Source organism: Mustela nivalis (genome assembly GCF_964662115.1).
Source record: "Mustela nivalis genome assembly, chromosome: 6".
Taxonomy (NCBI): domain Eukaryota; kingdom Metazoa; phylum Chordata; class Mammalia; order Carnivora; family Mustelidae; genus Mustela; species Mustela nivalis.
Window position 1 is genome coordinate 6,788,787 of NC_139025.1, and position 144,179 is coordinate 6,932,965.

Sequence of the window (144,179 nt, forward strand, 5' to 3'; positions counted from 1 at the left end):
GAAATATTTCCATCTGGAATATTTTTCCTTCTGTCTAATAAAGATAATTCTTCTGGCTTGCATGTTTTCCCAAGTCTTGGTTTCCCCTTTGTCTTGGGAGAAATTTTTGATGGTTATAGAACTTGAGGTTGGCGGTTTGTTTTTCTGTCCAGTCATTTAAGGAAGCTGCCCCATCATTTTCCAGCCCATCATTCTGAAAAGAAATGTGTTGTAATTCTTACATTTATTCCTTTGTGTGTTGTGACTCTTCTTCCTCTTACCTTTTTTAAGATTTTCTCTTTACTACTGGTTTTCAACAATTTAAAGACCTGTTTTGGTATAGTTTTACTCATGTTTCTTGTTCCTGGGGTTCATCGAGCCCCTTGGATCTGTAAAATAAAGTGTTCATTCAATCTGGAAAAACATTTTAGCCATTATTTTTAAAAAGTTTTTGGTCTTAACCTCTCCTCATCTTCTGAGACATAATTTCATGTATTTTAGGTCACTTGAAGTTGTCACACAGTTCATTGGTGCATTTAATGTTCTGTTCATTAAATGGCTTTTTTTTTTCTGTTTCTGTTTCATTTTGGATAGTTTCTATTTTATGTCTTCAAACTGTTAATATTTTTCTTCTTCAAGGTCTAATCTGCTATTAGTCCCATATAGTGAGTTTCCTATCTCTGGCATTATAGTTTTCATCTCTAGAAGTTTTATTTTGGTCTTTTTATTGGTCATACTTTTTTCTGCTTTTCTGAATGCCTATTAATTTTTAGTTGAATGCCACACATTGTGAGTTTTACCTTGTTAGATATTGGATATTTTTGTGTTTTTATATTTTTGAGATTTTTTTTATGTGGGGTAATTAATATACTTGAAAATAAGTGCCTCTTTTCAGATTTGCTTTTAAATTTTATTAGGCAGAATAAAAGAAGTATTCAGTCTAAGCCTTATTATTTTCCTTTATTAAACTCAAACTATTCTGACTGCTCTACCCAATACTCCATGAATCATGAGGGTCTCCAGTTTGGTGGGTAGCAACAGGGACTCCTCCTGGTTCTATGTGAGCCCCAGCACTGTTTTTTTGGGTGGGACCATTGGACGGTTCCTTCACTAGCCTTGCATAGCTTCTTCACACATATGCTATGGTCTGAACTCAGCTGGATGCTCTGGGAACACTCCACAGATCTCTGGAGTTCTCTCTCTCTCTCTCCCTCTCTGCAGCTGTCTTCTTTTTAGTGATTTATTCTACAAACTCTGTCCACTTTATTCTCTCTTGTTCTCAGCTCCACATCTTCAGCTTTTCCTGAAAACTCTCAAGGCAGTATACTGGGACCATTGTGACACCTCACTCAATTTGTTCCTTTTCTCATGGGATCATTGCCGTGCATTGTCTCCATGGTCCTGTAAACTCTTGATGTATATGTATATGTATATGAATATATCTATCTATCAAGACATGTCTTATTTTAATATGTACATAGGGGCACTTGGGTGGATCAGTCAGTTCAGTGTCTAACTCTTGATTTTGACTCAGGTCATGATCTCACAGTTGGGAGACTGAGACCTGTGTTGGGCTTCATGCTGGGCATGGAGCCTGCTTAGAATTCTGTCTCCCTCTCCCTCTGCACCTCTCACCCCTTTCTCCCTCTCTAAAATATATAAAATATATCCAACCCACACCCCTCCCCCCAAGTTATTTTTGTTGTTTCACTCAGCATAGTAAATCCAGTTCCTGCTTTCTCATCTTTGTTGGAGTGGAAAGTCTCAGAATTTCTTAAGTCTCTAATGAAACTGATCAGAGCTCACTTGTGTATGTCTTTTTCTCCACCATTATTCCTTCCACCACCATAGTTTACTTGGACTCTGCAATCATTTCTACAGGGTCTTTCGATCTCTACCTCAGCTGCTCTCCAATCCATTCCTATGTAGTAGAGCATTTGGCCTTGCTCAAAAAGAGGGCTGGCCTTTGTCCTTAGTTCTTTGGAGGAAATGTTTTAGCTCTTGGAATGTTACTCCTTCTTTGTTTCCCTGGGGGCCTTGGGTTGCACCAACAATGTGATTTGAGGTGGGAAACTTGGGTCACAAGGCATCAGCCTGACCTCTAGAGGGAACAGGGACAGGTCAATCATGTTGGCAGTCAACCAGTTTTTTGAGAATGAGCTTGAGTAAAGACTGACTATCAAGGCTTGGGTGGGCTGACACTGGGAAAGCTTTGCTGTTCATGACTCAGGAAGAAGACAACTAGAATCTCTGCATTTGGAACATTTCGGGCTTCTAGCCTCCACACTTCTTTTGGCTGACTTTAATCTTCATCCTTTAGCTGTAATAAACCATAACCATGAGTTTCATAGCTTCCATCAGGTCCTGTGAATCTTTTTAGTGTGTTATTGATGGATGGGCTTGGTGGTCATAAACTTAACTGGAAGTGAGAGCAGTCCTGTGGACTCTTCTCTCTAGCTCTGCTTTTCAGTGCAACCTGCTTGACCTTGAAGAAAGGAAAAAAAAAAAAAGAAACTCGATATGCTCTTTCCCCGTTGACTCTTTGGTGACCTAGTGATGGAGTTAAGAGCAAACTCTGTAAGACTGCGACCCAGAGCCTGCCTCCCTCATCTTGCTATCTGCCATTCCTACCCCTTGCTTTCTTTTTCCACTTCCTTCATAATCTTCCCTTCCTTACTTATTTTTAATGAACTCAACTGACTTTAAATTCAACCCTCTTGGCCTAATTGGTACCTCCCTTCTACAGGTAACCCTTCAACGACTCTTGAATTCTCCTAGGCCTTTATGCAGGTGCAGCCTACCAAACAGCCAGTATGTAGTGAAAGCTTTTATGTCCATGGAGGTATAGGCAACTCAGTTCTCAGCAGAAGCTGGCCCAGGTACTTCTGAGAAAGTTCTTTTACTTAAAAACTGGTGGAAAATTTAAATATGGGATTGAAGCCAGCATGAAGTTTGGTCCCAGGACCCCCAGCAGATTAAAGAACATATGTTCCCAGAAGGAGTCATCTGCCCTTTCTGTATCTACCTTCCCTCTTCTCCCTACTCTCCCTACTCTCCCTACTCTCAAGCAAGGAAGTGGAGTGGGGACTATGAATCATATTTCTGGATCACATTTCTCATAATGTCACCACCTTCTTTTATGAACTTGGGCAAGATACTTCCCATCAGGGCCTCTGGTTTCTTCTATGGAAAATGAAGGGTTTCAAGTAATTCAGTGGTTCCCACCAATTTGACCACAAATGTCCCCTTTTATTTTTCCTTCTCCTATGAACAACTATCATGTTGCAAATGACAAAGAAACTTAGGTCTTGCGTTTGTTGTTGTGGCGTTAGGGTATAACAAGGTCCTACTAGGTGTCATGCCTGAGTTAGATGACAGAGATGCAGGGGTGGATCACTCATGGGTCCACACCCACAAAAAGCCCACAGTGTTCTGAGCAGAGCAAACATACAAGCAGCTACACTCAACTTGAAGAATAAGGCCTAGTGGGGCAAGTAGGCTGGATGGTGTGGGAACCCATAGGAAGGCCAATGGAGGGGAACTCTGCATTGATCCTTAAGGATAAATATGAGTGTCAGGTGAGAAAGGGCATTCTAAAGATCTGCCAGACCTAGGTGGATGGAATGTTGTGGACAGATAGGCTTTTTGTATCACTGTCAAGGTCTAAGGTGTGTTGGGAAACACTGGAAGAGATATTCTCTAAAGTCATGGCTTCAAATCCCACTGTAATACTGGGAAACTCACCTTACCTCAGTTTCCCTCCAGGCATGTAGGTTTCCAACATGTGAATGAGTTCATATATTGGTGTAATCTTTGTTCTCATACTAGTTAGTGGTGGTCAACAGAGTCTTTGGAAGATGAATATTGCAGCTGCTTATGAAATCCCAGTCCTCATAGATCTTGGCTGGCTGTGTGACCCTCTCAGAGAATCCCCAGGCCAGTCTGATCTCCTGAGTATTTACAAAAGTAAGGGGCATGAGGGGTGTCCTCTGTTTGTTAAGAACCAACCAGGTTACATTTACTGGACTGTATAATTCCCCTAAATTGAGGAGGTAGAGTTTGCTCATTTGAGAGGTGAAGATAGGGGTGTGTGGAGAGGTCAGGTGGCCGCTGTGTCCTGCAGCTGGCCAGTGGCAGAGCCAAGATTCAAAGTGAGTTTGAGTGGACACAGAACCCATGCTTTTCCCACTAACAACCCCCCTCCTACATGGGAGGGTGGGTGGTGAGGAGCCCTGTGGAGTTTCCCAACTGGGAAAGGGGAGAAGATGAATTAAGATCATTGTAGCAAGTCAAGCGGCCAACACTGTTCAAAAGATATGCCTGCTTGGAAACTTAGAATGTGAGCATATTTGCAATATTGGCCCAGACAGATGTAATTAAGATAAGGATTTCAAGATGGGATCCTCCTGGATTAAGGTACGTCCTAAATTCAATGCTGGGCTTTCTTAAAGGAGACAGAAAACAGAAGACAGACAGACATAGAAAAGGTGGCAATGTGGACCCAGAGGCAGAGATTGGAGCAAAGCATCCAGAGGCCAGTCAGTGCCAGGGGCCGCCAGAAGCTGGAAGAGGCCAGGAAAGATTCCGCCCTGGATCCCTTGGCTGGAGCACAGCCCAGCTGACACCTTGATGTTTCACTTCTTGACTCCAGGATAATACATTTCTATTGTTTGAAGCCATCAAGCTCATCACGGCATTTGTCATTTGCCACACAGCGACAGGAAACTCATACAGTCGTCATGATGGTTGTGAGGTTTGTGTCTCGCCTCCATGTGGTCATGGGGAATGCAAGAGTGCCGTGAATGGTGTTCACAAGCAGTCCAGGCTCGAAGGAACCTGAAGCTCAAAGCGAGGACCGGAGGGAGGCTCTGCCCGAGAAAGGCAGTGGGGCAGTGAACGGTGGTCTGAGCCTGGGATAAAGACACCCACTCCTTCCATCCGCCTCCCTTCCCTCGCTATCCACAAGCAGGTGTCCCATGTGAGCACCAGTGGTGAGGGCTTTCTGGAGAGTTCAGCAGACCTGGGTTTGAGTTTCAAGGCTGTCCCTTTATGGCTGTGTGAGACAGGATGATCCCTTCCTCATCTGTGGGGTGGTTAACATCCTTCCCTGGCAGAACCAGCGTGGGGATTAGAGAAGGCATTGCAGGTCGGGTGTGTGTCACTTCTGTGCTGGGCAGGAAGCACTAAGACATGGTGGCTGAAAACCCACCAGATTCCCTTTTGTCATCCGGGTTTCCTTCTCTGAGACATGGGGGTAACGAGGATCCCCGTGGTCAGGTACTAGGATGAGAGCTCCTGCTGTGATCACAAGGAGTTGTGATCACTGATACTACTCCTGAGAACAGAGACGCTTGGGTTCAGGTGTTGCAGTGCTGTCGTGTGCAGGTCCAGCCTTGCAGGACTCCTCGACCCACACCCTGAGACCCAGAACATCAGGGAGCCCAACCTCTCTGCCTGGGAAGTGTTGGCCAGGGAGCCTGAGGTCCCCCCATGGCTGGACCTTACCACATGTCTGGCCTTGGCATCCCTTCCGGGGCTGATGCTGCCTACTGACCTTTACTTGAGTTCTAGAAGGGAGTACAAAAACCACCTAAGTGATCCTGGATGGGCTCCTCCAGGCTGATGCGAATCCCCGAGTGTTCTGGGGTGGCAGGTTACATCAAGAGGGAGGAGAGAACCTGTCATGTGTCCAGAGGGCATCAGCAAGTGCGACGGATAGCTGGGAAGGGCTCCGTTCACGAAGTAGTTTGACATTTTGGGAGCATGAGGTGCCTGGTTCAAAGGCTGATGGGCTCCTTCCTCCCTCCCCTCTTTCTTTAGCAGATGTGTGTCGAGGGTCTGTTTGCCCAAGTACTGGACCAGGTGTGGAGGAGACAGGGAGAGAGAGAGGAGACCATTTCCGCTCTTAAGTAATCCAAGTCTGGTTTAGAAGACAGCCAGCCAGGAGCCCATCACAGTGCCAGGCTGACGTAAGCTCAGACGCCACAGTCTCAGCCACGTGGCATCCTGGGAAGGCTTCTTGGAGGAGGGGACCCCAAGAAGAGACTGCATAGGTGTTGTGAGGGAAAGAAAGAGGAAAGATATTTTAAGCAGATAGAGAACTTGTCTGACAATTGAGAGGCCTTTTCTGAATGGGCCCATTTGGTGCTCAGCAAACTCCAAGTGTCAGAAGGATGAGAAAGAGCTAGGAACATTTAAGCGGCTCACATCGTAACTGTGCACCATATACCAGGCCTCATATCATGGGTTGTATGTCTGTTACTGGTGTTGATCCTCAGCATATCTCGGTGAACCGGAAATCCTGTGTTTGCATGCAGAGACTGAGGCAGAGAGGTCAGTGTGAATAAGGTTTGCCCTGGGTCACAGGGTGAATGTATCAGCCAGGCTTCCCCAGAGAAGCAGAACCAATAGCATATATTTTTTATTTAAATACAGATATATAGATGAGAGGAAATTTATTGTAGGAATTGGTCCATCGGTTATGGAGGCCGAGAGGTCCGGCGATGTGCTGTCTGCAAGCTGTAGGACCAGGAAAGTCAGTGCTGCGTGTCCGTTTGAGTCTGATGGCCCGAGAACCAGGAGTGTAGGGGTCCAATGGCAGGAGACGATGATGTCCCAGCTCAAGCAGAGAGAACAAATTTGTCCTTCCTCCACCTTTTTGTTCTATGCAGGCCTCAGCAGATTAGATGATGCACCCCTGCATTGAGGAGGTCCATCTTCCTTACTCTCTAGGGATTCCAGTGCTGATCTCCTCCAGAAACAACCTCACAGACACACCCAGAAACAATGTTTTACCAGCTCTCTGGGCATCCTGTGGCCCAACCAAGTCAACCCCGAAAATTAACCATCAAGTCCATAGCGGGTAAGGGCAGGACTCACAGCCCCCTCTGCCAGATGTGTCCCTCCCTACAGAGGGTCTCACCATCTGGGAGGCAAGGCTGTGTGGGGAAGGCAGGGTTGGGTGTGCAGAGAGATGGGGCTCCATTGGCAGACTTATGCTGGGTGTACAAGTGCGAATGAGCGAGCGAGCATGTGTGTGTGTGTTGTGCGGGCAAGGAGTGGGGAAAAACCTGGTGATGATTTTCTTAATCTCTCTGATGGCACAGAGAGTAGGATTGCGGGCCGACAGAGGTCAGTCCTAGTACCCAGCAGGGACTCTTGCCCATGGGAGGATGGCTGGGAAGGTGGGTAGCCGAATCCTGTGGCAGGAAGCAAGTGGTTCATTGGAGCTGGTGGCCACAGAGTTTGACAAAGGGCTCCTGAGCTGTTTGCAAGGATGCGCCAGTGTCCCGGAGCTAGCATCATTAGGAAGCCATTAGCCCCAGGGTCTGAAGGTCACAGGGGGCCACCCCTCAGCCTGGCAGAGGAGCGGTGGGAGGAGAATCCGTGGCCATTCCTGGAGAGGGTGCAGCGAACTAGTGGCGACCCTGCAGGGCAGTTGTGGGAGGAAGAGGTACCCGCCTTGCGGCCCTCTTGCCTCTGTTCTTCTACAAGTGCCTCCAGGGTTAAGATCAGCAGGACAATGAAATCCTGCTGATGGCTCTAAAGGGGAAGCAGGGGTAGGGAGGAGATGTGAGGGTAAAGGGGACCCTCCAGCTAATGTCTCCCAATGCCAGTCCTGCACTGAAGCCTTCACTGGGAGTCATTCCAGGGGTCCCTTTGGAAGTAAAGCCCACACTGTTGGTGGACATTTCGGAAATCGGCAAGACACACACACAGGATACAGGGGAGTGTGGACATGTCCTTTGCAGACTCCCACGATCCAGATGGCTGGCGTGTGGAGAAGGTAGAGCTCTCATCAAAGTCACTGCCAGCGTGTGTTTGGCTTTCAGGTTTTCATGCGGAGGGAAGACTTTGCCTGTGGACGATGTGGTTTGTACATTTGGCCTACATGCTCCTCTGCTGTGTTGTGAGCCTGGTGACTGGGTGTTCACTGTGTGCAGGTGCTCTGGGTCCAGAGAGAATGCGGGCCTGCCCAGGCTTCCTATTCAGGAGACAGACTGCCAACAACCAGCCCGAAAACGTATGCGCTCCTTGTGGTCTCCTGGCCCCTTCGCGTGGGCTCTGGCACAGCTGGTGCTTAATCAATGTGTGTTGGAATGGAGTTAAGGAGAAACTGTGGATCAGAAGGGATGGCCTACAGCCCAGGAGTTGCATTGTGCTTTCTAGAGAAAAACTTCAGGGCCAAAGGACAAGGAAGCTTATCAATCATTTGGACATTCATAACAACAAAGTGGCCGATGTCTCTTGTGGGTTGCTGCCCCCCTGCAACCCGCTGGCGGCCTGAGCCTCTGTAAGGTGACCTCAAGAAGAAAGAAGGAGCAGGGCCTGTGAGAGCAAGGCTGGGATCACAGAGACATTATCATCTATAAAGCTGCAAGCTGCCCAGCTTTGTGCCTGCATGTCACATAGATCCTGCTGCAGAGTCTTGTGCCCGTCCTCTGGGGCTAGGGACCTACTACTATTCCCACTTTACAGGTGAGGCACAGGCCCAGAGAAGTTGAATGAGTCAGTCAAGTTCATCCCGCTGGGATGCGGCAGGGCTGGGTGAAACCCTTGGGTCTTGGCTCTTTCAACCTCATCTTGCACTTTCCTGTCAATTTACAAGATCTTCCCCGTTCTCGGGGCTGGCTGGCTGCTCCTAGCCCTCCGACTGTTGTTCATCCTGTCCCCTCCTCCTGTCCAGCAGACTGGCTAGAGTTGCCAGGAGAGGTCGGAAGTCTGGTCTCCCTGACCTGGCGTCTTTGATAGGAGCTGTCCTCGGTGGCCCATCATTGTTGGAAAATGGAAGTCATGGTTCTTACTCCCGGGTGCACATAGCGTCATCTGGGGACCCAGAGCCCCGAGAGCCTGATTCAGTTGGGCTTGGGTGGGACTGAGGCATTTGTATTTTGAAAAATTTCCTGGGTGACTCTAGAGGGTTGAGAAGCACTACCTTAAGATGAGGAGGTTGGGGAGGCGGGAGTTCTCGGGCAGCGGGCAGCGCAGAGCCTGGCTGGGCTGCAGGCGGAGGGGGTGGGGCTGGTGGAGGTGGGGCTGGATAGTCACGGCTGGATCAAGAAGGCTTGGGACACTGGCTCTGGGGCCTCTACCTCTACCCAAAGGTGTGGGGGGAAGAAGGACACCAAAGCTCTTGGTGGGGGAAGGGCCAGCTGAGCTCTTCCGTGGGGCCTCTGGTGCACGGTGGGTGCTGGATGTTAGGAGGGGTGAGGGTGGTGGGCGGCTGGGGAGGGGACAGTGTCAGGGACAGAGTGCAGCAGGAGTGGGGAGGGGACAGTGTCAGGGACAGAGTGCAGCGGGAGTGGGGAGAGGACAGTGTCAGGGACAGAGTGCAGCGGGAGAGGGGAGGACCCCTGATCTTTCACCAGAGTGGTGCTGGACACCGGGCGCTGTGGTGCGGGGAGTCAGGTGCAAAGGGAGGTGTCCTAGGCTCAGGCCACAGTGCCCAGGAGAGAAGGACAGAGCCACAGGGATGCTTTGGGGGCAACTCTCAAGCTCCTGGCTATTGTGTGCGTTTCTGAGAGCGTGTTGAAGCCAGTGTTGCCCATACAACTTGTGGCTATTATGAAAATCAGCATAACAGAATTGTAGAAGACCAGCTGCATCCTGGTTCCGCCACCCCTCCCCCCTTGCTGCACTGTCTCTGCCCTCCCCCACCCCGCCCCCTTGCTGTACCGTCTCTAAATACAGAGGCACCTGAAGCTGCGGCCATTTGATGTATCATTAAATATACCTTCTCACACTTGGCACATAAACCCTGATAAAGTTTCACCTTTTAACGAAATAAATGACTCAATTAACAAGATGAAAAACAGCCGTGCGGTGGCAGGCCCACTTGGTGGCCAGGGAAAAAAAAGGCTGGAGAAGAATTATCCCAGCAGGGAGTTAATGCGGGCAGAGGCCCCACGCTCGGTGGGCGCCTGCTGACTGCCAGCCTGCCAGTCTGGGGTGGAGGGGGCCTGCTGGCCGCTGCTGCAGTGGGGGTCGCCCGTGTTCTGGGCCAGGGCCTGGCAGGGACTGTGGTCCGGGGGAGCTCCCTGGACTGAGCCCTGCACTGCTGAATCCGGCAGGGCCAGAAAGCAGTGAGGGAGAGCAAGTGTCTGTGTGTTTGCGTGCGTGTGAGTGTTTGTACGCCTCTGCCCCTGCCGGCCCGGCATCAACCAATCATACCATCCTTGTCTTTAATGCGGAGACATTGTGACTTCTGGGGTGTATCTTTACACAGTTTATGTCTGTAGGACGAAGGGCTGTCCTGGAAATCAGGAAGCAGGACTCGCGATTCTGAGAGCAGACCTTGTGTCGTGTGGGGACAATGGCGCCCCGTATGGCCCTCATCCCCTGGGCACAGAACGTGGGACTAGGGCAGGGTCTCACCTGGGAGGCAAGGGTGTGTGGCCAGGTCTCTGAACCCAGCTGAGAAAATAGCATTGCGCCTCTGTTTTCACTGCCCTCTAACTGAAATGGAGTCCCTTTCTCAGTAGCAGAGGCCCAGGAGTCACAGTGCCTGTGACTTTGTTACTGAAAGGAATCCCAGATACTTTCATTTTCCATTGCAGTCGGAGGAAATTTCAAAGTGCCGTTTTACACTCCTCGCTACTTTGAAATTATGGTAGTTATTAGACCCTCTGGTAGGTCTTGTTATTTAATGCGTTAATAAAAGAGGCACAGGCACTTCTAGATCACAAATCCGTTTTTAATATTTGATAACTTTCAAAATAATTGGTTTCCTTTGTCGTTATATGTATTTTTATTTCATGCAGGCAAAACTCTATGCTGAGAAAGGGCTCTTGGCATCACACACCTGTCCGAAGGCCCATGGCATGACACCTGGCTAGGGATTTCCTAGGGTCCTGCAAATGCTGATGTCCTGTGAATTGGTGGAGTTAGAGCAGTCGTCGTTAATGACAATAATGTAGTTATGGACTCCTTGCTGTGTACCAGGGCCGCTGTTATTTTTTTATTGAGGTATAATTGGGCATTTAAGATCCTTAAGATCTTAAGAGCACAGGTGGTGAGTTTTGACAAATGTGTATGTTCCTGAAACAATCCCATAAAGATAGAGAGCGTTGCCACGCCCCACAAAGTGTCTGCTGGTCTCTTATTGATCTCTCCCCGCCCTCCTGCCTAGAGCCACAGGCAACCCCTATTCTGTTTTCTTTCATCATAGATTAGTTTTTCTTCTAGAACTTCCAATAGACAGACTCATACGGTCTGCCTTCTTGTGCATTTAATTTCTTTCACTTAGTACGTGCCTGGGAGTTTCACCACATTGTTATATGCATCTACGATCGATTCCTTTGTATGGTTGGACAGTGTTTCATCGTGTGAATTAATCCATCCTGTGAGTGACTGAATCCCCCTCTTCTTTATTTATTCTCACATTGATGAATATTTGAATTGTTTATATATATACAAATAATATGTATTTACTAAATAATAGTAAACAATAAAATAAAATAAAACAAAAATAAAAATATATAACTATAAAATAGATATAACTATAAAATAGATAACTATGTATAAACTATATACATAAATTGCTATTATAAACATGTATTTATATATAAATTACTCTTATAAACATGTGTACAAATCTTTTGGGTAAATACCAAGGAGCGGAATTGTTGGGTCCTATGATAGTGTATATTTATCTTAATAAGAAAATGCTAAACTATTTTCCCAAGTAGTTGTACCATTTTGCATCCCCACCAGCCATACCTGAAAGATGTCTTCCTTCTGCAGCCATGCCAACCTTTGACATTATTAGTCTTAACCAATTTTAAGGCTGTGTGGTGGTATCTTGGGGTGACTTTAAATCCTTACTGATATAGTTCAGTTGGGTCCTCAAGGCCACAGTCCTGTGTGTGCTCTTTCCATCCCTGCTTTGTGGACCAGGACAACATCACAGAGCAGGTAAGTCACTTGCATGGGGGTGAGGCCATTGTTGGATGTTAGGCCATCAGGTGTGGGGGAGGTGGACCGTGTCATTCTGAGTCCCCCCGCCCCCCACAACCCGGTCTGAGACCATCTAGGAATGTGACTGACCTGGAGCTCCAGCTGTGATGCGTAACCTCCTCTGGGTCCTCAAAGCATCTAATTCAGAGGATACTCCATCCATTGTTTATGCTTTCTGAGTGGTTTAGTTTGAGTCTTCATTCTCAAGGTGTGGACACTGACCAAGAGGGGACCAGAGGGAGGGAACTAATACACATCGGTGATGACCATGATCCAGGTGCTGTCACAGGTCTCAGAAAGTCTCCCATGGGGCAGATTGTGTTGTTCTCGTTTTGCAGATGAGCTAGCTGGTGAATAGAAAGTGAAACTAAGTATTGCATGTCAGATTTAGTGGTGAAGGTCATCCTCGGATCTTGGAGGGAGACCCCTGAACTGGTGCCTTTGTGGAGGCCTCAGGGAGGAGGGAGGTCTGAGCGGGAGACCTGTACCCTTGGTAAGGATGGTGTGGCATGCTGGGAACACTTCATGCAGGGCTGGGCTTGGAGCAGATGAGAGAGGAGGGGGGATGGGTCCAGATGGCATGACAGAGAGCCTTTTGGTAGGGTCCCAGGGGTTATAGATGGGGAGAATAGAGGCAGACATCAGATTCTAACTTGTGTTGTGAACTTGAATCCTCTTCAATACTGGAGGGAGATGGGATGGGAGCAATAACAGAAAATCCCACACTGGGTCCCTCTTGGTGGGACACAGCTCGCAGACTGCAGCACAGGTTTTCAGTGAAGCGATGCGGTATTTGCTTTTTTTTTTTAAAGTGGGTCCTTCTGTAACAACTGTTCATTTGCCCACCCTCTAATGAACAAAGTGCAAACATGCTTCAGATCATGAGTCTTTCACACCTTTTCCAGAATGTCCTTTTTATGAATATAGTACATACTACTTACATCTAATTTCCAGTTATTTGATCTTTTGATGATTTTAGTGTGTTGCTATAATTAATAATATTGCAATGAACATTCTTACAGATGGATCTTTTCCCATTTTGTCAGTTCCCTAGGATACATTTCTTGAGAGGGGCATGTACCTGTGTGGCCTGCTGATCGTGTTGTTAAATAGGCTTCCAGAAGGCACAGGTCAAATTGGGCTTTCAGGAACAGTTTTTGAGAACCTTGTTTTGCTGCTCCATGACCAAAGCAGTCATCTTAAAACAAAACAAAAACAAAAAGCTTCACTAAGTTGATAAGAAAAACAAACCAACCAACATTGATCTACTTTGTATTTATTTGGCTGATGAAGAAGCTAGACAGTTTTGTATAATCTTAGAATTTGCTTATTTTTTCCTCTTAGGTAGTTGCTCATTCATATCCTGCAACTGTTTTTCTTCCCCAAATGTTGTCCGAGTGTGTGTGGGTCAGCGCATGCTCCATCTGCATGACGGCTGCAGGGGTGTGAGGGTCTGAGGCTGCAGAGTGTGTGCCTGCATCAGACCGTGGGGCCTTTGGGCCATGCTTTCTCCCAACACCCACCAAGGACAAGATGTCTTAGCCACACCTGAGCAGGAGCTGTCTTGGAAGTAGAAGTCCCTGGGTGCCCTGCTGAGGCCGCCATGCCATCCATCTTGTGGGAGCTCAGGCCTCTACACCCTTCACTCATGGTCTTTCTCAAAGGAGAACAGGAGAGAAGAATAAATCTGGGACTCCCTGTATTTTGTGTCTTTCCTTGGAAAGTCACAATGGAAATTCACAATGGAGAGTCACAATAGAAATTCCCTGAGAAGTCCTGCAGCAGAGAAACATGTCTTACTTTGTGCAACCCGCTGCTTACCTCTCTCGATATGAGGATCACACCGGGTGACACCTTGGTCTGTGATGTGGACCCTGGAGCAGACCATGTATTGTTTTAGGTAATTGTAGTCCCGAATTCCACTTGGCAGTGCAGATTTGTTTGTGCTGCTCCTCACCCTCCAAACAAAATGCTTGTGCCACCTTGGTGCTTGCAGATGCCCTGCAGCCTGCCTGGGGTAAATGGCCCTCCCTGAGAGCTGGGGACTCTCCTTCCAGAAGAATCACACTTTCCCTGCCCCCTTCTTTCAAGCCAGAACCATGCCACGCGTCTTGATTTTATTTCTGACTTGCTGGAACTCCAGGGGTGGGGGGACCTGGGCTTCAGGCCCCGAGCTTCATGCCCAGAACCCCTCTCCCCGTCCTGAGCCCTTCCCTGCTGGGCCCTGACTGTATAGACCCGCTTGCCCTCTGCTTTCCCCTGTCTTGCCAGTGCGTGCTGAAATGTTCTAAGGATCCAATAACATTGCATTTGTAAGGATGGAGCCAAATGCCACCAAACTGGCAACATCCGAAAGCTGAACTCTGCCGTTAGTCCCATAGTGGGCACAGGGCTGGGAAGAGGAGCGGGGGTGGAGAAGGGTGATGACAACGTGGTGGCCTGTCCCTCTAGTGTACTGGTGTTGGAGCTGAGCCGCCAGCCGCATGGCTCTCTCTCCTTTCAGCTTATGTTTTCCCTGAAGCTTCAGCTACTTGAGCCTGCGGTGCAGTCAGGATCCCAGTTGGGGGCCACCTTCCCTGCTTTATCTTACTCCCCAGCCCTTATGCTATCGTCTCCAGATCTGGAGTAAATAAAGGGCAAAACCTCCACCCCAGGGGCAAACGCAGCCTTTTCAATGTGGTAGTGTATGATTTTTTTGGGGGGTGTTGGGGACCTTTTCGTCCTGGCTCCCAGGGACATTTTCAGCTTGACAGTTTCCCCCTTAGCTGCCAAAAAAGGGGAGGCAGGTGAACACACGTTGACCCATGTCAGCAGACAGTAACTGAGAAGTTTCCAGGCGCTCTGAGCATCCCCCCCCCCGCAGCCTTTTGCATCAGTGGCCTCTCCTGGGGGCCCTGAGCCCCGTCCTGATCCTCAGTGCTTCAACCCTGCAATGAAGCTAAGGGCACAGACCTCAGGGGTTTGGGGAGGATGAGCTGCGGCTCTACAGGAACAGTGCCTGGCGCAGGGCTGGGGAGGGAATCCCCGCAGTCTTCTAACAACCATGAGAGCGCCTCCCCCCACGAATGGGGGCACTTGCATATCAAGTCGCTGGAACGAGTGGGTGTGGTCTGACAGACCCGCACTCTACAACCTGCAAAGCACCATGCACATGAGCAATTAATCTTACCCCAAATACCGCTAGGGTCTTCAGGTATGTGGTGTTAAATGGATCCTTGGAAGGTCGGTCATTCATTTCCCAGCCCACGGAAAGACTCCGCAGCTTCGTGGTTCTACGGTGTCTCGGTGGAGGTGGTGTGGTGTCGACGGAAAACAGGACCTTTGGAGCCGGACAGTCATGGTCTGAAGCCTGGTGCTACCTCTTCCTCGCCGTGTGAGCTTGGGCAAGCCAATGTGCCTCACCGGGGCACGGTCTGCTCATCTGTGAGCTGGCGCTGCTGCATGCTGACTCACAAGGTCATGGGCCTCCAGCGACGTAGTGGATATGAAAGGTGCTCTGTCTGCTAATAAGAAAGGGCTATAAAATGTGTCATGTCATAGCTCAGAGGAGATGGTGATGTGCTGGGAAATGTTCTAAGCTCGGGGACCTCGGGCGGGTCAGCTGGCTGCTCTGGCCTCAGTTTCCCCAGCTGTGAAGGGGGGGAGGAGGGAGCTCAAGGGCCAGGCGGTGGGGGGGGGCGGCCTCCGCAGTGTGAGGTCCTGTTGCTCTCCTTATTCTTGCCCTCGGCTCACGTCTGTATGCAGGACCGCTGCCCATGTAGAGGGCAAAACAAGAATTGGAGCCCGGAGCCACGAGTGGAGGAGTCAGCCATCCCATGAGAGAGCCAGAACCCAAGCCAGGAAACCAGAGAGCAGCGCCAGGCAAGTGGTGGCAGATTTTGAGGCGAAAGCCTGCATACAAGCAGGTCCAGAATGAGGAGGAGAGAACTGATGTCCGCAGGAGCCAGCTCAGAAGGGTTCCCAATAACAGATCTCCGTTGCCATGGGAATTGTGGTAATGGTGGATGAAGGACCTGGTGTGCACCAAACTTGTGTCCCTGTCAACTTGCTTGTAGAGCCAAAGGAGCGGCCTCTGGGCACGTGGCCGTTCTCCTCTGGCCACAGCTGCCAGGCCTGGGTGGACACCTCATCTGACTGCAGGATTTGTTTTGGTTTTCTTCTTAGAAATTACTTTTGAATTCAAAACACAAAGCGGCTGAATTTGGTATTTCCATGAATTTGGCCTGTGAGGCTTGAAAGCCTTTGAGAGGTGCCTTGGTGGCTCATGGACCAGCAGATAAAGCCAATCTCTAGAGAGAAGGGGGTGGGAAGAAGAGAGATGGGACACCAAAAGGCCCCAGGGAAGGAGGGGAAGGAGCCTGTGGGTGTGTGTTGGGAAGGGGGAGCCAAAGCTAGGGAGACAGAGAACAGACCCTGAGATTTTCAACTACAATTTGTTTTCTTTCTGTCCTAAAATCTCCTTTTGTAGCTTCATGGTGACCCCTTTCTCCAATCATGCCTTCACCCCTTTGCCCCTGTTGGTTGGAGTTAGTCCAGTAGGGATCTGTTCCTTGTAGCCATCATACCCCGGAATAGCCAAGTTGGCATTCCCAATTTATGGCTTTAAGAACTGAGGCTCAGAGGGAGCCGCACATATGGCCCAGTGAGTCTTAGGTCCGACACGTGCACTTTCTGTGGGCAGCTTCTGATACAAAGATGTTGCTCACTCCAGAAGCATGACAGCCAGAGTTCCACAGAGAGGGACAAATGGACAACAGCTTCTCCTATCCCCACTAGGAGAGGACAAGCTGATGAGCTAAGACCATTTTCTCCACAGGTTTCAGCTGGCCGCACGCTAGACTCAGGAGGGGTGTTTGGGTATCACAAATTGAATGTTGGATGTAAGGGTTCCATGCTGATCTCAGGTTTGAGCAAGGAGCCCAAGGACTTCATGATTCATCAGAAGGAGACCTTGGGATTTGCCCCCAGCCCTTTGAGGTTGTTCTAAGCTCCTCTCAAGTGCCCTGCACACTCTTTACAAGACCCAGGCCTCCCTGAGAGACAGGAGTGCGGGACACGGTGTGCGCAGGGCTGATGAAGGTAGGGCAGAGACCCACAGTCCTTCAGGAATGCACTGAGCCCTGAGATCTGAAGCATCTGCTAACCCTCTGTCTACATACATGCTTGCCCCATGTGATCTTCTTCTCCTGATTGAACCCATGGGGCCTTGAGCTCCTGGAGACAGTTTTGTGCCCCAGAACTTGGCCAAATACTTTGTATGTTATTAATTAATGGATGTTTGTGGAAAGAAGGAAGAGCTGGAGGAGAAAAGAAAGCAGATACCAGGTTTCCCAGGATGGTGGTTGGGAGGAGAACCTTGGGCTCTCTGGCTTGACCCCATTCTTGCCTTTGAGCATGTGTCACTCCCATGAGAGTCCCATTGGGACACGTGGTAAGACCTCCATAGACAAGGACACCAAGGGCTCACCTGTCATGACCGGTGACTATCAGTGGAAGGTAAGGAGATATTCTATGGGTGCAACCCGGCTCCAAAAATTTAACTTGGGGCCTCTCCGGTGGGAAGAAGCCACTGGCCTCCTTCTGAAGTCTGAGTCTCTGTGACCTGCAGGGAAGGGTCTAGGAGAGCCCAGCCATGACTCTCCTTGTCTGAACTGCCCAGGCTTTTGTCATTCAACACACATGACCCCGGATGACAAAGGCCACCAGCTCCAATGGCATCTCCAGGCCTTGGTGGATGCCAATTCCAGCAAAGCAACCCAGGTCAGATTTCCCCTCTATCTTTGTTGCCTGGCATTGAGAAAGCAGGAAGCTTGTGTTTTTTAAATGGTTTGTCTGGAAGCCTGGTTTATTGCAAATATGTTTTCATTTCTGCATGTGGCAAGTGTACCTCACTGTAATTAAAATATGGGTCCACTTTATGGGGCAGCACTGTTGTCCTGATTCAGGATCTGGGTGGGGCTGCCTGACAGTACTGTTCCCTGCTGGCCCGTCAGACCCTCCAGTTCTTCATGGAGCTCTGGCCAGAAGGACTCACTGATTTATACTCTGAGGAATCACAGATAGTTTTCTTCCTTTTTAAAAATTCCGCTGGCCTGAAGTTATTGATTACTTCATAACCTCAAGGGCTGATGTCATGGAAAATCCTGGAGCTAAAGAGAACTGGGTTTGAAACCTGTTGTGTCTCTTACACAGTATGATGGGCAAGTCGTTCCCCTTTCCAGGCTTGCCTAGGCTAAGGGGGCTCAAATAACTTACACTGAAAACTTACTTTGAGCCTCACATGAGATAAGCACATGAAAAAGCCTTGTAGCTTGAAAGAAACATAAATTTTCTCAAGAACCCGTCATTTATCCAAAACGAGTTGTCCATTGAAAGATGCGTTCTTTAGTCAAATGCACAGTTCATTTAGTCATTCTACAATTATTAGGCACCAGCTGTTTTCAATGCAGTGCTATCTGTTCTGTTGAAAATAAAATTGCTTCAGACAACATCTTATCTGGTAGCAGATAAAGGCCATGGTATTGATAATGGTCAAGTCCTTTCATGTCTCCTCAGTTAATTTTTTAATCTATTTTTATCTTCCTAAACATATTTTGGTGAGTCAGTTTAGAACATGTTTGGAATAAGGTTGGGTGCAAAATAGTTTAGCCCTAGTGTTTGAAATGATCAAACATCTGGAAGAAATATGGATCTTTAAAATAAAGTTGTTTGGCATTGACTAGAGAACAGCTTGAGCCATGGGGCTTTGCTGGCATTGGAGAGATGGACCTGTTTGGGGTGTCTGGAGTTCCAGGCTTTAGGTTGGATGGCTTGGAGGAGAGAAGCGGCTGAGACAGGAGCACCAAGTCCAGGGCCAGCTTCACGGGCATGTGACACAGGCAGGTAGGCAGGGCTCATGCTTAAGGGAGCCCAACACTTGGTTTAATGCTCTGCTCTGGCTGTTCTGAAACTGACAATAACTTTATCTTTGAACTTGTAAGGGGCATCCAGTGAGACAATGGAGCAGGTCTGTGAGCAGAGATCTACACACCTGTCCATCCCCTGCTGTATTCACAGCTATCCTTCATGGTGCCCCACAGTGCCCCATGAGCACAGAATGTCAGATCCACGCTTGGAAGTTCAGGGAGTTGTCGAAGCGAGTCTAAGGTAAGTGTGCTGTGCAAGCTGCCGGCTGCTTCGGTAGAGTGTGCAGGCTTTGAGAAGTGAAACCGAGACACGCTGAGCTGGTCTTCTGCAGTGGTTCCACTGTCTGGGAACAATGAAATGTCTATACTCGGCTCACCAGTAGGGTGGCCAGGCGGTCCCTGAACAAGCTCAGGTCTCGGGGGAAGGGCGCCAAGAAATGGCCTCACCTTCTCTCTCTGTCTCATGCTTCCTGCCCCCTTCTGGATGCCTGAAGTTGGTCAAGGGCAGGCTCTTGCTTATCTTTGAGCTTTCCTCTTTGCCTCACTCATCAGCTGCCATTCTGGGAGTGTGAGCTGTTTAGATTTTCCTTTCTTTTTAGGGAGTTAAAACAAAACCCCAAATGCTACAAGCATATCATGAATATGTAGACACTGCCATCCACAGTTGTGTTTTTTCCATTCCTTGGTGGTACTTTTTTTTTTTTTTTTTTTAACATTAGCACTGACAGCATGCTCGCAAACCTGCTGTATCCACAGTGAGCAAACAATTTGCAACAGTAACAGGCAATTCCTGATGCATGTTCTGCTAAGGGCTTCTTTTCAGAAGGTAGTCCTCTCCCCTCTGCTGGTAAAACTGGTCTTGCCTCTATATCTCCTGGAGTTTATATTCTGGGATTTTATATATTTTTTTGCTCATGAGCCCAAATCAGGACAACTTCCCTCTTTTTAATACACAAAGGCACCAACAAACAGTTAATACTAAGAGAAAATCTGCACACAGATCGTTTTTAAAATCTGTGGTGTCGGGCCTTCAAACTTCCAAAATTTGTTTCCTACCCATCTTTGAAATCCAGAGGAACTTTCTCTGGGTTGTTGAAGATGGGATGCCAGTGGAAAGCAGGCCTGACCCCCAGCATAGGAAATGGATGTGGTACCAAAGGCAGGAAAAAGAGAGAGAATCAAAGAAAGCCTGCCCCTCCCTTCAAAAAGTCACACTTTACTATTCTTCTCTCATTTCCATCAATCACCAGGGCAATACCCCCTAGATCAATGCATTAACTTGTTTGTTTTTTACAATGAAGGGAAACTTCATAGCCTCATCATTCATTCCAGAGTGTGGGGGAAAAACACAAAAGCCAGCCACCGAAATTTGCATGGTGCTCAATTATACATTAGTGAACATCACTTGGCAATCTGTTCATATCAATTTAATTGGATTTTAATACTGCCTCTGATCTTGTTTTCTAATTAACAGCAGTGCTTGGAAATAAAGCAGAACCATGCACTAAGCAACACCTTTGATCTCGACCATATGGAGCTCCACCAAGCTCTGGAAAAAAAATCCCCCTTGCCTCCACAGCCGGCCGAGTGAAGCGGGGGCCCCCAGATGGCCAGATACTATGGATGCCCGCACCCCATGGACCAGCGCGTCCTCTGATTGGTCCCTGTGGCAAAGGCAGAGGACTCCCTTCTCCAGCTGGAGGCAAGTCCGTGTCCCTAGCCTTGGGTGAGGTTGACGGTTTTCACAGCTCGGTTTTGGGGGACAAATATTTGAGTAAACAGACCTGACCTTGTAAGCCTTGTTTCAGAAGAGGGTCTCCCCAGCAGGACAGAGTGAGGGTAGCATGGGCTGGTGCCGGGGCCATCGCATCGCTCCCTGTCCGAGAGCAGCGTCAGACCTGTGTGGAAAGCTCCCAAAGCGCGTTTCCAGCTGGGCTCTGGCTACAAGACGTCTCCCTCTTTGCCTTTTTTGCTCGCCCTCCCCCCCATTTCCTCAATCTTTGGTTCTGTAATCTTACATCTTGTGGAAAGCTTGATCGAAGGCCGAGGCCACCTGAACTAGAATAAGACCATGGCCAGTGAAATCAAGGCAGGGTCCTCAAGAATGTTGGATGTGAAGGGAGCAGGTGGGACATGACCAAGGGCCGAGGACCTGCTTGCACCAGTGTGGAGCCTGTGTGCTTACCGGCAGAGCCGCGGTGGCGGTGGGGCGAACCCCGGTCAGGAGAAAATCGCTGTCCATGGTAACAGTCATGGGACCCCCGCCGCTCACTTGACCCCTGAGTGGCCGCTGCTCCTGGACTGTACTCCAGTTCTGAAATCCAAACAGCTCCGATATTCAGTTCTTTCACAGGTTTATAGCAAACTCGTTTTGGCGGCAAAACCTGACCCGAATGGATGTGAGACTTTGTAATCTTCATTTATCCTATTTAATGTGGATATTCATTCATTTTGCTGTAGAAATAGTAACGTCTGGGATGTTGGGAGGCTGCCCCAGTATCCACTGGGATAGTATGTCTTTATCTTTCTAAAATCCAGACTCTTCTGGATTTTAAACTGTGTCAGGCCCCAGGGGTTTGAGATGGACTGTGGCCGAGCACCTTCCTCAAGGATGTGAGTTAATACACCTCCATCAGAGGTTTTGTACCCCACCCCTCCCTTCAGGACATATCTGCCAATCTAAGGAGACATTCTGGATAATCACAACTTGTAGAGGGTCATCATGGCATCTATGAGGGGGAGGCCAGAGATCCTGCTAAACATCCTATAACACGGGGGCCATCCTCCGTGGCGGGGAATTACCTGGTCCCAGATGTCAGCAGTGAGGAGCGGAGAAACCCTGCCCCAAGATGCTCGCTTTCTGCTCAGCCCAGCACGCTGAGCCTCCCTCTCTGCGTCAGCCACCCAGACAGAGGGGGCCTCTTCTAAGGGCTTTGGGAGGACCCTATGAGGCAGTAGTCATGAATGCACCTTAGAAAATTTACCTTTAGTAGGGACATGAAGAGTTATTCAATCACTCAAAGAATAAAATGTGTTCTCTGTAACTTCTGTTTCCACAGTAAACACTTGCCTGTGCATGCACCCCAGGAGCTAAGCAGGGAGCAAGACGGATGGACAGAAAGACTCGTGGCCTCATTTTCACGGCACTCATCATCTAGTTCCGATCCTGTCATAGGTAACTATTTACAGCTCAGTCTAGACGGTAGGCTCTTCTTGAAAGCAGTATTTCCCTTGACCTGTTTTCATTTTTAGATTTCCTGCTCACCAAAGAGCTCCCACCAAGGCACTCACACCCCTTGCTACGAATTAGGGAGCTTTACTTTGCAGGGTAGAGCTTTGACAAAAAAACTTTAAATAGCAGGTCCTGCTGGACTTCTGTGTCTCCTGAGCTCCTCTCCTTCCAGCTGAGATCACTTCACCCCTATTCTCCTGCTTGATCCCAATGCTGGCCTCTAGAATCAGTGTCACCTGGCTGGTGGGGGCAGGGAGCAAGACGCATTCCACCTTTTCGCTCAGCATTGCCTCTCTGTGGGGTCAATCCACTCCTGGCCTTGTGAGTCATTTGGACTCTGGGTTTTGGCCTTGTCCTAGGTTCTGGTTTCCTCAGTGACTCCAAGGTTGGTGAATCAGGTTTCTCTAGCACAAGTGCTTCCTGGAGACTCAGGTCATTCCAGTCCCTTTAGGCTGTGCCCTGCCTTGTACTGGTAGCAACTTCCCCCAGAAATTGGATCTTGGCTCTGATCAATCAATAAATAACAAGCCAGCCAGAAGTTGCCCACCTGTTCCTGGACTCTGGTCCCTGGGCTCCCACATGCCTGCTCTTCTGCAGTGGGACCAGTATTTTATGGAATGGGTTGTTCTGGGATCCACCTATCTGTTCAGACTGTCGCTGCTGGAGCAAGGTGACCTCTGCACACAGGAGTTCTGATTGACCACACTCATGTTGAGCTCTGGCCATTTCCACACCACCTGTGCTCCTGCAGAAGTTCCACAAGCTCCTTGGATGTCATCCAGCCTTCTGATTTGGCTCAGATGTTGGATGCACTCACCCCAGCTCACCACATACTTCCTTAAATACGACCATGTGTATCAGTCAGTAGAAATAGCAGCACTGGTTGCTGGGACAACCCCTACAGCAGCCCCCAGGAGTTTAAGAAAATGAAAATTGATCTCTTGCTCATGTCATCGTCTGATGAGAGTGGGAAGCTTCTCCTGGACAGGTCCTCTCCAGGTGTGAGCTATGAACCAAAAAGACAGGCTACGTCTCCTCCTTGTGTCCAACATACAGGGCTGGGACAGGGATTGCATGTTTGCAAACATTTCTGTAGGAAAATGGGTGATGGAGAGATAGTAGCATTCCTGACTTGGAGCAAGTCTGAAATCTTCATGTCTTGTGGACAGTGTGAATGTTCCTTATACTGGAGACTGCAGACTGTCCTTGGTGAGGGCTCGATGCTGGTCTTCAGGGTTGACTTCCCAGACTGGGGATCTCTGTGGCTCGGGGCTCCCTGTTCTAGGGGCCCTCCCTTGTCCATCCCTCTCCTTGGCCACATCTGAAGTGGCTGTTGGGTGATAATGCCCTCGTTTGGGACTGTGCAGCCTTAAAACCCACCTTCTGCTCAAGGAAATGTTGGGGGCTTAAATGTGTGTGTGTGTGCGTGCGTATGGGTGTGTTTAATGCTAAACAATTTATCCATTACCCATCATGAGCTTTTTAAAAAGTATTTTTAAAATTAAAGTAAAATTTAAGTATGGTACAATTCACCTCTTAGCGGACAGCTATTCTATTAGTTTTGGTAAACATATATTCATGTAACAACTCTCACCATTGAGATTTAGAATAGCCTCATCACCCCCAAACTCCCCTCATTCTCTGTAGTCAGCCTCTCTGGCTAACCCCCAGGAAACCTGTGATCTGCTTTGGAGTCACACAGTATGTAGCTTTTGAGTCAAGCATCATGTGCCCAGCACAATGCCCTGAGATGCTTCCACGTTGTTGTGTGATCAAGAGTTCTTTCTTTTTTATTGCCAAGTAGTATTCCATTGTATGGATGTCACACTGAAGGATTTCACATTGATTCTGGCTTTGGGCTGGAAACAGGAATAAAGCTACTATAATCATTTGCATGTAGGTTTTTATGTGAACCTAAGAATTTATCCATTTGGGTAAATACATAGGAGTGGAATTACTGTGTCAGATGCTAAGGGCTGACAAACTGTTTTGCAAAGCAGCCATGCTATTTTGTACCCCACCAGCAATGTGCAGGGGTATCAGGGGTCTTCTTCTTCTTCTTCTTCTTTTTGGGGGGGGGTCAGCACTTAAGTGTTTACTCTTTTTGATTTTAGCCATTCTAATCAGGAGTATAGTTCACATCTCCCTAACAATGGATGATGTTGAACATCTTTCCATGTGTCTCTTGGCCATCCACATCTCTTCTCCCTTGATGCGTCTCTTGAGATCTTTGGTCCATTGGGTTGTTGAGTTGTTTCCTTATTTCAAGTTGTAGGCATTCTTTATCAGATGGTATAATTTGCAGATATGTTTTTCCTGGTCCTTAGCTTGTGGGTTAAGTTTCTTACCAGTGTCTTGAAAAGCAGAGTTTATGGTTTTGAGGAAGTCTGTGAAGTTTTTCTTTTAGGATTGCACTTTTGGTACTGCTTCTAAGACATCATTACCTAGCCCAAGGTCACGAAGACTTTCCCCTATGTTTGTTTTCTTTCTTTCTTTTTTTTTTTTTCTAAGACAAAATGTTTTGTAAGTCTTGAGGAGTGAAAGGCTTTTAACATTCACTTTTGGTTTCTTTGGCAATGCCTAGCCCTCAAGAAGCTAGAAGCTTCCGCACAACTTGCTTTGCTCAAGTTCTGTGTACCTGTAACCACACCCAAGGTCCCTCCCGAGCTCGAGCAGAGCACCACACCCTCAATCCGATCTTTGCTTTAAGTCACTTTATCTAGTGCAGAGGATTTGCTGGGCCATTGTCCCTCCAATTTTAAAATTCCATTGGCTCTTTTTTCTTTCTTTTTTTTTTCTTTTTTCAACTTGGTAGAGCCCCACATTTCTGGACTTTCCATTCCTCTTCTAGTCAGCTTGTCAATGGACCATTCTTTTCTGACTTTACCCCTTTATAATATTTTTCCAGTTGTACCCAACTGTAATCTGATACACGCAGATTATTAGCGTTCTGTTTTCAGACTTCTTCCCTAGAGCTATAAGTTCAGGCTCTGCCCTCCAAATCATCACAGACAACAGTCTTAGAAAATACTTGCCCTGAATAACATAAATGTCCATCTAACCATTCTGATATATTTGTTTCTTCATTTGTGACCGATGAGCGGATGCCATCTTTTTTAGAATTTTTAAAGACCTTCAACCCCATTTGTCCTCTATGTCTCTAACAGTCAGGATAGGTAACGCTGGTTGCTATAACAAACAACTGGGCATTTCAATGGCTGACATCATAAAAGTTTATGTTTTGCTTGTAGCATCCACTGAGGGTTGCTGGCTCCATCTAGCATTGGCTCATGAAACTGGGCTCCTTCCTTTTTGTAGCTCCACTATTTCAGAATCCTTTACCTCCAGCCATAAGCATAGAGGTGAAAGGGATGGAGGGCCACCATGGAGGACCACGTGGAGTGATTTAGAGCATAGAAAGGTGCCCATTGAGCTGTCCCACATCCATTGCCCAGAACCTAGTCACATGGCCCTACCCTATCATAATTGCAAGGGATGCTGGGACATGTAGTCTTTCTGTGAGTCCAAGAAGAGGAAACAGGAGTGGTAGGAGACACATTTCTTTGGCAGGGCACTGGAGGCTCTTCCTTTGAGTTGGACTTCTTGTTCTTATAAGGATTGTGTATTATGTATAACCTCAGCATTTCATTTAATTCTATCCTTGTAGAGATTTATTTTAACAGACCTGAGTGAGAATCTTAATGTGCTAGGTATTGTGCTGGCATGGGAAATTGGGAAGGGGCAGGGCAGTGCTAATGTTTGTTAATTGGCTGCTGTATATCTAGCCCTTGAAATTATTAATTCCCACAGTGACAGAGAAACCTACTTTATCGCCATTGTACAGATGAACTAACTGGCTCAGAAAGGCAACCTTGACCAAGGTCACAGAGCTAGTAACTTGATCAACTGTGATTAAATCTTACATTCATTCTGAGTGGTTAACCTATATTTGCATCAGGAGGAAGCTTATACCCTCCAGGTTGTAGTCTGGTGGGCAAGACAGATGCAAAACAAATAATTACAATCCAGGGAGACAAGTGGGCATGGTACTGTCTGAGCACTGACTCCTATAGCTGGGGGCTGGGAGGTATTTGTAAATCTTCCAGGGGGAAGGCTATTTGAGCCGGGGTTCTGTAGGGTGGTCAAGAGCCCACCAGATGGGGGAGAAAGAAAAGTTCCACTACAGATATTTCTCTGTGGTCTCTGCTCCAGGCCAGGCCCTAGATGGGAAAGCTCCCTCAAGTTTCCGTTTGGGCTTTCTGTTTTTGATTTGTGATGCCTGTGATGGGGGCTTCTGGGGGAAGGGCTAAAGGAAATTGCTATTCTGAACTGGCTGGGCTGTGTCCCCAGGAGGTGAAGATGCTATGATAAAGCGCTCCCATCATGACCTTGCAGAGCAGCCCTGCCAGAAGATAAGGGCAGAGAAGTAGCAGAAGGAGCTTCCTGCTGCAGGCGGATTGGCTGGTTGGGGGGGGTATCTGCAGCTGTGGCTACACCAGGTCCGTGGAACCCGCTGACTTGGGTAGTGAAGTGCTGAGTCTGCAAGAATGCACCGTCCTCGGTGGCTGTGTCCCTGATCACCTGGCCTGCACAGGACCCATTCAAGACAGCCGGGGACAGGGGAGTGAACTGGGTTTCAGCCCTGGCTCTGTTATTAGTTTTCTGTAAGACCATGGGAAAGTCACTCCACCACTCTGGGCTTCCTCTTCCTCCTATAGAGTGGGGCAATCAATCCTTACTTTGAAACACAGCAGCTGAAGTATCTGCAAGAGTATTTGATGTAGAGTAGATGCAATAAAATACCTTCATTGTCATCATCGTCATCCTCCTCCACCTCCTCCTCATCCATTATCCTGGATGACTGCAGCCTCTGCTTAGAGAGTCATCTGGTCCAGATCTTTCTTGAGCCCTGTAACCATGTGCCAGGCTCTGGGGATATAGCTGTAACCAGCCCTGCCCCTCCTTTAGCTTCTGGACTAGGAAAGGAGATTGAATTTAACGAATAATCAAACCCATAAGCCACCAATGGTGGTGAACTCTGTTGGGGGGGGGGGGATAGCAGGTGGTGCCAAGGGGCAGCCTGAGTGGACCAACCCAGAGCTGGAACCCAGAGGTTCTGCCCTAATCCCTCAGCCCAGTGAGCCTCAGAGCCAGGTTGTCACTCAATCTGGATCTGCCTGACTCTGAAGACATTGTGCTGTTTTGCACCCACACAGTGAAGCCACCATGTTCTCAGAATCCATATTTATCTTATTTGGCATCACCATAGTCCTTTCCATTTGGTCTTCAAGGTGGACAAGGGTAAAAAGTCACACCTCTCCTGTTAATTTGTCAAAATGCTGATGGCTTTTTGCAGTATCTGTTTCCCTCTTTCCTTCCTTCCTTCCTTCCTTCCTTCCTTCCTTCCTTCCTTCCTTCCTTCCTTCCTTCCTTCCGTCCTTCCTTCCTGTTGATGCCGATTCACAAATACAACTTCATGTCCCTGCTAGCAGGCAGTTTGTCAGCATTGCTGAGCACTATACTCAACTCAAACTTTGATATCACACCTCCTCTGTGTGTGCTATGAAAACCGACTTGTTATCTTGAAGATTCTGAATACCTCAAAAAACAACAGAAACTTCTTCATCTCTCTCCGTCTGGCTGGCTTTGCCGTGGTTTTGAAATGGACTGCGGATCTTTGTTGACAACTAAATGGCCCCAGATTTCTGTTCTTTAACGTGTTTTCTCTTTGCTTTTTTGCAGTTATTCTATTTCTCAAACTGTAGCATACCTGTATGAGCCTCATGGGAGACTTGCAAGATTTGGAATTCAAGTCCCATCTTGGCCACTAATTTACTGTGTGACCCGGGGAGATGGTGCACCTGGTTCTGGGCGCCTCACCTAGAAAATGTGTGGACTGGCCCCAATCATAATTTCTAGATCCCCTGTAGCTCAGTGATGCTACAACCCTCCTAGCTGACCGGTATTTCTCTCAGGAACTCTCCCCCACCACAGAATCTACTGTGGGTTGGAAAAAAGCCCCAAACATATATAAGACATTGCCTTAGGTCTAATGCATGAACCACAAGTTAAGTCAGCAAGATTATTTAGACAGAGCCTGAACCAAGACTTGAAGAAAGAAATGGAGGGCTCTTATGGGGACAAATGCATGAGTGTTCATGCCTGCATTTTGGCACCAGCTTTGCACAGATCCTGTCCATTGACAGGGCTGGAAATCTGACCTTGGGTCGAGGGAGGGGCACTGTTCTTTGTGAGCTTACCAAACCTCAGCGCACATGCTGCGTGCAAGCCTGGGGCTGCAATTGTGTCTGAGTCCCAGGTTCTGAGGGAGATTCTAGAGCTGTTTGGGCAGACAGTCCAGATATAAACCCAGGACCGTAGGGGAAATGTCAGAGACAGCTACAAGGATCCCTGACTGTTAGGAGGGTCTCTTTTCAACTACTGCTGCAGAGTGACTGGCAGAAACACGGAGAGGTTCATTCATTAGAAACTTCCCACTGGTGCAAGACCCAGGTTAGTAATTCAGGTGAAAGGGCAGGGGCTGTGGGTCCAGAAAGCTCATGTGCATCATAATCCTTGGCAGCTTTATTGAGGTTTAATTGACAAGCAATAAACCACATAGGTTTAGAGTGCACATTTGGCTGTCTTGACATACGAGTGAAAACCATCACCACAAACCAGGCAGCTAACATATCCATCACCCCCAAACATTTCTTCACGCCCCTCTGCAATCTCTTCCTTCTTGCTCACTGCACCCCTGCCCCTCCATCCTCAGGCAACCACTGGTCTGCTGCAGAGATTGGGTCGCATTTTCCAGACTTTTATTTAAATGCATTGGTACCATCTGTAGTCTTCTACGTCTGGCTTCTTTCACTCAGCATAATTACTTTGAGATTCACTGATGCAGTTTCTAGCAGGAACAGCTCCTATCGCCCATCGGATGACTTTGTTACAATTTGTTAATCAGGTCACCTGGTATGGACATTAGGATTGTTTCCAGTTATGGCTTCTAACAAATCCAGTTGTTGTGACGGTTTATGTGCGAGTCTTTGTGTGGACAGATATTTTCTTCTCTCTTGGGTAAATACTTGGGAGTGGAATGGCTGGATCACATGGGAGGGTATGTTTAACATTTTGGAAACTGCCAGACCATTTTCCAAACTGCCAGACCATTTTACATTCCTACCAGCGATGTGTGAGAGTTCTAAGGCTCCATATCCTCACCAACATTTAGTATGATACGTCTTTTTACTTTTCAACATTGTATCCAATAGCTCCATAGCTCTTTGCAGTTTTCAGCTTACACTGTCCTAATATCAAATGATATTGAGTATCTTTTTATATATCTATTTGCCATCCTTTTATTTGCTTTAGTAAAGAGTCTATTAAATCTTTTGCCCATTTTTAAAAATTTGTTCAGTTAGCCACTGTATGGAACAGAATTAGTCCTTGATGCAGTCTTCATGATTCATTAGTTAAGTATAACACCGAGTGCTCAATCACAGCACATGCCCTCCTCAATACCCATCATCCTGTCACCCCTCCCCCCACTCTCCTCCTCTCTGAAGCCCCCAGATTGTTTCTCCGGGTTCATAGTCTCTTATGGTTCATCTCCCTCTCTGATTTCTCCCCCTTTGGATTTCCCTCCCCTCCTCTATGGTCCTCCGTGCTATTGCTTATGTTCCACATATGAGTGAGATCCATATGATAATTATCTTTATCTGTTTGACTTTCTTCACTTAACATAATCCCCTCTGGTCCCATCCATGTTAATGCAAAATAGTTGGTATCCTTTCTGATGGCTGAGTAATATTCCATTTTGTATATATACCACATCTTTATCCATTCATCTGTTGAAGAGCATCTCATCTCCTTGAGGAACCTCCATACTGTTCCAGAGTGGCTGCACCAGCTTGCATTCCCACCAACAGTGCAAGAGGGTTCCCCTTTCTCCACATCCTCGCCAACATTTGTATTTCCTGTTTTGTTAATTTTTGCCAGTTAACTGGTGTAAAATGGTATCTCACTGTGGTTTTGATTTGTGTTTCCTTGATGACTTTTGCCCATTTTTAAATTAGGGTCTTTATTACTACTACTTAGTTTCAACAGTTCTTTATATATTTGGGTGATGGTTCTTTATCAGATATATGGTGTGCAAATATTTTCTCCCATTTGGTTGGCTTGTCTTTTCAATTTCTTAACTGTATTTTGAAGAGCAGAAGTTCCTAATTTTGCTGAGGTTAATTATCTTTTTGTTTTTAACCTTTAGAGAATTGTGCTTTTGCTGTTGTATCTAAGATCACTGTTTGATCAAAGGTTGCAAAGATTTTCTTATATGTTGTCTTCCAGAAGTTTCTCAGTTTGAGCCTTTATTTTTAGGTTTAACATTTATTTTGAATCAATTTTTCTATGTGAGGTGAGGAATGGATTAAGGTGGGTTTTAAAAATTAACTAATTAATTAATTAAATTTTTTTTGCACATGACTAATAGCACTTGTTGAAAAGACTGTCTTTTTTCCCACTGAATTACTTTTACATCTTCATTGAAAACCAACTGACCATATTTATGAGGATTTATTTTTGGAGTCTAATCTGCTTGTCTGTCTTGAGACCAGTGCCACACTCTATCAGTTACAGTAGCTTCGTAAGTCTTGAAGTCAGCTAGTGTTGATATTTCAGTTATGTCCTTGTTTTTTTGGGGGGGCACCTGGGTGGCTCAGTGGGTTGAGCATCTGACTCTTGATTTCAGCTCAGGTCCTGATCTCAGGGTTCTGAGACTGACCCCCGTGTCGGGCTCTGCACTCAGCAGGGAGTCTGCTTGACATTCTCTCTCTCCCTCTGCTCCTGCTCCCACCCCTCCTCTCTCTTTCTCTCTCTCTCTAAAAAAAACAAACAAAAAACAACAACAACAACAACAAAAAACCAAACCAAAATAAACAACAAAAAAATTTTTTCCCCATTCTGGGCCCTTTGCATTTCCGTAAGTCTTAGAGTCAGTATGCCAATTTCTGTAAGAAAGCTTTGCTGGATTTTGGTTGGGATTCTATTGAATCTATGGATCAATTAAGGGGGAATTGATATCTTAGCTGGAGTGAATTTTTTGGTTCAAGAATATAATAAATTACTTCGTTTATTTAGAATTTTTTATCAGCAGTGTTTAGTAGTTTCCTGTGCTTGGGCCTTATACATCTTTTGCTGTACTTTTCCTTCAGTGGTTCTTATTTCTTAATGCTATTAAAAATGATTTTTTTAAATCTCCATTTCTGATTGTTGACAGCATATAGAAATATATTTGATTTTTAATGTTAATCTTTTATCTAGAAACCTTACTACACTCGCTTAATAGTTATAGTCACCTTTTATGGTATATTGCATAGGATTTTCTTTATAGACTAGCATGTCTGTGAATAAAAACAGTCTTACATCTTCTTTTTCATCTGGATTCCTTGTTTTTCTTTTTCTTGCCTTATTACACACCTCAGAACTTCTCGTGAATTCACTATTCACTAATAGTGAATAGAAGTGAGAACAAACATGTTCCTGATCTTGGGCTGAAAGAATTCAGTCTTTCACCATTCAATATTATGCTAGCGTATGTTTTTGAAATGTGCCCTTTATTAGACTGAGGAACTTACCTTCTATTTCTAGTTTGTGGAGAATTTGAAAAAAAAAATAGAAATAAATGCTTGCTTTGGTCAAATGCTTTTTAAATGTATCTATGATGATGATCATATTATTTTTCCATTTTTTGGTCTGTTACTCTGATGATGATATTGATTGATTTTCAGAAATTAAACCAGTCCTTTATTTCCCAGGAGAAAACCCACTTGGCCATGATGTTATTGGATTCAGTTTGCTACATTTTTAAAAAGACGTTTTGCATTTGTTTTCATATGGGATATTGTACTATATAGTTTTCTTCTCTTGTAATTTCTTAATCTTGTTTTGGTATCAGGGATTCATAGAATGAACTGAGCAATGTTCCTTCCTCTTATATTTTTTAATTGTTCTATTTTCCAAAAGAGTTTGGTATCGCCACTTTCTATAATGTTCAAGTAGGATTCACCAGTCAAGACATCTGGGCCTGGCAATTTCTATTGATAAAGGTTTTGAGTAGAATTTCAATATCCTTAAAAGTTAAAGTGTTTTTGGGTAACTTATTTCTTCTTGAGTAAGTTGGCAGTTTGTCCATTTCATCTAGGTTGTTGATTCTATTAGCATAACATTTTTCTCATTTCTTTCATTCATTTAGAGGTATAATTTGCATAATGAAAATTCAGCTTTATTAAGTGTCCAGTTAATGTGTCTTAAAAAGTGTGTAAAATCATGTAACCTCTACCAAAATACAGAACCAAAATATACAAACAAAATAAAGGTAAATTCATAACCACAAAAGTTCTTTCAAGGTTCTTTGCAGCTAATCTTCTTACACCAGACTTCTGACAACCACTGATCTATCTGCACCTGTGGTTTGACTTTTCTAGAATATCACATAATGGAATCATATAATATTCAGTCTTTTGTATCTAGCCTTTTTACTCAGTACAATGCTTTTTATTTTTTTTTTAAGTCATGAGGCACATGCACTAAATTTTACCTTTCATAGGTGTATAGTTCTATACAAATTTTGAAAAACAAAATAGTTATGTGCACACCAGAATATCTTTATCACATCAATAACATTTTTAATAATGTTTCCTAATTATCCTTTTAATATATGTAGAATTTGTAGTGATGTTACCACTCTTATTTCTGGTATTGGTGATTTGCTTCTTTTATGTTTCCTAGTCGGTCTGGCTAGAGTTTCATCAATTTTGTTGATGTTTCCAAAGAACCAGTTTTTGGTTTTATCAATTTTTTCTTGTTGTTTTGCTATTCCTTTAATTTCTCCTCTGATTGTTTTTATTTCATTTTTGTCTGCTTAATTTAGGTTTATATGTTCTTCTTCAGGTATTTCTTTTTTTTTTTTTAAAGGCAGAAGCTGAGATTATTGAGTTGAGAAGTTTCTTTCTTCTTTTCAAATGTAGGCACTTAAAGCTGTGCATTTCACACTGACTGCCTTGTAGCAGTGTCCTACAAATTTTGATTGCTTTCATTTTCATTCAGTTTGTACTATTTTTTTTTAGGAAAAATATATTTCTTTTTTTAAAAAATATATTTTTTAATTTATTTGACAGAGAGAGATCACAAGTAGGCAGAGAGGCAGGCAGAGAGAGAGGGAGAGGCAGGCACCCTGCTGAGCAGAGAGCCTGATGCGGGGCTTGATCCCAGGACCCTGAGAGTATGACCTGAGCCAAAGGCAGAGGCTTAACCCACTGAGCCACACAGGTGCCCCTATATTTCTTTCTTTCTTTCTTTCTTTCTTTGTTTCTATTTTTTTATTATGTTATATTAGTCACCACACTCTACTTTGTTAGTTTTTGATGCAGTATACTACTTTCTAATTTTCCTTCTGGTTTCTCCTTTGAGCCAGGAGTTACTAGACGAGTGTTATTTAGTTTCTAAATTCTTGTAGATTCTCTGCCTATCTTTGTGTTATTGATTTTTAGTTTGATTCTGTTGTGGTCAGTGTTCATACTTTGTCAGACCCGAGTTATTGAGACTTGTTCAATAGCTCAGAATATGTTCTATCTGGGGGTCTGTTTGATTTGCCCTAGAATGTGCATCCTGCTGGGTACTGAAGGGTTAAGTGCTCTGCAAGCATCAATTTGGTCAAGTTGGTTGGTAGTGTTCAAGTATGATTAATGATTTTCTGTCTAGTTGGTCTGTCAATTATTGAAAAGGGGATATTGAGATCTTCAAATAAAATTGTGGATTTGTCCATTTCTCCAAGCAGTTTTAACAGTGTGCTCCCCATACTTTGAAATTTTGTTGCTAAATGCATAATCATTTAGGATTACAATGTACTTTTGATGAATTAACCCCTTTCATTATAAGATTATCGTTGTTTTCCCTTCATTATTCTTGTTCTGAAATCTGCTTTGCCTGCTGTTAATATAGCCACACCCACTTTCTTGTGTTTAGTGTTAGTATGGTATATTTTTCCCCATGGTTTTACTTTTAGCTTTTGCCTTCATATTTAAAGTTTTGTTTTGTTTTTTTGTAGGCAGCAAGAGATTTCAGAGTTGTTCTGTTTTGTCTTGCTTTTAATTCAATCTGACAAATTCTGACTTTTAATTGTTGTGTTAGATCATTAATTTTAATGCCACTCTTGATATGGTGAGGTTTAAATCTACCATCTTGCTACTGGTTTTCTGTTGTTCTCATCCGTTCTTTGTCACACCCCCCCCCCCCAACCCCTTCTTTTCTGGCCTCCTTTGGACAGAATATTTTGATTATGATTCTGTTTTGTCTCCTCTATTGGTGTATTAGCCTTAACTTTTTGTTGAATTGTTTTAGTAGTTGCTTTAAGGTTTTTAATATGCATTTTTAATTTATCATGCCCTTGAAGTGACATTACTCCCCTTCATGTAATGGTGTATGGAACTCACAACCGTGTACTTCTATTTCCTCTCTCCTCCCCTTGTGCTATTATTGTCACACAGGGAACCTCTACTTATGCTATAAATCCCACAATACGTTTTTATTTTTCCTTTAAGCAGTCGATTATCTTTGAAAGAGTTTTGAATAAGAAAGGCATCTTTATATTTATCCATGGAGTTACCATTTCTGGCCCTCTTCATTCCTTTGTGTGGATTTCAATATTCATTTAGTATCATTTTCCTTGTGCACGAACAACTTCTTTGAACAGTTCTTAGAGTGCAGGTCTGCTGGTACTGAATTCTTTGAGCTTTTGTGTGTCTGAAAGGCATTATTTCGCCTTCACTCCTTGAAGGACAGTCTCACAGTCTCCACAAATCTGCAAACAATTCCCTTTCCACTGCTCCCCAAGGCTCTAAGGGAATGGGTGTGTATGTAGGGGGCGGGATTTAAAATTATTTCTTTTATGTGGAATATTTACAAGAGCATAGAGGAATCTGTCCAGTACTCAGCAGTCCACTGAGACAGGAGCCAATGTGCTGATGTCCCGTCCTAGAAGCCGGAGTGAGGAGTAAACCGAAAGACAGTGTGTGAGGAATGGTGTTTTATTGCTAGCAAGATTCACTTGATCAAGGAGGAGAGAAGATTTTTCTTTTACCTTGAGAACACAGCCCCTCATTGACCCAGCGGTGATGAATAAATACTTCTGCGACCAGAAAATTAATATCTTTTATGCCTCAGTGGAAACTTTGGGGTTTCTATGTAGCATCAAAGCCAAGTCCATTTTCATATTCTATAGAGAGAAGGAGATTTGCAGACAATGGGATAGAACTTTCTGTCCTCTTAGCACCCGGTGCCGGGGTTGGTTTCCTCACAGGTGACCTTTCTCTTGTCCTCCAGCGGGGGACGGCAGCATCCCCTCAGCTCAGCTGAAGTCCCAAGGCCTTACATATGTCATCTGGTCAGCAGAATGAAGTGAGGCAAATGGGCCTTATTCTTTCTGGTCATTCCCCCTCTGATGGTGATTTTACTTATTTGAGCAGTCCTGGCATTCACATTTCAGCCCACCTGATTTCTCAAAGGTAGAACTTCACAGGCAGAACCCACAAAGAACACACACAGTCAAAGCCTGGGCCATGGGAAGAGTCTTTGAAGTCAGGTTGGCTCACGGTTCAGTCCCAGGCACCTCCTCTGAGCCACGTTGCTCCTCCTTTCTCCCCCTAGAGATGGTATTGGATTTTGAAGTGTTGCTCTAGACGTGTGTGTGTGTGTGTGTGTGTGTGTGTGTGTGTGTGTTGTAGGGGGGTGGTTTGAGTGTCTCAGTCCATTCAGGCTTCTGTAACAAATACCACAGACTGGCTGATGTATAAGCGATAAACCTTTGTTTTTCCCAGCAGCTGGGGACAGAAGTCTGAGGTCAGGGTCCCTGCATGGTTAGATGAGGTTCTGGGATGCAGACTTCTCATGATACCCTCACAGGGTAAAAGGGCCTTGTAGCTTTGTGGGTACAAACTTAACACACTGTAGCAAGAGGGTTGCTGATGTGTCCCACATGTAACAAAGTTCCTTTCTAGGATCTGAACATTTCTAAATTTGGAAACATATCTTCTCAGAGGTGTCTGATCAGTAACTTTGAATCCATAGTAAGCTGTTTACAGCAACTTGCTAGGCAAACATGATGTCCATTTATTTTAATTTGCACTTCACTGTTTATCAGTGAGATTAAATATATATGTCTTTAACATCACTGGTATTCATGACTTTTGTTCATTCTGATAGAGTTTTTAGCTATCTACAGAATTTCTCTCAGGGTCATTTTTTCCTTCTCCAAAGGCACGTGAAGGATAAACCCTCAACTTCCTTGCTTTTTTGGAAACCCCTTTTCCTCACTTCATCAATGAGCAGTTTCTTGGCAGGACTAGATTCTTGGGTCACTGACTGTTTTTCTCAGTTTATGGAGAATGCTCTCACATGTTCTGTTATTTGGGAATGCGGAGGAAAGTTCTGGTGCCAAATCATTGTTTCCTTAGTGAGGATGCTACTAAATTTTTTGGTTTGTTTTCATCTTTTAGATTAGAGAAGAAATCACAAAGGCATTGGGCTCTTTAACTTTGTCTAGTACTTACAATACAAAAACTCAACACAAAGAGAGATATTCATCTTAGGAAAAATGTTTTTCTCTTAGTCCTCAAGTCAGTGCTGGCCTTCTGTCTGACCTGGGCTGTCTGGGATTCCTGTCGCGCAGATACTGGTTCACCACGACAGTTTTCTTGGCTTCTATCATCTGGCTCATCATATTTGTCTATGGATCCTTTTTCTGGGCGATGGGGGGATGTCCCCCAGCTAAGACTCTATTTCACTGATGTGGTTTTCTGTTCTATCAGTTCTGTTCTTCCCTTTCTCTATCACTTCTCTTGTGTTTACCTACGTGAATATTTCCTTTTGGGGGCACCTGGCATTTGAGCATGACCATATATTTGCTCAAAAAACTTGACCACTCTTTTTTTTTTTTTTAATTATTTATTTTTGAGAGAGAGAAAGTGAGAGAAGGTAGGGGCAGAGGCAGAGGGAGAGGGAGAGAGAAAATCTCAAGTAGACTCCCTGCTGAGCACAGAGCCTGACGTGGGGCTCGATCCCAGGGCCCTGAGATCATGATGTGAGTTGAAATCATGGTTTGGGTGCTTAACACACTGAGCCACTTAGGCACCCCCAAACGTTATTTCTTGATCCGCCCTCTTCCCAGCTGCAAGGTGTGCAGAGTTGGATGGGAATTGGAGTGGATACCCTTTGAGGCCATTTTAGTACCATTAGTCTGGAAAGTATCCTTGAATTAGCTGCGAAAATGGAATACTTGTCCATACTTGTCTCCACTTCCTTCACTCTCCTCAGGTGGAGGCACTACCGGTCATGATATTATTTAGTGCTTTGGCCTAGAAAAAATTCCTGTAGGAGAATGTTAGGCTGCACCTTGTATCAGAGTAGCCTTGCTCCAGAATGTCCTTGGAATCGGGAGTCTGCTGTGGCCCACTGAGCCCCTGGAGCCAATCCTTTCTCTCTGTGCCTCAGTCTTCTCACCAACAATACTCTAAAGCTCCACCCCTTCCATGGGACCCAACGGTGTGTTGGAGGACAACTCCTTCAGTCAGTGAAATGATAATCAGTTCTTAATGAGTATGTTTACTTTCTTTCCTTGGGCTCTTCAGAACTGTAAAGAATATAAGAAAAACATATGCCCCGAGACCTGTATTGGACTGGCCCTTGAAAGTAAACAGTATGGAATCTTCTCGTGCCTCGTAGCCATATCCACCTGCTGGAATCCACAAGGATCGCCCAGTTCCTGAGAGCCTCGTAGGAGCTGGACTTCTCATCTGTGTTCCGTGTGAATTTCTCAACGAGGACAGTTGGCTGAATGTACAGGATTTGTCCTCTCTGAGGGGGTCACAACTAGGGGAAGCCAGGTTCCATTGCAAATGGGTTCAGCAGGGCAAATCTCAAGAAAATGCTCAACCCACAGTGGCCTGAGGTTTGTGTTTATGGTGAAACCTGAAGTCATCCAAGAAATTGCCTGGATTTGCTTGGCTTGAAGTACACTCTGGGTTAGAGATTCTAGCTCTGAGGGACAACCCTGGAATTCCTGACGCTTTCTGCATCCGGGCCCGGGAGGGCATTGTGTCTTCTGAACGTCTCAGGAGGCAGCCAGAGCAGGGTCTAGCTCTGCCTCTATCTGTGCAACTGCCCACAAATAATTAACTGTCGGGGCCTCAGCCTTGTCAACTATAAGGATACTAATGGGATAAAATCAAATTAGACCACAGACAAACAATGTCTGCCATCCCTGTTCTATTCACTAATGAAATGGGGGCCAGGTATGGGTCCAGACCAGGGCTTCTTTATCTCAACACCCCTGATGTTTTAGTGGGCCAAGTATTTGTTGGAGACGAGAAGCTGTTCTGTGCAGCATTTAGCAGTGTTTCTGCCTTTGCCAGTAGATGCCAGGGGCACCCCTGAGGGGTTCCGCAAAATGTCCCGACACGAGCCAAATGTGTCTTGGGGATCAAAATCATCCCCAGGTTGAGACCCACTGCTCAGAAACAAGTAAGGCGCCCCTCTCGACCTTGGCCCCAAGTGGTCAGTGTGGGGATACTTTTTGTATAAGTGAAAAAGATATAGTGGAGAGATCTATACCTTATTTAAAATATTCATGTTCTGGGGTGCCTGGGTGGCTCAGCCGGTTAAGCGGCCGACTCTTGATCTCAGCTCAGGTCATGATCTCGTGGTCCTGGGATCAAGCTCTGCACTGGGTTCCATACTCACTGGGGAATCTACTTGGGAGTCTCCCTTTCTTTCTCCTTCTGCCCTCCACCCTGTCCTCTCAAATAAAAAAGTAAATCTTAAAAAAATAAAATATTTGTCTTCCCTGGAGATGGAGGTCGCATATTTAAAGTGAGGCTATTCGCTGACTACCGGAGGTGTACTTGACCTGAGTGTCTGCTCTCTGTCCCGAGGTCTCCTGCAGTGGCCATCCCCTGTCCAGCTCTCCTTTGCACACATGCTCACGTTTCTAAGGGCTTCCTGGGAAGTGGACTTTCTCCTTTAGCTCTGGTGTGACTTCACCTTGAAAAGGCCAGAGACTCAGCGTCTGTTCCTTCTGCACCCGGAGCCACCACATTTCCTGACACGGGGCTGTGGTTGGGAGGCGCGCTGTACAGAGCCAGCGGGAGGTGGTCGGCAGGGGTGGAGGAAGCCCAGGGACCCTGGAGACAGTCTGGCCCATGGCCTGACCTCCAAAGGTGCCCCAGTCCTTGGAGTGTCTGCCTCTTTCCATGGATCTCGTGCCCCGGGGGGGATCCTCTACCATTGTCCTTGGGAATTGTGGCACTAGGATGTTTCCAAGGTGAATTTTCAACACCTCAGGTGTCTGAAGAGACCTGTGACTGTGGAGACATGGTTCCAGCCAGCTGCTCACTGGGACTGTGGCAACAAGCAAGCAGGCTGACCAGACTCTCTTCCTCCCATCCGGCAGGTGGGAGGTTTGGAGAGGAGAAGGGATTTTCCAAGGTCATACAGGATACCTTCCTTTCTATGGCAATGAGCTCTCCATCACTGAAAGTGTTCAACACTAGGGACCCCTGGGCCTGGTGCAGGGGAGCGAGCTGGGCCACGCTGCCGAGATCCGATGTGCTGGTTGAAAGCTGGGCGCTGTTCTCACTCCCGAGACCACACTCGTCTTCTGAGGCCACCCAACGGGTTCCCGGCTCTTTCCAATTTTTCCTTCCTCCTTGGAACCTCGTCTTCATTCTCTCTCTGAAGTGAACTTGCTCTATAAGTTCTAACAAGAAATGTTATGATCTAACTTCTTGTGGCTTCAGGAGATACAAATCTGTGGTAACACTTCAAATTAAGTGTTGTGAATGAGTAATTACTTTCTGAATGTAAGGAGTCCAATTGAATGGGAATCATTATTGTGCGTTAATTAAAATCACACTGATTATTAAAACTGTATCTTGGTGTTTTAATAACTCTGTAAGGGACATGTAGATAATACTCAGAGATATACACCAGTGTAGATTCTTGCTAAACCCCAATAAATATTGGTATAAATTCAAACATGTATTTATTGCTTCGTGGAACTTAGATAGAATTTATGCCCCAGATGGGTCGGGTGTTGCAATGAGGTCTGTGCCTCTTTGGAACCTGAACGCAGGGATCTTTTGATCTTTATGAAGTCTGAGTTTGGGGCAAACATCTTCTGAGCGCAGAGTGGCTGGGAAACCCAAGGAGAAGGTTTTAGGTGGTTATGACATGCTCCTGTCGAATTCCTCTGGGCTGTTCCAAGGACCAGCGTGGAATCCGAACTTGGAGTCCTCTTTGAACCTGATTATTGTTAGATCAGAGGCCTGCGTGCTCTGAGTTGATAGGAATCTCAAGTCACTTGCTCACTCAGCCTGGATGCTTATCGGAACCGCTTGGGGAGTTTGGAAACATTCACATTTCCCGCGGCTCCCCGAGGTGCTGGGTGAGGAGGCGGCTGGGGGCCCGGTCGAGGCCCTCCGCTGTCTGTCTGCCCACAGGGGCCTGCGGACGTGTCAGGGACATTCTTACCTCTGCCCTTTTACTCGTCTACCTCCCCTATGGTCTCCCTCTTCACCATTCGAGGGGTCTGCAGAAGTGTCTCTCAGGGGTTAGCATTGCATTAGGGACCCTCACACGTCCCTGTCCTTCCTCGGGTACCAGCTCATGTCCCCGGGAGTATGGGGTCGACCTTGCTTTCCTGCTTCCAGACAAGGGGAGGCTTCTGGCTTCCCCAGAAGCTGAGGTCACACCTGGATTTCTCGGGGGGGCTAGGAACTTATTTCTCTAGGGAGGTGGTGCCCCAGGAGGTGGATGGAGAAATGGCACCAGCCACCCGAGAGAGGCAGGACATTTTAGATGGCCTATTTGACAAGGCCTTTTTAACACGGTTGTTTTGCTACAGGATGTGTATTGGTTAGGCCCTGGAAGGAAAGAGGACACCCTCAAACTGGGTCATTGGAGGGGATTTAACCGATGTAGCATCTTGCAAAGGGGTGAACAGGGCAGAGGGAAAGTCAAAGGCAAAGCACAGCACCCAGCTGTGTGCCGAGGCAGGAGGGGAGGAGGAGATCTGAGCGTGGGGGAGGGGAGGGGTGCAGTGAATCCCAGGGAGGGATCTGGGGGGCCAGGGGCCTGTCCTTCACCGCAGATCAGCCTCCCTCACTCACGGGAGCAGCCTGAGGTGGATTGGGAGGGGCAGGTGGAAGGCGAGCCACAGCGACACAGTGTGACTCTCTGAGACTGACGACGGGACCGGCTCTTACTTGTACCAAGTGCTCCTAAGTGGGCGCCTGGGTGGCTCAGCCAGTTAAGGGGCTGCCTTCAGCTCAGGTCATGATCTCAGGGTCTTGGGTTCAAATCCCGCATCAGGCTCCCTCTCCCTCTGTCTGCCACTCCCCCTGCCTGTGGTCTCTCTCTCTCTCCCTATGTGTCAAATAAATAAATATAAGCCTTAAAAAAATAAAAAGTGCTCATAAGTGACCAAGGGGCAGTTCCTAGAGGGCATAACCTTTGAGATGGCCCTCTTCAGCTGGAAACACTGCCAAGTAAATCCGGTCTTCATGCCTTGGGGATTTTTCTGAATTAATTGCTCTCTACTGGGGGTGGCACGTGACCTCAGCTTGCCCAAACCGTGATATGGGAACCGATGTAGAAAGGTAATGTCACATGTCCGAGAGACATGCAAGTTGTCCTGACCCCTGGGTTCTTCATCTGCAAAATAGAGATGGCAATGCCCAGGTCACCTGTGGTTACATCAGATGGTGTCAGGCGAGGAGCATCTGGAGTGTGCTCGGCATGTTGCTAGGTTACTAAACTCCAGGCAGGTGAAAGCTGCCCATTACCACTGTTATCACAAGTTCATTGCCAAACCCAGTGTCATGCAATTCTTGGTTAAGGCATATATTGAGCGAGCGTCTATTAAGTGTCAAACATGCTGTAAATTGCTGTAGGGACATGTAAAAATATACACACATATATGGACCTGGGGAAGCAGAAGCTTATGCTCTAGTAGGGGACAGGGACAGTAGGGAGAAGAGCCAACTGAGATGGATAGCACATGTCTACTTTCTCAACACACTCTGTGTCTTGGGTATTGGCCCGGATCTACTTTGGAGTCTTGGGAATGTAAATAAGAAAAAAACCAATTTTCTAACATGCTTTATGGGGCTCCTCATGTGGTGGGACTGCCCCAGGCTGCTTAGAGTCAGCTAGACTGAACTCTTCGGCAACTTTTCCTAACCTTGGTTGCACTTTCCCTTTTTAATGGCTCCACAGACTCCTACACATCCTTCAAAACCCCACTCAGGTGTTACTTCCTCTAAATATTGTTTCCCAACCTGTGTGTCCCTCCTGGGCTGGCTCAGTAGCTTCTCTAGTTTCATGCTGTGTGGAAAAGGGGGGTTGCTTCACTTCTCATTCATCATCAGCTACTGGAGGACACCAGTCTTATTCACCTCTGTGTCTGCAGCAGTTCCAGCCCAGGACATGGCACAGAATAGAGGCTGGCTTTGTTAAATGAACAGATGGACATAAAGAGAAAGAGACCACACTCCTTGCCCGAAGGAGCAAGTGTGGGTGCAGGGCCATTGGCCTATGACAGAGCACAGTGTCCAACACAATGGGGCAGGAGTAGGTGGTGATACACGGAGGGGGAGGGGGGCCCAGAGAAATCTGCTCTTTCCTCCGGGGATCCCAAAGCCTTTCTGTGAGCAAGCGGCCTTTGACATGGGGTTTGATGTTTCATTCTTAAAACCACGTTCTCCATCTTGCAGGGGTCAGTGGGGGGCGGGGTGAAGGGAGGTGACTAATCTGAGGAGGGTTGCATCTCTGCTAAGAGACAAACACACATTTTCCAAGGAGAAGAGAGGGTCTCCATCCCTCCGGGGCCTGACTTACTGCAATTCACTGCCGACTCAGCTGAGATTTTGCACTTTCAGAAAAGCTGGGGCAGGAAAGGCTGGGATGGGGGAGCATGGGTAGGGCCAAAGGTAAATGAAAGGAGGCAACAGGGCCAGGTCTGCTGGGGACAGGGGGGAGTGGGGACTCCGGGTAACACACAAGGATGGAGCGTCAGGACCGTGAGGACTCCGTTGGCACAGAAGCCGCTGCTTTTCCAGTAGTTCAAGAGCAACCTCAAGGAGCATCTCCAGTGGGTGAAGCTTTGTGCTCTAGGCTGCGGGGAAGCAGGTGGACAAGTCACGCTCCCGACCCCTGGGAGATCATCCCTGGGAGATCACAAGTGAAAGAGACGGACAAGATGGGGATGGTCAATGCATTAAAGCCATCTAGAATCTCTGAGTGTTGACTCTGCAGAGAGGGTCTGCCAGGCGGGTAGCAATTCATGCACGTGGAAACATGAAGCAGCTCTGTGTGCCTAACACCAGAGTTCAAGTGCTGTCCCCATGGAGTCTCCATTCCAGTGACAGAGCCAGCCATTTATCGGAGCACGTGAGAGCTGGGGATGCCGGTGATTGTGAGGTCTTTTCTGTTAGTGAAAGCCACAGGCAAAGCTTTGAAGGTAAGAAGACAAAATTGAGTGGGAATAGCCGTAGAGGAGAGCACAGCACGTGCCAAGGGCCTGTGGCTGGAGAGACTGAAGGAGGGCTTCGTGGCTGGTGCAGAGTTTGTGGGGGCCAGACTGGTGTGAGACGGGCTGAGGAAATTATCCAGCCACCAGTCCTCCCAGGCCAAATGTGCTCTCACCACCTGTCCACTCTCTCTCCCCACCTGACACTTATGAAAGGCTGAGACCAGGCTTGTTGTGACTGCCAGAGGCTGGGCGATATCATGGGAAGGCATCGGTGACTCAGGAGAGAAAGTGAGAAAGAAGCTAGAACAGCAGGAAAAGCCCTATGCTTCGATGCCAAAAAGATGGGGATCAGGCTTGCTGGATTTCAGGTTTTGGGGCCAACGTAGAGATTCTGTGTTCCTCAAAAGCTGTGGGGAAGGGATTCTGGCATGTCTTCCCTGGGGGAGGGTGACGTGACCAGATAGGCGTTCTGCCAAATGACGTGTCTTCTGCGTGGACTGGAGGGGCACCAGCTGTCAGCCTGGTGGGCTGTAGTCCTCGCCTGGAAGGCTGTGGCTGGACTGAGCGGGAGCAAGTCTGGGTCAAGGTGGAAGTTCCAGTTTAAACGTTGCACCTAAATTAAAAAAAAAAAAAAAATCATTTGAGAGAGAGAAAGAGAGAGAGAGGCTGAGACCTCCAGGAGCTGGGGCGGGTGGGGGAGGAGAGGGGAGGGGGACAGGCAGGCTCCCTTCTGAGTGCAGGGCCTCACCTGGGGCTCGATGGATCCTGTGACCCCAAGATCATGACCCCAGACGAAATCAGGAGTCAGCTGCTCGATGACCGAGCCACCCAGGTGGCCCACGGTCCCAAATTTGTTTCCAGATGTAGCTGGAGGAGTAAAGATGTAGCTACTCTCTGTCTCCTGCTGTCAACCGCATGGTGGCCTACCCAGGGCTTGGGAGCTACGCACAGGCCGGGGGGTTGCCCTCCGGGACTGCCTCGGCCAGTGAGGCCGGGGGCACAGGGCAGTGGAGGTGGAAGGTGCCTTGCACTCCCAGAGCCCTGAGCCACCCTGAAGAACTGGGGTGGAATCCTGCCCGAGACGCCGCCTGGGCCTTACGTGGGCACAGAAGGCAAGGAAGGGCTCGCCGCACAGCAACAGCAGACGGGGAAGCGTGGCGACCTGTGAGAACACGGCGTCTGCGGAAGGCGGGCAGGCGTTGTTAGGAAGGGAAATGTGAGCAGGAGGTGGGGGCGTGGGGAGGCCCGGGCCCAGCGGGAAAGCCTGCGGTCTGGCAGCCAGGAAGGCAGGTACTGGGGCAGGACGAGGCCTAGGCCTGCTCCAGGCAGAGGGGCGCTTCCCACAGGGGGCCCTTTGACCTCACAACAAGTGGCCTGTAGCAAGATACAGGGGACTCTCTGCCCGGCTCCGGGGCCAGAACTCGCGCAGTGACTCCAAGTGCACTGGAGGGAGTAGCCAGGTCCCAGCAGTCGCTGGGACGGCGGCTTGCTGAGGACTCCCCTGACACGCCACAGGGCTGGTCTCCGGGGCCGGCGTCCGGGCTCCGAAGCCTGCCTTTGCGGGTCCTGGTGCAGGAATGCAGGCGGCACAGGGTCGGGGTCGCCTGGATTGGGTTCACGGGAGCAGTTGTGCTTGGGTGTTTGGAGCCAAGACGGACAAACAGACAGACCCTCCTGCAAGAGCCGAGTGTTGGGGGCTCCCTTCCTCCACTGGAAACTTCTCTGTGGGGGGAAGACCCCTTCTTTGGGAGGGGCAAGGCTGGCTCTAGCGGCCCTAAATACCACAGAGCTTTAGATGTGCGCTCCGCGCTCTCCGCCTGTGTTCAGTAGTCAATACTAAAACCACAACAGACTGTTTTTTCCCTTTCTCTCTTCCTCTCTCCTTCCTTCCTTCCTTTTTTATAACACTAAACGTTCCTGAAGGCTGAAAACTAAATAGCTTCTTTCTAGACTTTTGGGTTCTTCCTATTTATTCCAGGCGTCCTTGCTTCTCTGGTGTCCTGAGCACACATGCAGAAGGCCCACTGGCTGGGGGGCGGTGCTGGAAACCTGCTGTTTACAAACGGCCAAGTTAGGAGACAAAGCTCCGTGGGAATGACAGGGTACTCGTGGGCAGGGTTGAGGGTCAGGTGTGGACTCACACACAGTCTTGGCCTTTGACCTTCCTGGCTTCACCTTGCTGTGTACCCTCAGTTTTGAGTCACGTAACCACTCTGACCCTCAGTCTCCTCCTCTGGAAACTGCTAAGTGCCCATTTGCCGGGGTAGCGGTGAAGATCCAGTGTGCTGGTGTACAGAGTGTCGTGTGTCCCCATAGTAGATGCTCAGTGAACACGACTTCCCAGCTCTCAGAAAAGTTGGCTTAGGAATCCACTTTAATTAAAATGTTTTTGTTGTGTTAAGAATGGGCCAAAAGTCACAAAATTATTTCGAGATTGTTTTCATGGAGTTCAGAAATCCAGGAGACTATTTCATCAACAGTCTGTTTGCTTCCGCACAGCCCCACCAATGCAAATAAAGCAATTTAAGTTTTCAAATTTATTTGATGCATTTACTCACTCCTTTACCTCTTGCAACCAAGGAGTGAACGGCGACTCTGTGTGAGGGCCGGTGTAGGGCGGGGGCTTGGAGCTGCCAGAGGGGCAAACTCAGGTGCCCGGGTCCCTGCGGTTGACTAACAGTCATCTGGGGCAAGTCACCACCACCCTGCAGCCCCCAGGCAGGCCATTTGCATAATCAGGATCATATTTCCCTTGCGGGAATGTGGGTGGGCATTAAAGATCCCGCATGTAAGATGCTAAGGTGCCTGACGCACGGAAAGAACAGGAGCAGCCACTGCTACTGAGATGTGGTTCTCGTCCTTGAGTGACTGACGGTGTGTTTTGGTGACAAGACAAGAGCTGACACAGACCAGAAGAACAGTGCATCTCCCCTCCTGCACCCAGGCACGAGAGATGGGAAGTGGGCCCCGGGGGCTCCTCCCAGGAAGCTGACCCAAGGACGCTTCTTTGGGTGGCCCTATGGGTGGTCCATTTGAAAAACACAACGAAGAACCAAACAGATCTCTAATGTGCTTTTGAAGCTGTTGCCGGGAGAGGCGGCAGCGCGGAGCCGGAGCCCAGGGGCAGGTTCCCGGGAGCCTGGCTGTCTGGGTGCCGGGCTTGGACGAGTGGGAGCAGCTGCAGGGAAGAGCAGAACTTGTTCCTCCAGAGTGTGTTTATCCTGCTTTTCTGACCTCAGAGCTCAACCATCCTAATGATTTTTAATGACTCTAATGTGCCTTGCGTCTCGACGGGACCCACTGGCCACGCTACCCAGTGCCTCTTTCCCTTGCGCATTGCCCAGTAGAAGGGGGTCAGATACCAGCTGGGATTACACGATTGGGCTTTGAGTCAAAAAAGCTTTGACCCGGGACTCTGAGAGCTCAGGGGATGTCTCCAGCCAAATCCCTCCCTAAAGCCGGGTGGAAAGAGATGCCAGGCAGTTGGTACCAGCTCGGAAGTCAGGAAGACACGGCGCACGTTCCAAGTGCATCCCTGCCAGCTGCGGTCTCAGGAGAGTGACTCTGCCTCTCTGGTCTCTGCTTCCTCCTAGGAGAAGTGAGAATGCCAGGAGCTCTCTGGGTGCTACCAGGATTCCGCACGGTCTCCGGGCCCGGATTTGGCCACTAGCAAATTGGATGATTGCTCAGGCGTCTCCTCATTTTGCAACGCTGTGATTCTCTTGCCGGCCAGCAACTTCCTGCCAACCTGCACTCCCATCCGCCTGAAAATACCTGTCTTGGACAATGTGCACTTGGCCAAGCAATTTCCTAAGAAGGGCTGTGACGGCCCGGGATTGCCGCCCGCCCGAGGCCTCGCAGGGCCTGGCCGAGTTCCACGGAGTAGCCCGGAAGGTCACTGGCCCCCTGCCCCTCCATGACGGCTGCCTCCAGACACGCGAAACCCAGGCATACGGAAGCCCCTGAGCCCCCTTACCGCACGAGGAACAGCTGTGTGGGGAAGGCAGATTTCTGGAAAGTGAGGCTCCTCCGTCAGTCAAAGGTGCAGACCACCTGCGTTTCCTTTGGGTCTCAGCTTTGCTTCACCCAGACCCACCCGCTTTTGTGTGCAGTGGCCTCCCTGCCAGCTCGTCGCCTGGCGCCCCAGCCAGAATACGGTAGCAGCTCCGTGACCCAGACCCTCCCTGGGGAAGGCCTTGTATCTTTCTGACTGGCTGTGTGGGTGGGAGTCCCTCCCCTGGGACATTCTGTTCTCCTCCTTCCCATTCTGCAGATGAACACCCTGAGGCAGGGGAAAGTTGCCGCCACCTGCCAGAGGCCTCCCAGCTGGGGAGCACAGAGCAGCTCTGTCCTGGGGATCAAGGCAAAGCCCTCACTGTGGTCGCGGTCTTCCGCTCTCCCACCCTCCTTCCTTCCTTCCTTCCTTCCTTCCTTCCTTCCTTCCTTCCTTCCTTCCTTCCTCTCTTTTCTCTCTTTTCTCTATTTCTCTCTTTCTTTCAATTTATTTATTTTGAGAGAAAGAGTGAATGCCCACCAGGGATGGGGGGAGGAGGGGCAGAGAGACTCTTAAACAGACTCCGCACTGAATGCAGACCTGGATGTGGGGCTCAATCTCATGACCTTGAGATCACGACCCGAGACGAAGCCAAGCGTCCAAGCTGAACCCGTGGCACCACCCAGGTGCCCCTGTTATTCTTAATTCTTAAAAATCTTATTGTCTGCTAGATGCGATGCTTGAGGGTCTGAATTTGAAAGTGTCTCTTACTCGAGGACAGTGGTTTTCAACTGGAGGTGATTTTGTCCCGCTTAGGAACCTTTGGCAATGTCCAGAGACTTTCTTAGTTGTCACACTTGGGGAAGGGGTGGGCTCTGGCATCCAGTAGAGAGGTAGGGGGCAGTTGAATTCCCTGCAGCGCAGAGGATGTCCCCCCACCCCGGCCCAAGAATGATCTGGTTCAAACTGGCAGCATTGCCGAGGCCAAGAAACCCCGATATGAAGGATGCATTGATGTCCTTTTTTTTTTGCAACCAGACCACAAGGTATCCAGAGGGTCTCAAAAGTAGTACATAACACACACACACACACACACACACACACACACGTGCGCGCACACACCACATTTTTATTGTAAAATAAAATATTGTTATTTTGGAGGTTGAAGGAAAGGCTGATGGGTGTACGAGTCAAGGCTGGTGTCACCGACCATGGCCTGGTTGCTTGCCTGAGGCCCATCTCCTCCCAGGCCTGGGCCGCCTTGACTCCTGCCCCAGGGATGCTCATGGCGCCAGCTCCCAGCTCTGGGCAGGCACAGGGAAGCATCCCACATCTCTAGCCTTGACCTCCATCTGAGGCCATTGCCCCACATTTCCACTCTTGGTGAGAATGTGGCACCTGCGGTTCCCCCCTGCAGCGCACAGCAGGTGCCCCCACCCCAAGCTCGGCGTCTGCCTTCCCACCCAGCTGCTCCTTTTCAGGCCTGAGACCTGGCCTCGGCCAGTGCCTGGTGGTCTGCCCGCCGCCCCACAGCGGGCCTGTTGGGTTCCCACCCACAATCTCTTTTTCATCCCTGTGTTCCTTCTACAACCAATGATGTCTGGGCCCTTTTCTTCTCTTACCAGGGTAATCCTAAACCCTCCTGCTCTCCAGGTCCCTCCTGGATCAAATCTTTGGCTCACACCACCACGAAATGTTTCTTTGTAAAGCCTGTTTTCACTAGTACACTTCTCTGGCCAAAATCCTTCATGGCTGCCCTGGCTGACAAGGTAATGCCAGCTTCTTACCTTGGGATTCACATCTCTGCATGATTGGGGTGTCTACTTTCTACCAAGGGGTAAAAGCCTCCTACTTCAGCTGCTCCCCTCAGCCATGCAGGCAAACACGCGGCTGCCTGTGCTGCCCATGTTCCCAATCTCCCTCCTCCATTCGTCCTTTCTGCTGCCCCCCCATCCTGAAAGACCCCTACTCCTGCATCTATACCTACGAGTCCCCTCTGAAACAGACTGTGCTCAAATGCTACCCACTTCCCAAAAAAGAAGGGGTGGACATCATTTCCTTTGGGCACTGCCATGCTTTGTCTAGCCTTTGACACGTGCTCACTCTCTGCTGTGAATTAAGGCTATTTATGATAAAATCAGCAATAACGGTGGTAGTTCCTGTGTTTTTAAACGCATGCCTTTTGGATCTGCACAACCAGCTGGGTTGGGTGGTTAGGCAGCGGTGGCTCCATTGTATAAAGAAGGGAATGAAGGTTCAGAGACCTTCATGGACTTGCTCAATGGTGAGAGCCCGAGGTGGTGTCTTGTGGTCGTGAAAGTGCCACCTGGGGATGCGAGTGCCTAATGCCGGGGGCACATCCATCAGAACACCATGCTATGGATATAGGACATGCAGCTGTCCATCCATCCGTTTGTCCATCCATCTGTTCATCCGTCGTCCATCCATCTGTCCATCCATCCATCCATTGTCTGTCCATCCATCCATCCGTCCATCTGTCCACCCATCCATCTATCTGTCCATCCATCCGTCCGTCCATCCATCCATCCATCCATCCATCCATTTGTCTGTCCATCCATCCATCCATCCATCCATCCGTCCATCCATCCATCCATCTGTCCATCCATCTGTCCATTCGTCCATCCATTTGTCTGTCCATCCATCCATCCATTTGTCCATCTGTCCATCCATCCATCCATCCATGTATCCATCCACTTGTCCTCCATCTACCAATCCATCCATCCCTTCATCTGTCCTTCCTTCCTTCCTTCCTTCCTTCTATCTGTCCATCCATCCATCCATCCATCCATCTGTCCATCCATCCGTCCATCCATTTGTCTGCCCATCCATCTGTCCATCCATCTGTCCATTTGTCCATCCATCCATCCATCTGTCCATCTGTCCATCCATCCATCCATGTATCCATCCACTTGTCCTCCATCTACCAATCCATCCATCCCTTCATCTGTCCTTCCTTCCTTCCTTCTGTCTGTCCATCCATCCATCCATCCATCCATCCATCCATCCATCTCTCCATCCACCCACCCATAGATTCACTTATTTGTGAGGGAATGTACAAATCAGAGAAGTGAATGAATGGATTTATCTAAGATGTACTGAGTATTTTTTTAGGCATACATAGGTGCTCAGTAAAAGATTTCTTGTTGTCTTTTTTTGAGAGCGGGAAATGAATACATTTTTACCTCTGGCCTATTAAATCAGGAAATAAGTAACTTAAAAAAAAAAAAAACTTTTGAATTTTAGAACCATAACGTGGTTATAGTTCTAAAGTGAAAGGGATGTGAGTGATCGCTCTTACCCAGGGTCCTTGATCACAGGAGAGAGCCAAGGGCCCAGCACAGTGAAGGGGCTCATCGGCTCACCCACCTGCCTTCAGGCTCACAGAATGGTGATTGCCTTTACAGAGGAGCTGTTTTTCATTGTGTCTGTGGGACTGATGTACAAATCCAGGCTCTGGGAACGTGTGTGACTAGCAAGCCATGGCTTTGGAGGTAGAGATGGAAAGAGAAGCATCAGAATGCTGACAGGGAGCTTTCAGTTCCCGTAGCCTGAGGGAGCTATCCTGGCTCCATTTCGCAGGTGGAAATGTGAAGTTCCCAGAGGAGAAGTGACCCACCCAGCATGCAACCCTGCACGCGGGCTTGGGACTGGACACAGTGGTACCTCCCAGCAGTGAGGCATCCTAGTACGTCAGAGCCCGGGTTTGAGCACCACTCCCCTCTCTGTGTGGTCTGGGAGGATCTAGTGAGTTTTTCCCATTGGGGCCGAGCACGGCGTCAGCACACATACATGCCCATTGTTAGTCAGTGGTAGTATTACTGTTATTACTGGGGCGTCCTTTGGGCCCAGACCCAGGGGTGCCCTCACTCCTCAGGTGAACTTGGGAAATCCCTTAAGGTCTCCAATCCCTCATTCCCCAGATGCTGCTGCTCAGCCAGCACAGATGTTATGTTTATTTGTGTTTCTCTGTAGAGGTCAATAAATTAAAAAAACAGGAAGGGGGGGTTGATATTGGAGAAAGGGGTAGGGACCTGGGGGACCTTGGAGTCAGCTGTTAGGAATTCTGGCTGTTGGCACTTTTCCCCGGGCTCTCAGGAAATGTTGAGCAGACACTAAAGGTCCCTCTTGCCTCATCTGGCTGGGCATTGCAACATCAGCAGAGTGTGAAGAACGGAGCTGTCCTGGGAGAGCCACCTGAGTCATGGGAACCAGGGGAACCTCTCTTGGGAGTGTCCTGCAGTTGGGCAGGGCCTGGCAGGGAAGACCGTGTTCTGCAAGTAGCCACCTGGTCTACCTTGAGAAACACCTGGAGATCTCTGTGTGCCTGGGGAAGCTGGAGGAGCTGCCTTTGCCTCCCATAAGAGGGGAAGGCATGGGAAGGACTTCTGTGACCTCCTGAGCTCACTGGGAGGCATGGACCTGGCTTTTCTTCCGCTGTGCCATCAACTTCCTGGTGAACTTGGGCACATCTAGGACTCAGGGCTCCTACCTGTAAAAGGAACTGATTGCTCTTGATCTCTGCCACCAACTCCAGTTGCAATTTCTTAAGCTGTCTTCCCAGTCTCTCATTCAGCCCAGAGCCCAGAGCGTAGTGGGTTCGCTCTAACAGTGTGGTGAACATATATGAATGAATGAACGAATGAATGATGGATCAAACACAACGTCTCTGCCATTTTCCAGCCCACAGGATGTGTTGCTCCAGGGCCAGATCAGAGCAGAATTATCAGCAAATGCAAGGTGACTTCATACCCTGTGTGCGGAGGTTCTTTTAGAGAGAGGCTCCCGTAGGTGGGTTGGAAAAAACCAGTTAAAAGTTTGTGTATTTAGTATTTTGCACTCAACACACTTGAGGGCGAAGGATAATCTTTTGAAATCAGACACATCTTGTCAGTTAATGTTGGTGTAAGTTTTCTTTGAAGGTAGTGCCTGGACATGGCGGCCAGAGCTCATGTGAAAAGCAAATTATGAATACATGAGGTGATGCCTAATTACCTGAAATACCCTCCTCTGTTGAGTGAAAAACACAGTTTTCATCAGCGCTGGATTAATTATGGCTGCCGAGAGCTGTAATTGGCAAAAGCTTGTTTTTAGCTCATGACTCAAGGCTGACTCAACATTGGGGACCGTGCTTTCCATGGCCTCAAGCTGGGCTCCCTTTTTTCCTGGAAACGCCTAAGTGGTTTGCCAAGACCTTTGATGGGGCCCATCGAGCTTCCCCAGGAGGCTCAGCCCTGGGATTTGAGCCCTTGGCTTCCAAGCTGGGGGAGGCGACCATGCTGGGTACTCTTGTTCTTATCGCCTGTCAAGCTGACAACACCTTCTTGATGGTGACCAAAGTGAGGCTTTAGCTTCTAAGTTGTGGAGCTTGGATTTGAACTTATTGTTGTAATTCTTTTCCCATTGCCCTTGGGGGCCTCCTTGGATCACCTGCGGGGCTCAGAATGGCTCTCCCAGCAGAAGGTGTGTCCTGCTGTGTGTAAGCTGTGGGGCTGTGCGGCTCAGAACCAAATCTGTTTCTGGTTCCATCTGGAGGGATCTGAGGACATGCTGGATTATAAAACATGGAAGATTTTCTGGGAGGGGGGAAAGGATTTTGCCATAAATCCTGGCCTCATTTCTGGGTTGGTTGATTAGTCACCTGTTTGTGTTTGTAAGACCACCCTCCCCTCTCATTTGTCTCCTCATGTGTGATGGTCTTTGTCCTTGAATTGTCCCCTCTGCCTGGCCTCAGGATGACCACACTGATGGTCCATGGGTACCCTGAACAAAGGTCCTGCAAGTTTCCCAGAACCGCCCCTCAGAAAATGCCCATTTCCTTCCTGGCCACTGTGACGATCTGTGGCTGACATACTGCGTTCTCACTTCCTGTCCTCTTCATGTCCACGGCCTTGGGGGGAGGACTCTGTAGACCCATTTGACAGATGGAGAAAGCTAGGTTCCAGCAGACATGAGAGACCAGTTTTGATTTCCCGGGTCCAGATGTGCCTTGGTCTTTCTAGAAAGCAGGAGGTAAAGTCCTGATGAAGTCCTCCTTATCACGGGCTGGCACCCTTCCACAGACCACTGATATAGGTAGGGAGGCTCTAAGAGGCAATGATTGTGTGTAAGGGGGCAAGATCCTCACTTATATTCATGTCCGCTAGCTCAGTTCTTCCCCTCCTAGGCCTCATGTGGGGCAGGATTTTATTACTCCATCTTTTCTGATGAGTAACCTGGGCCCCAGAGAGAAGCTAGGCGTCTTGTCCACAGTGACCCAGCCCAGATGTTCAAGGTGACCTGGCTCAAAGTGGCCTAGCCAGGATGGCATGTCAGGTCTGCCAGGCCATAGGAAGAGGATTTCTCCTGTCCCTCTGCCGCTGAGGTTTACCCAGTCGGTGGGCAGGGGTCCACTGGGGCACGTGGGGCCGTGACAGTGCCTTTTAGTGTGTGCCTGGAAGGACGCGTGTGGAGGAGTACTCTGCTGAGCGTTGCAGATGCTGTCTACTTTTGGAGATTTATGAGGACAGCCAGCATCTCAGGGCACAGAGAAGGTCTGCAGCGTAACAGTACAGGGAGTTTTGTCTGACCCTCCAGCTTCCCGACTTGTCTGACCACACAGAGCCGACCTTCCTTCGATTTTCCCTTCCCCTCCTGTTCCCTCTGCCAGCCCTCTGATGCCCTCCTTTCACCCTTCCCTGCCCACTTCTCCCCTTTCCTCCTCTTCCTCTTCCTCTTCCTCCCCGTTCCTCTTCCGTCCCTTGTTGTGCCGTCCCCAGCTTTCCCGTCCCCTCTCTTTCTTTCCTTCCCCACCTCCCCATCTCTCTGTCTCTGCTGGTCTCTCTCCCCTTCCCTCTTGCTCTTCCAAGGCACCAGAGAGCACAGACTCGGGCAACAGGGCTCAAGACGCGGAGGAGGGGACGGCTCAGACTCCGCTGGACACGGGCTTGTTTCGGTTCCTGCCTTGGGTCTGGGCCTGGGGTTGGGGTAGACTCTGTCCCATGTGACACTGCCTCATTCCCCCACGGGACACCCAGAGCACCCAGTGGTGCCCACACGTCTCTGACTGCTGCTGGTCTTAGTGTGTGCCGGTGCCCCATGTCGTCCTGGTTCCTCCAGGGGACCAGGAACACTGCGCGGGTGTGAGCTTGGACATCGGGGTTGCTTGGGTGGTTCCTTCTATTTCTGGCTGATCACCTGGGCAGCCCGGTTAGCCCTGGCCTGCCCGGCTCACCCTGATGTTGAGACCTGCCCTGTTGCACGAGGACAAGGCAATAGGAGGAGGCGATTGTTCATCTCTATACAAATTAGCCGGCCCGTCGGCACTTGCGCTCACCTCCACCACCGCAGCAAGAAAGACGAGATCCATGCTAATTGCCCTCACTTCTCTTTCTCTGGTCAGAGCTGTTCCCGACTGACTGTCAGGGTGACATACGGCTCCCAACACAGCGCACATTGCAACACTTTCCAAAAATTTTTAAAAGATTTTAAATGCAGGCTCCTGTGAGAGCCCTTTGGCTAACTCTGATGTGAGGGGACAAGATATGGGGTTGCTCATCCTTTCTTCTGGCTGTAAGACCTGTTTTTTTTTTTTTTTTTTTTTTTAATTTTTTAAAATTTCTTCTAGGATCTCAAAACGTTTTTTAACCAGATAGTGATGATTCATTTCTGGACAGGACAGCAGAACTAAAACATGAAGACTTGCAGTGCCTCCTGGCCCGACGCCCCTTTTATCTCCCCATCTCCTTCCCTTTCTCGCGTACCTACCCCGCCCACCTTCCTCTGGCCTCCTCTCCAAGCCCCAATTAGCAGATGGGAGGGGCCGCTTGGTCAAGGACGCTGCTGTGGGTGGTCCAGGTTGTTGAGAACATGTTCTTTCTGCATCTCCAGCTCGGGGGAGATGGGCCGCTGACATACGTGGGAAAATCTTCTTAGGAGATTTCAAAGCATTGGAGACTCAACTGTTGATGGGAACTAAAGGGAAGAAAGAGGTGAGATGTCCCAAAGGCAGTATTTGGACATCTGACCTCACCCGCTCCTAGCATTCACAGTCCATGATCTCAGGCTTCGCGGGACCATTGGTGTTGCTGCTTGTGGGGAGGAGGAGACAATGGTGTTTGATGAGAACTTCCTCTCCTGGTCGTGCCCTTGTTTTGTGCCCACAGATTTTGTCACTCTGGGCCAATGCTGCTGCTGCTGCTGCTGGCAAACCCACTTGGGGAACACCGTGTGCTGAGGATTGCTTTCAGTGCACAGCGTGGACCAACTAATGTAGTGTCGTAGCGGTCATCGAGTGGGGACTCTTGGTGTCTAGTTTTTCCGAGGAAAGTTTTGAGGCCCACGGGTGTCAAATAACCTGACCAAGTCCACACAGCTCAGATGAAAGCCAGGAATCAGACCTAAATAGTCTGACTCCAGGGTCTGTGTTATTATCCAGTTTTACTTTTCAGACTGCAAATTACTTAATAGGGATAGGCTCTCCCAGACTTTTGTAGCTGCTGGGGAGAGGGGGATGCTGACTGGAGGGCACGTGAGGATGCTGCCCATCCAGACCTCCCTCTGACCGAACACGGTTCTCTCCAGCACGTGCCCATGAGTGAGATCATGCGCTGGGTTTCGTCTGTTTCTGGCCAGGGAGTGGGGGAGCGGGCGCACTTGTCATCACGGCACATACGCAGAACTCTGCCCTGGGAAAGTGACCGAATGAGGCACATGGGACGAGGTCCACAAATAAACCTGAGGAGGTTGGGACAGACCATCATCGGTTGTTGTTGCTGTTGTTACTACCTAGTGAGGAGCCCTGGTGTAAGGTGCCAGGATCGGGTGTATGCAGTTATGTTCATTACACAGTAAACTCTTGTCCTCGGGCCACAGTAGCCTTTGATCTCTATCTGTTCGCCCAGTTGTGGCCTGGCTGTGGAATCCCTGCTGATGTTGTCCCAGACAGCGACAGAGAGCTGGTGGGTGGGTACGTGGACTAGAGGTCCTGTGACTAGGGGGGGACAGGCAGAGTTTTGGTCCTGAGTGTGGGAGAAAGTGAATGACGTTCTGTCTGGCCATGTATATTTACATGCATTTTGCTTTGTTTCATCTCATTTCATTTTATTCCCTCCCCTCCCCCTCCAGTTCCTCCTTCCCACCGCCTCATGGACCTGGTATTAATTTCCACTTGCCCAAGGATGACATGGAGACTGAGTGACCCACCCCAGGTCACACAGGGGAAATCAGAATCTGCTTTTCCCTCTCTGGTTCCTCACTCACTTGTCCTGTCTCCTCAAACGAGTGGCTCTTTTTATCCCTTTTCCTCCCTTTCTCCTTCAGATCTTCGGAGGAATGGGCAGGAGAAGAGACATGGCCCCTCACATGCAAACACCTTCTCCTCCACAATCACAATCACACTTGTGCCAAGTTCTGAGTCTGCTTGGCTTTGGAGGGTACTGAGCTTGGGGCTGAAGTCTGCGGCCCCTTTGGAGTTGAAATTTGGTTTGTCTCGGAAAAAGGCTACTTCCTGATTGCTCAAGAAAGAGGAGGACTTTTTTTTTTATAATTTTTTATTTTTTATAAACATATATTTTTATCCCCAGGGGTACAGGTCTGTGAATCATCAGGTTTATACACTTCACAGCACTCGCCAAAGCACATACCCTCCCCAATGTCCATAATCCCACCCCCTTCTCCCAAACCCCCTCCCCCCATTTTTAAAAGGCTCTGCTGTTCCTGTAGGCCTCCACACCATCAGCCTACATTTTAATGATTTAAGGGTCGATGGATTAAAAACATGTGGTCTGCGTTTCCCCTGAATGGAAGCACACATTGAACTTAAAGGAAAGTTAGAAAGAAAGAAAGAAAGAAAGAAAGAAAGAAAGAAAGAAAGAAAGAAAGAAAGAGAGCAAAGAAAAGTGTTAGAGATACAGTTTGGGTTTCCTTCAATGCCCTGACTTCGAAAAATAGGCCTTAGGCATTTGCAGCGTACAAGCTCCAAATGGGTCCTCCGGGCTCTCCAAAAATGTCTTCAGTTGTTCTGGAAGCAGGGAGGACTTTGTGGGTCCCGGATTTCCCGAGGACTGAACCTAGTGTGGTTTTGCGCAGCTCAACACACTGGAGAGGCCAAAGGTTTGAGGACAGAAATAAAGCTTTGACTTCCTCCCCTCCAGAAACCTCCTTCCATCCTAATTGGGCCCCAAGTACATCAGCGTCCGTCCAGCCAACATCTCCAGAGCGTCTGTGGTGTGCCAGGATTGCTGGTGGCTTCCGTGAAGGTCCAGGTGTCTGTCCATCCTATTGCCGCTCGCTGTTGCAGCCTCTGCAGCTGTGCCCACTCGGACTCCTCTACCTGGCATGCCCTTTCTCAGTCTCTGACTGTCCGGTCTTATCCATTCACACCCACAGTGTTCACTCCAGGGCTTTGCCCGGATCTGGGCTCCGTCAACACCTGCGAGAGATGCGGACGGACTCACAGAGAGATTGGGCTCGTCCAGGACTCTGATGAAATCCGCAGTGGCCCCCCTTCGGACTCCGCCTGTGGGGCTCCCACTGCTCAGCCCCACCCCTCATTTTTGGAGGGTTTGCTCCGGCCCCTTCCCTCTCGTGCCTTGTTTACTGCAGGCAACGATTTTCGCTTAATGGAACAGGGAAGGAATTCTGCTTTCATGTGGTTGGGAAGCAGAGGCCCACACAGATATCCACGCAGTTTTATGGCCAAGCCGGGGAGTTGGTAAATTTGTTGAGGAGTGCCCTGATCCCAACAGCTCGCTGGGAACAAGGCCTATAAATAGCTCCTGCCAGTCAAAGCATAACGATTTCAATCTTCCTACTGTATAAATAAACAGTATTGTTCAGGAGTTCTTGGCTGCAGTTTTGGCCCGCACGTCTCGAAGGCTTGCAGACGATCCAGCTGGAATTTTCGGCGAAGGCAAAAGAACTGACATTTGGGGAGCGACTACTGTGTGCCTGGCCTCCTGTGAGGCGTTTAAGTGAGGAATCCCACCCGGTCCTCATGCTAAGCAGGAATCCACTTCATCCCACTCAGCTTGCTAGAGATGCGGAGCTCACGGATGGATAGCAGGTGTGTGCCCGGGTCACAGGCCGGCGACAGGGGGATGGATTCTTGCCTGCCAGAGCGCAGGACCCTGGCACCTTCCCATCCCCTCATTGTCTCAGTCATCTTACAACAACCCTGCAAGATCAATATTTTTGTAAGACTTGTGTTTTCCTTGGTAATATAAATAACACATGTTCTTTTCTTTACAGGGAAGTTTGAAGTGTGTAGAGAAAATTAAAATCACCTGTATCCTTGCCACCCAGAAACACACACATAAGTATGTTTTGTTTATGTTCTCCCAATGTTTAGACAGGTAAGTAGATAGATCTGAGAAGGAGACATGACCTTACAGATGCACATCCTGATGGATACACATTTTTTGAAATAAAACTGAGATAAGAGAGTAGGTTCTGGGTATTTTTGTTTTTTTTTTTGAAATAATTTATTTATTTATTTGACAGAGAAACAGAGAACAAGCAGGGGGAGCTGCAGGCAGAGGGAGAGGGAGAAGCAGGCGCCCCGCTGAGCACAGAGCCCAGTACCCTGGGATCATGACCTGAGCTGAAGACAGATGCTTAACTGACTGAGCTGCCCAGGTACCTAAGAGTAGATTCTGTTTTATAAAATTTTCATATAACATTTACAACACAGTTCTTATTCCCATTTTGCATTGAGGCATTTGAGCTCGGAGAGGTGAAATGACTCATCTATGGTCACACCGGTGAGTAGGACCCACTTCCCTTCCTGTCACCTCCTTTCTCCTCTCCCTCTCTGTCCAGGTGCAGGTCCTATTCTGGGCATATGTCAACTAGTGCCTTTGCATTTTCCCATGTGGTGTGCACTGGATTGCTGAAGGTCCGTGTTCCAGTCCTGACTCTGTGACTCACTTAGACGACTCAGTTTTGGTTTCTCTCGTCCACAAAATGGGTACATTTTAATTCAAAGTTCTAGTGAATCTGAAAGTGTTGGGTGAAGAGTCTTCTCCAGGTCATTTTTTCAACTCTGGCAACATGGTAGAGGATGGGTGTGGATTTTCAAAACTAGTTTGCCACTGATTTACTGTGGAACTTTGGGACAGTCACTTAACCTGAGTCTCAGTGTTTATATCTGCAACAGAAGGACGATGACAACAATCTCGTGGACTTGGGAGGATAATAGTAATAATATTAGGAGACATTATTGAGAGCTTGCTGGCTGTCACGGGCTATGTGGAGCTCTTTCCATGAATTCATCTACTTCCTTCTCAGAACAACTTGGTGAGGTTTCGGAAGGATTATTATCCGTATTTTACAGATAAATCTGAGATAAAGTTAAGAAACTGAGGATTGAGGTCATGCAACTAGGAAAATGCATCTAAGATCATGAAGACACTGTAACTGGAAACCATTTTTTTTTTTTTTCTACACAAGACTCAAACCAGGCTTTTAATGAAGTTAGTATAGGACATTTTTCTCTATGACTATCCCTCAAAATGTATCCCACACATCAAAGGATGGAATGAAATCACTTTTTTAAAAACAAGGGGAAGTCACAGTCCCAAACCATAGGACATAATGCATAGCTTCTAAAACCTGTAAAATACAGAATACCAGGAGTGTGTCCAGAGCTGGCACCCACCTCCTTGGACCTTTAGTAGGACACACATTTTCCTGAGTACCAGACCCTGTGTTCAAAGAGATAGTCAGTCAATGACCCATAGTTATAAGAGCACCACCTAGGACATGGGCAGGTGAAGTCCCCCTGTAGACTCAGTGGACATCTTGCAGTGATGGGTGGTAGAGATACAGGAGGAACCAACATGCATTTTTAATGCCCTGGACCAAAGCTCTTTGGTTAGGAAAGTGCTGAATAGCATGGAGCACTGGGTGTGGTGCAAAAATATTGAATACTGTTATGCTGAAAATAAAAAAAATAAATTAAAAAAAAGAAAAGGTGCTGGATATAGAGTAACATGGATGAGAACAAAAAGGCAGGAAATGCAAGGTCAAATGCAGAGACATCCCGTAGTAAAGTTAAGCCCTTTTTGAAAGCCAAACAGGGTAGAGACATACGTGACGGTAAAGGAAATCACATGTCAGAACAGAGGGGTTCCACACAGCAGTCTGTGTCTGCTTCTGAAATGACCAGTTCATTACCTTCTCCCCTCTGCCCAGGTCAGCACACGACTAGCTCCATTCAATCCCAAAAGGTACATAGAGGAACCAGCCTTTGACCTTATCATACTATAAAAATAAAATAACCATAAAATGGATGAATAGAAATCCCTCATCAATAGTCAGATAAAAGGAATCTATAGCATTAATTGTCCCAAGAAAGTAGTGGGAAAATGTAGACACATACTAATTAATAGTAAAAGTTAATAATAAAAATAACAACTCATCAATAAACATAACTATTACCAATATATAGAAAGTATGATTTTTTTAAGGTAGAGCACAAAAGAGAAATTATAAAACAATAAAAGGATGAAAAGTGAGCAGAGCTCAAGGAAAAAAATGATATGCAGAAGAAAAACCTAACACAAATTAAGGTCTTCTTAGAATCTTTAAAGATTAGAATGAACATCATGGGAAACATCATCAAGGACACTAATGCTAAGAGACCCTATCAGGATTTTGAGCAGGATAGTCATCATGGGGGAAGACTTTGTGTGTTGAAGGATGTTTAGGATTTTTAACACTCATTCCCCCATCCAAGTACTAACCAGGCCCGACCCTGCTTAGCTTCCGAGATCAGACGAGATCGGGCGCGTTCAGGGTGGTATGGCCGTAGACAACACTCATTCCCCCAAATGCCAGTTATACAACCCACCAATTATTGTGTCAACCAAAATGCCCCCCCATTTTCAAAGCATAAAGTTATTAAATGATTATAAAAATGGTATATCTTTATAATAGATAGGCAGACAAAATACATATGACAAAGTCACAGAACAAGTGACACAGAAAAATGTTAAGTGATACAATTGAAGAAAACTTTACTGAAATAAGTAATGGGCTGCTCAGAAAGTACATCATGTCCCAAGGAAACGTGACACAGAATAGCAACACTAATATATATCTTTGTGAAAATACTGAATATCATAAGTAAGGAAAGATCTCTGTTGGCTTCTGGGAGAAAATGCAAATCTTAAGGCATAAAGGACAAAAACAGGCAGGGTTACCTTAGAAGGTTCCAAAGCTATAGTCAGTGCCAGAACTGAATACCTATAAAGTGGTGAAGATAGGAATAAAAGGTGCATTCCATGAATTTTAAGCCAAGTTATATTGTCTTTCAGATATAAAGGTTTTGGAAATATTGACAAGTACACACAAACTTGCAGACTGCAATACTTACAAATCTTTTGGGGAAACTAAACACAGTTCAGTTCCCCAGTAGAAACCCCCCCCCCCCCAATTTATTTTGTACTTTAAATTGAGATGACATAAAGATGAACTAAAATAAGAAATTCAGGAATGATGATATTGTGCTTACACGGGGAACATTGTCATTAAATACAGGACCGGGGCTGACCATCTAAAATCTTGTTCACTGAACAAAATGTAAATATCAGGAAGCTAGACAGCAGGTACACTGCTAACGGAAGTTGAGTGGTAGGGAGAGGGGAAGTGTATGATGTTAATTTCCTCCTCCTTCATAGCAGGGAGTTAATAGTCTAAAATTAAAATGTAATTTAAAGATGACTCTAGCTCAATGGGTGCTATAATCTCTTTTCTTAATTTAGAGGGATCTTTTAGGAAGGATCATAGGCTATGTAGGGAAGAAAATGGATCTGGAAGAAGTCTTCCCATTCTACTTTAGTTTCTTTTTTCTTCCGTTAAATTCAAATAAAAGAGAATTTAGTACTTAAAAATATTAAAAATAGTAAGCATAATATGTTCCTATTTTTATCCCCTCATCTTTCTTTTTTTGTTTTTATTTTTTATTTTTTCCTGTTTCTTTTTTTTTAAAATTAATTTATTTATTTTCAGAAAGACAGTATTCATTATTTTTTCACCACACCCAGTGCTCCATGCAATCCGTGCCCTCTATAATACCCACCACCTGGTACCCCGACCTCCCACCCCCCGCCACTTATCCCCTTATCTTTCTTTTATTTTTCTATCTCCCTTTCCTTTTATCTATCATTACACATAGAATAATGACTAGGTTGATATTTACCAAATATTGATGACCATTGTTTCTGAGTAGTGGAATTTTGAATAATTTTTCCCCCACTGCCTCTTTGTACCTTTTCTTTTCTTTCTTCTTCTTCTTTTTTTTTTTTTTTTTGCATTGCTGGGTATTTTCACAATGATCCTATGTTAAATTTATTAAGTGAATAAAGTCAATATTCCAAAAAAGAAAATGAAGCTATGATAATGGAAGTAAAAGCAAAGCTAATTTTATTTTATTGTCTTTCCAAGAGGGAGTTGCCTGTCCAGCTGCCATTCTCTGGACTCAGATCCTAATCACGGCTGTTCATTGACTCTACCTATCCCCAGCATCTTTTCCCAGGAATATTTGAATTGCTTTACAATTCAGGTTAAGTCTAAAGGAAATGGAGCCATACAGAGGAGTAAAGGACACGCTCACACCATGTAAGTTAACAATGAAAGATGCATTTATTGAATCGTGGTGAGATGACCATATGGACCCTGATGTCCCTTTCCTTGGTTAACTGTCAGACATGGAGGCAGGTACGATTAAAATAAGTGCATCTGTTGTGACTCATTTAGACATCGATTCAGTGTCATCTGCAGATTCATTTCCCAAAGTATCCCATAATAATAATGTGCAATTTAAGTTTAGTCCTGTAGAATATTGTTTATTGAAACTCATATCTTCACATGCATGATCTCAATAACAGTCTGTGGGAGCAGTAGTGTAACACCTATTTTACAGATGAAGAAACAGAGGTTCAAAAGACTTACAAAGGAGTTTAACCTTCAAGCCAGAAATCTGAACCAAGATCCTAATTTGTAGATGAATGTGTGGGAACCAGGACATTAGGAATGGACTTTAGAATTTGTTTCCTAAGTTAGTGGTTTTTTATTTTATGAGGACCTGACACATCTGAGGATATGTTGTAGCCTCTCTCTCCATTCATGTCCTTTAGATGATGTCTACTTTATACCACTAGTCTAAGATTGTGCATGTGACCTGGACATGGGCTCATAGTGCATTCCACTGCCCTGGACACCATGATTATTAGTTCAGGGATGGGTGGTGACTCTTGATGGTCCATGGGAGTGAACACTAGGGCTTTTTCTGGTGTGACAAGTAAAGAGGGATTCTATTATCTGTGAACATAAGAGCAGTAAGGGTGATGGAAGCCTCTACCTGCTAAGGACCACTACAGGAGTCCCAAGAATAAAACCAACACAGAGGAAAAAGAGTAGAGAACTGGAAATGGACTAGGTTTCCATTGCATTGCTGAAGCTCCTGGATCCTGCCATGCCTGAATCTTTTCACTATAGACTTTGGCGATACACGAGACAATGAGTCCTCTTTTTGTTTTATTGAGTTGGCTTTTGGGCACTTGAAGTAAAGTGGCCCTTATGTATTTGGAAACACCACACAAGGCAGAGCAGAGGTGGTAACTAGATCTTTTGGCTCTCAGTGTAGACTCCTTCCATCAGACTCTGGGATGCCTTGTAATAAACTCACACAGCATTTCAGTCCCCCTGGATGTGACTTTGTTTGTGAAAGAGGAAGACGTGTTCACTTTGAACCCTGTGTCTCAGGAATGACTTTCCCACGAGTACTGCACTGTAATAGATGAATGAGTTAGAGCTAAAAGGTTGTCACTCGGAAAGTTTTGTTTTAAATGATCTAAATTAAGGGAACGGTCTTTCTCTTTTAATGTGCATATAAAATCACTGCACTTTCCTGCTTAACAATATAAGTCCCATTCTCATTATCAGAATCATAAAAATGAGTGAAATGACAGTTTCTTTTTAAAATGCAAAGTGTTTTATGCCAGAAGTTATGAGAAATTAGATGGAGATTCTCCTTCTATGCAGGTATAAAAGGGTGACTTTCTTTCTTTCAGTATTTTTCATAATTATGATCCGATTTTCTTGCCTTAAAAACAAGAATGGTTACATAAAGCATTAGCCAAAGAAAACAAGAAAACACACACACAAGCCCCTGCATTTTTATGGAGACAAAGAGAAGGCAGTGAGCTGTTCGAAAGGAAAGTTATAAATGTAATGTTGGGAAGACCATGTGATGCACATTAATTCAAAAGGGCCCCTTTATTGGATTGTGATCTGATTGTGTTTACAAATATATAGCCAGAAGGCTTTTAATTTTGGGGCAATTTCATTGTTCATAGATATATATCCAGCTACAGATATACATCCATGAAATTATGTGCTTATGTGTTTTAAATGAGATACAGTTCCTCTCCTTTAATGCAATAATGTTCCTATTTTATGATCTAGAGTTGCCCAAAGTTGGGGCAATTTTACAACAATCTTATTTGAAATATCATAATAGATGAAAGATGTAAATAATGTGATGTTTAGAGACCCGGTTAGAATTTGAATTCATTGGAGTTTAGCAGCCGCTGGAGCTAACAAGGACAGACTTTATTAAATTGCACGGATTGGGTTTTTCTTGCATTTCCAGCCACTTCTTGCCTCCTTGCTGTTTATTTTTCTTTTAAGCCTGAGTTCAATAAATAAACCCAACTAACAATTAAAAAGTCCTCAAATGATTCTAGATTGAAAAATTCAAAAATAGCCTGGCTGGCACTGCATTTGCTGTGGAGTTTGATTAAACTCTCTAATTGCATTCGAACGGGCGGGGAAGATCACAATGTGTTGGTGCTTTTAGCATGAGCTGCCAATGAAAAACTTCAATTACCACTAAAAATGGAAAATGGTCATAATAGATAAATGCTCTTCCTATTTGAGAGCTGCCTTTTAAGAATTACGTAACTGATTTGGGTGAGATACTATTCTTTTCCTCTTGTGCTCTGTGGATCGATGCATGCCCTTGCTCAAACCCAGGAAGCCCTCCGTCCTCTGGGGGAGGCCCTTTGCCAGTAGACGGCTTGGCGAAAACAGTTCCTTTTCCAGCCAGAGACTGAATGTCCTCGGGTAGAGATAATGGAGTCTGAAAGTTTCTTGGATAGAAGGAAGAACAAAGACCGAGGAAGGTGGGTACTTTTGGACTCCCTCTGGGGTCCACTGTTGGTTTGGACTCTGCTGTGGGAGGCGGGTGAATTAGTGGCAGGGTGGAGGATAGCAAACATGGTCAGAGAGCTGCCAGTTTTCAAATAGTGCCTTAAACCAAATTAGCCTCCATCTTCTGGGAAAATGGACTCTCATCATATGGCTCAGTTCAAATGTTACCTCCTCCAGGAAGTCCTCCCTCCTCATCCCCTCTGGGGTCCCAGGATGTCATGTACCCTCTATTGGGACATGGTCCGCATTAGATGGGATTCTTGTTCTGACCACCTCTTGCCTCCCCCTTGGAACTTTGGAAGCTCCCCAGGGCCAGAATGTAAGTTTGGGTTTTCTGTGTCTAGCCTGGTGGACCCCGGAGCTGTTCATCCCATACTTTGTGCATCTCTCCTCCTCGCTGGAAGGCAGGGGCTTTAGAATCACAGAGACCTTGGCTTCTGCCCTGCCCATTTTTGCTGGGCAATGTCTTTATCCTTTGTGCCTTGGTTTCCGCATCAGTAAAATGAGGTTAAGTCTGTCCATCCCATAAGTCACTGAGCAGGGTTAATGTAAATACAGAAGGTGAAGGCAGGTGGAAGGTGCCCAGGGCACATGGCAGACTTTCAGCAGATACCTAGTTATTTCTGTCTGCCTCTTTTTAAAAAAAAAAATATTTCATTTATTTCTTTGACAGACAGAGATCACAAGTAGGCAGAGAGGCAGGCAGAGAGAGAGAGTGAGTGGAGGAAGCAGGCTCCCTGCCAAGCAGAGAGCCCGATGCGGGATTTGATCCCAGGACCCTGAGATCATGACCTGAGCCGGAGGCAGAGGCTTTAACCCACTGAGCCACCCTGGCGCCCCCCTCTTTCTGCCTTTTTTTTTCCTGATTTCCCTCCTTCTACCTGCCACTGCCATTGTCACCATTTAGTATTTACTGAGAGGTGGGCACCATGTTGATGGCTTTACACAGATCATCTCACTTGATTCTCTAGTCTCGGTCCTTCCCCTCTTCGCCACACCATGTCCTCCATTTTCTCAGGTCCTGGGTTCCCTACAGCTTCTCTTTGCATGGACCCTGCAGAGAGGGCAAGCAGCCCAGGCTCCTGGGGCCGAACCTATGCTTTTGCAGCCCAGAGACCCAATGTCCACTGCATCAGAGAGGAGCCCTGGTGTCTTCCCAGGAGACTGGCCAGACCAGACAGCACTGCCTTGAGCCAAAGTGCTGCCCAGAGCACTGCTCCCCTTTGTGTCATGTGGTCTTTGTACCTCTCTCCCCTTTCTCGCTCTGCTGTCTAGACCCTCCAAAGGACACTTCCGCCGGACCCAGGCCTGGACTCCCATGGTCCTGAGCCCACCTGATGCCCTCAGCCATGCCTGTCTCTGCAGGTCCCCTGTCACTCGGGCTTCCTCCCATCATGAACCTGTCCAGGTGTGACACCTTCCCTGGGCCCCTCCTCTATTCTTTCCACAACTTCCATCTCCTCCGGCCTTGGCGGCCCTTCCTGGCTTCCCTTCCTCCTGTCCTCTCTTTCTCATCTTCTCTCCTCTTTCTCGTTGGCTATAATTAAGCCCCTAATTTTTTAAAAAAGGCTTATGTATTTATCTGCTTTATTTATTTATTTATTTATTTATTTGAGAGTGGGGGTAGAGGGCAGAGGGAGAGAATTTCCAGATCTCCAGGACACTGTGCTGAGTTCAGATCCCAATAAGGGGCTCGATCCCACGACCCTGAGATCATGACCTGAGCTGAAAGCAAGAGTCGGCCGCTTAACAGACCGAGCCATCCAGGAGCCCCCAAGCTCCTAATTTTTTTTTTTTTTTTTTTCAGACAGGGCTGCTGCTCTGGAGGAACCCAGGCCTACCAAGGAAGCAGAGCAACAACCTATGCCCACAGCGCCCTACGTGCTGCAGAGGCTGGGTAGGTACAGTGCGCTTCACGTAACCAGCGTGCAAGGTCAGGGTGGGGCAGGTCACCTTCGTAGTGGTGGGGGACAGCGGTCGGGGGGTCTTCCTCCATGTAGGTGAACAGGATGATACGGCAATTCGTGAGAAGCTAATAGGATCTGAGGCTGCGTTGCAGGGGGTTTAGCACTTGGATCGAGGGGGAGGGAAGCATGCTCTGTTCGGCACTTTTCCCCACACCCGAGGCATTGTGCTACTTCACACTGGGGAGCCAGAGCACCAAAAACCAGAGAAAATGGAGGACAGCTACGGGAAGGCAATTAACAGGGTTGGGGAGAGGCAGACCTCTGGTCACCCACATGGGTGGGCAGGACGGAAGGAAGGTGGGGGAACACGTCTCACCAAGGAATTTTGTAGTATGGTGATGCCTGTGTTGCTTGGGGGCTGCCAGGTCAGGAGGGCTTGAGGGCGAGCGGGAGGCCCATCACCAGGGAAGCGGACTTTGGCACAGGCTAAGAGGGAGCTACGACACCAGCTGAGCCGACTCCGCCGGCTCTTGTCTGAGGGAGACCCAACCTGAGCAGAGAAGGTGCAGAAGCAAGAGGCCCTCATCCTGTGGTCACCCCGCACTGAGAGGTGAGGTCACCGGCCTACACTTAGCCTCCTTGCTTCTCAGCCTGGCCATGGTGGGAAGCTTTGTAAGGTGCAACGGAGCTCTATGGCTGGCCCCCCCGCCCGCCCTCCGTCCCTCACCAATGGGACAGTCTGGGCTCTGGGCACTAGGTTGCTGACATCCCGAAGGGCCGAGACTTTTCAGCCAGGGTCCTCTTCTATCGTGTGGGTGAAGTTTTATGTTAGAACTTGTGATTTTCTTCCTTTGCTCCTGCGCTCACCTGGCTCTGGTAGAGGGAAACACTGAGAGTGTTGAATGAGCCCCAGAGGTTACTTGTGTCCGCAGCCCTCAGAGGTCCCGAAGGAGATGGGGAAGAGCGCCTGTGAGGGCCCTTCTGAGGCCTCTTGCTCCTCTCCCTGTGAATGCTGCCCCGCAGGATCCGAGAGTCCTGCTGGGCCTCTGGCGTGGGCTTTGGTCCCCTTTCTTGACTTCTCTGCTCTAGAAGCCACCGGTGTCCTTTCCCGTCTTCAAACCCAGCAGCACAGGCAGCGTCTGCAAATCTCTTTCGGAATCTGACCCCTGCCCTGGGCCACTCGGATAAACCAGGATGATCTCCGCATCTCAAGGGCCTTACCACTATCGGTAAAGTCCTTTTTGCCATCTACAGTGTCAGGTTTGCCAGTGCTGGGATGAGGACGTGGCCTCTTTAGGGGCCTTTATTCTGCTAACCGCAGGACTCCAGCGGGATGCCTGTGGCTGCCATCTTTCATGCCACATCAGGCTGAGCAGGGCTTTTAGCTCTCATCTCCCACGTGATAAGGGGCAGGTTTCTCAGCCCGGCGCCCGGCATGCTCTGGGATCTGGTCCCCACCAGCCTTGTTCTTCCTCTACAGAATCCACTTGCTTGCTGGGACTTGGCGGTCCCCGCGGCACCCTCGGGTCATCCGGTGCATTTCTCCGTGGCCATGGTGGTCCCCGAGCCTCAGTGTGTCTTTCCCTGAGGTCTCATCCCCCCACAAGCAGCCACACCCAAGCCTGATCTTGGCGATTGCTCCTCTGTCCTTCTCCTGTTCCTCTAGGACTCGGGTGGGTCTTCCTGCAGGGTGCCTGTTTGACGGGGTTCCTGCTGACTTCTCCCCCCAACCATGTCCTGGGCTGTCTGAGGTCACTTTAGCTCACTTCTAGAGCAGAGAGTGGTGACCACCGCACGGATCCACCTTTCTAAGTGCTGAAGTCAGCAGCGGCAGGTCCTCTGGAGAGCCCAAGTAAATGACCCGTGTGCCAAGTCCAAAGGCTGGTGAACCTCTTAAACAGATCCCTGGTGGCTCTTAAGGTAAAGATAGAAACCCCCACCACCATGCCCCTGGGTCTGCATGACGTGGCTCTCTATCGTTTTTGCCCGGCCTCACCTGAGACCAGGGTTTCCCTTGCTCCCTGTCCAGCTACCGGGGCCTCCTTGTTCTTCTTCAAGGATGTCGTGCTCCTTCCTGTGCCTTGACTTTGGCTCATGTCTGCCTGGCCCGCCCCTCCTCTAGTCACTGGTGTCTTGCCTACTCATTCCTCGGGGATGGGCCAGCTCGAATTCTGTTTGTTGGAAACTTTCTCTGACCCTCCAGATGAAGTAAGAGTCACTCACTGTTGGGGGTTTGTGGCTCTGTGCACCTATCCGCACCTCGGAGCGCCGCCATAACACCACAAAGGGTTTGCAATTACACATTTCCTTGTGTGGCTATGTGATGGACTTTGTCTTATCTGCTGGGGAGGACAGACGGTGTAGGGGACACTGTGGTTTATGACACATAAACACTTTTAGGACTAAGGAACTTATTTCCTGGCTCCGCTCCGGGGCGATTGGCCAGGGCTGGTTCAGAGCTGTGTCTCTTTCTGAGAATCTCTTGGCTGAAGGAAACCACCTTATCTGAAAACTCCTTCTCCCCAGAGGAATCCCATATGTAGCGACTCTAGCATACAAGGATATGAAGACCTGGCACCCCCATGTCTCCTTAGGGCATCTGAGCGGGTATCCCAGATTTGGAGCTCCCCAGGGGATTGGCCGATGCCATGCCAGTCTTGTGGCTGGCCTCTGCTCAGTCCTTCTCCCCTTGCTCTCTTACAGGTGTAGATCCCACGAGCTCACCTCAACAAACCTCTCACGTGTACATTTTATTCCATAGGCTATTACCTGGGAATCCTTCAAGCAACCAGTGTTGATGGAGAGGTCCTAGGACACAAGCTCTACAGTAGGATTTGGGAGCCAGATCGCCTGCTGACCGACTGGCCATGAAAACCCCATCACTGGTAGTCGGTGCCATATGGATGGACACTGGAAGGCTGTAACGATATAACTGTTAAATCTCTTCCTGGTGGGGATGTGGGGTGGGATGTTGGAGGAGACGCACTGGCAGGTGGAATTTCTCAGGTGAGGAGGGAGGGAGAAGTCATTAGAAGTATTATGGAACTGGATGCTTGTTGCTGGGGGCAACCCATGCATTACAGAAACAGTGCAAGGCTAAGGGTGATTAAGCACCAATTAAAGGGTAAATGTGAGGGCCAGAGGGCAGCATAGAAGGAGATGCATCCTCCTGGAGGGCGCAGAAGTTGAGGACCAGGCCCAAGTCTTAATTATAAGACCAGCAGGATATTACAGAAGATATTGAATTCTGAAAGTGTGCAGGTCAGCGATGCCAGGGTCTGATCCCTAATTAGGAAGGAGCAGAGCTCATCATAGCTCAGTATCTCCCTCTGCCCAACCTTGCTTCCCTTGCTTCCTTAAGCTACATTTTTCTCTTGGCGAAATGGGGCGTTTCATTGCAGGGCAGCCGCCCGGACTGGTAGCGAGCCGGCCAAGAGTAACAGCAGTACGGAATGGGGAGCTGAGGGGAGACTGATGAGCCCAGCACGCGGCCAGGAAGCCGGGGCAGCCATGGTGGCTATAGTTTGTCCTACTAACTTTCTTCTTACAAGCTTTCCCAGGAAACAGAGACCAGCCAGGACCCTGGGACAGCTGATCCCAGGGAGAGCAAGCTGCGCATCTGAAGCGGATGGTCCAGGCAGCACAAGAAGGGAAGCGTAGCTGATAGGGCGGTGAGCTGCTCCAGCGCCCACTTCAGGGCAGGGACACTCCTGTGCTCAGGTGCCTGGCGGGATGGTCAGATCACCGCTGGACATCATCTCAGCCCAAAGGAGCTTCCTTGCCCAGAGTGACAGGTCCTCATCCAGGGAGACATCTGGTGAAGGCCAGGTACGAAAGCCCAGCCCCTTCGCCTGCAAATGTGATATTCCCGATGGTCCAGCCCAGACCCGGGGCTTCCGGTGGCATCAGCTGCCCCTTCTCTTGCAACTGGATCACAGCTCAGCTTTCCTCAACTCCTCTGCCACCATCCTGACAGGTGCTCCCCGAGCACTCCTCTCCGAGTCTATGCACAACCCTCAGGCTCTTACTGTCGGTCGACTGCCCAGGGGACTGGGCCTGTGCTCACTCTCAGGTTTGGGGCTTCCATCCCCTTCTCTTTCTTCTCGGATTAGTCTTTGAATACAGGGTCTCTGCTCCTTGACGGGGGCCCCCCTTCACTTGCCTGACTCCCTGTGGGGGGGTGAGGGAGGGTGCTGAATTCTGTGTCTGCCTCCTGTCACCTCCTTCCCTAGGCCTGCTCCTGTCATTCACTTCTGCTAGTTTTCAAGAGCCTTGGGCTCCATCCTCTCCTGTCCAGTGGTCCAGCGACAAGATGAGTCCTGGTCTTGCTGGACGAATGGGGAAGGAGAGGAGGCATGCACTTGTTGAAGGAGAGCCGCTGACAAGAGGTTCCCTAATGTTCACGTGCAGGAAACTGCCCTTGTGCCACAAAGGAATTGCGTGCTCCCCCGAGCCACCTGCTTGACACGGAGGAAGGATGCGTGTGAGCGGTGGGGTCCGAGCCATGTCCCCTCCTAGCGCTGTCTCTGTAGATGGATGCACCCCTCCAGGAGGGCTTCATCCCTGGGGTTTATGAGCTTCTCCTACAGGCCCCCAGAGTCCACTTTTAGCTGGAGAGTTAATGGCTGGGCTGTCAGGCCAGAGTTAAAAATGTTCTTCAAACATTGGCGTTTTTGGAAAGCCCCAAGTACATTTTTTTCTTTTTTTAAAGGACAGCCCTGTGTTAATTTCCAAGCCTCCTATGTTTTGAGGGACTTTGAAAAAAAATGGTTTGGATTCATTTATGTGAAGCTCATCAAAGTGCTGTTTTGTCCAAGCAGCCGCTGTAAACTCTTCTGTTTTTTCTCCATGCCTGAATGATTTACGCTCCACGAATACCAGCGAACTGCCTCGTGCTCTCATAAAGGAGTTCAGATTCTTTTCTAAATGCAGACGGTCCGATGTCCTGGTGAGATTTCAAAGCTGGCACAGCAGATCGCCTCTTAGGCCTAATAATTTCCATGCTTACCCTTTCATGAGAAGAAAGAGTATTTTGGAAGAAAATGCCTTTTTTTTTTTTTCCCCTTTTGGTAGCCGTAGAGTGCATTATGAAAAGAGAGCAAAGGCAACAAATTATCTCCCCAACTTGTGGCTTTGCTGCAAAGGCCTCTGGGAAGCTCGTTTATATGTGCCTTGCTGTTCTAGCTGACCACATCCTGCAACTCCGCAGACCCAAGGCAGCCAGTGGCAGAACATTAAGTTTGCTTCTCGTTGGAACCTATGGGTCTGTCTGAGCCTCTGGGAGAGAAGGGGCCAGGGGCAGCTGTGACCGTGTTCGGCCTGCCGCACACGGGAGGAATTGGCTGAGCATCTTCTCGTTCTAGGGAGCGCTCACACCCCCTCTCTTGCCTGCTTCCCTCCAGAGCATTGCCTGAGTGAGAGGATCCTCATGCCATTCCGCAGACCTGGAAGGCAGGGCATTGCAAACGCGGGCTCAATGACTCCAAAGCGCACTTTCTTCTCCTGCAAATATGGGCATGGTTGAAGGATGGCTGCTTCTTGTCCCAGGATGTTGAGAATGGGATATGGATGGAGATGGCCTGAAGGTGGCCACTTTGTCCAGGGCAAACCCAGGAACTGGGGTCAGGTTTCCAGCCTGGGCTGGGCAGAGTATAGGATTGGCCAGAGTGCTCCTGAGCTCTGGATTTCTGCGTGTGACATCTGGTGTCGGGAAGACCAGTGAGCAAGAGCACATGGTGTGCTCAGCCCAGTGCTAGCCAGGCAGGGCAGGGAGCTGACATCCATTACTCTGGGGACGAGGGGGGCCACATTCTTTCCTTCCTCCCTGGCTCGTGGTCCCTGGGATCCAGTCAGACTCTGACTGTCCTGGAGCATTTTACGTGGCCAGATGGCATGTGTGAGGATCGTGTAGTGGTGTGGGGACAGGGACCTAGGAATGGCTTCCATTTTCTTGACTCTACTAGATGGGGAAACATGACCTGCTCTGCATGTGTGCCCTGGGGAAGAGCAGCTAGAGATGGTGGGGTGAACCTAGAGGACAGTATCTCCTGATAGACTGACCTGGTTCTTGGATCGAGACATCGTGGAACTCGTTGGAGTCCATTGATCAGAGATAGGTTTGATGTCTGAGTTATCACTTCCACAGCCCTGCTGTGGGTTGTGTGAGTGTGTGTGAGTGTGTGCATGTGCACGCCCACATGCAGGCAGAAGAGAGGTAGAGTTGAGTCCTGTGTTGGCTAGACTCAATGGCTGCTTCTCAGCATGGACCTTAACTAGGTACATTGTTCTTCCTTCTCTTCTTCCTGTCTTTCTTGCCTTCGGCAGCTGGTCTGTGCACAATCCATGTCTTTTCTGCATGAAACATCTGGTTGATTTTCAATCCAACTTGGAAACATCACCTGGTTAGAGAGGGATCTGGCCCGCCTATGTGCGGAGCTCATAGAGCTGAGAACAAGGAGCTCCCTGAGTGTATGCCTGACCCCATGCCTACAGTCACCAATGGAGAAACTGAGGCATAGAGGGATGGCGGGTCGCCAAGAGTCTCAGAGCTTGTTAGCAGATGGGATCTGAAGCCAGGCTTTTTTACATAGTATTTTTTTTGAAATTAAAAAAAAAAGGAAAACAATTAAAATCACCTCATATTTCTACCACCCAGAATTAACAATTTGCCCTTTTCCATACTCGTTTCAGTTATTTTTCTGTGTGTATGGTAACAGTATTCTGCAAGTCATCTATGAGGACGCCAGTCGCTTTAACGACTGCAAGGACCGTACAGATGAATCTACAGCTGCACCCCCTCCCCTTTATTCCCATCCTGGTCCATTTCCTCTGCCGCAGAAGTAGCCATTATTAAGAGTTTGATGTTCTTCCTTCCAAGCCATTTAAAGCTATGCACATCTCCCCCCAACTATGTATTAATGTGTTTGTGATTAAACATTTACGTATTTATATAAGCAATATTAAATACGACCTACCGCGCAGAACTGTTAGCGACTGACCTCTATTTTCCCCACTGATCTACTTCTGGAGATCCCTTTGTGTGGACGGATCGAGATCCGGTTCATTTCCCTCCATGTCTGAGCAGATTCCTCTGTACGATCCTGCCACTTCTTAGCTACCTGCATCCCTGTGGGTTATCATCAAGCTGCCTGGCTTGCCTGTCCATGGGTTTCTCAGTAACAAGCCTGAAAGCCAGAAGGACTCTTGTGGCTTGTTTCTGCCCATACCTGAAATGACAGGAGGACCCCGAGTGAGCCACATCACATCTGTGCTTCTGTTTCCCTATCTCGGTGAAGACAACTTGCCAAAGAATTACGTGGACAGATGGGAAGTCCTGCCATAGCTCTGGCTGCCTCTACAACTAAGGGTCTAAGGACAAGAGCTCCTGTTCCCACCATGGGGCTTGTTTGGGAGGAAATAACCATCCCCTTCCAACTTCGTGTTGCTCCATTAACATGTGTTAAGTTTTGCCGTGGGAATTCTGCGCACTGCGGCACCTCGGGATATCCTAGTTCTGCCATAGGGGGTCATCCCAAGGAGTGGGTAAGGAGGACGCTCTCCTGCAGGGTGGAGTCATTGCTAATGTCTGTCACCTTGGGAACAGACGGATTCTGGATGGGAAGAGCTCCAGGCAGGTGGTGGTTACGCAGAGGGCGAGGTATTTCCATAGCCACTGCACTCTGGGAGAGCAGCAAGCAGGAGATGACGTTTCTAAGATTACAAAGTAGGGTTCGGAAGAGCCCTGAGGTCAGACTCAAGCCTTGGTCTGCTGTTTCTGGGCTCTGCACTCTGCCATTATGAAAGAGAACTGAGTGGAGAAACTTTAGCTTAAGGGAGTGGACTGCTGATGATGCAATTTCAGGCAACAGTAAGAGACCAACAGCAGGTGAAAGGTTATGAACTCTACTGAGGTAGCTGGGAAAGACTTCCTATGAGAGGTGACATGTGAGCTGAGTTTTGAAGTATGAATAGGAGTTTTCCAGATGACGTAGGGAAAAGGTCACTCTGAACAGATGGGCAGGTGTAAAAAGTCAGGGAAGAATTGGGGAATGAGAATGGTTCAGTGTATGGAAGATGGAATGGATGTGGGAAAATTGGAAACCTGGAAGGATCGATTGTGGTTTGATGATATCATGAATGCTGCAAGGGGCCATAAGAGAATTAAGGGCAGGGAAGCAATGAGACAAGATTTGTGGCTCAGGGAGATCAGCCACTACGTGGGGGACAGAATGCAGTTCAAGGCAGAGGGATCAGCGGATGTTGCAGGAGTTCCAGTGAGAGAAGCCAGGCGTGGGGTCGAGAGCAGAGGATGGGGGACCTCTGAGGGAGATGGTGGTAGGAGTGGGAAGGCAGGTAAACAGTGAACCCAAATAGTTACCAAACATAGTCTATACACATCAGCTTGTAAATTGTCATCTTAACTTTGTGATAGGCATTACTGCCACCATTTTTCAGATCAGACGACAGAGACTCACAGAAGTTAAGTAAACCACCCCCCTCCCCCAAGTCCTGCAAGTCTGAGGGAATTCCAGAGTCAGGAATGTTCCCTTACTTCCTGGCTAAGGGAGGAAAAGCATTCAGCAATCCCAGAAGACTAATGCATCCCCCTCAGGGAACCTGTGATCATCAATAATGATCTTGGTGGCCTTCCCTACTGTTTCCCAGTATCCAGTCTCCTTGCATGAGTTTTGGTGTGTCCACGTGGCTGGTTCTGGCCGTTGGGCTGGGAGTGGAGCTGACCTACATTACAGCTCACGGTTGATGAAAGGTCCTCCAGCCCCACACAGCTCCGCGGTGACCGGGGATACACAGGTATATACACTGAGATTCAAATTTCATCAACCTGGACACCTGAGTAATGGTGTCCGGGGATACACACTGAGATGCAAATTCTGGTGACCAGGGATACACACTGAAATGCAAATTTCATCAACCTGGACACCTAAGTAATGGTGGCCAGTGAACCATGTCATCAGAGTGTCAGTGGAAAGTAAATATGTGTCACCTTCAGCCATGGGTGTTTAGGGTTATTTGTTACTGCACCACAACCTGTGCTATACTGACCAAAGGTGATGCCATTCCTTGGACAGGAGGCGAGAGGGAAAGAGCAGGCTGAGAACAAGGCACGGAGAAGGACATTTCTGGATCTGGGAAGACTGAGATGTAGCAGAACAATGTGATAAAAGGAAGCCAGGCTGTGGAGATCAGCAGACCTGGGTCCGGTGTCACCTAACTGTCAGAGTCATTTCAGGCAAAGCCCCTGCCCTTCAAACCTCAGTTTCCTTGGACGTGAAATAGGAAGAGCTGTGATCTTGCCTGGCGATCACTACCGCTGGGGTGACTGGTGCTAACAAACGCAGAATTCCAGCAAAGTGCTCCCTCCGCAGGAAGCACTCCACCAACTGTGGTCATTATTCTCGGAAGATGGGCAGAATATAGGTAGGCATATGAGCTTGAGAGGTCAGACATCTTTCCTTTCTTATTTCCTTGAATTCCTCTAGTACTGAGAATGGTGCCAGCACTCCCTAGACATTTATGTTATATTTACCAGAGAAGGGAAAGAATAAAATGGACTGTGATTATTTGCTTTATGTGTCCATTCCCCCTCATGAGTAGACTGCAGACTCTTCTTTTTTTTTTTTTTGCTTTAAAAAAGAAAGGTTTTATTCTGAACTTCATTATCATTTTTAAAATTTAAATTCAGTTAATTAACGTATTAATTTCAGAAGCATAGTTCAGTGATGCATCAGTTGCCTACAACACCCAGTGCTCATTCCATCATGTGCCCTCCGTAAGGCTCACCCCCCACCCACCTCCCCTCCAGCAACCCTGTTTGTTTCCTAGAGTGAAGAGTCTTTTATGGTTTGTCTCCTCTTATTTCATCTTCTTATTTTAATTTTCCCTTCCTTCCCCTATGATCCCGTTTTGTTTCTCAAATTCTGCATATGAGTGAAATCATATGGTATTTGTCTTTCCCGGACTGACTTATTTTGCTTAGCATAATACCCTGTAGTACCAGCTACGTCGTTGCAAAACGCAAGATGTCATTCTTTTTGATGTCCGAGTAATATTCCATTGTATATATCTAGCACATCTTCTTTATCCATTCATCTGTTTGATGGACATCTGGGCTCTTTCCATAGTTTGGCTGTTGTGGACAATATTATGAACATTGGGGAGCAGCCTCTTCCCACGAACAATGTGGGAATGCAATCCGGTGCAGCCACTGTGAAAAATAGCATGGAAGTTCCTCAAAAAGTTAAAAATAGAACCACCCTATGACCCAGCAATTGCATTACTGGATATTTATTCAAAGGATACATATTGAGGACTCTTTGATGGGAAGGACCTAGATATTGGGATTCACCTGTTTCCTCGATGCTTAGTGACTATCAGATCTCAAGAAAATTTCCTTCAAAGAATGAGGCATCCCGGGATTTAGAAATATCCAGATATGTAGGCCATTTCCCCCTGATGCACTGACACCAAACCTAATTTTGGTGTTCCAGGAGGCCCCCTCCTCTTACAGCTTGTAGGTCTCTGTCCTGCCCTCCAGTCCAAGTGCCTAGGAACCCCTGTCCACAGGACCCGTATCTCCCACCCATTCTGTCCCCAAGTCTGGCAGCATCTTGGATGGCCCAGTGTCTCCCTGTACTCAGACCCACCCTGCAGAGGGCTGTGTGCAGACCTTGGCAGGAGCAGATTGGCAGGCAGTGTCATTTCTTCCCAGGCAGACGTGTATACAGCAGATCTGTTTATCAGGCGACGCCTTGTTGTAGCCAGAGGTGGTGGCTTAGCAGTGGCAGAGGCACGGGCATTGCCTCACAAACTTTGGGTTACTAAGGTGCGCCCTTGGCCTCCGCAGGCAGATAAGCACCTGCATTGGAGAGGGAGCCCTTGATCCCAGGCAGATAAGCTCAGGAAAGGATGAAAAAACCAGCAACCCAACAACAACAAGAAGCTGAACCACCCAGTGTCGGAGGCTTTTTCATGTACACATGGGCGTGTTCCCTGTCTTCGCCAACACGCGGGGTGATGCAAAAGCTCTGATTTTGATTTTATTTGGTGGTCACGCAATCATGGAATGAGAGCATGTCAGAGCTGGAAGGGACTTCGGGCATTGTCTAGTTGAACCTTGGAATCCTCCCAGTGAGGACACCGAGGCCCACGGAGCTGTACTGACTTGTTCAGGATCATCCGGTGAAGCTTTGGCAGAGCTGGAACTAAACTCTGGGTCTCTAGACCCCCAGGCCTGCGATCTTTCCACCACATGGGATTGCCTCACAGGCAGCTGCCTGCCTCCTCTGGTGCATCCTGTAGGTTGTCCTTTGAGGCTTCAAGTGTCCTCTGTGATAACGTTGTTTGCCTCTTCTGCCTTCAGAGCTAGATAGCTCTCCCTTCCCTACACTGGGTTGACCAGTTAGCTCAAGGTAACAAGGGCTCATATTCTACACCCTCCTGTCCCAAGCCCTGTTATTCAAATAGAATTTGAAAGAACTGAAGTCCAGATCAGAGGTGTGACTTTCTTAGGGGAAACCGCTAGCAAAAATGAAACACGGCTGGGTCTAAAATTCCTAACACCTTGGTTTCGGTTCTCTTTGTAGACAGTGGATTAAAACCAAGGTGTGAGTGAGGGTGTGCTGCGGAAGGGTTTCTAGACTTGCATCTCTCCTTTGTGTCCTTCCTTTGGGAAGAAAACCCATGTGTCACTGAGATGGATTCTGTATCGAAAATATCATTGTTCTTCGTAGGCAACCCAAGACTGACGGGTAGATGAATGAATCCTTAAGTGGTAGGATTTTTATGGGGGTATTCATACGACAAAATGTGTTTTCAAACTGCTTTTGGGTTATTTTTCTTTGTAAATATTGCTTTCTGGGTGCGATCTGGGAGGAGAGTGAGACAAAGAAATCTAGATTTTGGTGTAAAATCTTTTCTACACAAAAGTGACAAAGCCAGCAGCAGCAACGAGCTGATAATATCTCAACAACCACAAGTATGATTGGCGCATCCCAGTCTCAAATCACCTGTGACTGCAAGACAAAGTCAAACCTACTTAAAAATGTTATCTAAGGGTATGTATTAAATACCCGTGTGTGTGATTAATGAAACTAAAGAGCAGAGACATGTTTCTTTTTTTTTTTTTTTAAGATTTTATTTATTTATTTGACACAGAGAGAGATCACAAGTAGGCAGAGAGGCAGGCAGAGAGAGAGAGAGGAGGAAGCAGGCTCCCCGCTGAGCTGAGAGCCCAATGCGGGGTTCGATCCCAGAAATCTGAGATCATGACCTGAGCCGAAGGCAGAGGCTCAAACCCACCGAGCCACCCAGGCGCCCTAGAGACATGTTTCTAATGAAAAGTAATAGTCTTTGGTCACATTACCCCTTCACATCAATCCTAAGTCAAACACTTTTTAATTCTGTTAACCCTTTTTGATTGCTTTTGTCTTGGTGACAACTTCCCTGTCTACACACGCTAAATGCATCGATCCTGTTATTTTTGATTGATCAAGTTAGGATGTCGTGTATCAGCCCTCTTCTGGAAAAGATAATCTCTTCATCTGGACCAGCAACCACACCTTCTCCCTCTGCCTCATTTTAGGTATAAACACACACACATGCACATGCTCGAACTTTTAGTTGCTCTATTAGTTGCCTTTATGAATTTCAATCACATATCTATACATTTTGTATTCCTTCAACTATGTACAAAGGCATGTGGTTGGCTATAGTAATGTTCCTAGTTTTTCCCCTTTCATTTTTTTAAAGAAAGATTATCCACATGAGAGTTGGGGGAAGCAGAGAGGGGCAGAGGGAGAGGGAGGGAGAGAGAGAGAATCTTAAGCAGATTCCCCATTGAGGGTGGAGTCCAAGGCAGGGCTTGATCCCATGACCCTAAAATCATGACCTGAGCTGAAATCAAGAGTCAGACGCCTAACTGAGCCACCCAGGTGCCCCAATCCACTTTTTTTTTTTTTAAAGGGAAGTAGATATTGGCCCCCTTTTTTTCTGTGTGTGTGGGATTGGCAAGTAAGTGTCTGGATCCAAGGGTTATTTTCAACCCTACATCCCACTCCCGCCTTCTCGTATTTGATATTCCTTTTTCTGAGACTGTCAGGGCTTTCTAGGCCCACTGTCTCTCTGAATGTTCTGGAATGGGGCTTCTTGGCTCTGTTTCTTCCATCACATCTTTCTCTCTTTCTCTCCATCTTGTAGAGATTTGTTGAATTCTCTGCTTTTTTTAAAAGTATTTAGTATTTTTTTTAAGTGTTTTGCCTTCATTTTAGCAGTCTCAGAATGGAGAGATAGTGCATTTATCTGGCCATGCTTTTACTTTTCAGGTTACAGTGATACCTGCCTTTCTTCAGCTTGACCAAAGGACTCCTATCTTTTATCAGTATCCCTGAAAGTTCTTCAAAGGGTTTCTATACTCCATGGATCTGTCCCAGTGATCTCTGGGCATCTCAGCCAGAGTGGCACAGACTTCTGCCTCCATCTATCTGTTGGTATGTGCAAGCCTCCCTCTGGTCCTGTCCAGGAACAGATCCCCTTGGGCAAGCAGAGGCAGAACAGAGGCTGGTCAAGCTTTAATTCAAATTCAGGGATGGTGAGAGGGAAGGATGAACTATGGAATAATGTACAGGCATCTGTAGGCTGACACAATCCTTGCGTTCTTACAAGTCTCCCTCCTGCTGCCGTGTCCTGAGGTCAGCTTGGATCCCACAGTGGGAGGGTCCTCCTCTGTTTCTGCAGGGAATCAGCCAATGCCCCCTCTCCACCTCCTTAGGGCCCAGAGAGAAGAATCCATTCTCTCCTCTCCAGGCCAAGTCTGGCTGTCCTGTCCTTTTTTCTTCTAGAACAGACTTCTTGTCAAAGTAAATGATGGTAGAAATGTCGACTCTCTCCAGAAAAATCCTAAACTTCTTCTTTTTCCCCCCCAAAGGAGTTATTTATTTATTTATTTATTTATTTATTTTAGGAAGAGTTAAGAGACATTGAGCATGCACAACTGAGAGTAGAGACAGAGGAAGAGACAGAAACAAAATCTCAAGCAGACTCCCTACTGAGTGTGGAGCCCTGTAGGGGGCTCAATCCCATGACCCTGAGATCATGACCTTAGCTGAAACCAAGAGTTGGATGCTTAACCAACTGAGCCACCCAGGTGCCCAAATTCCACCCTTCTTCAGAATGGCCTCCCTGCTTTTTGAGGGCAAACCCATCAATACTTCCTTGTCTGGGAGTATTTTCACCATTTATTCTTGGCTAACGCCAGGCTCATGGAACATCTGCTCTCAATCTGCCTTACCAGGTCCTCTTGAGGTAGTCGGGTTTGCACACACTTTATTTTCTTGGAATTAGAGCCTCATCCTAGATCGTCACTATGTAGATTCCTTCCTCTGAAGTTATCTTACCTCTTCAAGGCCCCACTTCTTAACCTCATCTCCCAGTTCTCTCGTGCCCTCTGTTCCACAGGACCTTTGCACTTGCCATTCTGTATGTCTGGAATGCCCTTTATTTGAAGAGTTCCTGCTTTGTCTTCTTTAAGTCTATATTCAAATGTGCCTTGTCAACAGACCTTCTCTGATCACCACACGTGCATTCACACCTCTCCTCACTCTCCCTCACCTCCTTTCTTGTTTTGTTTCTCTCCATACCATTTTATACCCAGTTGGTACCACACATCCCACTTACCTATACTTATCACCTGTGTTCTCCATGAGGGCAAGAATTTGTGTGTGTTTTATCCAATACTGCACCCCAGAGCCTGGAATAGTGTCTGGTATACAATAGGTGCTCAATAAATGCATGTTGAATTGAATATAAAATAGTGTGGTTCACAAATACCAGCTGCAGGCCTCTGTTAGACCCAGAGGAATCTATCTGGTATTTTTACTTTATTTTACTTTACTTTACTTTAATTTAATTTAATCTTATGAAAGTATGACCTTCTTCCTACAAGGGTAAATTCAAATCTTCTAGAAAACAAACAACAGATCAGACACCCTCTCCCCTCCCCAACTCCAGGTGACATTTTAAAGATTCCAGGAACAACTTTTCATCCAGGCTGAAGCATAAGGCACTTCTTCCCTCCTGGCCTCCATCCCTCTCCTGTCCCTATTGAGTGCCCCATCCGCCCAGCGACAGGAAGAGGACACCCAACTCACCTCACTTTACAGAAGCTGTGGTCTACCTGGTACAGACACTGAGTGGACTTAAGTGTGGGAAGGAGAGCTCCACTGGCAGAAGTCCGATTAGAGGCCAACTTATTGGGACCTGCCCTTCTCTGGAGTCTGAGCATACCTTGTCATATCTGCCTTGGCTCTCTTACCAGCTCTCTCCTGCACTGGTGGGGTGACTTCCCTGTCCGGCTGTTTCCTCATCTGTAAATGGACAGAATAAAGGTTGCCCTGCTACCTTCCAGGGTTGCCACTAGAGCACAAAGCTACTGCATGCGAACAAGCACACAGCGTGGGACAGGCCCTCTCACTGTACGAGTGTGCCGTGGTTGGGGGTGTTGGCTGCGTGTTGGGAGGCTGAGACCCCACAGGGCCTGGCTTCCGCTGCTCTGGGCCAGGCTGAACATCCGGGGGTGCAACCACCCTTACTTTCTCAGCCTCTGGGGCTCAGCTCCCTTTGAAAGGAGAAGAGTCACCAGAGGGTCTGAGAAAAGGACCATCACCATGCCAGGGCCAGCACAGACAGAAGCGGGCGCCAGGGGCTGTTGTCCCCAGGTGAGGATGTCTCCCCACTGACACGTAAGACCTGTCCTATCTCCCAGACATGGTTAGAGTCCTTGAACAAACTATTTCTTAAAGACATGCCTATGATTGATTGGTTTATTGATAGACAGCCTAACGCCTAAGCAGGCAAGGTTGATTTCCCTTCAAGGGTCTGATTAGGAGAAATTGAACTGATGTGGGGAGCGGCTGATGTACACTGAAGCTGGGGTGTGTGGCTAAGGAGGGTTGGGTGTGGAGAGGAGTATCTGTTAGCTAGTGAGTGTTCAGCCAGTGGAAGGTGCAGCAGGAGAGAGGTATGAAATGGACGGCTGAGCTGGGGCAGTGTATCAGAACAGCTCAGGTGCTGATGATGAATCAGACAGTAGAGAGGTATGAGGTTAGAGAGGGAGGCTGGGCTGTATTACAGGTCCCTGGTTGACAATCTAAGGACTTCTCTGTTCAGCATTAGGACTTTGTTCTCTCTCTTTCTCTTTCTCTCTCTCTCTCTGTGTGTGTGTGTGTGTCTATGTATGTGTGTATTTCCATCTACTTTGTCCTAACCCACTTTGAAACTCTGATTTTTCATAAGGAAGGTCTTCTCTTGGACTCCCCACCTTGAGTAAACTTTGAGTTTTGCTTTATGTCCCCCGTCCCCTCCAAGTGTCTAAAAATGCAAGGTCCAGCTCTGTGGGTAGACCAGATGTCCTCTGGGCAAAAGTGGTGGCAGAGATCCTTCTCTTCCTCCCATTCCCACTTTGACTTCGACCTAACTTCCCACTGTCTTACCAGCTGTTAAAGCATTTAAGATGTCTTATATGTTGTATCTGGAGTTTTTCATGGTTTTCAGCCTGCATGGCTGTCTCTATTCCTGCAAACAGAACTCTGCTGTTGCCTGGTTCTATGGCTACTAAAAGGGGCTCCTCTGCCTCAGTTTCCTTGCTCCAAGGATAGAAGGAAAAAATCCTTTCCCCGTGGGTTGACTCTAACATATATGATATTCTTGCAGTGATGCTAACTTCATGGTTTGGAGTTTAAGCAAGGCTCTTACAGTTAGTCTCATTTGGAAGTCAGGACAGGGGAGGAATTATTGCTCTGATTTTATTGACAGATGTCTGAACTACAGGGTGAAGAAAGTAACCCAAGGTCCCCCGGCTGGGACAGCGTCAGGACTGGAAATTGGTTTTTGGATTCCGTATCCTATATGCTGTTCACTTCATAGGTCCTTTCTTTTACCAGGAACCACAAGGCACTATGTAAATGGCGTTGATTTGTTTGATCCAGCTCAAGGATATAATCAGGTTGGGTGGGGCTGCACACTAGCCTCACCGGGTTTCTCAAACTGTTTGTAGGTCTGGATACTCCGAGCCCTGTTTCACACTGCCCCTCAGCTCGAGAACAACGTGGGATGACAGCCAGGATATTGCCACAGACAGGCCGTGTCCTTCTCTCCCAATCACAGGCTAGGTGAATTGCTCGAGAGGAAAGCACATCCCCCTATCCTGGATATCTGGTCACACGTGATTGGGGAGGAGACTCTGAACCTTGGATTTTCTCTCCAACCTTCTTCAGGTAGAAAGGGTTGGGTGGAATGCAGGAAAATGATGACTTGATGACTCCGGCGCAAAGGAGGGTGCTCTGTACATGGGCATGTCTTGATATTTAAGACTGAAGTGGGAGAAGTCTGGGTCTTCATCAACCGAGACGAGATGGATTCTAGTACAGACACAAGAGCAGGTCTTTATTCTGTTAAGACTTAATTTACTCTTCTCATGTCAAAGCAGAAAGGAGATGCCACTGTCTCTCTACCAACTCCAAGACACTATTTATGAACAGACAAAGTCCCCACAAGGCCATCCAGAGATGGGGGCGATGCAGGAGGAGCCAAAGGAGGTGAGAAGGGAAGGGGGAATAGAAAGGCAACCAATAGACCTGGCGCTTGACACTAAAGGCTTAACATCAAATGCAGCCAGAAATCCATTTCCACAGTTTTATTGGCCATTCCGGACGCCTCATTTCAAAGGGAAAGATTTGAATTCAGAGACATGACGTTCCCTTTGTTCTCTTGCCCTCCAGCCTTTGGTGCAGTGTGGACTGTACTACAGGGAGAGGGTGAGATCAAAACCCCTCTCCGCTCAGCTACCTGCCCCCAGAGCCGGCCCTTGGCATGCTTAATGAAATCGGCTTCGCTATAGATTGACAATGCCCTGTCAATTATAATCATTTATCTTGGCAAGCAGAGCATTTGGACACTTAAAAGAGTAGGGGTTCAGCGGGCCCAGAAAAACCAGAATAAAATGATACTGCATGGCAATCAGAGCGAGAGGATATTGCTCACATAAAATTTTACTTGGACTGTCAGAGGGACCGATAGGATTTTACATCTTATTTTCTGCCCATAGGGTGTGTGTGGTTCCATTCGGGTCACTTTCTGCTAAGTCTGACCTAACAGGGGGCTTGCAGTGTGGGAGAAGGAGGGGGCTGTGTCCGTGGAGGAGGGGGGCCCAGGGAAGTCTTGGACCGTGTTGTCACTGCAGTGTTGGGGTCACCGGCGTGGCTGTGCACTGAAGTAAGGTAGGAACAGGAAGTAACAGGATTTGAGGCCATTCCTGGCCGTCCCACTTGCTGACTGTGTGAACGAGGACAAATCGTTGCACCTTGCAGGGCTTTATCATGTTTTCTGGGTGAAGAAGGATGTCTTCTTCTTCTTCTTCTTCTTCTTTGTATTATTTGTTTTTTTTTTTTTTGTATTTGTATAATTTTTTTTGTATTATTTGTATTATTTGCCCCAGGGGTTCAGGTCTGTGAATCACCAGGTATACAATACACAGCACTCACCATAGCACATGCCCTCCCCAGTGTCCAACCCCCAGCCACCCTATCCCTCAGCCCCAAGCCCCAATAACCTTCAGTTTGTTTCCTGAGATTTAGAGTCTCTTAGGGTTTTTCTCCCTCCTGATCCTGTCTTGTTTTATTTTTTCCTTCCACACCCCCCACAATCCCTGCCCTGACTCTCAAATTCCTCATATCAGGGAGATCATATGAAAATTGTCTTTCTCTGATTGACATTTTCACTCAGCATAATACCCTCTAGTTCCATCCACGTCGTCGCAAATGGCAAGATCTCATTTCTTTTGATGGCTGCGTAGTATTCCATTGTGTATATACACCACATCTTCTTGATCCATTCATCTGTTGATGGACATCTAGGTTCTTTCCATAGTTTGGCTATTGTGGACGTTGCTGCTACAAACATTCGGGTGCACGAGCCCCTTCGGATCACTACGTTTGTATCTTTAGGGTAAATACCCAGTCGTGCGATTGCTGGGTCATAGGGCAGTTCTATTTTCAACATTTTGAGGAACCTCCATGCTGTTTTCCAGAGAGGCTGCACCAGCTTGAGGATGTCTTCTTTACAAGCGAATGTCTCCTCTATAGGGCCACTGTGGTAGGTAGACATGTTCTCCTTGCATAGTGTTATAGACCCGGAGTTCCACTTGGGTGCAGGTCCACCCAGAGGACACTGCACCTCTTTGGGGATGAATCAACTGCGGGTAGGAACTGCGGGAGCAACTCCAGATAAATGGATGGGGCCGGCCAAGAGAACCCATGACTTGCTTCTCTGCTCATGATCTAGACAGGAGAAGGCCCCACCAGGCGCAGAGCTTGGGGAGGCTGTGCGAGGGATCTCTTGGCCTCAGTCCCACACACCTCCATGTGGCACCTGCCTCGGGAGCTTCCGGTAGGACCCAAGCCCCCAAGGGTGTGGGGGGCAGCTGTCAGAGGGCTGCAGGACCCAGGGGAGCCCAGACCCAGGACAAGAGGACCTTGTGATGAAGAACAAGTGAGCAAGGCAGCCATGGGCCTCAGAAACTGGCTATGAGAACCGCATAAGCTCACCGACGCCGATGGGGACCCCGAGGGCCTAGGCTCCTCTGAAGCCAGAGTGGCCTCTCCCTCTTAGTCCCTCAAAACTTTCCTGGACAGAAGGAATCAGGAAAACCCTGATTAGACTGGGCTTTTCCCGAAAGGTGCCTGTTTAATCTAGAGGACACTGAGTCATTACAGACGGATGGGTTTCTACCACCAGCAGGGATGACTGAATCCGTTCCTTCGGCACCCCAAGACTTGCCTGTGGGCACGTTTAGACCAGCCACACTGTTCTTGTTCTTCTGCTGCGAACTGTGGTGGGAGCTTAAGGAAGTGACGTCAAGCTAAAACCCACTACAGCAAAGCAGGAAAAGCACCACCTATCTAAGTGGTCACTCTGGGTGGCCATCGACAGAGCTGCCACTAACCACTAGCCAATACTGTGTCTCTGAGGACGGAAATGGAAGGGACACAGGTGTGCATGTCCTTGGGGTCTGGGTGGGGAGGGTGCAGATGATTTTTACAATAGTTGGGGGGGCCAGCCTGTGCTGGGCATTTGAGGGGAGCCCACTGAGGATACACTCCTGGCCAGACCTTGACCTGGGAGCTCTGACGTCCACCTTCTCCTCCTCGCCATCACTGTGTCATGGCGGGAGAAGGGTTATCTGTCCTGTATAGTTGGAGAAACCGAGGCTTGAGAGAAAAGGCTTCGCAACCAATGAGCGGCAGGAGGCTCATTCAGCAGCTTCTCTTCGTTCTCCCGGGGACGCCTTTGTTCCCTCTCCCCACTCGGGTCCCCATACCCCAGCCCCTCAATTTTCAGGGCAGCTGGCCAATTTTGAAAGTCTTAGCTCTGGACAGCTGTGGCCAGCTGTTTAGGAAAAGGGCTTTATGAGGCCAAAATGTTGGTCTCCCCAGGCTTACTGGGTTTCTTCATTTATGCTTCTGCCCATGAGGAGCACTGGCAGCTGAAGCTGGACAGTGGGGTGGGGCGGGGTGGGGGTGCCCTGCCTCGCTCTCTTTTCAGCTGGAGCCTTGAGGGCCTGGGGTCTGGGGTCAGTTCCCCAAAGGGAGCTTCTCCATATCAATCACGACAGTGACCCAGTGATCACCTAAGCCACAGGGCTGCGGTAATGGTTGACAGAGACACTATTTAATGAAAGTGGGTCAAATAAATAAATAAAATCTTAAAAGAAAGAAAGAAAGAAAGAAAGAAAGAAAGAAAGAAAGAAAGAAAGAAAGAAAGAAAGAAACTGGGAAGCCACTCCTTAGACAGTCACATAGCCCAGAGAGGTTAAGTCCCTTGCTCAAAGTCACACAGCACTTTGGAAGCCACTTTGGGCCAGAACACATCTCCCTTGCGCTCATGTCACTCTTCTTTCCTTGACACTCACGTTTCAGTCCTCAGACGTGAGACAGCTTACTCTCTGGGACCTTTCTAAGAACATTTCCTTTCCCTAATTCATACATTACAAATGTACTCCATAAATTAAAAAGAAAAAAAAAATCATACAGCCAGTAGGAATGAATGAAGCTATTGTAAAATGACATGACATGAATAGGAATTAAAATCTCAAGCTACATTTTTTTTCCAGGGTGGGTCTGGGGGGACACTAAATCTCTCAGTGGTGAGCGGGATGCATTATGTCCCAAAGGGGAGGGAAGCAGACGCCTGAGTGGGAACAGCGCCCTTTGAAAGGGTGAAACGGGAGTGTCGAGGTTTGTAATCATGTTCCCCAGAGAGCACGCGTAGCAGGCTGCGGAACAAGGGGCCTTCTGTGTGGGGTCAGGCGGTGGGGGGCCGTGTCAGCGTTGCGCTGGCCACAGATGGGGCTTTGGGAAAAGGGCTGGATGCAAACCTTTCCCAGACTCCCCTCTCCCTCCCGCTCCCCCTCCCTCCATCCCTCTTTCTCCCTCTGCCCCTCTCCCTTCTTCCCTGCCTCAGTCTTCTCTCCCACCACCTGCTCTGTCTGGACATGCTGGGATACTCTGTCAGTAACAGGACCACTTGAAGATCCCCTGTGGGGCTGCTCATTGCCCAAGCTGCCTTTCTGCTCAGAAGGATGTTGCCCCTCGTCTCTGGGGGCCCCACGTCCTGTTTTCTTGCAATGTGGCTAGAACCCCTGCTTCTCCAGGGAACTGTTTTGGTTCTTTCCTTTTTGAGTCTTTTGGGTGATGCCTCACATGGGCATGAACTTGCCACATGTCTCACCCTATTGTCCCCAAAACACCTGTGGCGTCTGGGGTGGGTTTAATAACCCAGTTCTTGGACTTTACATGATGCATGCTTATTGCTGATGGAAACGTCCCCGTGAGTGGGTGGAAGCTGGCCCTAGCTTTTGGGCACAGAGGCCGAGGTGCAGGCGTATTGGCCAGGAGGGTTAGACCCTCATGAGAGGTAGCGGCGGAACGTGAACCCAAAGCTCCTAAACTCCAGCATTCCTGTTGTCCCCGACCCCGGGGCAGGCATGATAGTGTCCTATCTGACCCTCTCTGGCAGCCCTTTTGAGGGGCTTGGTTAAGAGTTATTTGTGGACATCAGGCAGCGGGGTTGCGGGGGAAGACTGTGATCTGGAGTCAGATAGTCTATTTCAGCTGCATCTGAACCCACAGTAGAAGGAAGCCCTCCTATAGCACTTGCCAGGGGTCATGCTCTAAGAGCTTTCTAGACCAAGGAGCCCCACCTGCCTGTGAGGAGGATACCGACACCATCCACCTTCCCCAGATGAGCCACGAAGACACAGAGAGGTCATGGCACTTGCCCAGGCTCACCCAGCAGGTCCTGTCAGCGTGGGGTTTCCCTCTTAGGCAGCCTGACTCTGGTGTCCTAGCTTCTGGAAGGGGACTTGAACTCAGGCAGGGGGAGGCAAGATGCAGGCAGGGTAAGCTCAAGATCTGGTGGCTTCTCCACATCGCTCCCTCTTCTCTCACTGCAGGGGGAGCTGCTCCTGGCCAGGGCACACCTGCTGTCCCCACTTCCCCACAGCCCAGGGCACGAGGGTGGGGGTGAAGCCACCGCTTGCGGTGTCGGGGGCACTGAACTGGTTCTGGGTCTTATGCAGTATGCCAGTGTGACAAAGTCAGGGGCCATACTTGTCACCCCTGAGGCATCCTGCCAGGAATATGCTCTTAACTATGGTACAGGGCACTTGGGAACTGGGTCTGCTTTGGGGTTAAGGGAGGAAGTTGTCCCAAGGGCTCCACTTTGAGGCTATCGATACAAAAAAGACAAAACTTTGCATAGTCAAGAAAACAACCCAAAGATGAAACTGATCATGAATTTTGTTTAAAGCTTCCCAGTGAACTCCATAGCAAACGTTCCCAGTGTTATTTAAACCCTTTGCCTCATACTCTTCCATTCTGCAGAGAAGTCTCGATTGGGGGTGTTCCTCTTACATGTCCCACAATTGCCTGCATGGTTTGCATTTTCCATTAGAACAGCACCACAATAAAGATGGCTGGGCACACTTTTGCCTTTTGGACAAATCCAAAGGCAGGTTCCCCTGACAGGATTACTGGCTCAGAGAAGATTCCATCAGTTTAAATACTCATGGTTATCTCTGAGGTTTGGAGAGGGATGGGTTCCTGATCTCAGCTGAGTGGACATTAAAGGAATGTTCTGGGGAAAGAGACCCAACATGGATTAATGACCCTCAAAGTCAACGTTGTATTGCATTTATTTCAATGAACTGTTGAGTGCTGATGGATGGGAATTTGTATTGTATTATAATTATTACATTGTATTACATTATTTTATATCCACGAGGTGCTGAAGTGAATCCAGCTTGTCCAGGTTCTTGCAGTCAGAGGAGTCAGAGCCCAGGTCTGTCAGGTTGGGAACCTTCCTTGCGTAACACACCTGCAGAGCAGTGAGTTTGCCCCCCCCCCCCCAGCCCCGGTACCCATGACTCCTCTGTATCTTATGCACACGATTCTCCCTTTGCTCAACACTCATGGGAGACTGGACGAAATCACTGAATCCAGAGTGCAAAGGACTGACTTCCCCCAGGATGCTGCAACATGGCTCCTGCAAACTCCATGAAAGTGTTGACTTTATCCTTCCATATCCAACGAAGAATAAGTTGCCATGGCAACCGTCAAACGATGCTTTTCTTGAACCCTTCACGAGCAACTCCCTACATCTTCTACCTCTCCCATCTCACTTTCTGTGTGTGAGATAGCTGAAGAACATTCCCGTCACTTCCTCTGCACTGTGTCTGTGCCCACCGCAAGCAAGTCTATCCTTCAAGGCACATTTCCCCCTCCTCCAAGAAGGCCCCTCAGATTGCACCCAGCTCTCTTGATTTGCACCATAGTTCCTTCCCACAGCGCTCACTAAGGCCCTCTAAATTAGTTGGAATTCATGTCTTTATCTATCTAATTATCTATTTGTCCAACCGTCCACTCATTCAACCAGCATCCGCTTAGCATCTGTTCTGTATCAGGCTTTGTGTTCAATGCTGGAAACACTGACCAACCAATTGACAAATAAAAATAATAATAAAATAAAATAAGATCCAGTACCTGCCCTCAAAAGGCTCATAGTCTCTTGGGGGGAGTCATTAACCTGAACTCAAATGCAATTTGAGTATAGGAAAGGCAAGCTTCTAATGGAGCATGGCACAGGGGTCCGTTCCTTTTGTGGGGTCCTGGAAAAAGCTCCCCAGAGAAGGGGGCAGGGAAACAGATACTTATGGGTGAATCAGAGCCTCCAGGGTGGCTTGGGTGAACGATGACCTCCAGGCTTTCCACTGGTCCTATGTAGCTTTTGTTGAATTAGATAAAGTCACCTCTCTTGGGTACTTTAGTAGAGTCAACAACCAGCACGACTGTAATGGACAATCCTGTTGGTCACACTCTCTCCTCTACCATGTCTGAGCGTATATCCCAGACTTCTTTGTGGCCCTCGGTACAGAGGCCCACTTGGGCTGTGTATCTGGCGTATGAGCTGGTCTTGCATGATTAGGTGGTAGCTCCCTGTGGACAGAGTGTATTTCTTGTCTTTGGACCACTCAGCCCCCTCCCCTCCAGTGACACTCAAAACATTGATGAAACATTTCTAACATCAGAGAATTTCATGCAACTTTTAGTAGTTCTTAAATTCCAGCCAATGACCCAGTACTTCCCAATCATTTGGGAGAGAACGTAGAAGACACGCACACATACTTTCACTGTGAAGATCAGGTTCAGTGGGCCTGGGCTCGGGACAGAGGGTCATGTTTTTAAAATACTGCCAGGTTTTTAAATACTGATGGTAATAACTAATTTTAATGGGGCTGAGTGCCAGGCGCTGTTGGAGTGTATGCCTCACCTCGGCTCAAGCTGTGACAACCATGTGAGGCAGAGATGATCTCTGAGTCTTACAGAGAGAGAGACAGATGCATGGAGAGAGTAGGTGGTCTGCTTGAGGCCACCCAGCTGGTAAGGGCTCAGTGTAAGGGCTCAGACCACGGACTGAGCCCAGGTGGACAGAGCCCGGAGCCCTTGTACTGCAGGGCTGAGTGACAACATTGTTCCAGAATGGCAGAATCTGGGAAATCTGGAAATACTAGATTTAGTATTAGAAGTCATATCCTCCGGACTTCCCATTTGAGATATGGGAACACAGAGTTCCCAAAGGGCAAACAGACTTGTTCTATGTGTCTGGTGTTTCAGCCGCAGGATTCCGACTGTAAGATCCCGTCACCTACCCTCCAGGGCTCCATCACCAGCTAGTGGACATTCATTCTCACCTACAAATCACAGACGAATGATAATAATAATAATAATAGTGACAATAATAATACCACCACCACATTTGGCTGTTTTTTTTTTAAAAGATTTTTTTAAAAGATTTTATTTATTTACAAATAAGTTTATTTATAAATAAAAAAAGATTTTATTTATTTATTTGACATAGAGAGAGATCACAAGTAGGCAGAGAGGCAGGCGGGGGCGGGGGAGAAGCAGGCTCCCTGCCGAGCATAGGGCCCGATGTGGGGCTCAATCCCATGACCATGAAATCATGACCTGAGCCGAAGGCAGAGGCTCAATCCACTGAGCCACCCAGGTACCCCTTGGCTGGTGTTTCTGGGGCCACACTCTGGGCTACTTAGTTTTTAGGCACTATCTATTCTGAGTTTCTAAATGCCCTTGAGAGAAATAGCATATCCCTCCTTTAAGGAAAACAAAACTATAAGGCAGTGGTTCTCAGTCGGGCCTGGGGCATGGGTGGTGATTTTGCGCTCCATGGGAAACATTTGGCCATGTCTAGAGAAATTTTTGGGTGTCAGTACTTTTTGGTCAGGAGGCAGCAGCTGGAGGCCAGGGGTGCTTTAAAACATCCCACAGGGCACAGGGCAGCCTCTTCTGACAATGTACTGTCTGACCCCAAATGTCCACGGCACCAGGCTGAGGACCCCTGCTGCCAGGCCACCAGACTTTCCTGCTTACTTGGGTCTCCCAAGGCGGGCAAAGAGAGAGGGGTGCAAAGCCACGGAATCCCGGCTCACAGCTGAGTGCCTGCCAGGGTCTCAGGCCACGGTGGGAGGTCTTCCACCTCCCAGCGTCCTTGGCACAGCACAGAAGGTGGGGCAAGGCTGCCTACCTTGTGGGTCCTTCTAGGGAGTTGCTCTTGCCTGCAGAGTGTCCAGCGAGGTCAGAAGACACATTGCAAGAGGCAGCCGTTCTTCCTGTAACTAGGATAAGAGGCTCCAAGTGTGAATTCCATCCCACCTCGAGCTGAGCCATTTGTCACCTGGAGCAGTGACCTCCTTGACCTCCAGTGTCCTCATCTCTAAAATGGGCACAGTGTCCTATCTCTCAGGGCTGAAGAGGTGGTGGCACTGGACAGCTGGCAGGGGGCGCAGGACGGATGACTTAATCCCATGAAGTAAGGGTCCCCTTGCTGCTCTCCAGGGGTTGAGGGCTGGAGGGCAGGGCAGCACCCACTCCTCCCTGCACCAAATGGAAATGGACAGATCCAACAGGTGGGGCAGGAATCCGGGAGGCGGAGGGAGGAGGGGGAGGGGGAGGGGCGGTGGGGTAACCAGCGGGTTAGCAGCAGCTGGAAGCGCTCCTGGGGTGGTAATACCAGGCCGGGACTGGGGGAGAGGGAAGTTCTGCAGGGCAGGGTGGGGCGGCAGGGATCAAACCTGCCACAGTTTCATTTGGAACCAGTGCCCCGGGGAGGGATTTAGACACAGTCATTCTGCTTTGTACAAACAACCCCCTTCCCCAACAGCTGTCAGAGTGGGGCCTGCACAGAGAGCCCTGTACCGTCCCCCGACAGTGGGCGGGGTGGCCCGGATGGACGGCTCTCAGGCCCCGAGCCAGGCCCCGCCGGACACCGTTCCCTGCGTACACGCCACAGCCTTGAGCGGGGTTTTTTTTTTTTCTCAGGAAGCGCGGAGACTTTCTAGAAGCGCACAGCTTCTCTGGCCTCTGTGCATGAGTGGAAAGACAGACGGACACCTGGCACGGGGTCTATTCAAAAAAATGAGCTCCAAGAAGAGGAAGGATGAAGTGGAGGGAAAGCAGACAAAGACACATAGAGCAAAGGTAATAAGGAGAATAAGAAGGAATCAGTTTATTTTTTTTCCTGGAGAAACTCCAGGAAGATTTGTTTTTCTTTCCTCCTGGTGATTCTGAAGCTTTGTTTTAGTAGCGTCCCATCAGATCCCACTCACCTCTTGACTCGTTGGTCACCTGTAACCTGGGGGTACAGGCGCTGAGTTGGGACAGGAACACAGGAAGAGGCAGATTGTCACTCTCGAGAGCAGCGTTTGGCTCACCAGTGGGCCTTGTTTCCGTCTGCTCCGTCTCCGACCGGGACCGGTCCCGGGTGACAGCATGGGTTCTTAGCCAGAGCATGGAAGGGAGTCTTCTTCCCTTGGTCCCCAGCCCGGCCCTTGTTCTGGTCCCATGGGTAGGGGACGGGGCCCTCGTCTTGTAGCATAATCGCTCCCCACGCGGATCGCAGACAGGAACCCCCAGATCCTGGAGCGTGGCTTCTGGCCCTTCCCTCCCCCAGACTGATTCAGTCTTTTTAATAATGAAGATGCTGCTTTGAGTCAGGGTCTGAGTCAGAACCCAGGAGGGGAGAAACCCTGGCTTCCAGGTGAGACAGAGCTGGGATTAGGACCCAGGCCACGCTTACGCTACGGGAGCCCTGAAACCACACAGTTAACCTATGACTCAGTTTCCTCGTCTATAAAGTGGGCAGTAAACATTAGAAACAAAGCATATAAAACACAGAGCACCTGGGAGACAGTGAGCAATGGCAGCTGCTGCTGGAGGCATTATTGGAGAAGCATCCGTCCCTTCCCTGAAGGAGGGGAGGACCCAGCTGTCCTGAGTCGCCGAGGTCTGTTACGGGTGGTCACCGGGACTTTTGGAGGAGGGTGCTGCCTGCCAGTGGGGTAAAGATCACACTCTTCTCCTTGTGCTTTTGAATAAACAGTTCCCTCTGATCTTAGCTGCCCTGACTCCCCGGGAGCACAATTTCAAAGGCTCTCCGTGCAGCTCAAGCAAACCTCAGTCATCTTTGTGCACAAAACACCCACCCAGGCTATTTGTCTCCGTCCCGAGCGCTTGGCATGGGGCCCGAGAGAAGCCTTCAGAAGGAGTGCTTAGCAAAGAATGCTGGCATTCAGAAGGGTTTGACTGTCCGCCGTCGGACAGCCCCACCCCTGTACTCTGCCCCGGGTTCTTGGCAGCTCCCGTTAAACCACAAGACAAGTTTTATCATCTGTTAAACCTGTCGTTGGGAAAAAAAAAAATGACTTCAATAAAATATTTCAACAATTATAGTCCATTTTAATTAGGTGTGTGCCACATAATTATAGATTTAAAAAAATGTATAGGGTTTCAAAACCCAGCACCCTGGCCGCGCGCAGTGAGCTGCTCCCCTGTGGACTTTGCAGCTGAGTTTTGCACCCGAGGAGATGCTGCGGACCCGCCCCCCCCCCCCGACTTGGCCCAGTTACCTCCTTTCCATGCCGACTTACACTTCCGTCTGGAACCTCGGCGTCCTGTGGGAGAGGGACTGGAGGGCCGGTGGCTCCCGGAAGCCCGCAGGCTCAGTCCTGAGATGGAGGGCAGGCTGTGGGAAGGTGGCCGTGGGAGGGACGGCAGGTTCCGTGGACGAGGGGGTCCGCGAGTCTGGGGTCTCCTTCCGGCCCCATCACGACTTGGTGAGAGATCCTGGGCCCTTGCCTCCTGGTCCTGACCTCCCATTTCCTATCTTTAAAAGGAGAGCATTAGACCGTCTTTCTTAAACTCTTTTTTTTAGAGCAAGGGGAACCCACTTTGCAAATTAAATTTTGAAAGAAAAGCCTAATATGTGACCAGGCAGAGATAGAGGTGCTCGGCTCGAGGGGGACAGGGCTCTGAGCCTTCTGAGCGAGACCTGGTGGGGCCTTGACAGCAGCGAAGCTTGAAGATGACCGGACTTGATCATCTTTAAGTTCCCTTCCCAGCTCGCTCATTCATTCGCCAAATATTTACTGAGCACCTGCGTTGTTCCAGCCCCGTTCGAGCTCCCGGACGGACGGCCCGGAGCCAGGCCTGCCCAGGGTTCCGGTCCCCCCAGGGGACTTCCGGTCCAGTGGGGCCCCGACCGGGACACGGGCGAGCGCTGCGCACACCCGTCTCTGCACGACGTCCTTCATTTCTGCCAGGGAGTCCTCAGAGTAACCCTGCGTCAGAGTCATGACCCCGCTTGCCTGGGAGGCTCACGCAGGCTGGGTCAGTCCCCCTGGCCTTGCAGCACCTCAGAGGCTGTTCCAGAACTGCGTGTGGGATCCTGGGGCTCCAGACCTACCATGACCTTAGCCAGGATGACACCCCCCACCCCCGCCCCGCCCAGCCTCCTGCCTTTTTATGTGTTCACAGGGCAGCTGCCAGCAGAGGTGGGGACTTCCTGTCCTTGGCCCAGGAGCCCTCTCTCCACTTTGAGTGACTGTCTCCCACCCCCTACCTCTGCCTTGGTGAGTCTCCCCCCCCCCCACACACACACCCCTGGACACGGCCCCTGTGGGGAAGCTCTCTTGTTGCCCCTGCATGCCCTGACGTCTGCTCGGTCCTCCCCCACCCCAGAGAACCTCACCTCTCCTTTCCCTGCCATGGGGTGAATCCCTTGCTTCCTCCTCCTGCGTGAGCAAGCGGGTGAGATTTTGAAGGAGCGGAGTGAGCCAGCGGATAGAGTGTCCGCGAGGGGACAGAGGAAGGTGTCCGTGGGCACGTTCCTGACACGGGCCAGCGTGGAAACGACGGGAGAAACAGACGAGCGGGGGTCTGGATGCTGCGGGAGTTAGTGAGTGGGCAAGTCTACACGGGGCTTTGCCTTCCTGAAACTTCTCCCGTATCCGCGCTTGTCTCTGAGCTCGTTCAAGTCGGAGACGACGTCCGAGTGGAGCCGAAGTCGTCGAAGCATCGGTACGTGGAGAGAGAAGACGGTGGATGGAGGAGAGGACCGGAGAGTGAGCCAGTGACACCTGTGTCATGACTTAGCTCCTCAGGCCCAGGCCAGCACCCCGCCCCCCCTCGCCGAACAAAGCATGGCCCGTGAGTGAAAACCCAGCCCTGGCTTCTGCAGGTAGGTCCGGGCCAGCAATGGCTGTGAGGGACAAGGGTGGGCGCCCGAACGCATCTGCAGGCCTGGCCAATGACTCACGGACTCTGGAGCTTTCCAGGACTTTGTGGAGTGTGTGTCTGGAGAGGTTCTCGTGTCTTGCCCAGGGAAATCCCAGGAGCCTCTAATCCACCCAGCTGCTTGTGCGGTGGGGGACAGGTGGTCGTGGCAAGGAGCAGGGAAGGGAGTTGCTTTTGGGTTTTGCCATTGTGCCGCTAAGAGAAGCCAAGAGATTTCTAGCAATTCTAGGACAAACGTTTGCCTTAAGGCTCAGGACTCTGATGCCAAGTTTCAACCCAACCAAATACTTCTGGGACTGGGAGTTCATGGGAAAAATAAGTGAAATGGTGCGGCGGGGTGGGGCGGAGGCGGGGAAGAGGTCGGGGCTGGAAACGCAGGATGTCCTTTGAGGACTGTGGTCCTGCCGGGGGACCTGGTCAGGGAAGGGGCTGTTACATTCTGTTCCTGGCAAGGCAGAGTCTGGGGAGGCAGCCTTAGACTTCATCTAAGTCGGGGTTCAAGTATGGACCCTTGGCTCCAAGGGAAGGTGAGTGTAGTTGTGTTTGGGGAAAAAGGGTTTGAGAAGGTATAAAGATGGACCATATTCTATGGGTATTTAGCCCAAATATACAAATGTAAGGTTCCAAAGGGGAACCTGCACCCCAATACATAGCAGCAATATCCACAGTCGCCAAACTAGGGAAAGAGCCCAGGTGTCCTTCGACAACCGAGTGGAGAGCGACGCTGTGGTGTATAGAGAAGGGACTATTACTCGGCCACCAGAAAAGTGAAATCCTGCCATTTGCAGTGACATGGATGGAACTAGACGGTATCATGCTGAGCAAAATAAGGCAGTCAGGGAAAACTTACAGGATCTTGCTGATATGCGGAATTTAAGAAACAAGGCAGAGGAACATAGGGGAAGAGAGGGAAAAATGAAACAGGGCAAAACCAGAGGGAGGCAAACCACAGAGACTGAATCTCAGGAAACAAACCGAGGGTTGCTGGAGGGGACGGGATGAATCAGGGATGGCGTGTCCGAGTGAGCGCCCCTGGGGAGGCCACTTGTCGCAACGAGCACTGACTGTTATAGAAGACGAATCACAGACCTGTACCCCGAAAACAAATGATGCTTTATATGTTGATTAATTGAATTTAAATAAATAAAAAAAAAAAGATGTAGAATATTCCAGATCAAGACTCCGGGCCAGCAAGGAGGCCAGCAGAGGAGATAAAGGCTGCCCCCACCCAGGTGGTGTTTGTGATTGGGTTACCCCAAATGTCTGGGGCTGGGCAGGAACCCCCAGTGAGGCGGGATGTGAGGGGAAGGCAGGCCCCATGTGGGTGTGCTGGTGGGTGACAATAGGGAGTGCCAGGGACTGCAGTGACTGACCTGGAGGAACCAGGCCCCGGGGGCGGGCTGGGGGAAGGGCAGTCCGGGCTGCCGCTGACTCTGGTCAGGCTGACAGTGAGCCATCTCCATGGGGCCACACTTTAAAAAAATTTTTTTAAGAAAAGGCAGAAGTCCCGATCTTAATTTATAATTTTCAGTGATTACCTACCAATAGCATATTTAAAAATATCTTTGAAGCACTGTGCTGCTCGACTCAGAGTGGGACGGTGGTCTCTGACCTCTGACCTGCAGTTTGGGGAAAGAGGGGAGAGTTTGAACACTCAGGGTCCCCTGCAGCCCTCCTCTGACGGACTGAGTCCCGTCTCCCATGGCACCCCCATATGGCTTGGGGGACGGTCTGTGGGTCTTCCCACTGTGCACGCATATCTGCCTGCTGGCTGTCCTCCGCCCAGCTCTGTTTAAATCCTCCTGTGGCACCAGGCTCTGCTCCAAAGGGATATTCCATGGGGCTCACACCGAGTCCCTGGGATCAGACGCTTTTGTGTCTTGCTGGCAGCCCCAGGGCGCTTCTGTCTTTTTGTCCATTTGATAGGATTTCCTGAACAGCTACAACAGGCTGCATGTGAGCTGTGCAGGGGAAGCCTTGGAGGAGCGCACAGGCTTGGGGAGTGGGCGGCGGGAGAACAGGTGCAAGGGAGGACCTCCCCCCCCCCGCCCCGTCACCCAAGCTCACTGAGGGAAGGTGGCATGAATGGGAGGGAAGGTTCCCACATGGTGGGAGACGGGGCTGGGGGCTCAATGCAGGACACAGCATATACTCTTGGGGTTCCCATGCAGGTCTGCCAAGGAAGGGAGTCCATGGAGGCTGTGGGCGGGCCTGCTGTGAGCCCCGGTGTCCTGGGAAGGTGGAGGTGGCAGCCAGTGTGGGCCACAGAGGACAGGCAGCAGGATGGTGAGGCGTGGGAAGTGGGAAGCAGGCGGGGAAAGGTGGTGGTAGCTGGGCAGGGGGCGTTGGGGCTGTGAGTGGCTGCTGTGCCGTGAAGGACAAGGTCCTAGGAGATGGATGTTAGGAGGTGAGAGGCAGTATGGGGTTGCACTTGCCAGCTCACAGAGGGACAGCATGGGGTCCTTCTGAGTCGGGACGTCACAGAACGCTGCCCACCAACGGGAATTCAGGCGTGGGAAAGGGTGTGTGCACCTCTGAACAGGAGCCGTGACCACTCAGGATGGCCCTGAGAATGCAGGCCACTGGGACAAAGAGCTGGAGACTCATCCTCCTCCAGGAAGCCTTCCTGCCGTGCCGTAGTTCCGGGGCCATCCAACCCTTCTTCCCTCACGCCTGCCGCACGCCCTGGATACACAACTGCTCCCTGCACCTGCAGCTCGTCTCAGCCCACGAGACACGGCAGGTGCCACCCCGCGGACTCTGGGCACCCTGAGGGCTGGGGTGAGTTGCAGTTCTCCTGCGGCGAGGGTGCACCCCAGAACCAGGCGGTTACGGCCAGCCCGGTCACTGAGAGAGAAAGGGTTTCCGGGATGGGAGCGAGGGGGCAGGAGGGAAAGGGGGAAGAAAATAAAAGAAAAGAAAAGAAGGGCAGAGGTGGGCGAGTGTGCAGGGGAGAGGAGAGCCGAGGCTGGAGGCTGACTTCGGCCCTAGTCCCCAGGTCGCCAAGGTCATTAGATGAAGACGTCCCCCAGGGGAAGGGGAGGTGATGCAACGTGAGGAAAGGCCATTTCCCGGGGTGGCGAAGGACACCTTCTCAGGTGCCACGGCTCCAGCTGCCATCTGTCTCCCCAATAAATGAGGGATCTGGGAGGCCCTATTACTGTCAAACAATGGCTGATAACTTTTTTTTTTTCTCCTCCCAAGAGGGCTGTGGCTCTCTGGGTCGGAAGCACGCACCGGTCGTGGAGGGCTTGGGGCTGGGACGCATCCAGGTCTGGAGAATTCCATTCATTGGCTTGGTCACGTCCTCCCTCCCTCACTCCCGGGCGCAGCCAGTGCCAGACGAGCACTTGTAGGAGGCGCCAGGCACTGTGCTGGCGGCTGGGGATGCAGGGGTCGCTCTGGCCACGGGGGGAGCTGAGGGCTGGCAATCAGCCAGCACCGTACCTGGCGTGCAGTAAATGCTCATCTAACAGGGGCTGTCATTCATTATTGTAAGATTCCAGTGGGGGGTATGGTGAGGGACTGACTCACGCATTACACTGCAGAGTGACCGTTGTTGTCAGGGGCCCTGAACCATGTGCTTAGAAAGCAGTGCTAGTCCCTCTGTCTGGTAGAGCCAGGGAGAATGCCAGAGAAGAAGCGATCATTGCTGCCTTAGGACATGAGGGTAGGAGAGAGAGACAGACAGACAGCCTTCTACATGAAGGCACGTCAAGGTTCTGTCCAGAACCATGAAGCCATGGAGGGGTCAGGCACCTCCCTCCTTGGATTCCCTCAAACTTTGACCCCATTGGGATTGGGTCCACTTCTGCCCCACCCTGATGGCCGGAACTGGGACAGAGAGATGGATTAAACACAATTTTGGGGGGTGCTGGTATTTGCCATGAAGATTGCTTGCTGTGTTTTTAAATCAAAACCTGTGATTTTAGGGGGCACCTGGGAGGCTCTGTTGGTCAAGTGCCCGACTCTTGATTTTTGGCTCAGGTCATGATCTCACAGTTGTAAGATGGAGTCTGGCATTGGGATCTGTGCTTAGCAGGGAATCTGCTTGAGATTCTCCCTCTCCCTCTGCCTCCCTGCCCCCACCCCCATATATAAAATCTTAAAAAAACACACCCCTGTGATTTCATTTAATCAAAGTTCATGTCATCCAATGTTTGAGATTGTGCCTACGAGGTGTGTGGTGGGGAGAGCAGGGCCATGGGTCACAGGGTCCAGTTTCAGGTTTCCCAAGAAAGCTACATGTCACACGCCTTATCTGGACATGACTTTGCATCTACTGCCTCTAAGTGTCCTAGCCACACTGTGAGTACTGTCATCTCCATTTCATAGGTGAGGAAATCAGCCCTCAGGGACAGCAAGGGGCCAAGGTTGGTTAGTGTCCTCCAAAAGCAGCCACCAAAAAGAGTGACTGGGGGAAATGGAGGCTACCCTTAAAGGATGCTAGACATGCCACCAGGGCTGACGCAGCTGAGGGAATGGGGCCTGCAGAGATCCTGGAGAGGAAGAGTGGGGTTGGGGGATCATCTCCCCGAGGCTGTCATGGCGCTGAGGAAAGCAGGCTGATTCTGGCAAGTCTAGGAGACCTCATGAGGACAGACTTCTCCGACCCAAGCAGGAGCTGCTCAAGAAGGCAGGAATCCTCCCCTGTCCTTGGATTTCCCGAGGACGCAGCCTGAGAGAATAGTCTAGCGCTGGAGTCACTCCCCAAGTGTCACCACGTTTTCAGAGCCGCCCTGGGGTTCCGCTTGCCCAGCATGGAGAACTGCGGAGCTGAAGACACAGGCTGGAGGGACACCGGAGACTTGGGGATGGTCCGTCAGTACGCAGGCACCTTTCTGGTGGTCCTGCCGCAGGATAGCCTACGTTGGGTTAGCTTTGCCCCCCTCACCCCCACGGGCCATTCAAGCAGGTGGCTCCGTGAGAGAGGTAAGCTCTCTAGAGTGAGCATGAACGATGCCGGTAAGTGTTTCCTGCGGCCGTAGGGAGAGGCACAGAGAAGCACCAGGCTGGGGCCCGGGCAGGGGCGACGTGCCGTCTGAGGCTGAGGGAAGAGAGCCGGCTCTGGGATGCAGAGTTCCAGGAAGGGTCCAGCCTGGCCACTTTCTAGAAGGCCGCTCAAGGGAGTCCCCTTGGCGTCCTTGTCAACTGGAGAGGCTGTGGAGGCCCCTCTTGTGGATGGATGGGAGGCACATGTGAGATAGAAGTCAGGAAAATGCTTTCTCAGCTCCAAAGGGCTGTCCAGATGCTAGCTATGATGAGAGCGTGTTTGCAAAGCACTTAGCATGTTGCTTTACTAAGTGCCTAATAAATGGGAACTATTATTATTATTATTATGATCATCATTATTATTACTACTACCATATTACAGTTTTGTCCTCAGGGCTGTTCTGCTTTCTGCAAAACTATTTGGCACCACCCGGTGCAGCCAGCAATAATTATACAGGAACTTGTAGCTGCAATGCATTTTTTGCTCTCCCCAGTGAGATACTGAATAATGTGCAGATATGAAATTAATTCTCTTTCCTTGTGGGTGGGGGTTTCAGTTATTGAGAGCCTGGTTCGTGCCGGGCCCTGTTCGGAAGCAATGTTCCTATAGTAATTCATTTCATGACCACAGTGAAGCCATGAAGTAGGTACTATGACTGCCCCCATTTTATAGATAAGAACAGTGAGGCTCAGAGAGGGCCCATTGTGTGGAGCTAGGACCTGAAGCAGCTGTTTTGTGCTAGAGCTTGCGTTCCTGTTATGCTGTGTGAGCCTGGGGTACAAGGAACTTACTAGTGGTTGAACTATATTTTATATGACTTCATGGCTCCTGCCCATCATGAGCAGTTATGGAGAGGAAAGGGTCACGCACCCAAACTGGAAGAGTAACCTGAAACCAAAATGGGGGATGGGGGTGTGCCAGGAGGCAAGTAGTGGAGAGAGCACGCACTCCAAAATGTCAGGCTGACCAGCTTCAAATCTTGACTCATCTGCTTGCTAGTGGTGCGAGGAGGGGTCCATCACGGGCTGTCAGCTGTAATACACGAGGTCGGGCTGGCACGTGGTCACGCCCACTCACATACGCATCATGTGTCTGCACGCTGCAAAGGCAGAGTTGAATATTAGGAACAGAGGCTGTTGGGCCTGCAAAGCCTAAAGTATTTACTCTCTCACCCCTTGCAGAAAACGTTTGTCTCTCCCTGGTGGACCGTTACTTCTCCCAAATCTCAGTTCGCCCAGTGAAAAATTAGTGGTGAGCCAATGTTCATAGCAGCCATATCTGCAATAGCCAAACCATGGAAATAGCCCAGATGTCCGCTGACAGATGAAAGGATAAAGACGATGTGGTACATATATACAACGGAATACTATGCAGCCATCAAAAAGAGTGAAGGCTTACCACTTTCAATGACATGGATGGAACTAGAAGGTATTAAGCTAAGTGACAGAAGTCAGCCAGAGAAAGACAATTATCATACGGTTTCACTCATATGTGGAATTTAAGAAACAAAACAGAGGATCATAGAAGAAGGAAGGGAAAAATAAAATAAGATGAAAACAGAGATGGAGCCAGATCATAAGAGACTCTTAACTACAGGGAAGAAGCTGAGGTTGGTGAAGGAGAGGTGGGTGAGGGATGGGCTAACTGAGTGATGGACATTAAGGAGAGCACGTGGTATGATGAGCATACCAATGAATAACTGAGCTCTGCATCTGCAACTAATGATACACTATATGAGAACTAATTGAATTTAAATAAAATAAATTTTTAAAAATTAATGGTGAGGCCCATGTGTGTGTGAGCTCTTGAGGGTCCACCGGTGCTGGTTTGTGGTAGGCACTGGTTAACAGATAGATGACATGGAAAGGCCAGTGGGGTGCCTCACGCCGTAGGGGGCAGGTGAGGACCTTGGTGAGGGAAGACCTGTCTCAGTGAGGGGCAGACGTGGGTCAAACTCTAGCACTGCTCCTGACCAGCCTTGGGACATTGGGCAAGTTGCTTTACTCTTCCTGAGCCTCGGTTTTCCCATCTGTTGAATGGGAGTGATGACAGCCCATCTCTGGGTATCTGTTAGGTTCCACAAGTTTTTCATGAAGCACATCATGTGGTTATCATAGAAAAGACAGACAAAGAAGTGTTGGTCAAAGTGTGGAGAAACCAGAACCTTCATTCATTGCTGGTGGGAATATACAAAATATGGGGTAGCCATTTTGGAAAATACGGTGGAGTTCTTCAAGAGACATACATATATTATATAAGCCCGCAATTCCACTACTAGATATCTGTCCAGGAGAAATAAAAACATATGTCTGCACAAAGACGTGCATGAGAGTGTCCATAGCACCGTACCTCCAGAGTGGGCACAAGGGAAATATTCATCACAAATGACATACATAATGTCCATCAGTGCAATATTACTTGGCAATAAAAAGGAACGAAGTCGTGATACGGGCCACAGAAAGCAAAAGCTCCAAGCCCAGGATGCTGAGTGAGAGAGCCCACTCAAGAAGGCCACATATGCTTTGATTCCATTTACGTGAGACAGGCAGAAGAGGGCAATCCAGAGGGAGGAAGTGGATCCGTGGTTGTTGGTGGCGGGTGGGGAACAGGGATTACAAAAGGGCTGAAGAGATCTTTCCGGGGAGGATACACAATTCTAGACTTGGATCATGGTGGTGGTTGCGCAACTCTGAAAATCTACTCGGTATCAGTGGATCATTCACTGAGAGGAGTGCACGAGTGGATTTGATAGTATGTGAGCAGAGTTGTTAAAACAAAGCCACCCTTGGCATTCTACCTGGTGTCCTGAGGCTCATGAAGGACATCCCCTCTCTCTGCCGTGGCCGGGATGCCCAGGAGTGCACCTGTGCAGGAGCGCGACGTTGTCACATGCTGACTGTTTCACGGATGAGGGGTGGCGATGAATCCAGGCATGGGGCAGGGGCACATGCGTGAAAGGGAAAGGGGGACTTGGAGGGGGTCCCTATGAATCAAGGCCCAGGGGCAGCCGTCAAAGGGGTGTAAAAGAAATGCGAAGTAAGTGCTTTCACCTGAATGGGGTGCCTGTGGAGAACAGAAGAGAGAAGGCTGAGACAGGAAGCCTGACCACAGGTTGTGGGGGGTCTCCCAGGCTGTAGCTACTAAGACAGGACTGGCCCCGGTGCAGGTCCCCCTAAGACTGTGGAGGGCACGTCTGGGGGAGGTAGGTGCCCTGTTCTTTTCCTCCCCAGGTCTGCCTGATGTGAGCTGCCTCCTGGGAGCTGGGGCACAGCCAGACTGGCTTCCAGAAGCCACCACAGAAAGCACGGTCACTCTGCTCCCTATTTACGGGTCACTTTAAACTGAGCAAAGATACTGAGCACGGGTGGCTGGATTGCTTTCTTCCTTGGAAAACGTGCTTGGCAAATACGCGCCTGTGCTGTTATATCAGGATGGGCAGGGTCCGTCTAAACACTGGCATTTGATAATTGCCCCTGGAAGCAGTCTTTCTGGTGCAAAATAGATCAACAATGCCTTCACTCAGGAGCCGAGCAGCCTCCCAGGAGACCCTGGCTTCCCTCGGCCAGTAGTGTCCGTCCAGGAGCCAACTGTTCCCTGCACTGGAACATTTTTCCTTTGAAAGGGGTATTAGGTAAACCAGTTGCACGTTTCCAAATGACTTTAAAAACAGAGGGCTCTTTCCTCTCTGTGTTATTTATTTATTTATTTTTTTTTCTGCTCCTGCTGAAATGAAAGGCTGGGCAGCCAACCTGGTTATAAATGTGGTGAATCCGGTCGCACGACGAATTCCAATCTGTACTTTTGATTTAAAAAAAAATTTTTTTTCTTCAATAAAGGCTACTCGGGCCAAGAGAATTTTGGACTCAAAGAAGCATGTAAAAAGTGAGTCACCGTTAATAGGGTGAGCTCTTTGCTTTGGGATTAGGCCTAAATGACAGCACCCCGGTCCCTTTATTCGTTGGGATGGTGCCAGCAGAATGCTTTGTGCCGCTCTGAGAAAGGCAGAATCAGGCGTTCCATTTATTCTATTGATCTTAATAACCTCACCTCATAAATACCTACTTTATGACATCAATAAGAGAGAAGTCGTGGCAGCTCAGGACAATAGAAATTGTTACTTTGCAACTGAAGTGTTCCGTTGAGCACCTCCGTGAAATCCCGGAGCCGGGTGCCGTCGGGGGACTTTCCTGCCGGCTTTGTAACGTCCGTGCGGAAGGAGAGACTTCCACGCCATCCCCTGAACACGCAAACAAACGCCAGGGCTTGGGATGGGATGCTAGTCTCTTGCTGCTCGGGGTCCTGGTGGTTTTTTTTTCTCGTGCGTCTTGGACTTACGCTTTCGTCGGCAGTGACACGGGTCTGACTTTAGCAAATGTCGGTAGACCAAAGGCTTCCCCACCAACAACGTCCTGAGGATAATCCTCTCTCCACAGGCTCAGCACAAACGATGCTTAACACACGCATGGTACTTGGAGGTGTCCCAAACACACCACCTCCTTCGTTTGTTCTCTCGGCTTAAAGAAGAGAAGCCTGAGGGTCAGAGCGGTGCCGTGGCTCTTGCTCATCAAGTCCTTTGCACTGTAGCATTTCTTCTGAAACAGTGTTACCTCCACCCCGTGCTCCTTCCTCTGGACTGTCCTGCTCTAAGCAGCTTACTGCAGGCTGGGCTCACGGACACTCCAGCTGCTGTGCAGTGGGATCATCTCAGGGCCAGGACGCTCGATGGCTGCCTGTCGTGGTGCCTTTGGGACCCTCTCTCGCCCGACACCAGTCCTGTCCCGCAGAGAGAGGTCTCCGTTTGCCTGCCCACAGTCAGTCACCGCGTAGCTGTGGTGGCAGCTCTGAGAGGCTCTGCATCCTGGCACACGGATTTATGCTAATGGGCAAATGGTCAGAGGGGCCACACTTGAAGGGCTGCCCCAGTGTTCCTGAAACCTGCCCTCAAGGATCTGTTTCACTAGAAAGAGCTTCAAATGCAGACGAGAGTGGAGGGCCGGCGACAGGCGGAAGAGTGGGGCTGGTTGTGTGCCAAGGCTGGGGCATCCCGGCCAATACGGTGTGGACGGCCAGACGTGTGAGTGATGCTGCCTTGGCCATCTCAGCCTCACCCGTCTCCAGTGGAATGTGACCACACGTGTGTCCACAGGTGACATCAGCATGGGAACGGCCCAGCCTACCCACAGGGTCAGGAGAAATAGTAGCGCATTGTGGTTTGAAGCCACTAAGCTTTAGGCTGGTTTGTTACGCAGCAGAGGCTGACCGAAGCGTCCTCTGAGAGCATTCCCTGCCCTTGCTCACCACGCTCCCGCCACACAGGTCCCTACCCATGCCTCGGGTTGTGCGGCTCTGGGGTTCCCTGTGTCTTGCATGTTCTTCCCCGTCTCCTTGTCCCTCAGATATCATCTTAAATGTCAAATGTTAGTCTCCTCTGCTGCATGAGAACAGCAACCAAATCACACCCAGAGGGGTGGGCACAGAGGGGTTAAGTAATTTGCCTCAAGTCACACAGCGGTGCTTTGAAACCAGGCCATCCAGCTTCCAAGTCCAAAGGCTGATGACAATCCGTCTGTCGCTCTGTCTTCCCACTGCATCTAGTGACCCTGTGGGAGAGGGGCTGACAGAGGAGCTGGTGCTTGAAATGATGCAGGACACTGAAGACAGCAGCCCCCAAATCATCTTCTTAAAGTGCAGATTGCTTTCTTTAACATTTCCAGCCCAGAGGAGGAAAGGGCAGCCCTTGCGCAGCGGCTTGCCTGCTCCGGTGCAGCAGGGGAGGCCCTGGTCCTGGCGTCTCCCATCCCACAGACACTGTCCTCCCGCCGCCCCCTCCCGTCTCTCACCAGGGGCATCTGCCCCAGGCCACCCTCTTGCTCTCACCTTCAGGCCTTCTTTGGGCCTGGCTCGCCTGGTCTGTTCCTGCCTTCCAGCTCACTGCCTGGCTCCCTGATCACCAGGAAGGGGCCTTTCCGAGCTCAGCCTGCAGCCCACCTCCTCTGGCCAGAGGTCCTTCCTCAGCCTGCCAGCCCCACGGCCTTTCTGGAGCATCTCAGGCCTGGCCGTCCCTGTCCACCGCTGCTGGCTTGTCCTGGCCAGTGTTCTCCATTCTGCCTTTCCTCTCTGGCAGGACCTCTGGCCTCTGTTCTTCTCGTCCCCGCAGGGGACCAAAGCCCACCCATATTTATCTTCTGCCCTCTCTTTCGCTGCTCTGTTCTCTTCCTCCAATTCTCTTTTCTGTCCTGGGACGACATCTGGCCTCCAAGCTTACAGCCCTGGGGTCTCACCCCCACGTCTCCTCTGCCAGCTCCATCAGAGTGCCTGACCCCCCTCCCCCCACCGTGCTCTAGCACTGACTTCCACGAGGCTACCCTCTGCCAGGGCTTCCCCATGACTCTCTACTATTCCGGAGTAGGAACTCCACAGAGGCTTCCTGAAGAAGCCTAGTGAGTGTCATGGCACAGCACAGCACCTTGCCCCTATGCTCACTTTAGGAACAGGGAGTAATATCTGTTGAACTCTGGGTGCCTGCCAGGCCAGGACTGACTTCTCACTGTGACCCATGGGACACTATTAAAGGGACTCCGTTCTGCACCAGAGGCAAATAGGCCTCAGAAGGTTTAAATATCAGACTCTGCACCACGACACATGGGTCTAGAGTTCACATTTTATTACTTTGTTCTACTTTATTTGGTAAGCACACTTTGCATGAGATCGGCCCTCTTTACAGATCTCCAAGTGCACAATATGGTCTTGCCGTCTGCAGGCACGATGCTGTCAGCCGCTCTCTAGAACTTACACATCTTAAATAACTGACACTCGACACCCATTAAACGACGCCCGCTTGCCGGTGCCCAGCCCTGCGGGACCACCGTTCTCTGCGGGCCCTGCGTGAGTTTGACTCTTCTAGTTCCATCGTCTAACTGGAACCACGTTCTCCATGGTCATCTGTGTTGTTATCTCAGGCAGGATTGCCTTCGTTTTTTGGGCCAAATAATATTCCGTGTTCTATATATACCACGTCTTCTTCCCTGTCTTCTTTACTGAGGTCTGTGGATGGACACTTGGGTGGTTCCCAGGTCTTGGATCCCACGAATAACACTGCGGAGCACATTGGAGTGTGCGTGTCTCTTTGACGTTCTGATGTCCTGACCTCCCATGTGACCCAGTAACCTCACTTCGGGGTTTTTATCCAAGACAGTGCACATGAAAACTTCAAGCCCACACAAAAGCAGATGAATCTCCCCATCCTCATTTCTGTTACAATAATTGTTACCTTACAGCCAGCCCCTGGGTTGGGGTAGCCCACCCCAACCCCCTTGGGATTATTTGAAGGGAAATAATTTCATCAGCCAATACTTCCATCTGTCTTCCTAACAGAGAAGAGCATAAGGAGAAGCAGAACTTGAATTCAATGATCAAATGTGGCGCAAAAGTAACAAGGGATCTTTAATAGTATCAACCGTCCCATGTTCAAGTTTTCCCAATAATCTCACATTTTTACAAAATACACTGTTTATACTGGATTGTTTTCTGAATTAATGGAAAATCCAATAACCTACTCGCCCCGTTTCCGTTCGCTGTGACATTTTCATGGTGCATCATCCTGGTACCTTTGTCCTAGCTAAGAAACCAGCAGCACCATGAATTAAACTACAGCCTGCACTGGATGTTCTAGTTTCTCCATCAACACTCCTTTTCTGTTTCGGGACCCTGTCCTGGGCACCATGTGGCATTTCATTCTCATAGATTGTGCCCTCTCCCCAAGCATGAGCTCCTTGAGGGAGGTGGGGGATAGCTGCCCTGTACCTGGTTCACCCGTGATCTCTGCCCACACTGTGGAGGGCGGAAGGCACGCCCCATTCACTCAGACGTGCATTTCCCCAAGAAGCCTGTCTTGTGCACTATTTGTCAGGCATGTGTTAGGCTCTGACAATCCAAAGTGAAATGGAAGGTCCTGTCTATTCTCCCCCACCTCCCCAAAACAAATAAAGCGCTCAGCCTTTGCAGGGGAGATGGATGAGCAAACTCAAGATACTTCACGGTACAAGAACATGAGAACCAGCAGAGACCCCTAGTTGTTGGGGGTACAGGATCAGGGGAAAGAACCCAGTCATTTTGTTTACTTGGCTCAGTATTCTGAGAGCAGCATAGTACTTCCTTTCTACATTGGTACCTGCCACAGGGCCTTTGCCTATGCTTTCCTCTGGTGCCTATCCCCCACCTTTCCAGGGTGCCTATCCCCACCCTGGTTTCTCCCCAGTTAATCTCTCTTCCTTCTTGCTCTTTCCTCCAATTTCTATCCTCAGTAGGCCTTTCTGGGTTTGATGAATCCCTGCCCCACTGCTTTGTCTGGGTGAGCCTGGACGGTAAACTCTGTCTGTGCTTCTGTTCTAAAATGTGAATGAGGCTTAGTTCTTGGGGTGACAGTAAGGAATACACATAAAGCTCTTGAAACCACACCCAGCCTGCAGTGAGGCTGCACACCTGACCCTTACTAGTACAGTTCTTGTTCCTTCCCTTAGATTTGCCCCCCAGCAAGGAGGGGGGTAAATCTAAGGGGGTAAGGCTCTCACCAGGGGTGTTCCTGTCCGTGGATTTGCAACATTATTTGCCTATTGTCTGGCTTGGTCCGTCACCCACATTCCACGAGGGCTGAGAGTATCAGCCCTTCTTGCTGCCACCCCCGAGCCTGAAACAGGGCTTGGCTCATTCATGTCATCCGTGGAACAGTGAGAGGGAATTATTTATGGGATCATCCCATTTGGCGGTGTCCGAGGGGTTACTGGGGTTGGGCTGACAAAATATTTATATTGATGAAGGGAGGGAGGAAAGAAAAGAAGGAGGTGGGGGGAGACTCTGTTCCCTGGCACCTCCGTCCCCAGGGAGTGGACAGCCGGGGCCTGCTGTCTGGTCGAGTCTACGCAGGAATGAGCACTGTAGCTTTGCTGCTTTGGGAGGCAAAAGCAGCAAAGGCCCTGCAGCCGGTGGTGGCCTCTGTGGTGTGCAGACCTGCTTGAGCCGCCCCCACAGCTGGCCCGTGAGCCCACAAGACCAGCCCTGGGCTGGATGTGCTCAGCGCTGGGTCTGGTGGGGTCAGCTCAGCTCTGACGGTCACTGGGAGTCAGTGAAGTTTCTTGATCTCGCATTTAGCCAAGGACAGAGTCATTTCCTTCCAAAGCCCCGGAGGAGCCCTCGGAGAGGTGCTCATTGACTACGTGTCTCTTCTTTCATCCTGCACGGAAGAGACAGGCTCTCGGCGAGGAAAGGGAAACAATGAAGCCAGAATAAAGGGACAGGGACTCTTTCAAAGGCCCAGAGACGAGGCCTCTGCTGTGAGTCCAACTTCAGGCTGGAGGCTGGGATTCAGGCAAGGGAGATCGGCTCGGCTCCTGCAAACAGGGAGGAGCAGGGGACGCTCCAGAGAGATCCCAGCGGGGTTTCCCAAAGGCTAGACAAGGCCCAGAGACTGTGGAGGCGCAGAGACCATGGGAGCGCCGAGGGGCTTTCTGGAGAAGACAATGCCTGGGACCAGTGAAGAGAGGAGACAAGAGGAGAGAAGGATGTCAGACAGAAGGCAAAGCACAAGCAAGCAGTAGGAGGCGTGAAAGAATCAGGGATGGGCGCCGCACGTAGTCTGTGGGCTTGGGTGGGCTGGGGAGAGGGGCCGGAGAGGCAGCCTGGAGGCGGTCAGGGGGGCTTCATCCTGCAAACCCATCAGCAAGTGGGAAGCAAACGGATGACTGATAATGTACGTGATTCTGAAAGATCTCTCTGGTGGCCCCAGAGTGGAGATGGGGCGGAAGAAGGCAGGGAGACTGGTTAGGATGGGCCAAGACCACGAGGATGGAGAGGGAGCAGGGCATGGATGAAAGGAAAGAAGGAGTTCAGGTGCACGATTCCTGGAGCTGACCGACGGGTCCAGGGTGAGCCCAGTCTTTGATTAATAGTTGGGTTATAGTCACTGAAGTGAATGCATAGTTGACTCACTCATTATCATTACACTCCTTTTGTTTTTTCTTGTCCTTAGGAATGTATGGTCTCCTCAGTTTGAGGAGAAGATCTTCTCTGTTGTAATGTATCAAAAAGAAAGAGGAGGCGACACACTACGTCATGGAGGCAGACGCCAGAGCCTACTGGCCTCCCCGATGCCGGCGTGATTGGTGCATCCAAACCCCAGTTCTGGAGAGAGAGCTGGGGGGGGGGTCTGAGCTCTCCAGGGGAGTTGCTTATCATTTGTCTTTCACTGTCACTGACCCCATAGCAAACTTTTTCACAGGTATCTTTGCCTCCCTGTCTCACTTCTCTCTCTTACTGGATGGACTCCTGGGGCAACCCAACCTGAGATGGTCCTATGATGGCATCCTGGCTCATGGCTGAGATGCTCTGATGCCTCCTGGATTCCATGTTTGCCCATCCCTTACCTCTAAGTCTCTGGAGCTAAAGGGAACTGAAGTACACTTCAGAGACCCTAGAACTGGCCATTGAAATACACTTTTAAAAAGCTCTGTGCTCAGGCTGATATAAGGAAATGCCACAGGCTGTCTGGCTTATATCACAAAAATTAATTTTTTTACAGTTCTGGAGGCTGAAGTCTGAGTTTAGGGAGCCAGCATGGTCGGGTTCTGGTAAGATCTCTCTTTCTGGCTTGGGGAGGGCCAACTTCCTGCTGTCCTCTTATGCAGCGGAGAGAGCTCTCTCTCTCTCTTCTGCTTCTTATAAGGCCACTAACCCAGTCTTGACAGCCCCAGCTCCAAATGCCATCACACCGGGGATACGGGCTTTAACATAGGATGCTGGGGGGTGGGAGGCACAAATGCTGAGTCCACACCGAAAAGGAAGCAGGCGTATTCTTAAACTGAAACTTCTCTCCTGTGACCGACCTCTTCTTTGAGCTGGATTTTTTTCCCCTCAAGGAGAAAGGTTCATGGCTGTGCCTTTGCTGATAACAACCAGTGTCTGTGTATGGCCTTCAAGGCTCATCGTAGCTCCTTAGGAGCACAAAAGGCTATGTCTTGGCAGTTGTGGCAACTCCTTGGTAATTCTCCTGCCTTTTAATTTATTTTTAAGTGTTTTTCTGTCTCCTTCAGGGAGTCCTTTGCTTTTCAGTTATTGCTAATGTAAGGTCCAGAAAACAGAAAGGACTGAATGCATTTTTACCATACTAAGGGTTCTCACATTTTTTTTTTCCCTTTGCAGGTATTTTTATAAAATACATGTTAGCATAAGCTGGCTTAACAGGTTTTAGTATTTAATCGAAGAGATCGTATGATACAAAAACCATGTTCTAGATGAGGAAACTGAGGCTCAGAGAGCTTAAATCCTTGCCCGGATACATGCAGCCATTGGAAACCTTTGTTGGTCTGACACCAAGTCCTAACCCCTCTGCTACCCTGTGGAAACTGCCAGTTTTAATCTGGCCATGTCCGTGGCCATGTCTCAAAGTGGATGGCATGTTACGGTCTGACTTTACCCAACACAGAGCTGACTTCTCAATTCAATGGGCGGCAGTCCTTCAGGGATCAGTGGCCACCCCCACCCTGGACCCCTGCGATCCCCCTTACCTGGCGTCTCATCACCTTCCTGTCCTACAGCAAGTAGCTTGAACAGTCACAGGGATTGGCAAATATGGCCCATTTTTGTTTTGTTATTTTTTTAATTGTAAAAAACCCACAAGGTAAAATTTACATTTTAACCATGTTTAGGTGTACAGCTCAGGCACACTGCTGTTCAGCCATTAGCACCATCCATCTCGAGACTCTTTTCATCTCACAAGACTGATATTCTGTGCCTTTAAATACGAACTCTCGGTTCTCTCCTACACCTGCAGATCTGGTCCCCCGCCTCCAATTCTACTTTCTGTCTCTGTGAATCTGACTACTCCAGGGACTTCCTATAAGAGGATCCCATAGTATTCGTCCTTCTGTGACGAGCTTATCTCACTCTGCATCATGTCCTCAAGGTTCATCCAGGCTGTTCCATGTGTCTGAAAGTCCTTCCTCTTTAAGGCTGCATAATACTCCGTTGCATGGATATACCTCATCTTGTTCATCATCCTTCTAGGAGCACTCGAAGTGTTCCCACCTTTGGCTGTTGCGACTGATGTGGCTATGAAAAATGGGTACAAAAATCATTTATTTTTGTAAATAAATTTGTTTGGAAGACAATGATGCTCATTAGTTTATGTACCATTGAACAGATATATAGGAAGATGAATAGGTGAACAGAAAAGAGGGCTCCTGTCGTTGCATGGAAGAAGCCTGGGACCCTGATATAGTTGCAAAACATTCTGGACATTGTCCAGACAAGGTCCAAACTGACCTTGCTGACAGACGCAATTGCAGTTTTCATGTGTCTTACAGAGTGTTAATTTATTTTAATATTTTGGAGGCTTGCAGATGTGCAGTGGTGATATTTGTTTTTCTCATTCTGGATTAGGCAGAAGAGTGTGTGCCCGTGACTGTACTTGGGGCGTTTATTTGTCAGCTGGGCTCAGAGACTAGGGGCACTCCATGTGGAGCTGACCTTCAAGAGTGTAAACTGTTGGCCACTCCTCGCGATCAGTCCCTTTCAGCTTCAACGTTGCAGCCAGAGGAAGCAGCAGGCCCTATCTCAAGGTGGGCAGTATATTTATTGGGAGGTAGCTACTACCACCATTCATATCAAAAAGCAAAGCTGTCTCACCTGAGGGAATGAGATAATAAGTCATTATTGTAAGGACATATGTTAAAAAAAACAAAAAGGATATGTAAATAAATCCATTGCTGCATCACACACCCTACAAGGGACCAGCTACATTTCCAGTCTTGGTCAACCATGGCTGTTGTGGCCCCTCACCCCAAAGAACTCCTTCTCTGTCCTGTGACAGTCTTCACCAGCCCAACAGTGCTGATGACCTTGGCACTTCTGTGAAGCATAGCTTTAGCTAATGGACTTCTCATCTACAGCTTTCGGTGATCCTTTAGTTAAGAATCTCTCCTCTCCCGAAGTAAAATGGATTCTGGCGTCTGCTCACCCCAGAGTTTCTCAACTCCAAAGGGGCTGGCTTGGATTGGTGTTGTGGCCGTGGCCATCTGGGGACCATTGCTCCTGCTGTGACACAGCCAGCCCCTTTGGTGCCCAGGACACTGTCTTGCCCTGCTGGCTCCCAGGGTTTCGCTTTCTGTTCCCTCTTTTTGGAACATTTTTGACCTAGAGGGTCAAATGAGCACTCCAACCTCTCATTACGGTCTCCAATGTTCCCTTCTCAGAAAGGCTTTCTCTCTGCACGTACCTGAAATTGTAGCTTCTGTCACTTGGTGTTATTTAACCTGTTCTACTTGGACTCGTGGCATGTCATTACCTGATCCTCTACTACAGGGATTAGCAAACTTTCTATAAAGGGACAGAGAGTAAATACCTATGTGGGCTCTGGTATAACTACTTATTCCTGCCCTCCTGGCAGGAAAACATCCACAGACGATTTGTAAATGGATGAGCAAAGCTGTGTGTCAATAAAACTTTATTTACAAAAGAGATGATGGGCTGGTTACTGTATCTCAGAACCTAGAACATAGTAGTCATTCAACGAATGTTGAAGGATAAACAAATGGATGTTTAAATCTATCCCTTCCCTTTTAAAATAGAGGTTTACAGAGTTGTAATTTGCATGTATCAAGTTCACCCATTGGAAGTATACAGTTCAGTGATTTTAGTGTATTTGCAAAGTTGTGCAACCACTGCAATCTAATTTTAGAACATTTTCATCACTCCAAAAAGAAACCCTGTGTTCATTTTGAACAGCTTTCTCCATTCCCCACATACCCTGTCTGTCTCCAACCCTATGCAACTATTAATCTGCTTGTGTTTACATGTGTTTGCCTGTTCTGGCCATTTCAAATCAATGGACTCATACAATGTATGGTCTTTCATGCCTGGCTTCCTTCACTTGGCATCATGTTTTTAAGGTTCATCTGTGTTTTAGTCTGTGTGTGTGTCCATTCCTTTTTTGTTCCCAGACAATATTCCATTTCTTGGATAGGCCACATTTTATTTACCCATTCGCCAAGCAATAGACATTTGGGTTACTCCACTCTTCATTTACTTGGGAAAGCAGACAGTGAAGAGTGCTGCTTGAACATTTGTGCACAAGCTTTGTAAGAACATGTTTTTATTTCTCTTGGGCATACAGATAGGGTTGGCATTGCTGGGTCATCCTGTAACACCATGCTGAGTATTTTGAGGGACTGCTGACCTGTTTGCCACAGCAGCGGCCCCGTTGCCCATTCTCACTGGGTGGTGGGAGTTCCCTGCGTCTCACTGTCCTTGCGATGGTCCACCTTTGTGTTTCAAGCCATCCTAGTGGGTGTAAAGTGGCGTCTCACTCTGATGTCGAGTTACATCTTCCTGATGGTGACTAGCGATGTTGGGTATCTTCTCATGTCCTTATTGGTCATTCATGTATTTTCTTTGGAGAAAAGTCTAATCAGCTCCTGTGCCCATTTTTAAATTAAATTATGGATATTTTTATTATAGAGTAAAGTGTGTTGTATATTCTGGACACAAATCTCTTACAGGTATATGATTGACAAATCTTCTTTCCTATTCCGTGGGCCATCTTTTCAACTTCTTGATGATGTCCTATGAAACATAAAAATTTTAAATTTAGACAAAGCACAATTTATCTTTTTTTTCCCTTTGTTGCTTGTACTTTTGTTGTCATATCTATGAAAACACTGCTCTTAAGACTCCTACATTTTCTTCCGAGAGGTTTATAATTTAAGTCCTTGTATTTGGGTTCTTGATCATTTTGAGTTGATTTTTTATTTTTTTTTTAATTAAGATTCATACCCAGGGTGGAGTCCAGCATGGGGCTTGAACTCACAACCCTGAGATCAAGACGTGAGCTGAGATCAAGCATTGGATGCTTAACCGACTGAGCCACCCACGCACCCCTTTTGAGTTGATTTTTGTGTATGTGTGAAGCAGGGGTATCCATCTTCACTCTTTTGCATGTGGATGCCCTGTTGTCCTGGCACTTTTCGCTGGAAAGACGGCTCTTTCTCAAGTGCATTGTCTTAACACCCTACCTAGCCCAGAGTCAACTCAACTGACCATAAATGTGAGAGTTTGTGTCAGGATTCTCCTTTCTATTCCACCGATGTACGCTTGGTCCTTATCCCAGCCCCACACTGCTTGATTGCAGATCAGTGAGTTCTGAAATTGGCAAGTGTGAATCCCTCTACTTCATTCTTTCTCGAGGTTGTTTTGGTACCCACTTCCTTTTGACTCACAAGCCCACAAAAGGGCCGAGCGCCCTGCCCAGAGAACTTTTGAAATGTCTCGAAGGAGTGTTAAACCCTGTGCTTAACTAGGTCACTGCCTTTTCCGGTCGTCAGAGATCTGTGATGGCATGTCTGTGGGTTCTAGTCCTGGCTCTGCCACTAACTGGCCACAGGCAGTCCCCACCCCTCGTTGCCTCGACTGGAGATGCTTTACCTCGAAATGAGAGATTCACACTAGATGACACCTTCTTTCCTCACTGGAACTGAGACTCTTTAGTTCCTGTGACTTTCGAGATACCATCCAATCAGGGGAAAACATTATCGGGTCCGTTCGAGCTCCTCTACCCTTTAGGAGAAATGTTGAAAATGACAAATTCAGGGTGAGGTAAAGCAGATGATATTCATTTAATTGCCTGGAGAATTATTACATGTTTTTTTACCTCATTAGAAAGTTGTTGTTTTCAGCATTGACCTTAAAAATTAATGTGGGGTCTGTCAGAGTCTATGGTAAGGGATTTGTTTGACAATTCGATGATTGTAATCCAGAGTTAATCTTTTTTTTTTTTTTTTTGGTCTAAATTTATCCACTTATTTCCTTTCTTTTATTTGAATTCTGACCCAATTATTAAGGGACATTTTTTTCAAATTGGCCTCAAGAAAGGAATTTAAAATCAGAGTAGGAGAGCCGGTGACACGGGTAGAGTCAGGACGTGTCAGGTGCGTCCTTACCAATGTCCACTGCTCACATAACGCATCTTAAAACAACTGACTCACCTAATCTTCAGGATAACCCTACTAAGTGGGCACGATTAATATTACCCTCACTTTGTAGGTGGAAAAGTTGTGGTTGGGAGTTGGCAGACAGCTTGTCTACCTCTCTTCTCATTGTTGAAATGCCTTTTCTCAGGCCGCTCTACTTTGGAGCGAGGTCCCACTACCCGTGCCCTCTGAGGACCAGGGAGTAAGTAGCATCTTTATCTTATAAATAGTGCTGTGTCAATACCTCCTTTACTGATTCCCCAAGATTCCTTTGTGGTGTGTTCTGGGGCCTGAATTGTCTCCTCTCCTGGGTTTGGATCAACTGTGGTCACGAGTACAAAGGGCAATGCTTCCATGGACTCGGTGGGAAAGTAGGAGGGACACCTACCAAATAAAAACATTAAAATGAAAGAAAGGCCAAGTGCTGTGCTGTGCAAACATGGATGAAAATGTAGTCTTGTACTTGTGTCTAAAATGAAAAAAGCACAAGAATGAACTCAAGCGGTAGAGCATAGAGGAGCCAGCGAGAGGACTGTGAAGATTTGGGTGCACAGCCGGGAGAATCGGCGTTGGGCGGCGCCTCTGTGATGGACCTAGTGTGTGCTCTGCCCCCATTCCTCAGCCACCCCCTTCCCTTGGCTTCCACGTGCTTTGGCTTCTCACCTGTGGCACCTGCACTTTGAGGACTTCGAGGACTCTTCGAGGACTGCCTTCAGGCTGCTGGGGGCTGACTTGCCATCCCAGAAAGAGAAGGAACTGCCATGCAAGGTTATAACCCCTGGGGTTTTCTTGGCCAAAGCAATGACTGATGGTGAAGGAGTCAAGAGCTCCTATGCAGTGTCAGTCTGGATCTGCTCCTCTGGATCTGCTTCACAGCCTTGCTGGGTTTCTTTCTCCACTCTCTTACTATCTTCCCCTGGGAGAACAACTATAAGAAATTCGTAGCATATACATCTTCACCTCAGGGTCCACTTCTGGGAAACTTGATCCAAGACATCTGCCAAAGCGGTGTATGCTTTGGTTGGATCAACAGTAGTATGGTATCTAGAATGAGGGAGGTGAAAATTTTACTTTGTGCTGTTGAGACCACAAGGGGAGAGTTGGGGTTGGTTGGTTAAAATGTTTATTAGAACATTTTAAGGAAGCATACATAGGTTCAGTAAAAGGGGGTCATAGTGGTTCAAGAATTCCAAAGGAAGTTGTATGTGAAGGAGTCAAAGAACCTGAGATACCATCCTTGAGAAAACTTAGGAGGAGCCAGACCACTGCCTTCAAATATCTGGAGTGCCATGAGGGAGATAGGGAAGCTTATTCTGGGAGGCTCTAAAGGACAGAGGGAGGACTAGGGAGCAAAAGCTGAAGAAGGGTAAACCTGGCTCCATATGAGGAAGACCTTCTTAATAAAGTCATTCAAGGATGGAATCACCTGCCTAGGGAAATGTGGGATCCCCGTCATGGGAGGCAATAGGACTCATGCTGCACAGCTTCCTCCTGGGGGCTTAGATGGGAGTCTCATACTTGATGGTGATTTCCTTTTCAGTTCCACGATTGTTACTATTAATATTCTAACATATCCCTGGAACGTAAAATCAGACCTTGTTCCTGCCCTGAAGGAGCTTCTGGTTTCGTGGGGAAGACATACACACACACACACACACACACACTGGAAAGTGTGGTGTGTCCTGAAGCTGCTATGGTGAATATTTTCCTCATGTTGTTGGCAAGGAAAGCTTCTTGGAGGAGCAGGCAATTGATGGAGGTCTGGTAGATCAGAAGGAGTTAGAGAAATTGGAGAGCTCAGGAAGGGTACCTAAAGCCCAGGCACTGACCAATATGGTGAGAAGAGTTGAGGCTTGTTGGCAACTGAGCCTGGTGAGTGGGGCAACCATCAGCCTGGCTTGGGAGAGCCATTTTGATCACACGTGTGTAAGGATTTGTTTTATTCTGAGAGCCTTGGAAGATCACTGAAGGGTTAGACACTGGGTGGGGGAGAATGGGGCTCTGGCTATTGATGGGAGTAGAAATCTGTTCTGGAATTCTGCTGGATGCCTGTCTTCCTGCTTGCAAGTGGACGATGCCAGAGATGCAAGTGACATGGATGTTGGACTTGCTCACCTGGGTGGATGGTGGGGCTGTTTAATGAGATGGCACGACTGGGGGAGGATGCATTTTGGAGGAGTAGTTATTACAGCCTCATGATGAGTTCTGTAATCCTTAATTTCTGTGCTTTTCTCCTCTCTAGACCAGGAGTGCCTACAGGGAGGGGCTGTATCTTCTTCACCTTGCACAGCCCCATGGCAGACGAATGATTCCTTCATTCTATCATTGTCTCGGAGAGCAGAGTTTTCTTGAGTTCTGAAGGGACCCTAATGGGCCACGACTTTTCTCTCTGAAATTTTCTCTCCCACCTACTATGACAGAATGCCTGCATACATCATGGCCTCAGACCCCCAGGCCCTCATTACTGTTAAGAGATTCTGTTCAAAGATTTTGCTTTTCCATTTGAAGACATTATCCCTCCTTATCTCTTGATCAAGACCAGATTGGCTTAATGGAAAACAAAAGTCCCTTTGGTGACCCAGGGCTGATGCTTGCCAGGCTGTCTCTGGGCTCTAGGGGCTGGTGATGGTCCAGTGTGTGTTCTAACAAATGAGCCGGAGACCAGAGGCTATGATAGTGTGTGTGTGTGTGTGTGTGTGTGTGTGTGTGTGTGTGTGTGTGTGTGTGTTTAAGAAATTTGTCCTACATTCTCTACTTGAAAATTGTGGGGTTTTGGACACAAGCTTGTGGAGCAGTTGAAAATCATTTGAGCATCAGCTTGAGCAAGACTTTCAACTTCTCAAAACCATGCTTGGGGTGTTTTGGAGCAGGGAGACCTGTACCTACTCGGTTGAGTCTCTGTGCCATTCTGTTAAATACAAAGTGACTATGGGAAGGAGATCAAGCCCCTTTGCCTTCCTGGATACTGTGTTTCCTTCTGTACAGTAGGAAGTGGGATTCAGGGATTTCTGGGGTATTTTCCCATAGAATGCTCATGTTAAAAATAACAACAATAAAGTACCTTCCATATAAAACAAGCAGTTATTGGTTAATGAAATTGGATTTTTTTTTTTTTTTTAAGTAGGCTCCATGCCCAGCGTGGAGCCCAGTGTGGGGTCTGAACTCATGACCCTAGATCAAGACCTAAGCGGAGATCAAAAGTTGGACACCCAAACAACGGAGCCAACCAGGTGCCCCATGAAATCTGATTCTTAACCATGAGCACTTCAAAGAATTGTAAACACTCTGCAAAACCAAATGAAGGCTGCCGGTGGGCTGGGTCTGGCCTGCTCATTGAAATGCTGCTTCTCCTTGGAAAGCGCCATGGGTGGAGTCTCCTGCAGTGAGACATTCTTAGAGGATGATAGTAGGGCTTTCTCAGGTAGCAATGTTGAAGATGGCTCTTTACGAGGAGCGGAAGTAAAGGAGCAGAAACCAATGGGAGACCATGTGGAGGGCAGGAGGCAGACCAGGTGTGTGTGTCCTATGGAGATTGAATGTTTGTGTCCCTGCAAAGTTCAACTGTTGAAACTCTAATCCCTGGCGCGTTGATTTTTAGCGATGGGGTCTTTGGCAGGTTACTGGGATTAGATGAGGTCATTCGGGTGGAGCCTTCAGGATGGGATTAGTGCTCTTACTGAAGGGACAGGAGAGCTTTCTCATCCTCCTCTCCCACCCCCACCCACGCCTCTTTCTCTGCCGTGTGAGGACACAGCAAGCTAGAGGCGTGTACAGACCAGGAGAGGATCTCTCGTCAGACTCCGGATCTGCCAGTACCTTCATCTTGGACTTCCCAGCCTCCAAACTGTGAGAAATAAATGTCTGTTGTTGAGTTCCCTGGTCTCTGCGGCCTGAGCAGACGAATACAGTGCCGGGGTCAGTGAGCTGGGAGTCAGGGCACCATGAAGCTTATGAAATGTAGGTGGGGGGACCCCAGATGCTTTTAAAGACAAGGGTGGGCTACCTTCTTACCTTCCCCAAGTCTGGTGTGAGCCAGCCGGCCCCAGAGGTGACATCTGTGAGGTTCTGGGAAAGGTGGGGAGACGCAGTGGGCCGCATGCGGCGCTCAGCCCAACCTGCCTCAGGGGAAGTGGTGCCTCATTTGAAGTTCCCAGAGAACCCTGAGCTTTCTCCTCCCTTCATGATTTTCATGAGCCCTTAGGCTTCCCATCCCCTTGGGTACATGCATCATTCCCAGAGGGAGCAGGAAGGGCGGTTGGAGGCAGACACCGAGACTCAGAGGAGAATGGCTGCGGCGCGACTCTGGGCTGGAAGGCTCAATTCCAGAGGCACTTTCCACACCCACCCTCCCTTCTTCAGCTCAGCCCCGTGGTGGTTGTGGGCGCTGAGGATTCCTCCGTCAGACGCTATCACTAACGGCTTCCCAGAGAGCACGATCTCTGCCTTCCCCTTTGGTCCCCCCTGCTTTTTAAACATCAGCCATCGCCATCGTTATTATTGGGTAATGTGAGAAGTAGTTTTCCCCTTTGGGGTATACTTTCTATTTTCCTGGCATTCCATCAAGGCGATGCTGATAAACAGGGAAGATGATTTTTCAAGACACTCCCCTGTGAACTCGGGCCTTTTGTGAACACCGATGACAGCCCGGTCCTCTCAGGGGGTTGAGTACAAAGTTCCAGTGCATTAAGGAAGAATGTCTGTGGCTTCCAGGCCCAGGGTCCAGGCAGAGCTGCCCAGGGTGGTGGTGGTAACCGGGCGGCCTCTCACCCTGACTGGCAGGCAGAAGAAAAGGGCCACCCAAGTCATGAAGTCGCTGGGAGTGGTGGTAGGTGTGGAGAGCCTGTGTGCCCCAGGCCCCCATGGGCTGCGGAGCCGTGTTGCACAGCCTGGACGGCTACGTTCTCCGCAGCTGTGACACGGCAGCACAAGCAGGGACCCCTGGCCCTTCTCTGTCTGAGCCTTGCACAGCACATGCAGGTTTGCCCATGTTATCGTGGGCTGACCTGGAACCTGTTGTATGTGCGGCCTCAGCCCAAGGGCGACACAGCTGGCGCGGGCCAGAGTGGGCTGGGACCTGACTCCATCTGACCCCAAAACCCACATTCTCGCCCCTGCAGGACAAGCTGCTGCAAGCACCAGGCCCCCATGTCCCCTGGCTCCCCGTCACTCTTCTGCAGTGACGATGACAAAGGTAATAGGAACAGCTAACATGAGTGACTCACGCTGCGTGTGGGGCGCTGCTCTAAGTGCTTCGCCTGGTCAATGCACTGGAGCTTTATAGGCAACCCCATGAGGGGAATACCGTCATCAGCCCCATCTTACAGATGAGGAAGCTGAGTCACAGAAAGGTTGTGTAAGCCACCCAAGCTGGGCCTCAGACCCAGATTCTCTTATTCCTGGACTCATGTTCTTAGAGGGTCAGTTATATTCTGCACCTAGAGACTCTTTGTAGTTCCCAAAGGCCCTTCCCAGCTTGTGAGCATCTTGCACTGTGGGCCGGCCATGTCCCCCTCTAGAATCACTGCTTGTCTTTCCATCAGAGATGCTGCAAGCGTGTTGATGTGAGTCCAGCCAGATGGGAAGCTGGCGTGTCGTGTCTGCATTAGGCCCTCCATAGGCAGAAGTTCCAACGTATTTGTCCTGTGACTCATCCTCCTAGCAACTCTCCAAGGTGACTATGTCCCGTCCACTTCGCTGAGGGAGAAATGGAAGCACAGGGAGGAAAGGGACTTACTCAGGACCGCACAGTTGGAACGCCGCACCGATGGTGTCAAACCTGGATCTATGTAAGACACAAATCTGTCCCTCAGAACAAAGCTCTCTGGCCAAGGGGAGGAGGAGGGAGTGAAATGCCCCAGCAAAGAAACATCAGAACAAAAAGATGAAGCACCATCAGAAGGATGGGTGTGGACGGCGGGGAACAGGGGTGCCTGTGCCCGGCTGTGCTCACCTCCCTGGCATGGCCTCCCGTGTGTGGATTCTGGGGGTGCTTTGGTGTCCACCTGGGGAGGTCAGGGGCCGTGGCTGAGTCACACTGTGAGTTCACTGGAGAGAAAGCATGGCTGGGCCTGGGTACAAGGTGCTGGGATCCCAGGGCTGGCGGCGGCAACCGTGCCTCTGGCTTTCTTTGTGAAAAATTATCGTGCAATAGTGAATTTATCCCACATTCCTTCTAGGGCATGTCTGGGATGAGAAAGTGGGGGAAGAGGAAACTTTCCAGGACAGAACACAGGACAGAACACAGAGAGCTTAGGGGAGGTCCGGTGTCTGGCCTGGGGCTGGGGGGTCCTCTATAGGCTGAGGAAGTCTGGGGGGGGGCACTCCAGTCCCTTCTCGGAGGTGGCAAAGCCTGGGGGAAGCACCGAAGAGGCCAGGCCAGGGTCTTTCTCTTGGTGTTTCATCCAGCAAATGGGCACGAGAAGCTCTATATGGGGCCTCGATATGAGAAGTGGGTATAGAAAACCAGCTGGGGGGTCAGGAGTGTCTGCCCAAAGCTCCCTACAATCCACAGAGGAACTGGCCAGTAAGGAAGGACGGGCTCCCCAGGGCAGAGGCGCTGGCCATGGTGGTGTCGTCTACCTCCCCCCCACCATCTCTGTGATAGTCCTGACCCTGTCTCCACCCGCCAGACGCCCGCCAACCCTCGGGCTCTGCCGGGGTGGGTTTCTTTGGTCTTGTTCTCTCACTGCCTGAGCTCATGAGCTGTCTTTGGAGTCACAGGGTGACCTGAGCCCTGGCCTTCTGCATGGAGTTACGGAGGCACGGGGCACAGGGGGAGTCTGTCCGCATCCTCACAGGGTGACCCACAGGGCAGACCTTGGAGGGTGTGGATACGAAGCTGGTGGACTCTCTCTCCCCTCGACGGGAGACGCCTTTTCTGTGTCATCCTGAAGCAGCTCTGGGATCCTTACAGAGGTCCTGTACCAGGGAGCTGAGAGCGCCTGCCGTCACTCGGACGTGCTGGTTTCAGGCTGTCCCGAATCTGGTTCTGCCCTCCTGCATTTTCAAATTTGAGGCTCGAAGATTGGTGTTAGATACTCCGTCCTCCACGTCGGTGTGGTGTGTGTGGTGGGTACATGTGTCAGTGCAGGCGTGCGCTTAGAACTCCCCGGTTTTCTCAGCGATTGCAGACCCGCGTGTACACATTTTACCTTCTCTGCCCATTCAGGCAAGGCACAGTGGGGTTTTCGCCAGGAGTATTTTGAGAACATCACTTCATGACGCCTGGGCCTGCCTTGAGACAACTCCGGCCTGGTTGCAAAACCAGGGTGGTGGGAGACTGAGGTCTTGGGGCTTTGTCTAAAGGGTAGACTACTTCTGCATAATACTCACACCCCCCTCCCCAGTCACACACACATCCCTGCAATGTATGCAAAACAGTGCAAAAACAAGACAAAACCCACTCGACGGGTAATCTGGAGAAGTAAGGTTGCGTTCATCTCTGCTGTTTATGTGAGTTTTGACACGCGGCCTTCACACCTTCTCCCGCAAAATGGGGTGAGTCTGTTGAGTGCACCTGACAGGTCATGGGGTGCAGGCAAGGAAGACCTTTCCAGGCCACGTGGGCAGGAGGCACGAGGTAGGCATAATCACCTAATTTCTGAAATAAGGTCCTGGGCTAAGGGAGTGTCTTAATTTCCAGAGCTGTACTAACAAATTACCACAAACTGGGGGACTTAACACAACAGAGATTTGCTTCTTCGCCTTTCTGAGGGAGACTCTGGTCTGTGCCTCTGTTGTAGCTGCTGGTGGCTCCGGCCATCACGGATCCTTGGGCTGAGGCACATCACTCACCTGTCTTCACGGGGCCTGTCCCTCTGTGGGTGTCCATGGGCAACCTCCCTCTGCCTGTTCTCCAACTGGACACTTGTCGTGGATGTAGGCCCCACTGGGCTAATCCACAAGGATCTTAGCTGGAGATCCTTAACTTGATTATATCTGCAAAGACCCTTTTTCCAAATGCGATTCAATTTTTAGGCTCTGAACGGACTCACCTTCTGGGGCGGAGGTGCTGCCATTCAACCCCGTCCAGGCAGGAACTGAGTATCCTCCCACCGCACAGGCAGGACACCTGAGTTCGACAAAAGCAAGATCAGTTGTTCTAGACGTAATGCTTCGTGACAGAGCTGGAAGTTACTTTGGGTCCTTCTGACTTCAAAACCCAGGCTCTAGGTGTCAAACGGATGCTTTCCCCTCATTCCAAGTCCCTAGTAATAACAGCCACTGTTTATAGTATCTGGTATTTTCCTCGGACTTTTTCTGACCTTCGTGTCAACCCTGGATGGTGGTATTACCATCCTCTTTGTGCAGCTGAGATCCATGAGCTTGTAAAGGGCCGTGTATCAGCTTTACCATGGCTGGTAAGAGGCCAAATGTGAGTTTGGACCCTGCATGGGCCAACTCCAGACTCTGGACTCTTTCTTCCGACCTCTATGTAGTTTGCTGTCCAGTTGGGGTGTCAGCGTGTGTCACCGCTCAACAAGGTGGCTGACCTGCTGGCTGACCCCCAGTGTAGACCACCCTGGCTCCCCGTTCCACTTCCCCTCCATGATACCTCCTGATCCACTGGGGCATGACAAGTGAAGATACGGGGTGTACATTTCATTGCCTCTGTCTTTATGGCTGTGTGCAGTAACTGAACGTGAGTATTAAATTTGAGCCTCCTCCTGCATCTGCTTGCTTCCAGGCTATGTTCTCTGGCCAAGTCCTCTGGGCAGGCCATGAACCAGATGTGAGGCTTCACATCTTCAGGACTGGAGTCTGTCACTTGATTTGGATCACAGGAACGATTTCAGCCCATGGTCTTTGATGTTGGCTCTTTGGTTTCATAAAAATTATATGGAAAGTTATAAAAGAGTGATAAAGCCTTCCAGTTTTACCACCAAATGGAAAAGTTGTCCACACAAAGACTTTATAACCATCTTGTAGCAATTTCGAGGCTCTGCCGTCATTTTAGCTGATTATGCATTAAAGAGGTCTCTCAAAGAAGGGCTAACCTTTGGTCTCACGTGGACCTGATGGAAAGGCAGCTCCAGAGCCTCTGGGTTTCCAAGTTTGGATTCAGAAACTGGATTTTCTTGGAAGGAGTGAACATTCGTCTTGGTGGACAAGACCGATTTCCACTGACCAGATACTGTCTCTCAGCTAGGGCATCTTTTGGAAGTATAAGCTATTTACAACCACTCTAACAGTCATACTGGTTGGGGGTAGCTCCTGTAGTGCTGAAAGACGCTGCTGAGTTGGGAGGCTTGGGAATCCAACATTCACTAGCTGCCCCTGAGCTGTGGGGCTGTAGAACCTCCCCTTCTAGAGCCTCAGTTTCTCTGCATGACAACACGGCCACACCTTCACGGTTCTGAGTGGAGGCACCATGGGAGACATAGCTCTGTCATTTTTGTGGGACAACCCAGACTTTTATTAACACTGACTTCAACTGATAATGTCTGATAAAGTCCTTGGGCACTTATGTCCTATAAAATTCTTGAGCTCATCTCCCAGGGATTAGGGTTAGTAACGGTTTTTATTTAAAACCCTCACTGGTCTTGCTTTCTCATCCTAAGAAAGGTCTATTTATACAGCCTGTGTGGATGAACTGCTAGGCTGCTGTGAAACATGACAGCAAACCAGGAGGCTTTGTGCAACAAAAATTTACTCTCACAGGTCTGGAGGCCAGAAGTCGATCAAGGTGCAGGACTGTACTCCCTATGAAGGCTCTAGAGGAGAGTCCATTTCTGGCTTCTCCTGGCATCTGGTGGCCCCAGCATTTCATGGACTTGTGGCTCTAGCACTTTGATCTTTGTCCGTATTTTCACCTGTGTCTCAAAGCTCCTTGTGCCTTTCTTTTATAAGGACACTTGTTATGAAATTGGGTCTGCCCAGTTGATCAAGGATCTCATTTAAAGATCCTTAATTTAATTTTATCGGTAGAGACCCTTTTTCCAAATAAGGTCACATCCACAGCTTCCCAGTGGACCTGTCTTCTGAGGGGCTACAGTTCAACCCCCTACACTGGGTATCTGTGAAAAATGAAGACCTCACTGTGACTGAAGGTAGCTTACCTCTGAAGGGTGACCTGAGCCATCCTGCTGTATCATTCCAAGGGGACACAAGCTTGCAGGAAACACACGCTTTTCTTTTTTGTTGTGTCTCACCACAGAGCTTTCTGTTAGACAATTAGCCAGCAGAGTGGGAATTTAAGGGAAGAAAGATTAACGTGCAGACAAAAAGGCCCCTTCCTCCAGGGTTTGATAGGACAGTGGTGCTTTGAAAATAGGGACACTTCATTTCCTTATACCCATCAGCTCGGGACCTGTCAGAGGCAGGGTCTCCTTCACCTAATGACAGCCAGGTAGAGGAGAGAACAAAGCGACCTCCCAGTGTGCAAATCCAGCCCCACGTGTGTCTGAGTGCGAGCGCACATGTTCTGAATGCTGGGGTTCCTCAAAGAGGCAAAGCCCTTGAAGACTACGGGGCAAGCAATGTGGGGTTTGGGGACATCACCCGTGTGAGAAATGTCTGGAATGCAAGACGGGAAGTAGACATGGAGGCCGGAAGAGCCTGGAGACTCTGTCTTTCCGTAGGTCCCCAGGGGGCTCCTATGTGTGAGGTGCATGGGATGGCAGGCGTGTGGAAGTCTCCCCAGACATGTTAGTTAAAGGACATCGAATAGCTCAGAGCTGAAGCTCAAATGCACATTTGAGAGCCGACGGGCTCCCTGCCCGGACATCACTGAGTGTCCAAGACCACCTCATGCGCGGCTCTCCCATGGGCTCTGTCAGGAGGGCGTTACCCCCTCGCTCGCCCAGAAGCCCGGAGCCATCTGGGCCCTCCATGTCTCTCAGCCGGCATTCAGCTCACCAGGGCAGCTACCGTGCTCCTGGCTGGTCTCTGGCACGCTTCTCCTCGACCCTGTGCAAAGACGCTGGGGCAGACCCTCCCTGGGAGTCCCTGAGACTACCTGCCTCTGTCTCCCATCACGGCCATCCTGTAATTCATGCACTCTCCTCTCTCTAGAAGGCACTCGTGATTGCGTTTCTTCTCCAGTACCTGTCCCTGGTGCGTCCCAACCCCTGTGGTCCTGGGGTCATCCTCCAACGAAGCCCTTTGTGACCGGAGGTCTGGAGTTGTCAGCCTGGGTGCCCAGCATGTGGCTAGGACTTGGCCCGTGGGAAGCTGAGCACATGTTTGGTGGGTGGACAGAAGACACTCTCCCTGGCTTCAGAGCTCATCTGGTCCGTGTCCTGAGGCAGCACTGGCTCCTCCCCGATTCCCCTTTAAGGCTCAGGCCCAGCTGTGGCCCAGGGACCCCGTCTAATCTGCACACGACTGAGGTCCATCTCCTTGGGTTTCAGCATGATTTATGGAGGCCTGGGAGGGGTAGATGGAAATACTCCCGGGGTCTCGGAACCCTGCAGCCTGTGGTCCACCCAGAGGGTCTGTGTATTTCCGGTTCCGTGTCTACCCACACCCAGTGGACATCAACCCGGCGACACTTCAGGCTGTGTCCCCTCCAGGTCTCAACTGAGACTCAGAAACCCAGGGGTCATGCGGTCCACCTCCCAGGTGGGGCCTTTTGCCCTCCTCAGTCCGGGCCCTGCCCCTTGCTGATCAGGACCTATAATTTTACGAAGTTCCTTCTTTCTGTCCCTTTCCCCACCCCCAAAGGTACCATAGCTTCCTGTAAGCTGAGACCCAGTTACAGTTCTTCCCTTGTATTCTGGAGCTGTACTGCAATCACGGGTCTCTAAGAGCTGAGAGGTCAAGACAGACCAGCCATGAGCCGGCGGACGTGCAGCATCCGAGTCCACACAGGTGGGTCGTTCCTCCTCCTCAGAAGGGAGGTGGCCACTTCTCCCCTGTCTGGCCCGGCGGGACAAAGTAGGAAACTACAAGGTGGATTCTGGGTCTTGGTGGAGTAACATCGGCTCAGATCAGGAGTGGCCGACGGCAAGCCCGCTGAGGACCGAGAACAGCCTGGCATGTACGGGGAGCTGAGGGGATCAGAGGCCTGGGGCTGTGTCTGCACAGGGTCCTGGGGTGAGACCGAGGATGGCCGTCCAGGTCACAGCACTAGGTGGTCTTGCACTTGGGCAGTGCGGCTCAGAGCATCTCTGATACGCAGGTGTGAGTGATTCCTGGGACTCGCAGAGTCTGACCTTGACATCTGCCCTGTTCCAGGCTGTCACCTTTTTCTTGGGCATCTGTCACGGTTTTTTTATGGTCAGCCACACCTGCTCTTGCCTGTGTCAATTCATTCTCCACACTGTGTGGAACAAGCTTTTAAGAATACAGGCCTGAGCATGTGTTCCCAAGCTTGGGACCTCACTGTTTCCTGTGGCTCATGGGCTCAAGTCCCCTGACCTTAACTTACCCGTGAGCCTGGTGCTTCAGGAACCTGACTTGTACCTACCAAACCCCTTCCATGCCCTGACAGCATCCCTCTTTCAGCTCCTGGAAACCCTCTGCCAGTCCCACCCCAGGGCCTTTGCTTATGCTGGTTGCTCCACCTGGAGTACCCTTCCCCCTCCTTTGCATGGCTCATCCCTGTTCATTCTCTGGATCACTGCAGACTTCCCACTTGTTACCGGCCCTCACGGCCCATTGTGCTCTCCCTTCACAGATTTCAATTATATAGTTATTGGACTGTTTTATGTGCAATTAGCTGACATGGTTATTTGGTTAATATCTGGCACTCCGGTCATCCTGGATTAAGTAATCCAATCACGTTTGTTGGGTACCTACTATGGGCTCACAACGTTGCCAGCTCCAGCTGTTGCTCTGCAAACTTCATGCACGTGGGGACGCTGCCTGCCGTATGCGGTGCCTGGGGTGACCTTGGGGCTCGGTAGATGTTTGCTGAATGAGTAAATGAACAGTGGAGCACATGGAGGATCTCAGCACCCTGGGGAGGCCCCACCAGGCTTCCTGATCCAGACCCAGCATCTTTCCCCAAGTTGCCGCCTCCCTGATGTTCTCAAGAGGATTAATTTCTTTTCTTTTCTGTTTTTCTTTTTTTGTTTGTTTGCTTCAAATTTTTATTTAAATTCTAGTTAGTTAACATTTAGAGTAATATTGGTTTCAGGAGTAGAATTTAGTGATTCATCCCTCACATACAGTCCCCACTGCCCGTCACAGCGAGTGCCCTCCTTAATGCCCAACCCCCACCGAGCCCATCCCCCGCCCACCTCCCTCCATCAACCCCCAGTTTGCTCTCTAGAGTCAGGGGGATTGATTTCCTGAGGGCAGCTGTATTTTGGTATTCACCGCTTTGACAAAAGTGATCATGTTTGATGTCTCACGCCGTGCTGTGACTCAGGTAAGCCTTCTCTGTTTTGTACACAATGAACTAGATGTCCACGAAGGTCAGATGCCAACAGAGCAGACCCTTGATGTTTCAAAGCACACATTCTCTCCACCAGGCATGATTGATAACCCCGCTGCCAAGCCGTTGACCCACCTGCACTCACTGGCATCGATGGCTACTTTTGATACAAATTTATCTCAATGTTCCGTTAAAATTTAACACAGTGGTCAACAGGGAAAAGCCTCGCGGTCAGAGTCACGAAGCCATACACTCATGTCAGTCTGTGGTGTGGACATTTTGCTGTGAACTGCGGGCAACTGTTCTTGGCAGGAGCTCTTCTGGGTAACCATGCATGGGTCCCCTGCTCCCTGGGCCAGGATGAAGCTGTAGGAGCTAATATATTCTGAGTCAGACCAACTGCCGCTCATGAAGGGGGAAAAAAAAGACTTGCTTGAGTAACCGTAATAATTGGAAAATTATTTTGATAGCCTGAAACAATCTAATATATTACAGAATTTTATTAAAATAATATCAAATCAAATTAACTGCTATTCCATAATGAATTAGGTAACAAGGTAGGCAGATATTAATCGGCCTTGGCTTCTAGGCAGGGGAGCCCGGAATTTATTAGTTCTTGCGGCTGGCATGAGGGTGTCGGCAGAAACCACTCTCGCCGCTGCCGAGAGGGAACCTCCTGAGACGAGCGGGCTTTTACTTTTTCTCTCCCCCCCACCGCTTCCACTTTCTAATCCATCATTAAACACTTGTATTTCTTTTATGTAGGGTCTTATGAAATTTTTAATTTTTTAATTGCTTTGTGATTTAATAATGAGGACTTTTCATTTTGCCCGAATAAGGAACGAGATGGGGATATTGAAATCTTTTCACCTTCTCCACCCCGATAACCTTCTTCCCTCTCTCCCGGTCGCTTTCATTTCCCGCGCCGAGATGGAAGTCGTCTAATCTTGGAGGGGACGGTTTGCAGGGGAAGCGGGTGTGGGCTGGCTGGACGTTTGCTCTTTTGAAAAGCAGATGGGAACTCCCCAAGTGGCATGCGGGGACAGTCTCGGAGAAGCCACGGGTGAGCACCGGTGGGAAAGCTTCCTGAGGACTCAGTAAGCTGCAGCCCCTAATGATTCAGCCCCCATTTCACCTCGTGGGACTTTCTCAGCATTCTGGCTTGGTGCTTTCCTGCCGTTAAAATGTCTTAACACCATGGAGAACAATCGCAGCAACACTTTCAGGACACACCGGGTGACTGGCTGGGGTTCCACTGCTACAGGCTCTCCCTGGTTGCGGGAAGCCACACCTCTGGCCCTTCGAGGTCCACCTTTGGTGCACATCTTGGAAAGCCCGCTGTGGCTGATGTTATCTCCAATGGTTTAGGCTGCCTGTGGGAGCTGGAGGAGATTGCCAGCATTACAAATGTCAGGGGTTGCCATGATTTCTCGGAACCTCAGTTTGCTCATCTGTTAAATGGACCTTAAGCAACCATGAGAAGTCATTATAAGGCATAGAAATATTGCCATAGAAACATAGTGCATAGCGTTCAGTCAGCTAGTTGCTGACTGGTTAAGTGCCCCTGAGGTGGGACTTGGTGGGTGAGGACCTCTAGGTGCTACCGGCTGGAACCTAGAATCCTTGCCCAACGTTGTGGAGCCAGCAGCATCCAGAAACCAGTTCTGTCTGAGAGCAAAGCTCTTCCGCCACACTAAGCACCGAATGTTTCCTGCTTTTGATTTGGATTCTTTCTCATTTGGGTATGCCCCTTAAAGGAAGTTTGGTTCTAGATCAAAGTTGAAGCCGAAGATTAAACATTGAAGAGCCTCATAAATTCCGAGTAATAAGGAAAAAGTATTTCACTTCAAGAGAAACGTTGAGTGGAAAGAAAAACATGTGTTGTCACCCCCCCCAATACGGTGCGGTCACATGTTCTGCATTTTTTGTCTTTATTGACAAGGACCTGTCAAAGCTCTTTGACAAATATCCTGATTTAAGGAAACAGCATCTGCTCACCTGCAATATTTCATAGCGAGGGAGCATCTCGTTTTTGATGAGGAGGTTGTGGCCATGGAGGGGGCGGCACGTTCTCTCAACAGCAGGGTAGGTTGGAATTATGAGCGCAGCTCAAATGCCCATGACAGCCCCTGGGGCTTGAGGGTCTGCCTCACCCCCATGTTGGAGGGATTTGTCATTAATGTCTTTGGCACGGGCACCCTGACTTCTTTGGTGGGTAGGACTCTGCTGGATGTGTTATCAGACGGTCAACAATTAAGTGGCCCTTCTCGCCTTAGCCAAGGGGCAGACGAGTGACCTTCAATGGGTCATTTGGACTAATTACCCTCACCTTCCCTCTGCAGGGGAAGTGGGATAATGCAAGAGAAATAATATGAAAAAGCCAACCAACACCTAAACAACAGTGGGGGCCCATTCGCCCCTGGCTTTCCTTAAGAGGGCCTTGAGGTCAGGAGTGGACCTTATTTAGAAAAGGTCTACAGATCCAGTTGTGTGCAAAGATGGTAACACCACTCTTTACATGGAAGAGAGGCAAATACTGTCTGAAAAGTAGAAAACACCTTTGCCCAATGCTAAGTCCAGGACTATAACTGAAATCCTTTGGTAGCTAACCCTGTGTTCTTCCTGCCAGCCCCTCTGTTCAAGGGGAATGAACCAGCCTCGGGCTAAGTGTGAGCGGACATACATACCACATGCACAGGTGTGCAGACACACATGCACACACACACACACACACAGAGACACACACAACATAGCAGATGAACACAGGGGTCATCACAGTCTACTGGCGGGTGGTAATTTAAGATGATTTAAGTCAGGTGACCAGGGTCTCCCTCCCCGTGTTTTTTTTTGGGCGTGCCTAGTGGATGGTCTTTTAAGATCCAGTGGGAGGATGGAGGGTGTTCTGGAGGAGGGGGAAAGCTGAGGAAGGCCCACAAGAGGCAGGAGGCGTCAGATTGAAAGGCAGAGGGGGCAGCTCCCCGTGCGGCGCCAAGGTCCTGGGGGTGGGATTCCGCCTATTCACCAGGAAATTTCCAGAAGCCTAGACTCTTTTATAAGCAGTCACCTTCAAAGAGGTGGTAGAAGTGGGTGGGCGGGGGCGGGGCACACAGCAACAGATTTAATGAGCCGCGGGGACCTGACCACTCATTTTTCTGTTTGTGATGGAGCGGAAAGTGTTTTCAAACCTTGTTCTCTCCACCACGGCAGCAGGTGGCCTCCCTGGGCAGAGGGTGCGGTCAGGGGGTGCACGGCTGGTTTCTTCATGGAGAGAAAAGTGCCAGGACAAAAGGTAAAACTCAAATAAAACAGGTAAAGAATGGTTCTCACGAATCACGAATAGAATTCATGGAGTTTGTTTATTTAGAAGCTATTTTCTCCTGTGTCTGAGCATTCGTGGCCACCACTGCGGTGTGGGGTTGGTGGGGGACGGGGAGCTGCTTCTGCTTTCATGTTTAAAGGTGCCCAGTAGGAGGGCCTCACAACAGGTGATGTGCCAGGACGGGTGGAGAGAGCCAAGGGCTCGGTGAGTCCTCCAAGAGGAGCTGATTTACTTGGGTGCAATTGGATGCAATTCCGGCATCAGTGGGAAGGTAAGGCATAGCACCAGTCACTTTCCTAGTAAGTCCATTAAAGAGCATTTTCCTGAGACAGTAAGTTTATGGCTCACAGGTCGGAGGTCAGAGACAGGCAACTTTCGCACTCAGTGAGTAGACAAAATCGTGGTCTCCAAGAGTCACCAGCAGGGACGAGCCTGGTCGCCTTTTATTGTATTTGGTTCCCTACTTCTGGCCAGTGCTTGAAGGGAGCTTGGGAAGCAGCCGAAGAGCTGATAATGTTTCTGTCCACCTGTGCACATGGTTGGGGATTTTATTTCTTTATTTGAAAGAGAGAGAGAAGTTAGCACATGAGGGAAGGAGGAGAGAAAAGGGGAGGAGGGGCAGAGGGAGAAGGAGAAGCAGCTCCCCGCTGAATGTGGAGCCCGACGTGGGGCTCCATCCCAGGACCCCGAGATCATGACCCGAGCCAGAGTCAGACGCCCAACTGACAGGAGCCACCCAGGTGTCCCTGGCTGGGACTTTTAGACAGTGCGGACTGAAGCAGACAGAGCAGTTGCCCAGATATCAATAGGGATGCCCAAAAGGACACAAATTCTCACAGATTCAGCAACATTTCATAAAATTGATACAAATTATTTCAGTTGTGTCTTCCTTAATAACTATAAGACCGGAACTTTTTTTTTTTTTTTTGGTTTTGCTTTTTGAGTTTTTTCAATATGAATGGTAATTGATTTAAAACATCATTACATTAAAGTCAAACACAGACATGTTATACAGTGGAAAGCAATATTCACATGACATTTTAAGATCCATGAGGCTTTGTGCAGAAATTTCGTGTTTGTAATAGATTCTGTAGGGCTGGGGTAAGAAATGATCCTGAATCCACTCCTACCCTAGACATGAGGGACTCATCTTTGAAAAGACAGGAAGGTGTGAGGTAAGAAGATTTTGCAAATTATAGGTAAGAGAGATTCTGTTTTAAAGGTTTTATCTATTTATTTTGGAGAGAGAGAGAGAGAAGTGGGGGAAAGAGTGGAGGGAGAGGGACAAGCAGACTTTACAGTAAGTGTGAAGCCTGATGTGGGACTTGATCCCATGACCCTCTGGTCATGACCTAAACCGGAACCAAGAGTCAGATACTTAACCCACTGAGCCACCCAGGTGCCCCAAGAGATATTCTTTTTTAGACCAAGTGATTATACTCTCTTTCCAAATTTGCAGACAGCGAGGGGTCTACAAGTTCTAAATTAATGGACAATTGAATAAAAATGTTGTATTTGGTCCATCAGGCTGCAAGAGAGCATGTGATGTAACAGATCTCCACTCTCCTAGTCTTCTTTCCACGGCGGGCTTGGTCAACAAGCAGCCGAACTGAAATTCACAACGAAGGACTTCCCAGTGTCTGAGCTACACAGGCAAAGTCAATTTTGTGCCTTTTTTTTTATCATGGTTTAGATATAAAATGCAGCCCAAATGAAGTGAACGCCTCTCTTGTGGATAATTGCTTCCAAAAGAATGAGTCCCAAACAACTCCCTTGGTGCTTACATGGGAAAAAATAATAATAAAAAGGATTTAAAATTAAGGACAAAAAGAATAAAAGGGTAGATAAAATCTGAAATGCATCGGAGGGAAGATAAAGTGACTTTTTGGCAGCGACTTTAATAGAAGCTTTGCTTCAAAAGTCATCTGACTGTGGTGTTAATCTGCGCCTTCTTTACTAAGCCTCCTGGATGCATGCTTCTTTGTTATCTCCACTAAAAAGGAGATATATCGCAAATCAGCATTGGCCGAAACTAGTTATTCCACATTTCCCATTTCTGTCAATGGGTAATGAAAGATCATGCTGTTTAACCCACCTTGGAAAAGATTATGAGGCAGACTCTGGTTTTCTAAACCCGGCTCTGGGCCACCCCTGGGCGGAGGCCGCTTGGCATCTCCCAGGAGCGAGGCTGCGGAGAGGTTGTATGCTGGGATGGGGGAGACTTCAGGAGATCACAGCAAAGGAACAGCTTCCATTGCTTGTGCCTCAAGGGGGACACGTATCCCCTGGACCTCACTGGAGCCTGTGGCTTAAGGGGTTGTGATAGCTTGCAGAGAAAGAATAGTTGGCCTGGTGAGTGACCAGCAGGGTAGAAATCCCCACACCGTTGGGCCTGTCCCATCCCTGGCTCCAGAATCATGTCTGGGGAGCAGGTGCTCATGATGCTAGCTCCCCATCCTTCCTCCTTCCCACTAGGATGAGCCCCAGTTCAGCAGCCAGGAGTGGCCCCGGGGAACCTAGAAGAAAGATGGCCAGGTGTCAGCTATGGAGAAGGAGCTGCATATGCCAAGGGCCACTGCTGTCTGATTTACCCCATCTGCAAAATGGGAGCAGTGAATCTAGCTTCTAGATGTTGCAGATAAGGTGAAAACATTCACCGAAACATCCTTTGTTTATGCTGCTGACAGGTCAGGGGGCGTTATCATTTGTACACTTCTTCACAGACGTGAAGGTAGCAGCTCCTGTCACAATAGATGCAGGGTCCCTTTGGGGGCGGGGGAAATTCTAAGTAAAGGAGTTATTTCCTAGAACAAGGGACATTATCTTGAATCTTTTACTATAGACATGCCAAGGGAAAAAGAAATGGTTCCCTGGCGGTACAGTTTGCTTGGGTCTCATTCAACAACAAAGTATAACAAATCAAGTGGCTTTGACAACAGGACATTTGTTCTGTCATGGATCTGGAGACTGGAAGCCTGCACCGAGGTGTCTGTAGGGCCATGCTCGCTCTGAGGGCTGTAGGATCTAGAAAAGGGTGTGTTCCAGGTCTCTTTCTTAGCTTCTGGTGGTCTCTTTGCTCATGACGGCTTACCTCCAGTCTTCCATGGTGTTCTTGTGTGCGTGTCTGTGTCCAAATTTCCTCCTTCTATAAGGACCCTGGTCATCTTGGTTCAGGTTTCACTCTATTCCAGTATGACTTCATCTTAACTAAGTCTATTTGCAATAACCCTATTTCCAAATAAGATCACTCTTCAAGGTGTGTTTGGGCGGGCGGTTAGCACGTCAACATATGAATTTTGGGAGACACAGTTCAACCCAGAATAATGCCCAAAATGGAATTCAGAACACTCTGCGGACTTTAGTTCCTTCTGGGGATTCACAGCTTGCTTTAGTGTACCTGAACGCCGTGCGAGAAGAAACAAACCCTTCTCATATTTTCCCCTGTACATTTTAAATGTCTTCAACTTTCATTTTATTCTGATTTTTTTATTGTGGTAAAATGCAGAGCTTGATAATTTCTTAGTGATGCAAAATCTGTGTAACCCATATTTCCTGAAGATAGAGAAGATTCCATCCTCTCAGGGAGTTCTTCCTGATCCTGGCCAGTCATCCCTTCTAAGAAACAGCCACTTGTCAATAATATTTCTTTCACCATAGACTAAACTGGCCCATTCTAGAACTTTCTATAATGAAGTTGTATAGGCATTCTGTTGTGTCTGTTTTCTTTCACGCAGTGGGATGGCTTTGAGGTTCACCATGGTGCGGTGTTTATCCGTAATTTGTTCCTTCTTATTAAGGGATAGAATTCTATTGTATGGGCTTAGCACAGTTTATCCATTTACTTGGTGAGGGACATTTGGGTTGTTTCCAGATTTGCTTTTAAAAATGAAGCAGCAGGGAAAATTCATGAGCCCACAATTTTATTTTTACATCTAGGACTAGAAATGCTTGGTCATGGGGAGACTGTAACCTTAACTTTATATGTAACTACCACATAGTTTTCTAAAGTGGTTTGGCCAATTTATCTTCCCACCAGCAATGACTATGAGTTCTATTACTCAACAAATTTGCCAGCATTTGGTATTATTAGTTTTTTTAGTTTTAGCCATTCTCATAGATGTGTAGCTGGATCTGACTATCAAGTGGTCAGTAAGCACTTGAAAATATGCCTAGCAGGGACATGCGGGACGTGACTTTTTGTTTTTTAAAACCAAATGTTTGTTTTCCTGGCTCCTTTGGCCAGGGTAGAACTGGTGATACATAGTGGTGAAGCCTCACATTCAATCTTGATCCCTGGGTTTGAATATCAGCTCTGTCACTGAGGTTTAGGAACAGGTCACCCCTCTAGCCCTCAGTCTCCCCATGTAGAAAGAAAGTATCATGCCAATTGTCAGGATCCTGTAGGTTGATGTCATCATGGGCTTAGAACAGCACCTGGCATATCATGAGAGCTACATACACATTTTCTACTATCACAGAGCCTCCTCTTTGAAGGTCTGACCTTTACTCGTACCCCACAGAAACAGGGTTCCGTAGAACCCACTTTGGAAAACAATGAAGACCCCTCTGTCTTGTTCAGTGCAGTAGCCCTGGGTCCGGAATAGTGCGGGACGTTCCATGTGCGCTCAGCCGATGCTCTCTGAATGAATACAGTCTTGAGCGCCAAGCCTTGTGACGCCTTCAGTCTCCAGGGGCAGGTTCCGGAGCTGGCTGCCTAGACTAGCAGCTTGCGGTGGGAGGGCCACCACCCCTGTTCTGGGTTCCTGGACACCGTTCTACTCCATCACCTCTGATGTTGAACACGGTGGCAACTGTAGCTCTGAAATTGCTAAGCAGGCCCTGTCCCACCAGCAAGGATTATCGGGGTTTAACAGTTTCCTCTGTAAATGGCCTCCATTTACATGTGGAGAGGATTGTCCGTTCTGGAAATTTGGAGTCTGTACAATTGGCTCCTCCAGCACGGAGGGAGCCAAAGTCAATACGCAAAGACTCAGAGGCCCAGTGAGCAGGACGCTGCAGGTCACTGAAGACGCAGCTTGCAGGACTCAGCTCACTGAAACAGCTTCCTGTCATCCCACCACCCACCTACCTACCTCTTTCTTTCCTTCCCTCCCCCTTCCATTCCCACCTTCTTATGTTTCTCTTTCCTTGACTGCTTACATCTGGCCCATCAACCCATTTTGCCAGGGCTCCTCCCGACCCCGCCCTTGTATAGAGTTCTCTCTAGCTCACGGCCCTGTCCCCATGCAGACGAGCAGACTGCTGTCCTTGTGGTCTTCCGGCTGACCCCAGGCTGTGGTGTTCAGCCCCTCTCCCTCCAGCAGACCATCCCATAGACTGCCTTCGGGCTAATCCTGAGGAAAATAAACATCTTGTATCATTCTGGCGTTGACTTCTTGGGGGGTGTGGGGTGATGAGGAAGAGGCCCCGCTCCCGTGCTGTGGACTGGCTGCACGAGACTCGCTGAGGCATTCATGTTAGAGCTGCGGGTCCTCTGCCCTGTTCCAGATGAGGTGAGGAAGGCTCTCTGGGGGTGGGGGGTGGGGCGGAGGTTAGGATCCACACAGCTTCCGGGGTGGATTAGAGGTGATGAAACTCTGGCCTTGAGGTTAATGTGTTAATTTCTCTTCTTTGAGTTCCTCTCATATCTGCTGCCTCCCACCCACATTCCTACTCCAGGATGTCCAAATCCATACCTTTCTTGGAGCGAAAGACGCACTTTCTAAATACCGTGTCATTGCTCTCTGGTATTAGGACACTCTATTCCCTTTGAAATTTCCTCCACCTCCTAGAATATGCAAATTCCTACCCCTTTGCCAGCACCCCTGTGTTAGTGCTCTCCTGCTCTGCAAGAAACAACTAGAGGCACAGTGGCTTCCGGCAACACGCTACATATTGATTATTGTAGAGCTTCGGCGAGTCAGGAGACAGCACAGCTGGGCTGAGGGTCTCTCCAGGGTCAGGTGAGCATGGATCAGGGCAGGGGTCTCACAGGAGCTGGAGTCTGCCTCTCTGCTCGTGCACAGTTGGTGACACTGAGTTCCCTGCACTTGTAGGGCTGAGAGCTTCCATTTTTTGCTGACTCTCAGCTAGAGGTTGCCTCTGGTTTCTGGAAGCTGCCAGTAGAACTTTTCTAGGGGAGCTCCCGACATCGGTGTTTGCTTCCTCAGCCAGCGAGTGAGGGAGAAAGACTCCAGCGAGAAGGGCACTGCGAGCTTATGAACATAATCGTGAAGTCTCTCTCTCTCTCTCTATCTCTCTCTCTCTCTCTCTCTCTCACACACACACACACACACACACACTTCACTGCTTCCCATCAGCTCAGCCAAATTCTCTCCTCCAGAAGCAAGCTGTGGTCCCAACAGCACTCAGGGTATGAACGGCAGGAGGTGGGCATCACACAGGTCCCTTGAAGCGTCCGTCGGCCACAGTCCTAAGCAAAATGTGCCTCCTCTCCGAAACCATCCCGGAGGACCCTGAGGAGCGTGAGTTCCCCCATCTTGCAGGGTTTTCTGTGGCAATGTGTTGTTCATTAGCGTGAACCGACCGCTCTCGGTTCATGTCTGAGAAAGGTATGTGGAAGGAGTTCAGAGAGAGCTTTCCCCGTGTGGATTCATGTATTTCAACTCTCACATCTCAAATTTGGCTTTGTAATTTTAAACAAGGCCTTCTGCAATCAGCATTCATGGTCACCTTCTGCTATAAATAGTTCATCATCAAGGAGAAGTATTTGTCAACAGGACCTCCTGCCTGTCACACCTTTCTGCTGTCCTTTCCCAGGCTCTGGGTCCTGGTGAGCCTTGACGCGTGAGTCACCTGCGAAACGGGCTCTGCCGGGGGCGGGATGTCTCGGACAATGGATGAGCAATAAAACCACAGGCTGCGATGCTTCTGAGCATGAAAGAGAAGGTCAAGGTCAAAGCACCTTGCCTTCTCTACCTTTTGTCTCGCTCTGCCTCCCTCACACTCCCTGAAGCCTGTCTCCCACTCTTCAAACATTTCTTAATAATCTGTAATTTCGTGAAAGGGATAAAGGATACGAGGAACCCAGAAGGTAACTGGATTTACATATGAATGTTGCGTTTTCATTTTAATTTTGACAAAGTGTAAAGGTTGCTAATAAAAGCATCATTACTGCCTCACCATTTCTTTGATGGACCGTGGAACAGATTGCCGAGATATGGAGACAGATCCAGGGGTTACTAGGTTCACCAGGAGCTATCGTTCATCCTTTAACAAAAAACAAAACATCATGACAATTAAAAAAAAAAAAAAGGATTTAAAAAAAGAAACGACATTATTTTCAAGGAAGTTATGGCCATTGTGAGTGCTTCACAGAGGGACTGAATTGGCTGCTGGCTTCAGGGAAAAGTCTGTTTCCCGAGACGCATGTATGGTCACGTGGTTGGGTCTTTGGGAGCCACCAAGAGTCTGTGCCCCCCTTTAACAAAGAAACTTTGGATCAGCCCTGGAGGTGGACAGAGCAGGGAGGGCTGAGCGGCCTTGAAGTATAGGCTTAAGTCTGGGCTCCCCTTAAAGCCAGTATTGATGCAGGAGACAGAGTCAGTACAATGTGGAGGCAAAGGTTGAGCTGACCCTGGGAAGGCGTCCAGGGGCGGCCAGTCCAGGACTATTCTCTTTCAGGCAGGAGAGGGAGGGAGTTTTGACACTGTGGGAGATGAGGGTGAACCCACAGAGCTGACCTCAGGTCAGACCCTTTGGGTTTGGAGGTAGCAGGATGCTGTGGAAGGCGCCTGGGCCAGTTCTTGATCTGCCCCCAGTTTGTTGTGTGACATTAGACAAGCCAGATCGCCTCTCTGGCTCCCGGTTTCTAAACTGGGTGAGACCAGTGGCCTTCCACCTATGCTATGTGGGGCCCCAGACATTTTTTTTAAATCATTTAAAAAAATTTTTCCTATTTTATTTTATTTTATTTCTTTTCAGTGTTCCAAGATCCATTATTTATGCACCACATAAGCAATGCCCCAGTGCTCCATGCACTACATGCCCTCCATAACACCCACCACCAGTCGCACCCAACCCCCCACCCCCGCCCCTCCAAACCCTGTTTCTCAGAGTCCACAGCAGACATTCTGCGGGTGAATTAGGTGTCCCCGTGAGTGCCACACACAGGCGACTATCTCTGTGTTCTGCCAGAAGAGCTGTGCGTTCCATGATTCTGTGCAAGGCTTCACTTGGAGAAGGGGTTTGGTGGATTAAAAGAAACACCGACTAGCAGTGAGGGGCCAGATGATCTTTGAAGACACTTGTAGTGCTCGGATTTTCAACTCTTATTGAATAATTAGATGCTATGTCTCAGAGGATGATGCTCCCTGTGCCATACTTCAGTGTGTGTGTGTGTGTGTGTGTGTGTGTGTGTGTATGCAATTTACAATTTACAATTTCAAGTCTACTTTTCTGGCTCTTATTAACATTTATTAATAATATTAACATTATTAACCTTTCAGAGCTGTCTCGTCTTTGTTTTGATCTGATCTTCTGGGGGCGATGGTTCTGAAATGTTAGGGTTACCTATTGTGTTCA